Source organism: Juglans regia, chromosome 11 (genome assembly GCF_001411555.2).
Source record: "Juglans regia cultivar Chandler chromosome 11, Walnut 2.0, whole genome shotgun sequence".
In the NCBI taxonomy this organism is placed as follows: domain Eukaryota; kingdom Viridiplantae; phylum Streptophyta; class Magnoliopsida; order Fagales; family Juglandaceae; genus Juglans; species Juglans regia.
In genome coordinates this window covers 26,871,070-26,999,776 of record NC_049911.1, presented here as the reverse complement: position 1 = coordinate 26,999,776, position 128,707 = coordinate 26,871,070, and the positions used below count along the sequence as shown (strand labels likewise).

Sequence of the window (128,707 nt, the reverse complement as noted above, 5' to 3'; positions counted from 1 at the left end):
TCAGAAAGAATAATATTGATATATCCTCTCATAATTATGTTCTTTCATTTTAACTATTCATATATTTAATTTTTTTTTACTTACTTATTAAAAAAAGTAATCATTAGTATATTAATATATATATATATTTTAAAAATATTTAAAGATGTTCCCAACGGTCATTACTGGACGAGAGCCTAACAATATTACTCTTTCATAAATAAAAGACAAACTGGTGGTCCACTCTCAATTAATATTGGAGAAAATTAATTAATATATATAGACACCATTAATGCATGCATGCACCGAAGTCAAGGTTTTACTTTATATATAGCTTTAATGGCACTACTAATTATGGATTCTGAACATGTGATAAACAAAACGTAGGAATGTAACCCGAATCCATATCCCCAACGGAGTTTGTGATATTCGATGCAATTAAAGAAAAATATTGCATTTGTTTTTCTTCCTTTACGTAATTTGAACACTCATGCAGGATTCAATGATTCGTGATGAAAGATGCATGCATGCATGATCAGGATTATTTATATATGCATATATATATGGTGCAATTTAATTATATATATTCCTTTTTCTGATTTTCTTTATGTTGTGAGCTGTAGGACATTTTCATATGAAATTAAATATAATTTGGTGGGACGCGTTTTCTGAATTATTATTTTGACAAAGTGTCACCGATGGATGGATGCCCAATTAATTATAATAATTTTTTTTTTTTTTGTGTTTTCCAAGTGATTCCCATGCATTTTCAGTACTTTATATTCCTTGATTATAAATTTGACACCTTGCAAAAAGGAAACAGTACTACTACTGATCTGATTCCCTTGTAGTATGATCTTTAAGACATGCTAAAACTTTCCCAAACACTGTTTTATTTAGATCATCATCATATATCGCCATTATTAGTGATCTCTAGCAGCTTCTAATAATATATATATATATATATATATATATATGTTCTTTTAGCACAGTCCCCACGACTTTCGTGTTATCACTTCTCTTCTCCGAACCCTCCCTCGATCCCTCGATCCCTCCCTAGCCTCACCTTTTCCCCATTTTTCAAGATTCTTTCCCTACCCATATATATATATATATATATATATATATATATATATATATATAATATAGTTACGTGGTCGTTTTCAAGAACACTACTTTATTATATATTGTGATATGAGTACTACATTTTATTGGATGCATGTCACTAACCTGGAAGAATATAATTGCCAACTGAAGCTGTTTTTTTCCCTATTTTTCAAGATGACAATCCCAACATGCAGTACTAATCTACCAACAATCAGATAGGGATCGAAGGCCCAGCGCTCGCTCTGAATATCCTTAGTAGTGACAGAGGCTTAAAACTATATGAAAAGCATGATATTGATTCATTTAGACCTATTAATCTATATATATATATATATATTTTGGGTGCTGAAAGATGCAGATCGATGATGGGTAGTAAGAAATAAAATGAAATCCACATTATTATATATGTATGTAGTAATCAAGGTCGACCATGCATGCAGTACCGCGATGTTGTTATATAACAACATCTAGACCGAGAGGCTAGCTAGAAAATTGCACCACATCACTTTGAAAAGACCCAGAAAATGGAAAACCTTGCCTAATCTGATACCAAGATCAGTTCTCTCCTATATATCCCTACTTACCCGGATCATTGTTTCATCTGGGACCCAGCTAGCCAAGCCAAGATATATAATCTAGGCTCAATTCTCATCATGAGGTTGATGCCCTAGCTAGCTTATTCTGCAGACTCAAAGCCAGCCCATCATGAATGAATGCATTTCATGAGGTTCTAATTCTTAATTGCTGGCTAAAAAAATAGTATGATCTGTACGAGTTAGGATTCCTGCATGCACGTTAATAACTAAAATGCCCAAGCAACAGAACCAAATGGCCAACTTTCTGAATATATAATACGATCATTTTTACAAAACAAACACCCATGTGCACGCATGCAGTAAGAAGGTAAGCGGTCTTGTTTACTGACAAGACATGAGAAGACAAAGCCCAAAGACTCGGCCGACACAAACAATTATTGAAACAATATATAGGGACTTCCTTCCCAGCAATAGTTTCAATGCCACAACCGCAAGTCTCAAAAGACTCTCAATTACCAGTGCTGCAATCGTAACGGGCTAGTCCAAAGATCGCGTACCGGAATAACGGGATTTTCCTAATTATTTTTTGACTCTGGTATACAATATCACTCATTCTGTCGTTCATTTTTGTTCTTTTGAAAACAATAGGTTTTGGTAACAGCTAAAATTTTATCGAAAGGGACAGTGTATAGACTCAGAATTTGAGCTTAGGATCTTTACTCTCACACTATGTAAAATTATCATTTATACAAAACATTTAAGTCGATGGAAACATAAAAATTTTATTATTTGTATTGTGCATGTTTGAGATTATAGTGAGAAATATAACTTATAGTTTTATAGCGTATAATTTATAACTTAAGTAATAAGTTCTATAATTAAAAATTTATTTTTTTGTTTTGTAACCATGCATATTTTCAAACATAGTACATTTTTTTGGAAACAAATTAAAAAAACTGTTTTTTGAGATAGAAAGGAAGATCATTTGATTTTTTAAAAATTATGACTATATCTTGACAAGTTTGAAAGTTGTAATTATTTAAGTGCATGTTAGAGATTGCAGTGAGAAATATAACTTATATATAGATTTAGGGCTTATAGTTTAAGTAATAAGTTCTATTATTAAAAAACTATTTACTATTTGATAACTATGTATTTAAAGCACTTTCAAATATATTAGATGATTGTAAACAAATTAAAAAAAGAGTAGTGTTATATAACATCTATTGTAGTGGTGCACACAATGCACACACTACAATCCATTAATTTATTCTCTTTATATAGATGGTTAGGATGATGTCACATACGATGTGCAAAGTGACTGCTCCCAAACAGTGGCTTCTCCCAAGATAATTTCTTAAAAAAAGATTTTTTGATGTAAAAAAGACGATTATTTGATTTTTTTTAAAGATTATGACTATATTCTTGAAAATTTAAAAGTTGTAATTATCTTAAAGTTGTATGGATATTTTCGCCTATTAACAGCATTTTTAAAACTCGAATTACATTATGCATTATCTAGAAAAACATGTTTAAAGCTTAAACGTACTTTTTAACTTATTTGAAATTAAAAAGTACATTAATATATAACACCCAAACTACCTAATTTTTCCTTAAAGAACTTTTAAGACTATATAAGTATTTTTTAATACTCCTAACGCAACCCCAACATGCTCTCGAAGTTGTATGAGTATTTTTGTCAATTGTCAATCTTTTTAAAGTTGGAACTACAATATTCTGTATTATTTGAAAAAGTACGTTTGATGAAAAATATCAATTTGTTGCTTTACCTCCTCAAACGTACTATTTAACTTATTTGAGATTAAAAAATACGTACTTTACTATGTAACATCTAAACAACCTAATTTATTTTTATTATAGAGTTTTTAAAGTTATTTGAATATTTTTTAAGAATCTTAACCCAACTCCGAATAGCCCTATTACATTCTCAACATGTTGCTATTTTTGTACTCTTTTAAGCTAAACGAATTTATTTATTTTTTGGTCTCATTATCATCAAATAGATTAAAAAAACACAAATAAAAACAGAGAGATATATAGAATTGTGGTCCTCTATTTTGCATAAAATTATTAATAAAAAATAATCTCGAGAACAAAAATAAAGATGCCGGTTCCACCAATCGATCCTCTCGAGAGTTTAGAGTACTGCTGATAGCTGAATGTGGTCAGTTGATTTTTGTTTTATTTTTGTACTTAATATTAATAAATGATCACCGTATGTGCCACCTAATGATGATTTGCAGAATTCTTTTTTTTTATCGTTATGCTAAAAATTTTACTCATACGTATTGGACGATCATAGTTTGTCGTCTACATGCAGCATCATTTGAATTTTAAAAAGGACAGAAGTGTCGTTTAGGGAATAGATTCTTAACAGAACTTATTCATTGTTAATGAAAATATTTATTTTTAATGATTTTTTATATGAAGCTTTGCGGTACTGATGGTTGACTGTAAAATACCGATCCATGATTATTTTCTTTTCTGTTTTAGTTTAACGAACTTTGTTTATCATTCTGTGACAAGTGAAATGGAAACATGTATAGTACTTTTTCTTTACCTCAAGCATAAAAGCCAAATGTTGTTGTGGGTTTGTGTGTCTCTATATATACACACAAACATAGAGATTAGAGAGAGATTATATATATATATACATGTATATAAATATTTGTGGCTGTAGCCTGTAGGGTTAAGCTGGTAACGTCCTAAACTTAGAAGTGGATATATTATTAAGAGAAATACTATTTCAAATGATTAAGAGCTGCCAAGTCTAAAATTTGATTAAAAGTTGAGGTTGGCCAAAACCATTAGAGAGGTTAGTCAAAATCATTAGCAAATATATCCCATATATTAATTAATAATTTAATTTTCACTTAAAATTATTGTTTTCTAGCTATTTTTTTCCATAACCTAATTATCCAATAGTAACTATTGAGAATATTTTTAGAATAAAATATTATTTTATAGATAAATAGTGACTAATTAAATTTAGAGAAAGAGATGAATTTACTGGAGCTTAAAAGTAAAACTTTCTTTGAAGTTTTGACTATTCTAATTCAGATCACTTTTAAATTATTTAGTCAAAATTTAGTTAGGCATTAGCATTTGAATAGGCCAATACCTAGTGCTCTAAACCTCGTGCAAGTCTTTTATAAAAAAATAAATTCCACATCTATAGAAAAATATTGAAAATTCACTTTTTCGGATTCTCAATTTTACAAAATGTTTGTACATTTAAAATTTATAACTAGCATTACTCGGATTGCCGTAAATTTCGGTTGAGACAAATACCAAACTCACCGGCCCGGCCTGTGAAGAGGAGAGAGCAAAGAGCTATTGGAAAAACACGACACAAAAATGAAGCAGCAGTGGATCGAGATGAAGAATAGACAAATGTGTTTTCAATTTGAACTCAAAGCTTCTCTCGTGCTTTTAAAACTAATGAAATGGATCTCGATATCTCCCCTGCTGCTACAACAGGCCGACTAATTAAACTCGCATTTAACCAAATATATATATATATCTATTGCCAGATTTTCTTTGATGATATGTTCAACGTCGTTTTGCTTCGAAGAAAAGAGGCATAATGATCTAACACTTTCGCTAGCAATCGGGTTATGATTCTTCGCCATAATTCTTGGGGGCAGAACCAAAAAAAAAGTAATAAGTTAAAGAGTTCTAAGGCATATCCTTGCTTGCACACAGAACCAAATCCCCCGACTTTAGCGGCATATTATTATGAACTTTTGAGAGACATATGGGAGAGGAGATAATGCGAACATGCTATTAATGAACCACAATATTAATGATTACAGAACACATGGTTTTTTTCACTAATTAATTTTCCTTCTATATTCTCTCTTTGTATATTCACTATTATTTAATATTTTATTATTAATTTTTTACTACCATTTACAAAATATCTGAAAATAACTTACTACTAAAACGCAACCGCAATCTCACGTGTAAAAATGGACACTGCTATTGTTATTATATTTCCACGCCAAAAACTCATCTGATTGCCATTCTTCGAAGCCAATCCATTTTACGGCAACCGTATGTCATAAGTTTTCGAAGCCAATTCATTGGAAAATTTCCCATTCTGTTCCCTGAGGAAGTCTGAGGAAAGAGCCATGGGCATTGGGATCCGTTTTGTGGGGCCACTCGGCCAGGATCCTAGTGGTGGCTTAGTAATTAAGAGAAGATCGAAGCCGTTTTTAGTAAACCCATGAAGCTGGAAGGTAATGCCTGGTAACCCATGAAGCTGGAAGGTAATGCCTGGTAACCAAACAAGGTAAAAAAAAAACAAAACAGAGAAGCGAAGGTCCTTTTACGAGGAGAGACATGAGACAGCGGCTTCACTACATTACAGTGTGTTTGGATGGGTCTCTGACTCCCATTTGACCCCTTTTCCTTTTCTTGATAATCTCGGTCATCGAAATACTCACCCCTGACCGAATCCACCCTCCATCGAGGCCAGACACCGACACTATAGTTTTGCAGACGCACATAGCAGAGCAGAACCGCACCGCCAACACCAAATGAGGAAGGACGGCCCTCCGCCGACTGTCTCCAAAATGCTGAGCTGCTTCGAAACCAAGACAATGGTGGTCACATTCCTTGCTCTGGCACTCGTCATGCTCATGTGGAACCTCCCTCCTTACTACCAAAATCTCCTCTCCACCACTACCACCACCACCGACCGCTCCTCCTGCTCTGCAGCCGCTGCCACTCTTTCCATTGCCAATGCCAGTGCATCTTTGTCTAATTCTTCTGCTGGCCCACTTGCTGAACGGAAGTATTCGGCCCCCCAAAGCATTCCCAACTCTGACAAGCGAGTCTTCCAGCCCGTTGGCAACGCCGCCGCTCTCTTCGTCCTAATGGGAGCTTACCGCGGGGGTCCCCGGACCTTCGCCGTGGTGGGGCTGGCTTCCAAGCCCATTCACGTGTACGGTCGGCCCTGGTACAAATGCGAGTGGATCTCCAACAATGGATCCTCCATTAGAACCGTAGCCTATAAGATGCTCCCTGATTGGGGCTACGGCCGCGTCTACACTGTTGTCGTTGTCAATTGTACCTTCCCTGTGAATCCTAACCAGGACAACGCCGGTGGGAAGCTCACTGTCAACGCCTATTACGGCGAATCCCCAAAAAAGTACGAGAAATTCACGGCTTTGGAGGAAGCACCGGGATCCTACAACGAGTCCCAGTACCACCCGCCTTACGAGTACGAGTATCTGTACTGTGGGTCATCTTTATACGGGAACTTGAGTGCGGCTAGGATCAGGGAATGGATGGCGTACCACGCTTGGTTCTTCGGACCCCAGTCGCACTTCGTGTTTCATGACGCGGGTGGAGTGTCGCCCGAGGTGAGGGAGGCGCTGGAGCCGTGGGTACGAGCCGGGAGGGCCACTATTCAGGACATAAGGGGTCAGGCGGAGTTCGATGGGTATTACTATAACCAGTTCTTGGTGGTCAATGACTGTCTGCATCGCTACCGACACTCTGCCAATTGGACCTTTTACTTCGATGTGGATGAGTATATCTATCTGCCCAATGGAAACACGCTGGAATCAGTGCTCAATGAGTTCTCCAATTACACTCAGTTCACTATTGAGCAGAATACCATGTCCAGTATGCTCTGCTTGAACGATTCCACACAGGATTATCCAAGGTACGTACTTTCTTCGATTCTTCCTTCTCTTCCAAAGGAATTTCACAAAAGATAGGCTCTTTTTCTTTTGCTCTCTTTCCAAAAGAATGTTGGCATCCTAGATTCGTAATGCAGATGAAACGTCTAGTTATGAATGGAATTGTCATATCCATGAAATTGGTGTTGGGACATTTTTGCTTAGAATTCCATTAGTAAGTAGTAGTTCTGGGAATGGTGAGGAAATCTCGTAAAATTATTCTTTAGATCACTAGAAAGTCCAACCAGATTATGCATTCGAACTACTTGGAACAGTTACATTTGTTGGTACTTATATTCTGAGTCTACTCTTTAGATCTCCGTTTTTACTTTAATTCTATGGGGGTGACATGAAATTCAGGCAATGGGGATTCGAGAAGCTACTGTTCAGGGAGACACGAACCGGGATCTGGCGGGATCGGAAGTATGCTATTCAGGCCAAGAATGCCTATGCTACGGGGGTGCACATGTCGGAGAATGTTGTCGGGAAGACATTGCACAAGACGGAAACAAAGATCCGATATTATCACTACCACAACTCCATATCGGTACTAGGCGAACCGTGCCGGGAATTCCTCCCACTTTCGGCCAAGGCCAATAATGTTACGTGGTACAAGGAGCTCCCCTTTGTCTACGATGACAACATGAAACAGCTGGCCAACACCATCAAGGAATTCGAGCGCAAAACCATCGGGCATGTACAGCTCTAGCACCTACCCAATAAGCGCCTAGCTGTGCGCGGATGATTTTTCAGGCTGAAAGGGAAAAAAAAAAAAAAAAATTGTGACTACAGTTCCACTGAAATCAACATGTGGGAGAGCAAATGCTGCTGCAGGATGTGATAATGGCTTGCTCCTCACGCATGGCTTGCATTGTCATAATTCATCGATTGATTCTTGGCACAAATATTGAGTTGGGTTTGTTTGCTCCTGTTTCTTGGCCTGGGATCCATCTGACCCACCACCCATGGGAATGAGAGGCGAGAAACTTGTGCAAAAGAAAAGGGAGGGACCCAACATTGCTTTTATTTGTCTATATCGTTAAAAAAAGTGAGTTGGTTGAGTGTTTTTTCTTTGTTCCTTTTATCTCTTTTCTCTTCTTGTTTTTTAGGTAATAATTATTGGTAATCTATATTCTCTGTAAAATTTGTATTGAAAGATGTCGAGAGAAGCTCTTTTATTTTTTATTTTTTATTTTCCTCTCTACTTTTTGATGGGGTAATTTCTTTTTTCTTTTAAACAATAACTATGCCATGTGATTCGTGGACATTAATAACAGTAATTTTCTTAAGAGATGATGCTGTTGAAGGAAATGATTAAAGATACTCTTCTTTTATCTTTTGATGATTTATTCCCAAAGGGATTGAGGTACTGGTGGAGTGGTATACGTTGATGGCAGATGCGCAATGATTGAGAGATGGAAAGAAGACTGCAGAGAGATTAGCAAACTATACTAATTGCAGAAAGTGATCCAAAGGAAACAGTACTAGATTAATCCCTCTGCTCTGCATTTATGTCTCTTTTGGACCCCATGATTAAAGCTAGAGACAGGATCTGCGGCTGTTTAGAGCATCTGTACTCTCTTATGTATTTTTATATTCAAAAGATGATTTTACTTATGAAAAATAAATTTTTTTCATTAGATTATGTATCTTTAAATTAAATAATAATAAAATATTTATTATTTTAATAATATTTTTTTTCAGAACCCATCATCTCTCTGTGTACAAATCTACTCCTACGTTGTTCGACATACTTTCTGTGTTCTAAAATCTTCCGCAATCAAAGCAATACAATCAAAGTCTCCCTTCAAACCTTTCCTGAATTTCCCAAAATTCCATTTTGTCAAGCATAAGCGGAAGCGGCTCACTCTGCTCGACACGGATAGTATGTGAAATCTTGCAAAATTTGTTTTATTTATTCTTTAGTTTTTTGGGTTTGGATTTTTTGGAGTTCAGTATTTCTCGGATTTGTTTGGTTCTGGTGGCGAATTTCGCAGTTGCGAGGTACACGAGGTCGCAGGGTATGACCCCGGTCAGCTTCGGACCCAAGGATCTGGTTTGCTTTAGAACACTGCATGGTCATACAGGCAAGGTATTCTAGGTTTTCCAAGTGCTGTAGAACAATAGAGAGTTGTTTTGGTGCATTTGTAGTTAAAGAAAGATATGAGAACAATGGAGAGAATCGAGAGAGTTGTTCTGGTGCCTTCGTAGTTGAAGAAAGAGAGAGAGAGAGCAATGAGAGAAAAGTAATCGAGAGAGTTCCGTTGGGAAGAGTGAAAAAAAAAATAATAATGTTGGTAGAGTGAATAGTATTTTTTTAAATTTAAAAAAATATTATTTATAGTTATACAAAAATTTAAGGATGTATAATTTAATAAAGATGATTTTGAAGAGATGTTATGCAAATATAAAAATAAATATGAAGATGCATAAGCCACTCTCAATATTTTTAAAGGGTTTCAAATTTTTAGGTTTTATTTAATTTTATAATTTAGAAGAGATAAAATGAGATATTTTGTTAGAAGTTAAATAAAATATTTTTTTAATATAATTTTTATTTTAAAATTTGAAAAAATTGAATTATTTATTATATTTTTATGTGAGAATTTAAAAAAAAATTATATAATTATATAAAAAAATATGAAATGAGATAATTTAATTTTGTATAATCAAATCAGCCTGTTACTTAGAAAAGTCGATCTTAAACTATGACCTTTGTATCTGTTTATTGGTACATATTTTCGAGAAGTGAAATATTCTATAAAATGATAGGGATGCCAATATAAATCCAGTTGGTGATGAGAGCTCGTGGAAGTTGGTTTCTTCGAGAACCCTTCAATTATTTGGGAACCCAATGCAATTAATGGATGACACGCTGAAGAAGAAATTAAGGGATGGCATACAAAGGGTTTGGTAGAAAAAATTCCAAACAACCTACCAATAATTCAACTGAAAAAGACAACTAATAATTTTCTTGTCTCTATTATTTAGGATACTTGGTTCAACAACGGTAACAGTTTTGTTGGCTAAAGTGATAAGCGTTTTGATTTTGAGTAAGGTTTGAATAATTGGATACAAACTAAGAAGTTTGGAGTTTAACCGAATAAAAAACATGTTGCATTTGCACAGCTTGATCTTTTTGTTCCGAAACATGGTCGGATTAAGCATACGTGCAGCTTAATTACAGTTACAATATTCGTTATCAACTCCTAATTATTTTTGTAGCAAGCTCTAAGGTAAAAGTTTGGCATCTGTTTGTATTTCATTAATCACTAACGATAGAAAAAATGGCATCTGGTCCAAGAGTAGAATACAGAACATGTACATGAGGCCTGTTTGAATATAGATATGGTTTCATCTCATTTTATTATTATAATTTTTTTAAATTTTTACATAAAATATAATTAATAATTTAATTTTTCAAATCTCAAAACAATAATAATATTAAAAAGTAATATTCTAACAATATTTTATTCAATTTATTTAAAATCATCTCATCTCATTATTCAAACGAGCCTTAATAGATCCGTTTGGATAGTGAAAGTATTTCATTTCATTTCATCTCATTATTACAACTTTTCTAAATTCACACATAAAATATAATAAATAATTTAATTTTTTTAAATTTTAAAATAATAATAATATTAAAAAATAATTTTTAATATATTTTATTTAACTTTTATCTCAACTCATCTTATCTCACTATCCAAATGACGTCGGTGTGACACTTTGTCTTAGAATTGTTTATGTTGCGTTTGAATGAACAAACAAGTTTCATTTGCTGGCTCACAGATAGGACGAGCAAAACGCCCATACAAAAACATATTACACGGTTACACCCACCTCTGTCATTTACATCTTTTTTTTTTTTTTTAATTCTGAGAGGACAGACAATCATCTACAACTCAATTAAGAAAGACCAAACATTTCCAAAATCTCTTAGGAATCTAGTGGTTGTCCAATAATAGCTTTGAGACTCCTTCTGCACTTTTCTTTGCAAAGAAGTATCAGCAACTTGCTTGACCTCTCTATTATGCATTTGATAGACCTGAACTGAACGCACATAACTTCTACTTAATTAATTGCAACAATTTCACCCCTAAGCATCCAAGCAAACTTTATTGAACTTTGCCAACCTCTTTCAACCATGATACTCTTCATTTGTGAGCCTGACTCAATCTCATTAAACTGAAGGCTTAGTCCATTCAAGAACCAAGTTACTGAAGCTAAATAAGAGTTGTGCCTCTCCAAAGCTCCATCTTTGTAACCTGAGACAAAATTCTAGTTCATCTCTCATTATTTTATCATTGTTCATTGATTATACTATACACAAAAAGTTGTGTTTGACCCTCTCCTTTCTCTCTCTCATCTTTCAACAGCAAAGCCTATCGATACGTAACGCGAATTGATGTTGTCCGTTGTTTATATGTCTCGTACGAGTTGTCTCCCATTAGTTGAATTAACGCCCATACCCTTGACTATTCAAATACCGTTTGTCTTATACGTGAGAATTGATATTTTTTCTTCCAGTCTTTTTCAAATACCGTTTCATAATATTGGTGAGTCCCATTTTTTCTTCTTTATCAAATATTACAAAAAAAAGTCAATACATTTTCATCTTATCTCTATAACCAAACACACATTTTAACAAAATTATCTCATCTCAACTCACATATCTCAATATTATTCACACATTTAAAAAAATTTCATCTAATCTGCAAAAACAAATAAGGCATTAATCTTCAAGATTAATCCGTTTGATTCTCCAAACCCAGCCTCCATCTGGTGAAGCATCCCTTCTTCTTACCTTATGAAACCACAATTAAAGCGACTCTCTTAAGGCCAGGCCAATGCTGCCCCTCCTCACTGTCAATTCCCACTACTGCTGGGAAGTATTTCCAGAGTTCCTGAGCTCAATCACTCAAGCATTGCAGCAGGAATGACACAAAAGCACACTTTGAAACTAGGAGAATACTCAACTGCGTAATGTTAGCACTAAAAGGCAAGGAATTATGAAAATGTCTCACATGAAAACAGAGATCTTAGTAAGACTACAAGCAATGCCAAGCACATGTTGCCTCACAAGAGTCTTTCTGCCTCAATGGTACCTGAAGTTTGCAGGCAAGCAATTGCTTACTCATCCAAGTTAACAGTTTTTAGAAAGGTCACGTTCTTTCAATTTTTCTGCACACTTTGAAATCAAAGAAAAAGTAAAGAAACGAGAGATGAAATGGTAAACGTTGGCGTCTACATTCTCACAAAAAAGCACTCGGTGTTCATTGGTTAAGACCCATTATTTTGTAGGTGAGCATCCAGGCCCAGTAGTGGCTGAATCAGCTTGAGGTCTTGTTAATAAAGGGTTTGTCGGCCCAAGAAGTGGTAAAGTTGGAAGTGACATTCTCCATTGTTACAACCCAAATCATTTCACTTTTGGACTTGTTTGTCTTTACTCTTCGACAGGACTTCTGATCTCTTAAGAATCTGTTTAGTGGAGGACAGGATAGACATATCACATCGATCATATATATTATATGATTCGGCGATAAGGATTAATGATAGCTCTTGATATGTTTCATTAGAGGGAGGATTGGATAAACAACTAAGCATTAAAACTTCATTACGTACTTTTACAAAGTGCACAACACTATACAATGCACCGCCTTTAAAGACTTATTTTATTTAAAAATTAATATTCATATAAAAATTCTAATATAACGACATTTAGTGATAATATTCATTTTTTAATGCCAAAAATGATTTTTTTTTCTAAAATATAATTTGATAATTGCGAAAGAATATTACCCTTAAACTGATTTTTTTGAGATTTATAATTAATTGGATACATTAGATGTATCAAGTTCAAGTATCCAATTTGTAGAGGTATTCCCTGAAAAACGTTGAAGAATGTAACTGTAATATTGGTGCTTGGACCGACATTGCATGGTGTGGCAAAGGCGGTGGTTGTCAACTGTCAACTGTCAAGATAGATCCGCGAGACAATCTAAACGGAGATTAGGCTGTTGTTTACTTCACGCCTAGCCGCCTCCTAGATTTGGATCTCTTGCTACTTCTGTTTGATGCCCCCACGTGATAAGTGATCCTAGGTGGGTATGAAATCTTATATTATCTGAAAATATTATAATTATTTCACGTGACTTTGGCTTCTTATTAGAACGTTGTAAATAATATCAAAATCTAATCTAATTAAAAATGTGAGACTTAAACCGTACTATTTATGAAGATTTAATTTTTAATTTTTAGCATATGTTAATCAGATATTGTCATAATAACAACCGACCGATTTAATTGAAGGAAGTAATTTGTATAGTCTTGTTCTAGAATATGTAAGCTCGGCAATTCAAATAAAAAAATTAGACTTTTTATGTTAAGTCCCATTTTTTTAAAAAAAGTAGGCAAATAGCCTAGGACTATATCTAACTTTGATCTTTAACTATTGAAAACCTCTGTCTTAAAAAACGTTTTAATTTGCATTAATTGTTACTATAGCATTTGAATAGTATTATTTGAATTCCTTTGCACTACATATCTCATATATATATATATATATATATCACTTAATTTAATTTATAAAATTCAAATTTTAAAATTTATCTTTTAATCAAATGATGTTACATGAATAACGTGCGATATAAAAATTTTGAATAGAATTATTCATAACATACGGACAGGAATTTCAAGTGATAATGCTTTATGAAAATTATAGTTCACACCTCATTTGATAAATATTTTTTTATTTTTATTTTTGATAGGAACTCATTTGATAAATCTTTATTGCTACATATTTGATAAATCTTCTTGATCAAATAGAAAAAGGGTTTTTGAAAGGGTTTTAAAATACAAGAATAATTGGATGAGGTCAAATTTTTATTTATTTTTTAATTCCTTTAAAAAGTATATCTTCTAACAGGATCGATCCTACATAAATAAGTCTAAATTATAAAAATAGTATCAAGAGAACTTTCCGTCTCATCTCACTTTAAAGAGGAATGTTATGTATTATTTTTTATTCACTTTCACATCTCATATTTATAATTTTTTTTTTCTTTTCATAGGGTGTAAGGTGTGGGGAAGTGAATTGTAATTGATAAGAAAAAATTTTCCATTTTAAATATGTACTAATTTATGTTCTTTATTTATAAGAGACCTATTATGATAATATATATATTCGGATAAATTAATGAGTTAATGTCGAAATGTTTTCACTCTGTTATGGAATGGACGCTATATTCCAAGTTATAAATTAAAATCCTACCAATATTAGAAAATTAAACAAATTTTATAGATTAATTAAGAAGATTAAACCTAAGGAACAATTAAAAAAAAGAAAAAGAAAGATGGTTGCCAGGAGAATAATTTTACATATAATTATAAAGTATATAAATATTACGTAATTATTTAAAAAAGAATGAATCTATTTTTAAAAAATAATTATTTTTATGTAAATTTCATACTTTATTTATTTTAAAAATAATTATGCAGCAGATACACCGTTATAAGAATAAATATAGATAGAAGTTATTATTGGGAGTATCTATTTTGCACACATGATGTAGTATCATCTAGATCACATATCTCCCCAAGTGAATGTTGGAAACAATTAACTAAAAACAGTCACATAATAAATACAAAATATATACTGTTATAGTGATTTCTCTCTAGCATTACTTCAGTTATAAATATATTTTTTCTTTGTTAGGAAATACACACGTGGGGTTGAGGCGGCTTTTACTGTTTACATGGAGTCAGTGTTATTACTATGATTATTATATCATTGACGAAAGATAAAAAGGAGGACCCCACAAAAACTTTCATCGAACTTGAAAGACATTTTCCCATTCCCAATTCCCACTCAGACAACACGGTTGGGGCTTGGCCGCCGTAATAAATCCGACACCAAAAATAAAATAAATTATCAGGACAAAGGGTGTCCACACAGTGGGAAAATAGCACTGCCAGATTTCATCTGGACGGTAATAATAACATATATATATATATATATATATATATATATTTATATAAGGAATAATCACCTACGTCGTTGCTGTCTTCGTTCAAGCCCTTTGATGATTTCGGCTACCTTATTTATATGCTGGCACGTTTCCTTTATCTCTTTCTTTTATTTTATTTTATTTTTTTTAATTATTTGGATTTATATATATTTATTTTATTTTATGCAGATTGTATATATGGAGATGCTGTTTTTGGTGACCGCCTTATAATTTTAAAGGTATTTTTTTTTTTTTTTGCAGCACTGTTTCTTTCTTCCAGGTTCCCCTGCCTCCCTTCATAAACACACACATACTCTTCTTACCCTAAAAGCCTTTGGCGGCGTTTTCTTCTCAGTTTTCATCCTCAGAAGGTCTTGAGGTTGAGACTCAGCTGATGGTTTATATGTCTCTGATATTCGATTTTTTTGCTCCTTTGCAGTGGTGGATTCTCAGCTTTCTTTGTTTGTTTCTCTAATATTTGTTTTCTTGTTTTCCCAGATTTAATCTCGGAAGGCTTTCATTCGTTCTCGCGGAACTGGAAAGGCTAGCTGTTGATAATCAACAGAAGCTGCAGAATATTACTGGGTTTTTCGAGGCCAGTCATAAGAAAGTTATGGTATTTGCACCCCCGAAGGTTTGTTCGCACTGCACTCCTCTGCTTCATTGTTTTTCTGCTTCTTTTTCATTCAACTGTATTCCCTGATTACTGTCATGTTGGGTTATTAGATGAGTCCGCTAGGACGAATGGGAGACGATGAATTGGGTCCTCGATGGCTAATACCAATGCTGAGAGCAAGTTACTTCATTCCCTGCTCCATTCACGGTGATTCCAATAAAAGCGAATGCAATATGTTCTGCTTAGATTGCATGGGACGTGCTCTATGTTCTTACTGTTTGATCAATCACAAGGATCACCGCGTTGTTCAGGTTTTGACCCTTATATTCTTTTGTGGAAATCCTTACATAAATAGTCCGTTTTCCTTCTCCTGGAATCTGTTTGTGAAATTTTCTCTGTTTGGGTGGTTGAAGATAAGGCGGTCCTCGTACCACAACGTAGTAAGGGTTGTTGAGATTCAGAAGTACATCGACATATCGAGTGTTCAGACATATGTTATCAACAGTGCAAAGATTGTATTCCTGAATGAGCGGCCACAACCTAGGCCTGGAAAGGGGGTCACCAATACATGTGAGATTTGTTGCAGAAGCCTCCTTGATTCTTTCAGATTTTGCTCCTTGGGTTGCAAGGTGATTCTCCTTCTCAATGTCACTTTTTAATTTCATCCCTTCCTATATCCACAGAAGCCCTCCCCCATCTCAAGTCTCTGCCTTGTTGGACTTGGGCTCCTTGTTTTTCCAGCATTTGCAATTCATTAAAGTCTACGAATCTGAGGATTCACACCAGTGGTGTTCCTTATTGTGACCCGATTCTATCTATAGTCTAGGAAACACCGATTGATTTCCTGTCGACGTTTCTTTTCCTGCCCATTGGATAATATTTTGTTTGCTGAGCTTGTTTGATGCCCTGTTTTCTCTCACCTGCTCTGTTTCTTTCTCTGTCTTTTGTTTCATTTATCGTTGTTTGGGTTTGATTATCTTTTCTTTTAATTTTTTTTTATGAATGAAAAGTTGTCTCTAAAGTGTCCTTCCCATTTTTCATGGTGTTAGCTTGGGGCCATGAAGCGGGGCGACCCAGACCTCACGTTTACACTGAGAATGAAGCACAGCAGGGATGCATTCAATGGTGGATCAGAATCAGATGAGTCATCAACCCCAAAGAAGATTCGGAAAAGGCATAACTTCAACCGTATGATGATGGAAAGCCCTGCAATTTCATCCGATGGTCACAACAATTATGGAGGAAAGAGGTTTTGTTCTAGCTCAGGAGATGAGGCCACCACCAACATTTCTCCTGCAACTCCTCCCATTTTCAACCACCACAATGCCAGGAGACGAAAAGGCATACCCCACCGAGCACCATTTTGAGATCAGTCCAGCAATAACACGTGCTTTTGTGGAAAATGGCAATGAAATTCACTGAAGTTTTAAGGTATGTGGCAGAATTAATAAAAATGTGAAACAGTAGAGCAAAAAATAAGTGTTGGAAAGGAATGGGGCATATACTAAGACTTTTAGTTGTTGTAACTTGTAAATACTAGGAAAAAGGGTCCCTTAGTATACATATTTGGTAATTACTCGTGGGATTTGTCTCTAAATTAGAAATTCTAGGTTGTCTATATGTTAAATGCCCGTCCCTTGTACAGATAAGGACACGTATATATATCTAAGCTTTGGGTTGCTGGAAAATATATCATAATGTGGTGGCATCGTGACGATGCAACATGTAGCGAACATATTTTGTGCATATAGACATATATAGTCTGTTTTTATCATCAAAAGTTATATTCAGTTGTGCGAATGATTCGTAGTTTTATCCCATACATACAGAGACACACACACACATATATATATATATATTGTATATATGCTTATCATGATCCTTGTCCGTTTCGGAGAATTTGATCAACTAAACTCACACGGGAACCGGTTTTTGGAACTAATTTCTAAAGTACAATATTCATGAAGACTTTAAAGTGGCAATACTCTAGTGGGTTGTTGATATTTTCTTTAGCCTTTGAATGTGGAGTTTGGTTTCTAGCAAGACCAGTGGAAGTATGAGCTGGCCGTTGCAGATTGGAGGCATTTTGGTACGTCAAATTTGTGAACGGGCGCATACGAAAATTAAAGTATCTATATATCTATATAATTTATGCCCCATCTGGACCCAAAATAGTGATTCATATTCTTGGTCATTGAGTGGACGGCCACTGGCGTTAATCATGTTGGGAAATTTTATTCTGTGGCATGAAAAATTAAATTACGGCTAATTTTATTTTAAATGGGGGAAGGGCGGCCCCATGTTGGGTCTAATTCAAACCATGTGGGTAGTAGCAGCTATTCTAGAATAATTTAAAATGATTTTTTGTTGTAGATAAGAACGATAATTAGTACTGATTCTCAACTTTGGTTACCATATATGATGCCGTTTATTCTATTGCACTGAGAAATAAGAATCATCTAATTGCATGGGGGGTCAATTCAAGGTGCCAGCTTTACGTACCCACCATCCATCGGCGCCGGCCGGATCCCAAAATGGTGTTTGATAATTTGAAAGACAAACGATCGATGATCTTTTGGATGATCATCAACGTCGTTTGGTTGGTTCTAATTCATCCATACATTAATTCAATGAGAGATCGAATGTGGGTTTGCGGTCACGTAGAGGTCTGGTTTGATGTGAGACCAAATTATATATATATCTATATATATCTATTGGTTTCATTTAATTTAGACATTGCTTTTTATGAGAATGCTAGTTTGTGACGAAAAACAACAAGGTTCAAGTGATAAGTCTAAAGACTAGACGAGGGAGAGGTTAATGTCATGAAAAGCTTGAGAGACACGTAAACCCCACGACGGACAAGGACAGAGACAGACAAGTACTACTTGATCATCAGATGCTCCCTCACATCATCTCGCTTTCTCTCTACTGATTATATTATATGTATCTATCTTTGAATATATGTGTTATTTAATTATATATGTTATCAATAAATAAATAACCAAGTGGATTACGAGCTAGCTAGCTAGAGCCGTGAAGAATCCCAATGGCTTCGTGTACTATGCTCAATTATCCTCCATATTCCATTTTTTTAGCCCTCTCTTTCATATCTTTTTTATTTTTTATAATTATTATCTAATGAATGAATTATTGGGGGCTGAAACCAAAGACAGCCGATCGATAGAACCTCATCGTACGTACGTTAAACATCGAACGGGGTGACGTAAGTTTCTTCCGATGTTAAACTTTCACAAATTATTAATAAAATCATCATCTCTAACTCGTCTAAAAAGAATCTCTTTGCCACGCAGCATGATTCATCACTATTCTTAGCCGTACACGTTTCATACTTTCTAGATTTTGGAACTTGGGTCTATTCTTATGAAAGAGCCCGTGTAAAGCATCACCACACTGCTTATATTTAGAAAGAGGGAGATGAGATCGACGAGATAAGTTGGCATGTAGCAGTAGGGATACGGTGTGGGTGGGTGTCACTGTGGATAATGCATGCCATCTTAGATTCCTTCTTTCTTTTCTATTTTCTTTCGATTGTTCCACGTAAAAAGAATATACATATATTTATTTATTGTACGTAGGTAATGAGTCATCAAGATTAATTTAATGGCTATAGTTAATGGTGCGTGTGTCTTTATGGTTAAGACACAGAGTGTGGAAGATAAGGGTGCCTGCGGTCATGCTGGCCGGTTTGGCATCAGACATTTCGTCATTTCTCTTTTTGACCAATACTTTATTGAGTTGATGATGATCAGTTTGCTTGCATGAACAACCCACACATTTATTTTATCAAGAATTGTAGATCATTTTTCTTTTCCGACTTTCTTGCTAAACAAACAAACAAACAAACAGGCTATATAGAGTCGCTAGGCGGCTTCTTTTCCGAATACAGCTTGGAACCAACATACATGGAAGCGATGCTGCACGTGTACTGCAAACAGGTGGAACTCGTGTGTTTCTAGGCCAGACGTGTGTCGAGTCAAGACTAGTAGTCGGTTAACTTGCAGAACGAAATCAAGAGGTTGGTCAGATGGGAGTACTTTTTCTCACTGTCACGACACACTTGGCGAAAAGCAAGGCTGGATTTTCAAACCCGAGATCAGCCTCGTGCCATTCATGGGCACGCCACTTGACGGTTTTCTGCTTCGATCTCGATCCATCCCGTCCTTAACAGACAAAGGAGAAAGAAGGATAAAATTAACTTACGGCCTCCCACTCCTTATCTTTAATAGAGCTGGCCGTATTTTGTGGATCAAGATTTTTTCTTTCATCAACACGTTGAAATGAAAAGAAAAATTTGTACGTAATAGTAAAATAATTTGACTTTAGATATTTTGTTGAGTTTTAAAAAAAGAGAGAGAAAAAAATTAAATAGATATAATATAAAGTTAAAAAATATTATTAAAATATAATTTTATTTTAGAATCTGAAAAAATTGAAATATTTTGTATATTTTGTTTAAAAATATGAGAAAATTTTAATTATTAGATATGATTAAATAAAAATTAAAAAATATTTTATTCTTAAATTTTAAAAGAAAATGAAATGAAATAAAATAGATTGTGAGAGGTATTCAAACGAGGCTAGTCATTGAGTTATAAGTTTAAAAGTTTTCTGATCGAGTAGATGTACGATGATGTAGCATTGTGGGATTAAGGCCTACCTCATTTGGTTATATAGATTAGATAGTCAGATAAAAAAAATTATAAATAATAGGAAAATAATTTAAGTTAATTAAGATTTTTTTGAGATTTTAGAAAAAAAAAAAGAGAAAAAATTGAATAAAAAAATAATAAAATTAAAAGAAGGTTAGAGTATATTTTTCTAATATTATTTTTGTTTAGAGATTTAAAAATGTTGAATTTTTTTTATTAATTTTGTTTGGAAGTTTAGAAAAGTTGTAATGATTAGATGAAAAAGTTTAAACTTTGAAATTGAAAAATGTTTGTATTTAAATGGTATTTGAATGTTGAGATGTGATGAGACGGTTTTAAAAATTTGTGATGAAATGATATTTGAAATATTAGATGAAAAGTTGAATGTTGAGATGTGATGAAATGGTGTTTATTAAATATTTGTATTTAAAAACAAAAATGTCAGACCGAAAGACTCATCGATGGGGCTCCAACTAACACCACCTAAATCCTTCCCACCTACGAAAGAAAAATGACAAGAATAAGTAAGAGCTGACTAACGGTATCTTTAAATTAAAGTCGATCCCTACCAAAAATGGATCAAACAGCACACACATATGACTTTAAAAAGTCACTTTCAAGTTTGAAGACCACTTCCTCCAATATTATTATATATTATATACACATGATACATATCGTGTGTCACAAGAGGACTTGTGACTACAAAAATGGCAAAGATCGAGACATTTTTTTACTCAAGGAATTACAGTAACGACCAGTTATAGTTTGACAAACGAGCATTAAAGAAGGGTATCGGGCCTCTCTTCTTTCAAAACGAGGCCCATTTATATTTTCTTCACAGGCCTGACCACTGATCAGGACGGGCTCAATAGTTAGCACATTGGTTGGATAGGTTAAAGACTTAAAGTGGGTTATTGGGCGGAGGTTTGTATGCCTTAAGGCCCAATTCCTCTCTCTCTCTCGATTTATATATATATATAAAATTTGCTTTGGAGAAAATATTGCCGTAATAGATGCTGATTAATTTTTTTTTTTCGCAAGTTACTATAAATATATTAGAAACATAGTAATATAGTTCAGTACATCAAAGTTGGGATCACTAAGTTTGCAATTACAAAAGTGGATCATTGCCACTATGGAATTGTAATAAGGATGCTAGAATTTTAATCAGAGGGATGTTCTCAAAGGTTTGCGTTGACGCTGCCCAGTGCGTTAGGTTGTGCGCGCATCGATATTTGGATCGATGGATTTTTCTCACTGTCCATTCCTTGAATGAATTAAGATAATGTCTGATGTCATTTATGATGAGACTCAAAATTCATTCTTGGACATAAGAGGTGTTAGAAATGGCTTGAATTGTAACATCTGAGTCTCCTTCCACAACAATTTTTTCCAGCTTTAGTCTTTTAGCTTCTTTAATGGCCATAAGTGCTGCGCTAGCTTCGCCTAGGTTTGAGTTAACCTTATTGATTAGGTCTGTTATGGAAAATAGTACTTCACCATTATCTTTCCAGCAAATGGATGCTATTATGGAACCTTCCTTACGATTAGCAACATCACAAGTAAGAAGATGACTACCAACATGATGTCTTACCTCATTTATTCTAATGTGGATATTTTTTGTTGCCCAAGCTTTGGAATGCTGAGTATATGTTTTGGAAACTGAGATCACATAAATTTGAATAGAAGGTTCAGCTTGCTTGTGATCTACCTTGTTTCTATGGAGCCAAAGATTATCCATGACTATGATAGCAAAGTTTTGAAATTCCTGGATTTCTTCTTTAGGGATGTTGAGATTTTTCAAAGGGTTCAAAATAATATTAATCCAAACACCCATTGGTTGGGTAGCAAATGAGGATATATCAATAGGCCATCTTGATTGTCTCCATACCACTTTAGAAAAAATACAGTTGAAGAATAAATGATGGAGACTTTCTTGTTCAGTATTGCATAAGGGGCATTTAATAAAGTCTAGTTCCAGGTTGAGAACAGAGCTGATGAGGACTTTTGTTGAAAGGAGGTTGTGGCTAATCTTTCAAAGGAGCATTTTGAGTCTGTCCTGAACTTTCAACTTCCACAAGTTTTTCTAGTTAATGGCTTGATTTATGGAGACAATTTGGTCATTTTCATTGGCAAGGGCTGCATATGCCGACTTAACAGAGAAGGCTCCTAAAGAATGATGGATCCATTTGGCTTTATCAAGAATGGATTGGAAATTATGGTTTGCCAGAGGAATATTTTGAATTTTCTTTGAGGTATTTTTTGAGAAAAGAGTATTAAGAAATAAGATATTCCAACGTCTTGGCTCTTCACGGATCTGTTTAGAAATAAACAGAAACAAACATGGTATGATCAACAATTGACAAATTTGGATTAGGGGTGGGAATATGTGATGGTAGGGTTGGAATCCAATGATTAATCCAAACTCTAGTGGAAACCCCATTGTTTATTTGGAAACAGATATTTTGCCTAATAAAATCTCTTTGGTTTAAGAGAGTTTTCCAGAAAGGAGAATAGTTGGTTTTGGGTGTACATCTAAGGAAACAATTATTGTTAAGGTACCTCTTTGAGATAGCTTCTTTCCAAAGGCTATTGGGACCATTGAGGAAAAACCATGCAAGTTTGGAAACAAGTGCATTATTAAAAAGGTTAGTCTGTTTGAGACCAAGGCCTCCCATGGATTTTGGTAGACATATTGAATGCCATGATTAAAAAACATAAACATGTCGCGACATCATCAACCGGAGCCATATATATATATATATATATATATATATATATATATACACACACATACAAGTCTTATAAATTTATAAATGCTTTGAAAACTTCCAAACCAAACACCATATACATACATATATAAATATATATATATATATATATATATATTCTTCATGACTAGTTCTGTTTATTTTGGATACGTGGATTGCAAACACTTGAACCATTCCTTTTTTTTCCCTAATAAATAAATCCGTAAATAATAACAATGTCCAAAAAGAATGCGTGGGTCTCTTGTACACAACGACAACGAACAAACATGATCTCGACATGCAGGTTGTGATCTGTCCTATTTATGAGATGTTGATACAAATTAATCTGAAAATCCTTCCATATATCATTTTTTGACTTTTTCTTGATTACATATATGCATGCATGTCTGAATTCTTGACTTTTACCAAGCAGTTAATAAGTTATTGTTAGAGCATTCTCATTGGCTTGGTTAAATGAGAAAATTATCTAAAATTTAAATAACTTGTATAAAAAAACTCTACACTGGATTGGCCATCTTCAAAATAATTTACATTTTTGCTACAGTCATTGACCAAATATAGAGAACCATAATTGGTTCACAAATTAAATTAATTAGAATATAATTAACATTTAACATTTAGAATATAATTATTATTAACATTTGATAATACTTTTTTAATATTAATTTAATTAGAATATAATTATTATTAACATTTAATAATACTTTTTTGATATTAATTTAATTAAAATATAATTATTATTAAAATTTAATAATACTTTTTTTAATATTAATTTAACTAGAATATAATTATTATTAACATTTAATAATACTTTTTTTAATATTAATTTAACTAGAATATTATTATTATTAACATTTAATAAAACTTTTTTTAATATTAATTTAACTAGAATATATAGAATATAATTATTATTAACATTTAATAAAAAAATTTTAATATTAATTTAATTAGAATATAATTATTATTAACATTTAATAATACTTTTTTTTAATATTAATTTAACTAGAATATAATTATTATTAACATTTAATTGGTAGAACTATAAAATGTGATAAAACTAAATTTAATTAATTAATTATTAAAATAATAATATTTTAATATTATATAAAATGTGAATGGTTAATCTAATGTGAGAATTGAATTTAAATAGAATAGATAAATATATTTACTCAAGTCAATGTAAATGATCTTAGTGGCATGAGAGTTTTAGGTCAAGCATTACGTTGCGGAACAGTACTACACGTCAGATTGAGTTGCGAGTCTGCGACCATTTTCTGAGACCCAAAATAAGTCAACCAGTACACACAGTACCATATATGAATTCGGTCCTCCATTGTACGTACGATCTTACAAAATTCGCGTTTATACGGCTGAAGAGTGTTGCCTTGGGAAGGAAACGCGGTACAATTAGTTTGAGGACTTGTTATATATCATGCCACGCTTCGCTTCTTTTACTTTTGGAGGAGTTCCAAAGGAAACAAACACCGAGCCGCGTGCAACGTCATCGCTTGGACGTTGGAACGCACATTTACAACGTCTGGATGACGGCTTCCCTTTCGTCATCCTCTTCCCTGTTCCTTTCTAATCTTATATATTTGTGTCATGGAATTGGCCTCTCGGATACTTCGAGGTTCCTGTCTTCCGTTTTCATTCTCTGAACCTGTTCCCAGAAGAAACTTCTTTTCCTGGTACGTGTATTGACACGCCTCTTCCTGTGTTTCTCCCGCGCTATATGTGTTGTCTCTGGGGTTCTGTTTTTCTATCTTTCACACGCGCATAGATTAATGGGTGTTTGCTTCTCGTCCGTTTGGGGTAGAGAGTCTCGGCCTTCTCATCCCACTGCTAAGATCATCTCCGTCAATGGTGTCCTCCGCGAATATCCTGTCCCTGTTACTGTCTCCCAAGTCCTTGAGACCGAAAAGTCATCGTCCTCTTCTTCTTCTTCGTCGTCGTCGTGTTTCGTCTGCAATTCTGACCGTTTGTATTACGACGACTACATTCCGGCCTTGGATGGGGCGGAGGAGCTTCAGGCCAATCAGATCTACTTCGTGCTTCCCGCTTCTAAGCTTAAGCAGCCGTTGACCGCGTCGGATATGGCCGCCTTGGCCGTCAAAGCCAGCGTTGCTCTTCAGAATACCTCCAAAAACAACGGTCATCGCCGGAAGAAGGCCCGTATATCTCCGGTTATTATGGTTAAGCAATCGGTTTCTTTCGAAAGTACTAAGATTAATCTTGATTATGACGGCACTGAAGATCGATTTGGGTATGGATACGGACCCAGATCGCAAAAGAAGACCCCCGTTTCGGATGCCAAGCCGGGCGTCAGGGGATTATCTCGAGCCGGGTCTGTAAGAAGGTTGCAGAGATACACTTCTACAAGGGCGAAGATGGCGGTTCGTTCCTTTAGACTCAGGTTGAGCACCATTTACGAAGGGACTGTTCTCTAGATGAATTCCTTCTGCTCTCTGTGACTACATCAAAGAAAATTAATATTCCTTCTTTGTTCTTACGTTCAATCGTTTCTGTAACATACTTATCTCCATGTAAACAAAAACGGAGTTTGGGACTGAGTTTGTACTTTTTGCAGTTTTGATTAATGAATCATTGATCTTAAATTTTGGGTTTTCTTCTGCAACAAAATCGCTTGCTTTTCATCGATTCTTTAGCTCTTAAATTCTATGTATGTTTCTTAAATCGAGAACTGCTTTAGATAGTTTTATCTAATTCATCCTTTATCCTTGATCTACACTCAAGAGGAATATACTCTTGATCCATGCAAATTACTTGGCAGAGAAAGCAGGATCCTGGTTAAATCCGGATCACATGATAGGGATCTATCGAGAAAATGAATGGTGGCCGGCAAGCGAGTGAACCCAGACCAGCTTCCGGCATCTATCTGAGCTGCTAGTACTGCTACTCGGCCAAATGCCAATAATTCCACGCACATTTGGATTGGGAACTGCGCGCAATTCCAAACCCACGCGTGTTGAAAAAATGGAGCCGTCCATGGTTTTGCACTCATGATTGGGCCGTCCTCGTTAATTTTTTGGTGATATATTTGATGCTACGAAATTTAATTGCGGTAGCGTCGTTGACTCCCTCCCATCATTGTGGTATCGCCCACTTAATTCGTTGCCATAACGTGAACGGAGTCTATTATTATTAAATGCCATACATTTTTAAAAGATGACATGTATCTTTTTTGTGTCTTAAAATTAATAAGTAAGACACTCCTTAGAGAAAAATAAAATAATAAGAAAGGTTTTGTCTTCTTCTAGTCTTGTCTGAATAATTAGAGAGTACTGAGATGGGCCCTATAGTGTAGACTAAAGTAGACCCAAAAGTAGTGTGCTAGCTGTAGCCAGGCTTGATATGAGCGGAGCCCACCAAGTATTCTTATAGGAGGGGGATGTGAACAAGGGCCCCCAAATTCATTTCCACCAAATCTATCAAGGCCAGGAATTAGTTTTGCGAGGCCTGGACCAGTTTTCTGCTTAGAAGGCTTTTGGATACATGGGCATGGTCCGGAAAGGTTCCTCAAAGAAATGAACATGACGAATAGGCTGTGCTAGCTTAAATAGGCTCGGTGATATTTGCATTTAAAATGGCCTGTCATAAATATTCTGAGGTTTTTTTTTTTTTTTTCTTATATTTAAGTACCGCAAACGTACAAATGGGATATTTGCACAAAATTTCTTAGAAAAAGTGATTTTCCAGCTAGAAGTACCTACGTACCTTACCAACTTATAAAAGTTTTGGCGATTGTGTTAAAAGGTAATTAACAGAAAAGGTAATTAAGGTAAAAAAAAAAAAAAAAAGAGGGAGAGAGTTAACCGAGGTAAAGAAAAAGGTAATTAAGGATAAGGGAGGGAAAACGATGGAGAGTAGTAGTACTATCCCTTTAGGATCATGATCATGATAAACCGCAAATTAAGCTTCACTAGGATGAACTTAAAATCATAGCTTAAAACGGGCACTAAACTATATAGTCTTGTCGACTCAAGCTCATAACCTGATCGATTTCCATTATCGATCAGACCACGTACGTACGTGTAAGTAAGCCTCTTATCCCATGTGTAACATGATTAATATGCAGATATGTAAGCCTCTTATCCTATACGGCCTTCCAATTGGGTAACATGATTAATATGCATGTAGATTCAAGCTGCTAGCTAGCTAATTTATAGAAGTAATAGTGATAAAACGTAAAGTTTCAATCAATTATATAAGCTGCTTTCTAAAAATTGTTAACTTTCATCCAGATACACTGGATGCCCACAGTCCCCATGCCCCCACAGGTTTCCCACTTACTCCCTGCACAATACGTGATATGTTATTAAGCCTCCCACTTTCACAGCAGTAACTATTCCTGTCTCCTCAGTAATGGCTGCACCAAAAGTACGTCTGTCCCTCTCAAACATTATTATTATTATTATATCATGTACTACTACTCATCACCATCATCGATGATATATGATCATAACCCTAAATGTTCGTGTGCGTGTTTCAAACGTTGTCATTATACATTTGGTCGACATACATGAATAATATACCACGTACTAATATTATATATATCATTAATTTCCTATCGAAACGTACGTGCATGCGACGAGTACGGCGATTGTCACTTCATTTGTTTTGTGTATACTTAAATAAATCCTTCATCCACGACAAATACAAAACACCAGTCGTATGAATTAGTTAAGACTTTGTACGATGGACTACTTAATTACCAGCTTTATACTCCAAATTAAAGAGGAATCAATCAATGTGTAGATTGTCGTGATATCAAGCTCAAGCACGACTGGACTCAGAGCATGACACGATTGCGACCCATAATTAAAAAACCGAAGGAAAAGCTAGCATTGCTTTACATAAAGAAAAGAGGATGTGGGAGATCCTATTGTTTTGTTTTCTTCCTGAAATCAGTCGACAAAAAGTTTTTGATGGCTTTTCCAACAGAGAGCACATAGGTAGATCGGTCCAACTGGGCAATGATCATGCCTCCTGGAAATATATAATATATGTATATCATGTATATATGCATACAAAATAGAGACATATAAACGCAAACACACAATCCAGCTTTTGAAGAGCTGGTGAAATAGTGCTATGGTAGCAGGAATATCGAATCATGAGGTGGAAAAAAAAGCAGCCAAGCGTGCAAAAACCTAGTTCCCTTAGTCAGCAACGTGGGCTGTGGGCCAATTGCTTTTGATGTAGAATACATAACGAGTAACGCTAATATAATCATGTATGAATGGTATATTTTTTTCTAAAAAAAAGTTGAGTTTACCGTTAAGAAATTAATTTTTTTTAACTAAAAAGAGTGAAAGACGTTTGTACTTATCATTTTTAATAGAAAAAAGTGATGCTCTTTGATATTTTTTTCTTTTTATCGGGGATTATTTGAAGATAAGAGTGTTGGAGGATGAAGTTATAAATAGCCCTTTTCTCAGAGAAAAACTACGCGCGCCCCTTGTTGTATTATTTGATCTAGCTTTCCACAAGTTGCTGAGAAAAATTGGGTCATGTTATTCCTAACAATCGTACTATAACACTAATGATGTAGTAAATCTTGATCTTGATATGTCTGTCACATTAATCATAATTAATATTGGCTTAATTAATTGTCTGTTACGCCAACGTACGATATAATTACATGATTGTTTTAAAAAAGATATTCCTTAATTCCATCATGACGAGCTTTACTAGTGATTTGTTTTAACATATGATCTAAGAATATATATATATATATAATTGGCATTTTGAGTTCAATTAAACCATCAATGGCATTACTCCTTTGGTCATGACTAGCTCGCTTATCAAAATGATTGTACATTAAGTAAACATAAAGATATAATGATGGAAAACTAGGATAGTGGATACAAAGAATATTGTGCATAGAAAAAAACACAGGTAATGGTTACACAAAATGATCATCGAGTACTAGGCATTGTTACGCATCTTTTTCAGCAATGAAAAGGCTATACAAAGCAAAGGTAAGTAAAATCCTCCTACCCACTGATATCTCAACCAAATAACAATGAATGAAATGACATCTTCGATGTTTTATATTTGTTAGCTCATATATAGACACCATCTAATTACTACCTAGTCTAGTGTAGCAATATTTTAGCTTAGACACATGAGCTTGATCATGAAATAATCATTCAACTCCCCTCTCTCTCTCTCTCTCTCTCTCGATGAAGATTGGATATTTATGCTTCATTAATTACTCTTCTATTTCCCTATCATTAGTTGCTTAAGAAACACTGTTTTTTTCAGATTATAGGAGTGGTGTTTGACCAAAGTAAGTAAACTTGCAACAACTTTGCAGTGAAACCTCATAGAAAATTCGGGCCATATTAATAATTTACGCCATTGATAATAGATTGAGATGCTATTTATCATAGGATAAACATCTGAAATCAGTATCTTGGGGGGAGCAGGAAAGTAGGACAGACAGGACTGATGGGTCTAATCATTGCCTTGGGCGTGCTTCCTAGCTGCTCATACTCATGCATGCCATCCCATCCACTTTAATTGGACCTTTTTTTCTTTTCTGTTTCTAACTTTTGCTTTTCGCCTGGGAAAAGACTTAACTCAGGTAATTCCTTTACGATACTATTCTTATAATTACTAGCTAATTAGGTGATCTTCTTGTTCTGTTATCTCCTCCCCCTTTCTTTGCACGGATAATGGGTTAGTTTGCTGAGACATTTTTTATAAGGATGGAATGTCGGTAAAACCTATAAAAGCTAAAATCATGCTGTAAATAAATCTATATATATATATATATTTTTTTTGGGTCTAAGCCAAATAATGGTACTTACGTTTTTCTCTTTTTTCTCCCATTGTTTTTGCCTTCAGACCAGATGTTGGTAAATTTAAACAATGAATCCCGCACGTCCCATCAATTTCACGCAAGCTTTCAGCGTCAGGCACGCCACGCACCCGAGTAATTCCAAGTTTGGGACCCCGCAGGCCCTCGTGGGCAGAATTATTGCCCACGATCGATTCCTCGGCCCACTCTCTCTCTCTCTCTCTCTCCAAATGCCTTTCCGTCACTCTGCTCCCCTCTTTTGCTTATTTATTGGCTTTTAAGGTCACCCATCTCCTTACTCTCTATACCTAAACTTCTTCTTCGGCTACGAGTTATAGCTGCTTTGCTCCATCTTTCTCTCTATCTGGCATTAACTCCTACCTATTAGTTGAGAAGCAAATAAACTTCGAATATATACGCAAACATGAGGATGATAGACTTGGGAAGCCAAAGAGGTCCAGCCTTACATATTATGGACACTGCTACCTCTGTAGACTGTGGCAGAGAAGTGAGGTTCCGAAGATCCTTTCGATCCCTGGTCGAGTGCATGGTCCCATGCTGTGGCTTCCAACCTTCCGACTCTCTTTCCAGCGACACTGAGTCAACTCACAGCTTCTCCTCCAGCAGTACTGTCACCGGCACCTTCTTCGGTTACAGGAAAGGCCGAGTCAGCTTCTGCCTTCAAGATGACACCAGAAGCTCGCCTCTTCTGCTGCTGGAATTCGCCGTCCCCACCGCCTACCTTGCCCGAGAGATGCAGCATGGCGTGCTGAGAATCGCTCTCGAGTGTGGGAGACAAAAGGAGATGATGATCAGGTCCCGCTCCTCCTCCATGAGCGCCGCTGCCGTCTCCAGCTGCTCTCTCTTCAACGTGCCCGTTTGGTCCATGTACTGCAACGGCAGGAAGGTTGGGTTCGCAATAAGGCGTCAGATGACTGTGAGCGACGTGGCGGTGCTGAAGCAGATGCAGACGGTCTCCGTTGGAGCGGGTGTTCTGCCAGCAGTTGGGCCGAACAAGTCCGAGGTGGATGGGGATGGCGGCGGCGACCTCTTGTACCTAAGAGCCGGCTTTGAGCGAGTCGTTGGCTCGGTTGATTCCGAGTCCTTTCACATGATTAACCCAGTTGGGAGTTCCGGCCAGGAGCTCAGCATATTTCTGCTCAGATCATGATAACAGAGCTAGCAAACGCCGACCCATTGCGGAGGCCTCCACGAAATATTTGAATATATTGAAGAGATTAATTTGCTGGATCAGGAGATATGTCATATACTGATGTATATGATTATATATACGATGGAGGATCCCAATCACCTACTTTCATATCTTAGAACAATCAGTTCTTAGTAGTATTCGATCGAACGCATGCTTGTACTTATTGTGGCTTATAATTTTCAATTTGGATGTATCATTTGCTCAAGAACGAAAAGCTAAATTACAGCATATATATAATGAATCTAGTACTTTTTCCTAATTGCATATTTCGTTATCTATTTATGGCTAGTTTTATATGGCTCATTTCTGCTTCACACAACAAGTTTTGAAGAAAATATATTCATTTTCAACTAAAAGCTTAAAGGAGTACCCTCGTCTCATTGCATGATTTTTTTAACGGATATATATATATATATGTATGTATATATAAATGCAGTATACCCTTTTGCAATTGAACACAATTTCTAGAGATTTAAAGATCAATAGAAAATGATATAATGTATTTTGATTACCGGCCTCTTGCAACTAGCTAGTAAAATGCATGAGTTGGACACTTTTATGCTAAAAGGCATGGTATTCGTGCCCATTTATTCTTAGTACTTCTTTTTTTCTTTTTTCTTTTTTGTAATTATCGTTGCATGACCCTTAATTGGTTAAGTTGGGATCAAGTTATGGCTATCATTGATAGGGATGTTCAACCGGATCCGGATCCAGTTGAACACCCCTAAGCATTGATCACTTTCTCATACAATCCTGGTTAACAGGTTCATCATATAACACACCTGCAACCTGAAGGATCTCGCCGAACATGAGGCATCAATCGGTAGGGGTTCTTCGATGATATCATATTAATTAGCTTGAAAGTTTCAACCTCTAGTTTTACTAACTTTCCCTTTTCTATACCAAGGAAAAAAAAATATGGAATGTAGTAATAATAAATTATGAGTCATAAGAATTGGGCAACGCCGGTTGTATATATATGTTATTCTTTTTTATATGCCAAATATTTTGCAAATAACTTGATCTACTAAAAGATTAAGACAATATAAATGCTAAATTTATCGTTTAAAAATTAAAATGCTGATCTTCACATATAATTGAAGCTAGCTTTTGCATATAATTTATATATATATATATATGGAAAACTCTAAATGCAAGCGACTTCGCGCACCCTGTGTACCTGGCATTGGACCCACAAAATGAGTCGGAACATTTTGGGCCTCCGAAATGGGGCATTTTCAAACGTGTGGGAGATGGAAAATCGAAAATGAGATCAGAGAAATGTCAAGAAATTAAATGAAGCATTGTCTATAAATTTCAAGAAACTTGTCTCCTCCATGATCGCATTCTCTAGCTCTATTGAACAAGAAGGGATTTGGGGTTTATATTAGAGAGCTTGGCCCTAGTTGCATGAAGTTGGTCCCTAGTGTCAGGATTTCTTTCATGTGTTACGAAGCATGCAAGAGGATACAAATAGAGAATAATGAAAAAGTATGAAAGAGTTTTTTGAAAGTACCAAAAGATCTCATGAAATGTCAGGAATTAGTTTTTTATTTGCTGCAAAACTTTCAAAAGTATGCTAGTAGAGACTAAGGAGGAACCATAAATGAGTTTTTTGAAATCACCAAAATGCTGGGATATCTTCCATATGCTCTAGAGCATGCAAGGGGATATTGGTAGAGAGAATGAGGAAGCATAAGATTTTTTTGAAAGGACTAAAAGATCTCATAAAATGCCTCTCTCAGAGTAATGAGGGAAGAATTGGGGCACTTTTTTTTTTTCTCAAGTTTTATGGGTTAAGTTATTGTGTTCTTTTATCGTTTACTCACCTCTAGCTATTGTTATCATCGTTTTCATTTTTACATACAGGATGGTACCTCGATTGAGAGAAGGATTTGATGAAGATATTCTAGATTTTTAGGGTATTAATGATAAAATTTTGAGTTTTTTACACCTCCAATATTATTGTACGTTTTCATATTAAATTGTTGAAATTTAATCACATCATCACAGTCTCCGGCCACTTTAATCATAATTAATTAACTATATATTTGTTGCCAAAATTTTTTGGATCAATTGACAACACCTTGATTTCTCACTAAGATCAGAACCAAAGATCGAATCCAAAAAAAAATGAAGTATATATTTGTCGTCTGCTATTCCTTCATTTAAAAAGAAAAAGAAAAAGAGAAAATGTTAGGTATAAATGAAAACCTCATGAACTATTTAATTTGGGAAATTAACAAATTTGAGACGGAGAGACCTAGCTAATCCAACTATATGATAAGACATGAACAATTCTAGAAGATTTTGATCGATTTAATTTACAGGCCAATAGAATCGGCGAAGGCCGGGAGATGTTGTATGCACGTAAAATTGTTATCAGTTTGTTGGCCTCTTAATTCCTTGTAAAACGACGCATCACATGAGCCTTTCAGTTGACCGTTCTTTTGCATGTTCTGTAGTGCGAGAATGATATTGATCCCCAGATCATGATCAGGCTCAGCTAGCACCCCGACGTGGCCTGGGAAAATGGATCATCGGAAAAGATCAAATGAAAAAAAGAAAAAGATTATTGAAGAATTGACCGATGTTGCAGGCCCCGATCGAAGCCTTGTCTTGCATTATTTTTGTGGTTAATTATGATATCCAGAAACAACTTTATGATAATTTGGTGCCAGAGGAACCCCAATAAGTCGATCGATGGATCCGGGAGCTGTCCCGTCACACGTGACATACTATAGCCCGTTCTTGGCTTCTTCTTCTTCCCTATTGCCATGCACATCCATAAACTGAGGCATCGATCCGAGGCCATGCATGCATGTTTATCTGATTGACTGTTGACTACAGCACCCACCTTTAAATTATTGCTTCTTTTCTTTTCTTATTTTTTGAAGGCCCTGTTGATTTGTTGTTGTTACATGCAACATGTATATACATATACATATATATATATATATAACATAGTGACTTACAGCGCAGTGTGATTGATTTGTTTTGTGTCCCCCGTAAAAGAGTCTTCGAATATCTGTGTGTTTTAATTTGCTTGATTATCAGAATATTATAGTTCGCTTTGTGCATGTGAAGGAAAAAATAGGTGGATAAGATAGACAGATACGGACATGCACACGAGTAAATTGCCTATTGATCACCAAGACAAAAGGCTCCACCATGCTAATTTCCTACTTCCCTTCTGTAGATGCCTTTACTTTTAACCCTAGAAAGCTAGCTAGCTAACTAGCAAACCTGAATATATATCTGACCTAATATCTTCTAGCTAGTGCTGTTATCTCATCCGATCCATCGTACAATCGAGAGCTAGGGCGCCTCATATCTCTCTCTCTCTCTCTCTCTCTATATATATATATATATATATATATGTATAATGTGTATGTAGAACTCATATCTTTAGGAAAGGAAATAAAGTGGCTGATGAATTGGCTAAAGTTGAGATTTTGGGGGAGGAGTTACTCGTGTTAGAGGCAGTGGCTTTACCACGTGAGGTGCGAGATTTGTACAAGTTAGATTTAATGAGTACGGCTAATATTCGACCTTGATTTTAATTTTCGGTGTGTTTTTAAGTTGTAAGGTTTTGTTTGCCAATATTGGTAGTTGTTGAGTGGGTTGAATCCTTTTGTTAAGGTATTCCTTCATTATAAATGAAGATTTTTAATAAATATGAAGAGGGATCACTCGTAGACTTGTGGTCCTAACTCTTTAATTAATAAAAAAAAAAAGGTATACGTAGAACTCCGTGTTTGGTGGTTAATGCTGGGGGTTTTATTCCTTAGCCACATGGGAGGTCGCCTAGGGAACTCATGCGAGTTGTTTAGTGGGGAAGTGCTTTAAAATGGAGGACCACTGGATCACCTCCCTAGCTAGAGGCACACATCCTGACTTAATTTTTCTCTGCCTTTTCTCCCTCTGTCTCTCTTCACGCTTATCCTGCATGTCCTGCATGTCCCCCCATTAATGGTGCAAGCTTCTTTCGTTATTTCGTATTGTCCACGTACGTACGTACGTACTAGTTTTGGGGGTATGGATGTGTGTTGACGATATATTTACAAGATATTACCATTGTAAATCATTTGTCTTATTGAAATATTAGAGAGTCAACATATATATCAGAACAACTCTTTCCCCTAAATGATTAGATCGATTAAGATTAGTGATACTTTTCATCCTAAACTTTATTATCTTCGCTTATACATGTTAATGATGTACTATGTACATTTTAAATGATTTTATATATCTATTATTTATATGAATATTCATTTAAAATTAACAATAGGGTTGGAAATTATAAAATGGAGGATAAACAATAGCATTTTTCTTTAAATAATTATGCATTTTAAAAGAGCACCATTCAACTATGACTATTCATTTGGGGCCCCTTTTTGTTTTGGCCCGGTCCGGAACCCAAGAAACTGGATTCTAGTTCTAGGTTCCGGATTGGAACCCGGGTTGCGAACCCCCCCGGTCTGGGTACCAAATTTTAAACTCGGAACCCGAGTTTACAACCCAACACCCAATTTTTTTTTCTTCAATTTGAATGTTTAATTTAAGCATTCTTAATTTAATGGGACATGCCACGTAACTAGTTTGCCAGCTAGATTAATTAATGGGACAACGCTTGATAACATGGATCAAGGAAATCTTAACTTACACAAAGCTTGTCTAAAAGGAAGACAAAAGAAATATCTTTACTTAAAGCCTGGTATGTAGGGCTGCAAATGGTCCGGTCCGGCGATGGACCGAAAATTTTCGGTCCATTATTTTTTCGGACCGGACCGGACCGATATCGGTCCGGTCCGGTCCAGTCGGTCCGCCCTCTTTTTTTTTTAAATAATTAATAAAAAAATTTATTTAAAATACTAAATTAAATTAAGTGACTTATTAATGTGGATTATGTAACAAACTTAATAAAAAAATATTTTATATGGTCAATGATAATAAATTAGATGAAAATTATATTATTAATTTATATAATTACTATATAATTATCTAATCGATATTATATATTTATTAATTCATAGAATATTAACAAGTGTTAATAGTATATTTAAAATTTTATATTGTTAATAGTGATAGGTTAAATGAAGATATATATAAAATATTGTTAATTTATAGAATATTAACAAGTATTAATAATATATCTAAAAATTTATATTGTTAATTGTACAATTATTATATATAAAATATATATATATTTTTTTTTTAATTTTTCATTCGGTCCGATCCGGTCTGAAAAAACCGTGGACCGGACCGAATGATTTCGGTCCTCTAAAATATGGACCAGACCGGACCGGTCTAAGTCTCGGTCCGGTCCGGTCCGGACCGAAACGGTCGGTCCGGTCTGTCCGTTCGGTCCGACCGGACCGTTAATCACCCCTACTGGTATGCATGGAGCTAGTGATGAGGGATCATACGTACACTAGTTGTGCATATGATGCTTTTGATAGCTATATATACTTTCTAAAGATCTGTACACATGATAATATTGACGATGATCATGATGTCAATGATCAATTAAAGGAATCCAATCAAATTAAGAATGCTTAAATTAAGGACTGTCAAAAATATCAAAACACTAAAAAAAATAAAACTAGAATCTAGGTTTTAAAAAATCTGGATTTATTCAAGTTCCAGTCAGGGTCTCACCCGGACTAACTCAGTCTGAATTTCAACCTGGGTTTAAAACCCAATGTGGTTGGCTTGTGTTGTGATTGGTTTGCATCAAACATGGGCCCTTCGATGGGGGAGATTGAGAATGCCGTATTAATAAGGTGATGGGCTGGCCATACTTAATGGACATCCTAACCACTTGGACCACTGTGATTTCGTTGTAAGACCTGATGAAATATAAAAAACATATATATATATATATATTTATAGGTAAAAGATAAAATATAAAGTATAAAAAATATTATAAAAATCTAATTATCATAACACCAGTTCCTGTTCAACCCATCTGAAGATGAATTTCCGGATCGTCACTGTTAGCAATATGAATTTCTTAAACATTTTGGCAAAGATTCTATCTTAAGTTTATGTATTAATACTTATTAATAATATTCGAATAAATTATTCAAATAATTATAAATATTATTAAATTATTTTAGAGTAACAAAATTTGGACACTAAGTTGACAAGAAGTTGATCCGACGTTGGTTGGTGAGCTGGAGGAGAGTACTTAAATGCTTATACGACTGCATGAAAGCTTCTGGCTGATTGATCTTCCTCTTCCCCTTCCTCGCATTGGGTTTCCTCTTGACGACGGAAACTTGTTCCGTCCTACATTTTCCTCTTGATGGGGGCAGGGCCCATGGCCCCAGATAACTTCATGACACCATTTTCAAAGATTAATTATATGGTTATGAGCATTTTCGTTAGTACCATCTATAAAGTCAGCAGCAGTCTGAGGAGAATTCAAATCATGAAACTCGGAATAGAGACGGGCTTTCTAGGTAATTCAATCTGATCGTATTTAACGAACATGGACCCGTCTATGTATTGCAGAAACAGCTGTAGTGTGGATGTGGGCTGCACTATTATTTATTATCTTTGTTGATTATTTTTTTTTATTAATACCGGATGTCTGGGAACAGGGTCTCAATTAATTTCGGGATACACAGATATTCGGCAAGGAGTTTTCAGTGAGTGCATTTCGGATAATTTAAAGAAAAAATTTTCCAGTCCGATAGCCCTAAAAAATTATTTCCACCAAAGAGGATGATCTAAGGGATCATACCCCAAGCCCAAAACCATTTATCACTTGAGCTAACCCTTGGGGTTATCTTTGTTGATTATTTCTTCCTTCAAACTTTGGGCATGAAATTGTTTTGATTCAAATATATTTGGAAGTGCTTCATTTGTTGGTATGTTGTTCATACCAACTGCTTTTCAGAATAATTTAATGAGAGAATTGCATTACTAGTCTGGGAATCAATATAAGCATTAATTTTTGGTGGATGCATGCAGAGAATTATTGTATTAATCGTTTCTGCACAATGCAGAGGAAGGCTTGCTTTATTTGCAGTATGTATGTTTACTTACGCCATGTAGATGTAGTGGGCTGCAATTGCATGCGGGGGATTTAATTAAAGCAGTGTGGATGGGGTGGACAGTACCAAAACGCCTGTGCTCCCTTCTTGCTATTTGTAATCATAACTGCTTACTTTCTCCCACCTAATCTAATGATTCTTCTGGTTTTTCATTTCATCCTTAATTATAATTTTCTGAGTCAATGGCAGTCGTTCTCCCTCAATGACTCATAATCGTTTGTTTTTAATACCCAACTCAACCCATCTTGGTGGGTCTTCCCCACTCTCAGAGATATTGGTGGATTGAAAGCCTCATGTTTCACGCTTTTACTTAATTAATTGATTTTTTTTTTTCCAGTTTTTCCTCAAAGGCTAATCAATAGTTTTTGGTTTTGTTGTTTGAAAATCATTTGCTAGGGACTTGTCTAATTGTTTTTGTGGGTACCAGTGTCTTGCCTTGCTGTAACTGGCAATGTCAGCCACTTTGACTGCTCCTTCATTTCTTCTCTGGCTATCAGGCATTAATTGATGATATATGCATGAGTTTAACTGTTGAAGGATTCTCTCTAAGAATACAAATAGTTGCCTTCTAAGTTATGAAGGGAGTTGTAGGAGCATTTGATACTCCCAGCTTTGGACTAGGTAACTCCATTTCCCTTTTATCCTTCAAACTCGACATCTTCATCTGATGCTTATGTTCCTCTTATCTCCATCTTTATCTTGCAAATGTTTTGCATTTTTTAATGCTAGCCGCTGATATTGATCTATCAGAGGTTTCTGTAGAAGAGAGGATGCCGAGTGTGAATTGCCGTTCTTCCTCCTCTTCTTGCCGCTCTCCTTCTCTCCCAGGTTTCGCAAAGTAAGCTTGCCATAATTGAACATTTTTCCTAGTGCAGTTGGTCCCATGCCACTGCTTCAACTTTTTTTTTTTTGAATAAAGCCTGATCTCATTGATAGTCAAACTTATAACATCTCACTGCTTCAACTTATGGATCTTATTCTCTACTGCTATGATTTCGGTTTATTTGCAGTATTCGTGAGAATGGACTGCCTGGAAGCATGCTAAATATGTCACCCGGAATGTCATCCTATTTTTGTCCTGTAAGTAATCTCACATTTTGCCTGCTTGCTCATCAAGTGGTCGTAAGATATTCTTCGCAACTGATGCTCGAGATTCATTTGCTTAATAATGTTTGACAATTTTTCAAATGAAGATGTTGATGGGTTCAATAATTTCCTCACCTTCAGCTTAGGCTCTGTTTGTGGGAATATCTAAGATTCAGGAATTTTAGACCAGGGTTCTGAAAAACTTTGATTTCGGCTACTCCAGAGCCAACTCTTGGATGTATTTCTTTCTGCAATTATCCTTATCCCATTGATAAATGAATGGGACCAAGTAATTCCAACCGGGGTAGTTTATTGACTGAATCCATGATTGCACCAAATCAGGATTCAGCCTTGCACAAAATCAGCCAACCATCATGCTCCTGATTTTTAGGAATTAGTCATTAAATTGTAAATATTTCTTATTTCCGTATTTCCATTTGTTTCCATACTTAGATAAGCTACATGTACCTATATATACAGCATACTCTTCATTGTAAAAGTGTGTGAGACATAATAGAAAAGTCTTGTTTTTCATCTTCTTAACATGTGTAAAAGTCTTGTTTTTCATCTTCTTAACATAGTTGGTGAGCCATACCTCGCAATGCTTTGTATTGGCACCTGGGCGGACAAACACAAAGAAATTGACCAGCTAAGATGTTCAATGTCCCTGCTGAGATATTATGAGATGCTAAAAGGATCAAAACCTTCCACATCCATGCTGGACTGACATTGTAACCTCCAGTTAGTCAGTCCATGAGGAATAGACACCCTTATTCGAAGAGGACCATACAACCCCATTAAATGAAATACGCCAAACCCAAAACATGCCCCTTTTTGCTTGTTTCACCGAAGTATAGAGTAGAGATGAAAGCTTCCTTATTATGAGGCTTGTGGAATTGATATCAAACAAAGGAAACCTGCTTTTTTTATTTGACACGTATATATGCATAATCATAACTTGCATCAACACCCTGTATCTTTTGACACAGCTTGTGCAGTCAGAGCGATCATTACCTGACCAGGCTTCTTCCCTGTGTTGGGATTACAACGAGGCAGTGGGTCGTTCAAACTCTATTCCCTTTGACGGCACTCCAACTCCAAAGGTTCGTGTATTACTACACGTCTCCATAGACAACTATAAGAGACTGATGATAGTAACCAATGAATTGCCCAGAACTTCCTATGCATTTATGGGGCTCTGGGCTGCAATTTCTGATATTTTTTCAAGTAACCTATTCTCAGAATCTACGCCACTGCTCAAACTACTGACAATTTGTTACCATCTTCAATAATCTCGTTCGAACAACAGATGAAGCTATTATCTATCATTCTAGTGTGTGTTGTATGTATTCTAATATTTGACTTTGACCTTTGGACTTTGAAAATGCAGTCTTCTTCAGAATTGAGGGAGGAGATTGCTACACTCGAAGTTGATATTATGCATTTGGAGCGTCATATTCTTTCACTCTATCGGACAGCTTTTGAAGGGCATCAATCCTCAGATACGCCTGAACCCCATTTACAATACAAGATAGGATCATCACCCAAAATTTTATCAAATCAATCACATCAAAATATGGAGCCAACTGTGTCCAAAGATGGTTTAGTCCATCATGAGAAAATGTCCCCTGCACATGGTTGGGTCAGTTCAGATAATCAGAGTTGTGCTGCAAGTCTAAATTCAAAATCTCGAAGGGTAAAAATACCTCCATTCTCTAACCTAGATTTGGTTGACAGAACCAATTATTCATATATGCTTACAATTATTTATAAAATTCTGTGTGCCCCTGTACTACTATATATGTAGATTGTGAGATGCATATCGTTTATACAAGTTTCTAGTGACAAATTTGTGTTTGGTGATAACCTGCAGGGCTGGAAAAAAGCTGATTCTGGTCATCGCTGCCTAGCATATCACCTTGCTGCTTCTTGCCTTGATAACAGCTTTAACTCTCCGGATAGACTTTCTGAAGATATTGTGAGATGCATATCTTCTATATACTGCAAACTTGCGAACCGCCCTCCTAACCATTTAGGCTTGCCGGCTTCTCCAATTTCATCCTTGTCCTCCTCGACTATGTGTTCCTCTAAGAACCCCTGTGATAGTTGGAGTCCACATGGTAATGAGGATAAAGAAGATGTTGGACCATATGCTGCAATGGTAGAAGTGCTGAACATATGTTTGGATGATGATAGTTACAATTTTACTGTTAAAATGCTACAAAATTTCAGGTGGTGCACATATACTTCACCAGAGTCAACTAGCATGATTGGACATATATATTAGAAAAATATGGTAGTCCGGATCTGGTGTCTGTTTTAGTTGCTTTATTCTATAATCCAGAAGAAAAGGAGGAAAATTAGAACTGATAAACTGTTTGTTAGAGAGAAGTAGTGGTATTCCTTCAAAGTTGTTCTCATGTCTTTTATTGCTGTGTAGGTCATTGGTTCGATGTCTTGAGATGACTGACCCGAGAAGGATGAAACGTGAGGAGAAGCTTGCTTTCTGGATCAATATTCATAATGCCTTAGTGATGCATGTATGGCTCTCAAGTTGAACTTCACTTTAGCTTAGAATAAAAATTGGTGCTATGAAATGGAAATATTTTACAAACAGAATAGTCTGTCATGAAGTGGAGATGCTAGTAACAAGTTGACAATAAATCCTGCAAATGTCATGCATCAATATCTACCTTCTCTTACCTTTTCACAGCAGATGGTTGCAGTCATCTATTATTTTAAGTAGCCATAGCAAACGTCTCAGTTGAACGTGTAAATTAAACCCCCTGCATAGGTGCTACAATGCTACATGATCAGCCCTCTAGCAATGCCCCATACTGATTCACCATAGTGCTAATAGTGGAGTGAGATATAAACATTTCATTTTTTCTGAGATTAGTAAACTCTTTTTCTCAATTAATCTAACTTCTTGTTTTTCTGTCATAAGCCCATGTGCTATTGGCTACATTAGTAAAGACATATCTGGTGAGGCTTATGAGGTTTCTATTGCAGGCATATTTGGCGTATGGGATTGGCAATCGTGTAAAATGTACCTCCATTTTGAAGGTAGAAAATTACAATAAATCTATTATTAATTTGTTCATCATATACTATCAGTTAAGGTACTTCTGTAATTCAAAACTCGTTAATCTTCAGGCTGCATACAATGTGGGTGGGCATTGCATTAATGCCCATGACATACAAAGCTCCATTTTAAGAATTCGATCACACCACTCAGCCTCGGTATGCCTTTTACATCAAAATTCTACAAATATCATGCATACACACATAACATGTATGGATTGTTTTTATTATATTCACCATGTATTGCACGAAAGCATATATGACCTCCATCCCAACCGGCAAACGTTTCCTTGTTCTGTTTCTTTCCTTGTGTCTCTCAGTGCTTGAGGGTTTGTACAAGTTGGTAACATCACCTAAAAATAGAATGATGGTTGGGGTGCTTCAGCCTTATTGGACAAATAAGGCATCTAGAGACTGAGTGGGGAGGTTAATAGTATTCTATGACTCGGTGTAGGAAGCCGCGAGTGCCAAGAAGTTAAAACCCCCTCCCTTTTAAATTGTTTGGAGTAGCGGGTTCCGTTAGAGTGGATTGGTGAGCGTTTTATTGTAAAGGTTCTTGACTGTTGCTCTTCACCTAAATAGGCCTTCTGCATTTGGATTAATGCTTCTATTGCAGTACGCTTGAGGATTAGTCTCCCAAGGTACTCCATAACTCCAAGTGGTGTGGCCGTTCATCCTTACCATGGGGTGCTCCTGTGTCTAATGGGTGAATATTCTTTGGTCCTCCTTTTCTGAAAGGTGCCCTTGTGTTATTATTTTGTTGAAGAGCTGCATATCAACTCTGGTGCAATGAAGAGCATTCAGTCTTCTGCAGTGAGTTGCCTTAATATCTGATGGGGTTGAGGAAATTCGAGTCATATTACGTTGAGTTAACATAACTTCAAGCTAAGTGGACGTCCGTTCTGCTAATGCAACGCACGTGGTTATTTGAAGCACCAGGGAAAAAAAAAAAAGGCACAGTTCATACGTGTAATGTTTTCTTTTAAATGGCATGAATGCAGTGGCTGCAATCGCTGTTTTATCCAGGAAGAAAACTCAAGACTGGAAGCATGAGACATGTATATTCCTTGGAATATCCTGAGCCGCTCGTTCATTTTGCGCTATGTTCAGGGACATACTCTGACCCAGCGGTATGAATGTTTCTTCTTCAAATTTGAGAATGCTAACATTTTCTAATTTCATAATCAGTGATTGAAACTATATGTATTGAAACTTTTGAAGGCTTGTGCAGTTGTTATAGTCTGATGTAGTGACATTTCTTCTTGGACGTAGGTTCGAGCCTACACAGCAAAGAATATATTTCAGGATCTCAGACTTGCTAAAGAAAATTACATTCAAGCAAGTGTTCGTATCCACAAGCAAACCAAGATATTCCTGCCAAAAATCCTTCACTACTTTGCGAAAGATATGTCACTAAGCATAAATGTCCTCTTAGAGACAGTAAGTGAGAATCTGTCAGAAGTTCAACAGAAGGCTATCAAAAAATGCATGGAGGGAGGAAGGCTTGATAAATGCATCCATTGGCTACCACAGAGTTCAACATTTCGGTACGTGATCCATGGAGAATTAGCCAAAGCAACAACAACATCCTGATCGGTCCTTACCCCGTATGTACGTTAAATTAAAAAACATTCTAATAAATTTGATGTACCGTCCTCTTTCGTAAAAAAAAAAATCAGATAAGGATTTGTTTTTCTTTTGAACAAGCAAGCGTAAGATGTTAAGCTGTACAGAAGAAATTAGAATGAGAAAACTACAGAACTCTCGCCTTCAACTTCTTTATACATAAAATATATGTCCATTATTCTTGGTTGAGCACGTGTTTATTAGTTGAACCTTTCCAATTTTCCTTTTACAGTAATTTGTTATGAACGATTGTATGGCCTGAAACGTTAAAAATAGAGCAATGGGATATTATCAGTCTTATTTTGATCAGCAATTATAGGGATAAATATCACTTGATTGTGTTGGCGGTAAATAAACAAGAAAAATTATTCTCATCAGCTACTATTTATTAGTCTAACAATTGTTTGGAATCGGCTTGATTAAACTTATGTTCAACTCAATTCGATTCGTTCGTGATTTATGATTGATTATCAAACGAGACAACCCGTAAAAAGTTTAGCTCAACTCATACGGGTTGATTGCATAAGATTTGGGCCAACAATAAATAATTATGTCTATATAATCAGAGTTGTGCATGGAACTACATAACAAGTAATTCCTACGTACCATGAAAGTTATAAAAATTATATATGTACAAGAATGGATGATAGGTACCAGTTTATGACAGATTGGGTAGTGGGTCATAATTTGAAGAAGATGTCTGTCCAAAATTCTATTCATGTATGTCCATAGCAATATGTAAGATTCGAAAAGAAAATCCTCTGAATAAATTTAAGACCTTTATTTGAGTTGATTATGCTCCGATACAAAAAATGTTGGTCACACTCGTGGCTCCCATGTCAACACCCACGAATACCGGCCGTCTGTTGGATGTAGTGGTGACTCTCCGAATTATGCTGGGCCTGCCCTTGAGGGGAATAAGAATGGGTGTGAAAGGGAATATGAGACTATCCCCAGACAGCTGGTTCGCGTCCAGTATGCTCTGCTGCTCCACGCCGAATAGTTGGGTAATAGCATGAATGCTATCACCCTGAGTGACCATATAAGTGATCAAGTAATTGACCCCAGCCGCCGTCTGGTTGGAAGTCGGGCAGGCACACCTAAGCGGAACGTTCAGATTTATCCCCGTCGGGAGCTCGAACTCGCCGTATGGGTTTTGGGCCATCATGGCTTGGCAGGTGGTCAGGCCCTGGTAGGTGTTGTTGGACACGGTGAAGTAGGTCTCGGAACTGCTCAACTTGTAGGAGGTGTTGTACTGGTAGTAATGTCCCGAACAAGAGCAATTGACCGGTATAAGAATCTGGGTGTCGGTGGAAATGGTAGCGAAGTTGGATATGTTGTTGGCCTCAGCGATGAGGGAGGGTTCGGAGCCCAAGAGCAAGCCGATGGCGGCAGGAGAATTGTAAGGGGGAATGGATCGAAAGGTGAGATAGGCTTGGCAAGAGGATTTAACGTCGTTGCACGTATAGCCATACGTGTAGCTGACTTTGTTTTTGCAATCGAGCTGTTTGTTGGCCACGTATGTTTGATTGGGCGACTGGGGAGGTGATAATAAGGGCGGAGAGGATGCTCTCTGAATTCTACTGGGCTTGCTGTTAAAGGGAACAAGAATGGGTGTGAAAGGGAATATAGTGCTATTCAAGAACAGCTCGTTCGCGAGCAGGATGCTTTGTTGCTCCACACCGAATAGTTGGGCAATAGAAGATAAGGAATCATCTGAGGTGACCATATAAGTGAGCAGATACTTGACCCCAGCCACCGACTGGTTGGAAGTCGGGCAAGCACACCTAAGCGGCACCTCCAGATTCTGGCCCACCGTGAGATTGCTGTCGACGTAAGGTTTCTGGGCCATCAAGGCATGACAAGTAGTCAGCCCCTGGTAGGTGTTGTTGGCCACGGTGAAGTAGGTCTCTGACCGACTGCTCGACCTGTAGGAGGTTTTGTGCTGGTAGTAAGGTCTGGAACATGAGCAATTGACCGGAATAAGGATCTGGGTGTCGGTGGAAATGATCTCAAAGTTAGATATGTTGTTGGCCTCGGCAATAAGGGTGGGCTCGGAGCCCAAGAGCAAGCCTATATCAGCCGGAGAATTGAAAGGAGTATTGGATCGGAAGGTGAGATAGGCTTGGCACGAGGATTCAACGCCGTTGCACGTATAGCCATCCGTGTAGTTGAGGTCGTTGTCGCAATTGAGCTGCTTGTTTTCCTTGTATGTTTGTTGGGCTTCTACGGAGGAGAGATGGGGTGTCCACCGCAGTAATGCAACCAGAAAAAGGGACCAAATGGATATTAGTTTAGACGTCTCCATTCTGGTAACTCCAATCATGGGGATTACGATCCCATTCGATGGCTTGACTAGAGATAAACATAACAGAAAGAGAGAGGGAGCGCTAACGAGGGCAGTGCATGGTGAACGAATGAGCGGATGGGTGGGAGAGGGGATCCCCAATTCGGGTTAGGGGAGGCTGCGAATTGGACTTTTCGGCATTGGACGGTACAGTATCTGTGTTTGTGAGGCCTAATTCTTCGATTGCATTTGACTTTTCGATTGCGTTTGAGTTTTTCAATTCGGGTTAGGGGAGGCTGCGAATTGGACTTTTCGGCATTGGAGGGTACAGTATCTGTGTTTGTGAGGCCTAATTCTTCGATTGCATTTGACTTTTCGATTGCGTTTGAGTTTTCGATTGCGCTTCCGTTCAATGAATGGTTAATTCGTTTGAATGACTCTCAATTGTGATTTCAACGCGCACGTCACTGGGATTTACTCCCTACAGTATGAGTAAAGCAATTGCCCCTTGACTGCTACTGTTCAAATTGCATCTACGAAGGCACTTGGAGGTAGTTTTTTTAGTCACTCTGGTTTACATAAACTAGCCCACACAGTCATCACGAACGAAGCCAAGAGTCAAGACTGACTATAGAGTATCATGGGAGGCCGTCCATCTAGCAAGGTTGTGTACAAAATAATTAGTACTTCCGAGTTTTCTATCTGAAAGAACGACGCACAATGAGACAAGACGCCATCTCCGATTCTCCTTGCGCTCGAACATCCACTTCCAGGTCGTATCACTTGCAATCTGCCCATGTCAATGTTTGCACCAGGTCGAGAAAAAGTGACAAACTAGCAACAGCACTTAGTGTTGGCGTGAGTTGTCATTAAGATTAATTGGAGAGATTATAGGATGAGCCTTGAATGTAATCCCATGATTCAAGGATTAATCTTGATTCTACCCATAAAAAAAATTGGTTTTTATTGCTTATCTGAGCATACAAGCAATAAAAAAAAAATTATAATAGGGGAGCATAGGATCTCGTGTTAAAAAATGAAAACAATTTGATTTTTTTACAAGTTTAGAATTAAATAATTTTAATAGTTCTCGAATAATTTTGAATGAAACAAACTTTTTTTTTTCTAATTCTTATTATAATTTTGAATAGATTTAATTAAATAAGTCTCGGAGTGTCGAAAAAATGCTAAAGAATGTATCTGCATATTTTAAAAAAAAATATAGTCAAAAATTGATTTTTAGCTTAATTTCGATTTAAATAAAATGTTTTTAAAAAAATTGTGCAAAATTATTTTTAAAAGATGTTGGCACTAATTTCTCATAATAATTCTATTTATTTAAACAATATATAAATAAAATCATCATTTTACCATCATTATTAATAAATTCTATTATTGATGGGACATACACCTTTTTCATATTTATATTCAAAAGTCAAAAACTCATCGTCATACTTCCAAACAATTCAAAACACTTTCAATGGGACTCACAAACTCACTTCAATCTCTATTTATTATTATTCACAACACTTCTCAAAGCATTCTCATTGGATTCCCCATAAAATTTCTTATAATTTATATAAAAAGTACATTATCTAAAAAAAATTTCTAAATTTTATTCTTCTTTAAAAAACCTTCTATATCTCATTCCCTATTCTATTAAAATAATATTTCTCTATTCTTTTTTTATTACTTTTTTCTCACTTCCATGTACAAATTTAACTACTCAATATTTTTTCTTATGTTTTAAACTATTACTCTAGTGAATATTTTAAATAAAGATTTAAATTATTTTTTTTTTATTTTCATAGTTATTTAAATTATTTTTAAAACTATTATTTAAAACTATAACAAATATTAATATGAGAAAAAGTGTAGATGATTGGAAGAAAAATTAATTTAATTGAAATAAATAAAATATTGATAAAAGTGATTTAAGGGATGAATAGTAGTTCATATTCATTCCCTAAATCTTTTCCCTAAAATAGAGATCGGATTGAGGGAGATTTTGAGAGCATTCTCTAAATTTTTGCTCAAATTATAAGGAAAAAGAGATTATGGGGAACCCAATAGGAATTATCTAAGGTATTCTCACTATCAAAACGTACTATTTGTTTTCACAACTTTTCTCATCCCATTCCATCAAATCAAATCAAATCAAATCATTATAATTTTTTAAAATTTTTATACAAAATAAAATAAACAATTCAATTTTTTTAAATCTTAAAATAAAATTAATATTAAAAGAATATATTCTAATAATATTTTATTTTATTTTTAATTTTAATCTTAATTCATCTCATCTCATCTCATCTCAACTGAGAAAATAAGACAGACTGCTGGGCTAACAAAATCAAAGCTTATTGTTACGTGTCTTAGCAATTAAACACGCAACAGGTGCCATAATATGGTATACCGTAATAGCAAAATGGTAATAATAACTATTCATGATTTTATTGAAATAGATGCTAGATTTGAATGGGATAGAGACTCTCCCACACCGAATTGGACTCAAAAGACACCAACACCTGAATGAAGTTTAACTCCAAATAACCATCAAACTACTGCATCTAAAGACACTGACTATATCTATACATGCTCATGCAATACCGTGACTCATCTCCAAACATAACCCTTATACTCTTAATTGGCAACAAAAGATGGCATCAATCCTACTATTTAATTTAATAAAAACCTTTGAACTTCTATTGATTGAAAACAGACAATGCTCTCAGACCAACCTTGGTGACCAACAAATTTAACTAAAAGGGGGAAGTGGTAAGAACAAGTTTGATGCATATGATTCACAATGCTTGAGAGAGAGGGATTAGGGCCAAAGTTTCCTTTCACTTCAGCATTCTACGTAATGAATACATATGCTTTGTGTTTTTATAGTGATGAGACCTCGCGTGCATTTGCTTGCAAGACAATCGAAATCTGTGTCCAACTCTTCATCCAACGTTGAGTCCTGTCAGAGTACTGAGAGATGGGTTCTTCGGCAATCCATACAATCCCTTCTTCTATCAGACGTTGGAAGGCTTTGCAGAAGCTTATAACATGATTTGGAAATGGTAGGGTACTAACTTACCCAATTCACCCTCTGATTGAAACTCTCTTGATTGGCAATCTTTGTATGCAACAGAGGGTGGTCAGAGCATTGGCATTGAACTTCACAATCTTCACAATTTGATGAATTTATGTTTAAAATCACTACATTGAATTCACCAAACATTAAAATCTGATATTCCGTAGATTATGTAATCATACTGTAAATAATTGTTATATATTTTATTTTAGAATTCTATTACATGCAATCACTTTTGCGTAAGAACTAATGTGAGAAACTCAACATTTATTTTATATTAAAAAAAATGACGCAACCAATCACATTAACAGAATGTACAAAAAAGTATGCAAAACTGACCGCACATAAAATTTTTATTTTTATTTTTTATGTTAAAATCTACTTTGCTACCGTTTTATTATCTGAATTTTTTTCCTGGCCATGCTTATCATAATAATAAAAAAATTATTACTCGGTTCTTGAAATTCCTATACAAACGTGATTCCGGCCTGTTTATCAAGCAGCAAAACCTTATTTATTTGAAAGTTTTTACTTACGTATGAAAATAATCTAAGGCAGTACCATAGATTTTCAAAACTCAAAAATCTGAATGGAGAAGATGCAAATTGATGCCCTATTGTTCCGTGAATGCGAGGCACTGTGTAAATGGCTGGAGCATAAGCATGCATCAAAAACGGAAAAAAAAAAAATCAAATAAAATTGTCTCTGCATGATACAATTGTCTACCCAGTTGCATCTCACTGAACTATTGGGAAGGACAAGGAGGGACATGAGATATAAAATACAATAATCTGATTAAAACTTTTTTGAAGCATTAAGAACATGATATTCATATTCATATTCTTGAGTAGAACCGCATCCTAAGCTGGAAACCAGGGAGAGAGAACAAATACTACGTTCCATTATTATGTATGCATCATGATCAGTAAATTAATTATGGGATTACCCAACAGGATTACAGCAGGGCTTTATGCATCTCAATCTGGAGCGCAAGAGCAGATGCCATGCCAAATTGCCAATTGCCATCTATCTGACATGAATTTGACCAATTGAGGTGGAACGTTCGAGCTCGTCAGATGGATCCCAGTCCAATGACGACGACAGAATCTTGGACAGAGTCGTGTAAACTTCTGACATGGCCGGGCGAGAATTGAGGTCATGCGCAACACAGTTTTTAGCAAGCTGGGCTATGGAGAAGGCTAAATCCAGAGGGTACTCATGCCCAAGAGAAGGATCAACAAATTCTCGCAGTTTATCTCTGACATTGTCTCCTTCAAGAACCAGTCTTATGGATGCAAATAGTAATTCCTCACGATCTCCTCCATCCTTGTCGGCAGCAGTGGCTTCTCTTCCGGATAAGAGCTCCAATACCACAACCCCAAACGCGAACACATCTAGCTTAGGAGTAATCACTCCATTCTCGATGTACTCCGGCGCCATGTAACCCTGAGTACCGACCACATGTCTGGTCAGTTGGAGTCCTCCGTCGTCTTGATTCTCCATTGTTCTTGCCAGTCCAAAATTGGAAACTTTGGCTCTGAAATTGGAAACCAAAAGAATGTTACTGGTCTTCAAGTTCTTGTGGATGTAGGGAGGGTTGGCATAGTTATGGAGGTAGTTGAGAGCATCGGCCACATCATAGGCAACCTGAACCCTCTGCTTCCATGTTAAAGGGGAATGATTTTGAAGCTTGTTTGATTGAAGCCAATCGCTGAGAGACCCATTTTCTGCATGCTCGTAAACAAGGTAAGTGTTCCCTCCGTGTACGCAGAAACCAGATAGCCTGATGATGTTACTGTGGTTGATGCCCGTCAACAAGTTGATCTCGCTCGAAACGTCGCCATTCATGACCTTAACAGCAGCATCATCACCCTTAAAGGATCCCCGGTAAACAGAGCCCTTGATTCTGTTAGCTTCCCCGAAGAACCCAGTGGCCTTTTCTAATTCATCAAACTTGTATACGGTCAAGGATTCGATAGCATAACGAACACCTTCTGTAGAAATAAACCAAGAATTTTCATAGGAAGACTGTGGGGGCTTCTTTATAGGTGGTGCCAAAGTTGGGAGTGGCTGGGGTGCCTTCTTGTGAGACTGACCGCCACAGAAGAACCAAAGCAGAAAAGCGGAGAGGACAAGCAAAGCAGCAGCTCCAATGCCAACACCCACGAATACCCACCGTTTGTTGGATTTCCCAGAACCAGGGGCGGCAGGGGTGGGCGACGGGGGGGGCGGTGAAGGGGGCGGAGGGGCTGTTCTCTGAATTCTACTGGGCTTGCTCTTAAGAGGAATAAGAAGGGGTGTGAAGTAAAATATAATGCTCTCCTCAGAAAGGTCGTTCGCGTGCAGTACGCTCTGCAGATCCACACCGAAAAGTTCAGCAATAGCAGAAACGCTATCGCCCTCGGCGATCATATAAGTGAGCAAGTACTCGATCCCAGCCACCGTCTGGTTGGAAGTAGGGCAAGCACACCTAAGCGGCACCTCTAGAGTCAAGCCCACCGTGAGATTGCGGGAATCGTATGAGTTCTGGGCCATCATGGCCTGGCAGGTAGTCAGCCCCTGGTAGGTGTTGTTGGCGACAGTGAAGTAGGTCTCGTCCCGTCTGCTCAACTTATAAGAGGTGTTGTACTGGTAGTAAGGACCCGAACAAGAGCAATTGACCGGGATAAGGATCTGGGTGTCGGTGGAAATGGTGTCGAAGTTGGAGATGTTGTTGGCCTCGGCGATGAGGGAGGGTTCGGAGCCCAAGAGCAAGCCGATGTCGGCCGGCGAATTGTAAGGAGGATTGGATCGGAAGGTGAGGTAGCCTTGGCAGGAGGATTGGACGCCGTTGCAGGAGTAGCCATCCGTGTAATTTACGTCGTTGTAGCAATCGAGCTGCTTGTTGTCCAGATACGTTTGTTGGGCTTCCACGGAGATACGGGATGTCCGGAGAAACACAACCACGAAAAGGGAACAAATTAAGTACAGTAATTTAGAGGTCTCCATTCAGATAACTCCGGAAAGGATTACGATCCTGTTCTGGTTGCTTGATGAGGAATGAACGTAACAGAGTCAGAGTCAGAGAGAGAGAGAGAGAGAGAGAGGGCAGTGCCGGACTGGGGAGGAAGGCAGCGAAGTTAGACTTTTGGGCTCTCGGACCGTGTCTCTATATTAGACTAGTCAGTCCTATCTTTATTCTTTTCAGATGCGTTTGCATCTGTCAATACGTTTTTATAAAAAATCATGTTTAAAAAGAAGACCAAGAGATATTCAACGCGTGATTAGTTGGATTGACGAGTTCTGTCCAAGTTCCAGTCCTGCCGCTCTCAATCAGGGTTATGTAAGCCTCAAAACGATTTTAAATTATAGGTGAGTAAAATATTTTTAAAATATTATTTTTTAATATTATTATTATTTTATAATTAAAAAAATTAAATTATTTATTATATTTTATATAAAAATTAAAAAAATTATAATAATAAAATGTGATAAAATTCTATATCCGAATAAGTAAAAGAAAGAATAAAAATACGTAGACGCTAGAGGCACGTTACTTTTACGTATGATTTGGGGTAGGGTAGCTGTCACTTCCCATCTTAACTACGTGTAGTCTTCGCAGCCCGTCAAAGTTTGGGTAAAGAAAAAAGCTACTTGCATCCGCGTTTAGGAACCTGGCATACATGGCCATCTATGTGTACAAAATAAAATAGGGCGTTTCGTTTATGAGAAGTGCTGCGAGACGGTCGGGCTGTTATAGATAGAAAATCAGCCCTCCATTGAAATAGTGACACGTATAAAAAAATACGATAGACTAAATACACCCCACCACACGCAAAAGCGGCCGAAATTGTTGTTTGGGCAGCGCCTTCTTCATTTCATCTTCGTCTCCAAGCTCGCGTTTGGGTCTCTTTGGACAGCCGCCCAAGCCGAAGCTCATTTCCACCACCACCATCTGAAGTTCGACGCCAACCAACTCAGAATCATCAACTTCCTCCCTTTCTTCCCAAGCAAGTCTCCCTCTGTTCCTTCTGAGTCCGTGTGTGGAAGACCCATAACAATACCCAAAACCAAAAATACACATGCATAACCACTCTGATCCCCACGATTAATGATCGTTTTTCAAGGCTTTTCTCGGCCAAGAAATACATGGAGTTGTGACGGCACAAGAAGTCCACATGGGTACATCACGTTGATATTATTTCGGCACTTGCTATATCCAGGGACGGTTCTATTTTCTACTCAACTTCGTGGGATAGGATGTTCAAGATTTGGCGAACCTTAGACTTTAAGTGCTTGCAGTCTCTGAGGAATGTGCATCACAATGCAATTAATGCTTTAGTATTTTCCGAAGATGGGTTTGTTTACACTGGTTCGACAGATATGAAAATCACGGTATGGAAGAAGCAAACGTGCGAGAGATAAAAAGCATTCACCAGTGGCTACATTAGAGAAGCATAAGTCAGCCATTAATGCCTTGGCTCTACGCAGTGATGGGTCTGTGCTCTGTTTCGGCGCATGCGATCTGTCAAGTGCCGTCGGGGATGACTGTGGGGTGGGATTTTGTTTGGGTTGGGATGGTTATTGCCTACTGGTATGGAAGACAAAGGAATGAGGGAGGGGTTGTTTGGGTCTGGGCTATATGGGTCTTGATCACGTATATGCAAGTGTAAATTAACTATTATAAATTACTTACATGGCGCACAATCACTGGAGGGCTGTTTAACGAGGGGGAGCAGCCGGACCGCTCCCCAGGTTTTCTCTTCGTTTATATCCAAAATTACTGCAACTTGATTCAAACATGAAGACAAAACAAAGGACTGAAGGAACACAGCTTTCAAAGCAAGCTTTCCGTTCCCACAGAGAATACGAAGATCAGGTTCTTCGTGCAGACCCATTTTTTTCATCTCACTTCTTCTTTGCATCTACTGCGCATCTTCTTCTCATCTTCATCTTCTCACTTTTTTCCCAGCATTTCCATTTGATTTGCAGCATAAATTATAGAAGAACAGATTCAATACCTTTGATCATCTTCTTCTTCTTGTCTTCTCCTTTGCATCTTCTTCGCATTTTCTTCCCATCTTCTTCTCATCTGAAATGCAACATTCCCTTTCGTATACCCAAAGAACAGGATTCTGCTTTGTGAGCAAGTTTCTCCACGGATGTGGGGCTTTCGTCGCCTGGGTAAACTCTTCAGACTTTTCCATGGCTTTCTGTGGTTTCAAATACTAGGCCATAGAAGATAATTAAAAAAAAAATGAAAAGGCAACCACTTTGCAGAATTGTGGGTTGGAGGATTTGTTTCTGAGATTTTATCCAAATAATACGACCTGAGATGAAGGATTGGCGCTAGCTGGGATAGTGTATTTCCTTGCTTATAAAATTGTTTTTTTTTTTTTTTACGTGAAAAAGAATAAAGAACCCGCAGGAAAAATGGTTTCTGGGTTTCGGAACAAACCATAGATGGAGAACGACGAACTCGCAGGAAAAATGATTTCTGGGTTTCGGAACAAACGATAGATGGAGAACGACGAATCCGCAGGAATTTCTGGGTTTCTGTTTATTTTTATTCTTCTGTCTTTTTTTTTTTTTAATATAATATAAAGCTGATGTCAGTGGATTCCGCAACGGGTACCCGTCGCAGAATTGTTGGGTAAAACTCATGATTTCAAACCCGCACATTGCAGAGTAGTTATTATTATTATTTTGAGATTTAAAATAATTAAATTATTTATTATATTTTATATAAAAATTTAAAAAATTTATAATAATTAGATAAGATGCATATAAACTTAGCCTAAGATGAAAATGAATTGATGCCAGAATTTTGCACATTTACAGGCACTGCTGCTGTACAAATCGCGTCTACCTGAAAACCCTTTTTACAGTGGTTTGGTTTCCATAAACCAGCCCAGAGAATAATTCAATCCAATAAAACACAAGTTTATAAATCTAGCAGAAAAGCCTTCAAAGAAACCTTTCAGTAAGGAAACTTGTTTCTGGGGAGCGAAAATATGTGAACTTAGAACTAAACAAATACCCTGACAGACAGACATACAGTCAATCAAACTTGCATTTGCCGAGACATCGCCTGCTGATCAATACAGCTGCATATGTGAATCCTATCAAAGCTAGAAGCAAGACTGCAACAAAAATCAAAAACCTAAAAACATCAGTATGAGAATCATAAGATGTAATTGAATGTTATGAACTGAATTCCATGCCACCTCAGAGATAAACCTAGTGAACACTTGCCAGGAACAGTAAACATTAATTTCTTCATTGTATAATGTCCTTACGAGGGAATATAGATCCTCCAGACACCTGCTTAAATCCAAACTTTTTATTTTCAAGTTATAAAAGTTCAGATTTTGTCACTTTCACTTTTATTATAAAATTTAGGTATATGAATTTAGGAAAATTTATATATTCGAACAGATTGAATCAATTGAGCAAGTAACAAAATCATTTTAAAAGTTACGTGTCTCACAGAGTCACAAGTGATAAATGCCAAGTTCACAAAACTTGAGAGCCATTTACGTTGAAAACAATGCTTAGGATTTGAGGGGCATGTAGAATTTCCCTAAAAAATACTTTACAAGCTCTTGTTCCACCAGGAGGTCTTTCCTAACCTACAATTCTCTATAACTTCTTTAACTGAGTTGGTCATTTTACGGATATATCAAAGAGTGGCAGATGTACATGATTTGATTAAAATGAACTAAATTGTGCACTACTGGATGGTGCCTATAACTTGGTGCTTTCATACATAATTAGCTCTTTTGTATATCTCGTGTACCATGGTCCTTCATTTCCTTTCTTAATGAAAATATTTATTCTACACATCATCTTTAACTACTGTAAAGAGACTTTGCAAGCATCCCATGTAATAAGCATTAAAAGGGCCTTCATGCAGCAATGAGATGGTGTTGGTAAGCATTTTCCATGAAGTGGGCATTAAAAAAGATGATGAAATTAACAGAAGTGACGTACAAGCAACAGCACAGTAGAACAGAATAGCCAGGCGATATCTGACAAGCCACGGTAGAGTAACTTCAGGGGAACAATGCCTCCAATATTCCCCTGTTTTCATGGTGGCAATGTTGTTTATACTTCCAGCTTGCAGCTCCAATAATGACATCTTGACACCAGTCACGGTTAACCCATTGATATCCTTAACTTCAATTTTCAAGGTCACTGGAGTTGCATCCCAGTCTATCTCAATTGCTCCAAAATTTGGTTGACCTAAAAATAATCCACAGTTTAAAGTTTAAACTTTCAAAGAGCTAATCATATTTCCTCAACAGAAAATCCATATTTATATTTAATATATATGATTCGCATTGTAGTTGCATACCATATGTGCATGAACTAAATCTGCAATTCTGATTCATGACTCTCATTGTAGTGGGTGTCAAGCTTGCCACAAACCTCACTATGAAATGAAATGGTGGTGGGACTGCCTCCTCTATTGATTTTGTGAGCCCACTTGATGTAATGTCATATAGGGGATATCCAGTAGCACAGTCATACCGTGCAATTTCTCCAAAATGAACATCGCCGCTAATGAAGAAGACTCGATCTCTCTACAGAAGAAGAGGGGTTTGTGAGATGGAAGGTTATTGTGCAGTTAAGCATCCTCCATTATCATACCAGTAGGAAGAGATAAAACACAAGGCAAGTAAAAATTTAGAGCAACAAAGAAGATAGAATGAGAAAACCTTGTCAAACACATCGGCTGATATTGCCGAGTAACATAAAAACACAACTACATGTAGTTCAGTTCAGATTGACAAGCATGGATTAAAGATTATCACCTTACTGTCTGCTATCAATTTGAAAAGGCGATCTCTCTCCTTTGGGAAACGTCCCCAAGACTCGGAAGAAATCAACGGACCAGTGGTTGCTGAAAGATTTGATATAACCTGAATTGTATGGAAAAGATGATGCCAGGTCTAACAAAGTAAATGCCTTGCTGACAGAAATGTAGTTGACAGATCCAAAAAGTAGAATGACTTATCCAAGAAGAGATCTTTTGTGTAAATGGCATTGCCAGGCACAAATTATTTAGTGCCAAACAAATCAGCAATGCAAAAAAAAATTATAAAATAACATACAGAGGATAGCTTATAAAATATCAGACTCAAACTATCACCATGTCATGTACAAAAATTTATATTCATTATATCTGAAAAAACTTCCCCTTGACTGAGAACTTATTGCACTACTGAATAAGGTTTTGCTCAAATCACTACTGTAAATTGAAATTATAGTTCAAGAAGCCAAAAGACTGCCGGACCAAGACAATCTGAACTTATAGTCTTCTAAATTGGCAATATGGTATCAATTCTACTATTTAAGAACAATTTTTTAGCTTCAATTTATTAAGAACAGAAAACCCCTTCACACTACACACACACACACACAAACATGCATACACACACAGAGGAGAAGGATTAAGGCCAAAGTTTCCTTTGACTTCTGCATTCTATAGAATGGGCACGAGAATATTTGAGCATTACAAGAATACATTGTAAAGTGACCTTAATAATTTCTTAATCAATCCAAACATTGAAAATGAGAAAACACAAGTCGTATGACTTGATGACCAACAGCACCACTCAAAAAAATAAACAGTTGACATGTAACCACTCATACATAAAACCTCATAATATGTAGGGAATCAAATTCAGATATACCTGAATAGAAGATCCAATTATAGTAATGGCTGATGCTGGACCATTCAGCTCTTTTTCTAGCCATGTCCACTGCAAATTCCCCAAAATGGTACCATCACTTGACAGAGGATCTCTGTGGTATCTAGTATCTAAGAGGATAACCTGACATGTTCTCACAAGAGAATCAGAACAAGATTACTGAAAGAATTCGGTTACATTATAAAATTGAGAAAATTAACAAATCTGATCCAGCAGACCATTCAAATTATATGTAAAAGAAAGTATTATAGAAGTAATTGAAAGCATTCACTTGGGTACCTTTATTTGTCTACCCAAAGGGCCAAATGTATATGATGCATACACACCAGCCTGCTTGCGCCTGTAACATTGAAGCCATGGTGAGTTTTCCTAATAGCACCAACCCTCCAACTAATGGACTTAAATTGTCCATTTGAATCAACATTAAAACTGCTGCTTAGACTGAGTTCAAGTTAATCTAATTTTGATAAAATTTCATTAAGGAGAGAACCAAAATCTTAACCGGTACATTGAGGAGAAAAGCTATTGTTGTCTTCCTTTTTTCTTTTTTGCATTGACAAAGTATAATAATATACATAGCCAAAGATGATCAAACAAAGAGAAATATCCTCACCGTGGACTATCCTGAGGTTCTTCTAAAAAATCAAGGAGAAGTTCTTGGTTAGATATTTTCGCAGAAAACTCTTTTCCTGCATCATTTAATCCATAATCATGGTCATCCCATGTGCCGATTATCTACAATATGAAAATATTACCACTTAGGCAGAATAATATGAAAGAATAGAATTATTAATAGAGCACAAGTTCTGCAACGTTCATGCAGAAACTTGTCAAGGATATGATTATTCTTAATGACCAAGCTCATGATACAATATTATGAGAATGGGTTGACTGAGACACCTTAGTTTTCTCTCGAAGACGAGAATAGCCAGGATTAGTCTTAGCTTTCTTGAATCTCAACTCCATTTCCTGCCTGGAGTTAGGAACAAACCTTGGAGCATTCTTCCAGGGTCCGATTGTTCTTTCCTTTCCAAACAGTTTAAAAGGGCGCTTATTGTCTCCATAAATGTTATCGCCAAGCCAAATAAAGACTTGGGGATCATATTTGATTATTGCATCCCAGATAGGCTGCATTCAAAAACACAAGACTCGAGTTGTCACAGTTGAAAATCCAATTGCAAAATAGTCGCTGTTTCAGACACCTAGCGTGGACAAATCGTTTCCGTGGTTAAATTGTCTAATCTGTGCCAACAACTCTATCTTTAATCCAAGAAGCACAACCTAAAGGATGAAACATTTAATTACAATGGCGCCTCAATACAAGCAACAGTAAGCAGCAATGTCACTTATTCTGACAAACAGTTCCGAGGGACGCATAGGCCTTATCTACAGACCAATAACTTTCCTAATTTGTTTTTAATTCATCTCTTCTCATCATTATAATTTTCTCAAATTCTTATATAAAATAACATAAATAATTCAAATTTTTCAAATTTTAAAACAAAAATAATATTAAAAAAATATATTCTAATAATATTTTTTTTAATTTTTAATTTTAATTCATCTCAAAAACAAACAGAGTTACCAAATAATGCAAAAAAAAGGGCACAGGTATATCATTAGCAGACAGTAGACAATTACTGTACGACTGTTTTTTCAGCCTTGTTGGGGACCCTATTTGTCCACCTTGCGTTTGGTGAAGTATACTTTTTGCAGGCATGGCGCACGGAATAGAACCAGGCTGAGAAAACGATTGGCAATCAAACAAACATGTTCACGACGGGAAACAAAACACACTATACTGGTAAATAAAAAGGCTTGATTACGCAAGGAAAGTAGAAAGAGATGAAAACCTGAGGATCGCTTTGGTCGGAGCATGACCCGAAGGCAATACGAGAAACCAGAAGGTCTTCTTTCCTTTGCGAACCGCTGCTCGCTACCGCCACCACCGCTCCTATGATCATCAAACCCCACCACCGCCACCACCCTCCATTGCCCATCGATGCCTTTCAAATTAAGAATATTCTCACAAAAGTCAAAAGAACCACAGCTCTGGGAAAGGACTGTAGAGTTCTGAAGCCTCCTTGCCACACGCTTCCCTTTCAAATTTCACTTACGCTTTCCCTATCGCCATGCCTACGAGGATGACCTCTAATAATTTCAATGTCCGAGATGAAATTCTTCTCTAGAAGCAAGAGTGGCTGCTCGGATCACTTTCCAGTGCCATTAATTTCCTGCTTTGTACGTGAGATGTACGCCAACTACCTTCATTTTTCATTACCATCCATTTATATTATATTATTGCTTAATTACACTTTATCCGATCTCTCTGCCTCTGATTTGTCACTCAATAGTTATTATATCGTATTCTTTATATATTTTTTCAAAATTTAGATATTTTACATTATGATTAAAAAAAGCTTAAAATCATAATATTATTATAGTAATTATGATTATTTAATTTTAAATTAGAGACTAGCAGATTAAATTCGATTTGAAGCATATAGCTCATCTTTGTACACTTGAGAAACTTAAAACTTAAAAGGTTGTCCCTTTCACACCGACAAAAAAGTGAGATTTTGTTTTTGTTTTTATTTTTATTTTGTCCTTGTATTGTATGAGAACTAAAATTAGCTCCAACTCTCTCGAAAAAAAGTCAAAAATATTTATCAAAGGACTCAACTCGATCCATAAAATGTCTGCAGTAATTAGTTTTTCATTCGGTAACGCCAAACGGCTGATTACGTATGATTCGGTTTTCTATATAATAAATAAAAATAAAAATCAATTTTGTGTAAAAAAATTTTTAAAAGTACAGTACATGATATCGGAATTTATTCTATAAGAATGAATCGGCCTCGTCTTGAAAAGGCTCTCCGACATCAAAACAAATATAGCCATCAAGAGTATAAAAGGCAGCCAATTTAAAGTCTCATTTAGTTATATAGATAAGATAAAGATGAGATAAAATTTAAAATTTGAGTAAAATATTATTATTAATATTATTTTTATTTTAAAATTTAAAAAATTTAAATTATTTATTATATTTTATATAAAAATTTAAAATAATTATAATAATTATATAAGATAAGATGAAGATCTCCCACACCAAACAAGGGCTAAAAGTAAAAACCGTTTAGAAATTAACTGATAAAACTAAAACTAAAGAGAAAAAGATTCTAATGTAAAGCAACGCACAAACGGTACTGATAAAATCAAAAAGTTATTATTAATACTATTAATTAAAAAGTACCAATAATAAACTTCATTTAGTTACTCAGATAATATGAGATTAGATTAAATTATAAATATGTTAATAATAATAAGATGGTTTATAAATAATAATGAAATAATTTAATTTAAAATATTTTATGAGCTTTTAAAAAATGTGAGAGAAAAAATTGAATAAAATTATTATAAAATTATAATATTGTTATAATATTATTTTTATTTAGAAATTTGAAAATTTTAGATTATTTTTTTTTGTTTTGTTTAGAAGTTTAGAAAAGTTGTAATAATTAGATAATAATTAGATGAAAAAATTAAAAACTTTGAAACTTTGAAATTAAAAATTATTTATGTTTTAATGGTGTTTGGATGTTAAGATGAGATGAGATAGATTTAGGCCATCTGTGAAACCAAACGAGACTTTAATTTTGCATTTTGCTAAGAAAAAAAATAAAAACTTTACATTTTGGTAACTGTGTGTAAAGTGGCTATTTTTTGCAAACAAAGATTGGGTATGTAGAGGGAAAAAATGCCCAATGCCCATAGCTCATGAATTAGGCTCAATCTATCAAAATATAATTAGAGATAAAAGGAGAGACAAGAGAGATATGAGAGCTATAAAATATCAGAAGATCAGGGGAAGAAAGTAAAGAGTTCACGTAAGGAAGATCTGTCAACTCATGGCAGGTTGTTATGTACAATAAAGAGTCAGGCAAATATATAAAAAGGGATGCCCAGACAACATCAAAAAAGAAGGACGAGAAATAGACATATCAAAAAAGAAATCGATGGAGACAACATAAAAAGGGTCAGCGACCTCTCGAGAAAGATAACGTCTCCAATAGGAAGAGCTCTAACCTTCTCTATACACTGAGATATGAGGATCTATAAATGACTGTAAACAGATATATTATAGCGAAGACTTCCCTCCCCAAACCTTCATAGACGTAGGCATGTTACTGAATCACGTAAATCTTAGTGTTCATCTCTTTTTACTTTTCCTGCACTTATTTTCTATTTACCGTCATGGACATACGAACCACCACTGTACAACCACACCAGAACACTGTCGGAGTCTCCAAATAATTCACATCGTGGCACGGTCTGCGTAGAGTTACCCAGGCCCCGAAACACGACATCAACATAGTATTTTGTTTATTTTAACAAGATCAAAATAAGTTCCTAAGTTATTCTTTTATGCCAAACAATTATATTAAATGCAATGAGGAGTTAATCACAAGTATTTTGAATAAAGCTTTTTCTCAAACACTTACTTTGAGCAACGTTATTAAGAAACAAATTAAGGTTTCTTATGTTATTTAAGCTATAAATATTTTATAGTGTAATTTATAACTTGCATATGATGCATGATGGGATCAATTTATATAATCCGCGTAAAGGTCCATTCATTAAGTTCTTAATCAAATTATTTTTTAACTAGTTTTTAATCAAACTTTAAGGTCTAGAGATAGACATATAAAGTGGATCTACTGATGACAATATTAATATTGTCCAATCAATTCACTCAAACAACTATAAATATCATGGAATTCATTTCATGTGTTTATTCATTTTTCAATCCATATAATCATATCCCCATCTCTCTATTCTAAAAGAAATTATATTTGTAGTCTTAGATTGTACAACCTTGCACACTTCATTTAAAAAAAAGTGAATAAATTTAAAATTCACATGAAAAAAAATATTTTTTAATAATAGACTCATTTCTTTTAAAAAAAAAGTGTGTATAATTTGCAAAATTGTATCTAGCATTACTAGTATTCTAAATTCTCCACCAAACAAAAACTACTATCTTTTCTCTTCTCTCTCTAAATCCAAAACATCAACTCCCATTTTTTTGTCAACTTACCCTTTTAGGGCTTAACACGATTTTTATAATGTTTTCTTTCGTGTTTTCTATTGCAGTGGAGAATGATAGATGTCTTACATTTTGAACATCTTCTGGCAGCACACGGACAGGTTGTATCACTAAATTCACAGGCTCCCAAGCTGCTGAAATATGCATATTACATTTATATATCTCTAAATTCTAATAAGTATTTATATCATAAAATCATAAAAAATCTGAATCCCCTAAAAAAAATGCAAGGTTGGAATGCCAGCAAGAAGTAAACCACACAACAAAAGCAAATAGTAGGAGGCGTGGAATGTCTTTTGCCCCTTGTAATCCTGATCCGCACCCCACGCCTGGAACATTCTTGGGCTTGGTTGGAGTTGGGTGGGCTTGCAACCATGCAAACATCCTCCATGTTCTCGCCTGCGAAGCCTACCTTTGCTCCACTTCGCGTGAGGTCTTTGTACACACGTCCGACACCGAGCACTGCAAACGATCCCAGTTTGATGGCGGAGGCGGCGGCGGCGGCTGGGGCTGCTCCTAAGTGGGCTCAGAAGACCATAACCCTACCTCCTCAGAAGAGGGGCTGTCATCTTATCACTCCTAAGGTACCATAATCATTTCACCATCCAGATTCGTCCCCCAAATTTATCTTAGCAATTTTGTATATGTAGCAGTGAATAATCTTTGATACTCCGCCGGTTCTTTTTGTCGTTTTTGAGAAGGGTCTGTCTGTGTTTCGGTATATGGAAGCAAGCATTAAACACCCAATAAGCATAACCACATTGCATCCAATTTCTGTTTATGAATTTCATTTCTTCTGCTGCTAGGGTCTGAATTTCGGCATTAGTCGAACGTATTGGAGTTTAGTATCGCTGAATTTGTTACCTTGACCTGGAAACCTTAAGATAATCGAACAGCCTATCATCACTTGATGTGAAATTTATCCGAGACACAGATTTTCAAAAATCAAATATTTTTTTTGAATTCTACAACCATCAAACACTCTTGCCACAGTTTCTAGTTCAAATTGAAAGCAGCCCTCCAGAGGGAAAATCATAAAACATCACCCCCATCATCCTACTCATACTGGATGATTTAATGATTTATCTTTTATATTACTTCCAATACCGGTGACGATTTTTCTTGAAATATCAGATAAAGAAGGAAATTGCTCAAGATCTGTCAGAATTTAAGTGTGGCCTTGCTCATCTCTTCTGTAAGTAGTACGAGAACCATCTCATAATTGTCCCTTCTTGTTCAGTGTGGATTTGTTTATTGGAATTATCTTTTATTTTAAAATTTTCAGTACAGCATACAAGCGCTTCTCTTACCATCAATGAGAATTACGACTCTGATGTTCGAGATGATACTGAGACATTTCTCAACAGGATAGTCCCGGAGGTCTGTTTGTGTGGTTTAGTATTTCATGCAAGCATCCTACTTCATCTATAAGACCTTATGTGGTTTTGGGTATCTTTTTTTAGGGAAGGTCTGCACCTTGGAGGCATACCATTGAAGGTTAGTAGGCTTTCATTCTTGTTATTTTGGTTTCGATTTCTAATTCCATGAATACTGTCTTTATTTTTTTCACTTCTCCCTGTTGATTTTGAGTTGTGTAACTTCTGCAGGCCCGGACGACATGCCGGCACATATCAAATCGTCAATGTTTGGCTGCACCCTGACGTGCGATGATTTTAGATTTGTAGTTAGAACTTAGAACTGTTCATTTACTCTGAAGTTTTATAGTCTGCTTTCTAATCAATCTGTCTTAATTCTTATGCAGGGTTCCAATCACAAATGGACAGCTTAACATGGGAACCTGGCAGGTATATGACAGTAGTCACTAAAATTTTTTTTTTTTTTTATAAGTTAGTCACTAAAATTTCTTTGGAAGTTATAAATGATCAGGAGAATTTTCACATGGATGCTTTTGATGATTTGAATCTAACAGTATGTTTCTGGAAAATTAGTTGCTCTAGGACACACGAGTTTGATTTTTATTAGATAAAGCCAATGGAAAGAAGAAAAAGTGAATTGAAAATATTAAAGAGACATGATTGGGGAATCAGTTCCAATCCTCTCATGCATGCTTGGCTAATGATAAAGAAGGTTTGCACAAGCCGTAGTCTTTTAAACTCAGTTAAAATCTTATTGCTCTTGGTAAATTTCTATAAGGATAACACAGTCTGAGATATAGATGAAAAAACTGATTTTTTTTTTTTTTTTTTTTAAACTGAAAATATTTCCTCAAATACGCACAGAAGGTAAATGGCTCTGATGGTGTAACGTTAGAGTTGGCCTTTTTCTGGACCTAGTTTTGTAGGGCTTTTGTTTTCCAAATAAGTGAAGTTTTGTAGGGCTTAACTTTATCAAAGTGTAAAGATGCGACTTGTTTTTCAGTCTATTGGAAAAATCTATATTAGAAAGATCATAAAAATGTGGGCAGGGATAAAACATCACCAAAATACTGCAGGTCATGCCAATAGTCTTCGACTCCTTGGACTATCTGGCACCACCACCCACTCCCCCAAGTAACCAAGAGGTGTAGAGTGAGCTTATGTTTCAATCCCGCATATCCTCACATAAATCATGTAGCGCGTGCATAAGTACTTTAGATCTTATCTAAAACATCTATTATTAGCTCTATAAGCCATTCGATTTTTTCCTGCAATATTATATATAACTATATCAGAGTATGTTATAGTTCCTTCTGCTATTATGCTTCAGGGGATATGGCTATGTGAGCACCGCGACAACGCTACTCCACGCAAGGTTGTGGTTACCCTCAACGGGATATAAGCCTCTAAACTTGAGAGATTCCTGTTTCTTTACTTTTCCTCGTGTGCATGTAAACATGTCCGTCTGACATGTTGGTAATAGGATCTTAGCGATGTGCCTACCCTGTTACTTGGTTTTAAAGTGATAAAGCTCATTGAATATGACATCTGAGTAATGCTAGTGATTCAGACTATTATGGAATATAAAGGCTCCAAACTTCAGAGATTTCTGTTTCTTTATATCCAACTATATTTTAATTTTCCTTTTTAGCGGACGTTAAGTATGAAGATATATATACTTGGGGACCCAAGGCTAGATATATAGACGGTAAGGTTTATATAAATGAGTGAGAAATATATATACTTCTCAGCCTTCATGGTTGAAAAGTTTTGTTCAATATTTTTGAAGATCAGAGGAAAAAGAGAGATTATATATAAAGAAGCAGTGATGATCACACGTTCCATTAACGAATTCAAATTAACCAACGTGAGCAGATTATTTTACAAGCCCGAGGAAGTCCGGCGGCATCGACAAATGTGTGCAAAAGAATGAATGAAATGAAAACAGTCACAGGAAAAATAAAATATTCTTGCTGATCAAGATCGACGGGGTTGGATTTAGCGCATCATAATTCTGAACTCTTCAAAGTTGAGAACGCCGTCGCCATTGAGATCAAACGTTCGGATCATGGTTTTGCAATCGTCAACGGACTTGGAGTCACCAAGTCGGCTTAGCATCCTCTTCAAGCTCGTGGGAGTGATGCACCCGGACCCTTCCATCTCATACATGGCGAAAGCCCCTTTAAGCGCGTCGTTCTTCTCCTCTTCTCCGCTTGCCTCCAATAGCTTCTGGAATTCCTCGAAGTCCAGCTGCCCATCCCCGTTCAAATCAGACGAAGTTACTACTACTTCTGCCTCATCCATGGACATATTCCCCCCCACGGTGCTCACGCAGGTTTGCAATTCGGCAGGAGATATTTTACCATCCCCATCCTCGTCAAAGTACTCGAACACCCTTTGAAGCTCGCTGCAGTATTTGCTCGTCTCGGAATCAGTTGATGAAATAGAACGTTTATCCGTCTTTCTTGAAGATAGTTTGCGACGTAATCTTCCCAAAACTGATTTCGAAGACTTCTCATCCATCGAAGGAGAAGGAGAAGGAGAAGCTGCATCGTGTTTAGTTTCCATGATGAACCTTCAAATGCTGTTGCTAGAACAAACTAGATAACTCTCGACTTTCTGTACTTCGTACGTGCACCTGAACTTGTGAAAATTTAGTTGAATGAATGGAAGTTGGCCTTGCTATATATAGAGAGATAATGGGAAGTTGGGACAAAACGAAAACAGGGAAAGTCCAAGGAACAATTGAATAACAAAGAAGAGAGCATGCAAAGATGTCATGTGTAACGTACGTGGATGTCTTAACGAGTTATGGGATGGATATGTTTGTCAGCGACTCATGAGGACGCGGTTTTAATTAGCTCGACTCGCCGCCCTATGTCGTGATTTTCGGCCGACTTGCCAATTATTTTTTAATATCCAGCGGTGACGGGAGCGCGTGAGGGAAGCTTCGGCCTGCTCACGGAGGAAAAGAAATACGTTTTTAATTTCCCTCTGGGCGGGCACTTCAGGAGTTTCCTCTCCCAATCCTTTCTTTTGACTTGTTAGGGGACGACTTTATCATAATTGTAGACGTGGCGACAGAACAGCCGTTGCATTGTTGGGGATTATCTTTGGGGAAAAAAAAAGGTCAGTGATTTGTGTATTTTAGTATAATATAGTATTGGAAAATAATTCAAGGTAGCGGAGGGAATGGGATCTTTTCTACGTCAATGTTGCCACTTCGCTACACGTGGCATCTTTGCTGAAAAACCATCAGAAACGACAGGGTCGGTTCCGTACGTGCGTAAGAGTGAGATATGACATGATTCTGGTGAGACGGAGATATTAGAGTGGCCTTGGAAAAAAGAATGGGGGAATAAATTATAATCACAAGTCACAACACGTAAAAAAGTACAAGGAACATGACTCCTCGGTGGGGTCTGACTCTATAAGCAAAGAGACTTCTTGGAACGAAAGGATGGCTTTCCGTACGTTTGTTTTTGGACAGTTGCAATTGTATTTATAATGTGAAATAATTTTTACAAAGAGATGACCAGGACTCTATACTCCATAACTAGTCCTGGTCCTAAATTTCAGATATAATTTCATTTTCTTGATCACTTTCAACTTTATTCTTATACTAGCAGTGGGTAACGTCCAAGTGACGTTTGCCCAAATTTTTTTTTTTTTTTTTACCTAGTGATTAAAGAAGTATTTTTTAATGATGTTGTAAATTTTTTATTTTTTTAAAAATTGTTTATGATGATTAAAAATATATATGAAAAAAAAAGAAAAATAAAAAAAGTGAAATATACATTCAGGACATATTTTCGGATTATAAACTAAATTTGATAGTTTATGTATCATATGCTATTTAATATCTGAAAAATATTTAATAATGACTTAAAATATTTATCTAAGGACTTAAAAGGAGGGGTTGAGATTAATTTCTTAAAAATATTTAATAAAATTTGATTATTTATTTAATGATGAAATATTAGTATTTTATAAATTAAATTTGATAGTTTATATATGATTTGTTATTTATATTTTAATTATTTTAATTTTAAATTAGTTTAAATCAGTGTTTTAATAAGAAAAATTATTTATATATAAATTTTAACAAGAGAGATTATTTATTATAGTAATAAATATTACAATTTTATAATTATATCTCTAAATTTTAATAGAAATTATTTATATAATTTTAAAGTGTATAAAATCTGCACAATTTAAACAAATTTTAGATCCCAAACGTTGTATTTTACGGTAAAACCCCTGTATTTTACGATAAAACCTCTGCCCCTCTCTCTTCCTCCCTCACTTTTCTCCCCCCCGATCTCTCTCTCTGTCCTCCCTCTCCTTCAGCGTACGCCGTAAGCTCTCCCCATGCCCAATTCCTCCACTGCCCAGCCCGGAGCCGCCGTGCACCGGTGAGTCTCACCGCCCCTTCCACCGGCACCACCTCACTCCGGCGAGTCCCTCCACATCGGTCTCCCTCTCTCACGCTCTCTCTTCCTCTCTCTCGGTAGTGCACAACCCGAATGGGCTTAATGTTGCTGCGCCGCCGTGTGCCGTCCTCCGATGCCACCACCTCCACGGTAGCCTCCCCTGCCATCGGCCATCCTCCTCCAGCGAGCTCGGCCTCCGTCTCCCTGCCGTTTGCCCCCAGGAAGTCCACCTCTCTCTTACACGGGTTCTCCACACCCACGGCGGAGCTCCACCTCTTCTGGCTACCGCACCACTACCGGGACCTCCTTTGGCCACCGACCACCTCTCGTAGCCATCCCCACGTCCAGCCGAGCCACCATGCATCCTCACCTCTCTCACACTCTCTCCCTCTCACACACGGCCAGTTTCCCCTCCACCACCGTGATTTGTCTAGTGATTTTTTTATTTTGTGGTAATTTTGTGGTGAATTTGCTGTATTTTGTGGTATTTTTGTGATGAATTTGCTGTGATTTTGTGGGGATTTTGCCGTGGTTTTGCTTTGAGGATGCAGAGAGAGGGACGCGGTCTTGCCTTATTTTGCCGTGGTTTTGGTTTTGCCGTGGTTTTGTGATCACTTTGTGGTATTTTTGTGATGAATTTGCTGTGATTTTGTGGGGATGTGGGGATTTTGCCGTGGTTTTGCTTTGCTATGATTTTGTTGGACGGCACTATTCACTACTGTTCATCTTATACACGCTTTTAAGTATTAGGAAGATAAATTTGCTGTGAAGATATTCTTCTCATCTGTAGCTCTACATTGAGTATTATTATTCTTATCTTATAATCTATCTTCAATTGTCTGATCAATAGGTCCCCCGCAATCTCAACGGTAGTTTTACAGACATTGAGATTGTCACGAAGAGAAGTAACCAGCAGATAGTTGCTTTGCGAAATGAACTTCACATTCAATGCACGAGAAGCAACTTAGATCACAAACTACCGTATGGAAAAATGGAGTTTGCGGTAAGGTACGTATACGTAGTTCCTATTAAAGGGCCACTATTTTAATAGACCTAGTCTATTAAAAGGTCACTATTATGTGATAACGAGGGAATACAATAAAAAATAAATGTCCGATGAGAAGAGAAAGATGAGCAAAAAGAGAGATAAATGACAGATACGCATAGGAGATAAGACAATATCAGAAGAAGTCAGGTGTCAAGAAAAAAGTGATAAAGATGATAAATGAAGAGAAAAACAAGTCAGACATGCAAGAGAAAACGTAAAAGGTATTTCATCACCATTCCAAAGGGCTGGAATAAAAGGGATATAAGAGATGAGACTGGGTGGATTTCACGAGAATATGGAGTACTATATTCAACTTCAGAATGAGAACTCTAGGAGATAATCTTCTCCGAAAGAGAACTAGTTTTCAACCTCCATTGTAAAGAGAGATCGTGAATGGCTGTAAATATCCATATCATAGTAAATTTGTCTTCCAAACGACCCGTAGACGTAGGTCATGTGCTAAACTATGTAAATTTATGTATTTTCATCTTTATTTATATTTTTTGTATTTATTTTTCATTTATTACTACGGATGTATGTATGAGCATAGTATTACCATTCTAGGTTGATCTCAAACCACCTCATCTAATTTTGGACTATCTTAGTATGCCGAAATTACTCTTTACCCCGTTTTGACTTGTGCAATTTTTAGTCATTAACACCTATGTTACGGAGAGTGTTGGAGCCGAAGATGTCAAGGCCAATTTCATGAAGAAGTGAGGTTATCCACTGAATTTCAATTGCTGAATGGGCAATCGCTCTGTATTCAGATTCCTTATTGGATCTGAAGTATTGTATATGTTTTAAAAACTCTTACATTATTTTAAAAGATTGAATTGTAATGCATACGTTTTAGTTTTTTTTTTTTTTTTTTTGTCCTATTGATATTGGAAGATTCATTTCCAAATTAACAATATCATAGATAGCCAGATTCAACGAATTGATTTTTGCAAAATTTCCATTATATTGCTAATTTTCTTAATCATGCAAATTGAGAAATGCTAGATTTACAAATAAATATTACAAAAAGACGATATATTAAATCTTTTTTATATAAAAAAATATATAATATGAGGTACCACAACTATTTATTTATAAATTTTGCGAGATAGTATTTTCAATAAAAATTTCTGGTGCATATTACTCTATTGAGTAATAATAAAACTACAATTATTTTATAATTATTGTATTCTTCAATTTAAATCAATTAATCAATGTAATTGTGACATTTAAAAAAAAATCTTGCAATTTTACATAACTATGCTTTATTTTGAATAAAATTGTAGACTAATTACAAGCTTATTAATATTTTCTACTCTATCAAGACGGCTTTCCTTGCCCCAAGTACGCCCAAATCAACCAACCGCTCGTTTTTGTGCGCTACGGCTATATTTTCACGTAAAAAGCATATGGAAGCCGTATACCCAAAATCCCGAAAATAAAGTTTCAAAGCTTGCAGCCTCGTTCAGTCTGGCAGTGGCAGCGTTAAGCTTTGTGTTGGGAAGCAGCGTACCCCAAATACATCCGTGGTGGCCTTCAAAAGAGAGCAAAAGACGGGGTAATAATTCAGTCCTCTCTCTGCCTCGCCGTTCTTCTTCTTTTCCGGACTCCTCCAGAGCCCTCATCTTTCCGTATTTCCTCCCACCCGGACAAGGCAATATTATATTTTTTGTTCTTGAAATCCTTTTCCGGTTTGTCTAATTTGAATGCATCAGGGTTCATCTGCTTCACTCTCATGTTACTTTTCAACATTTTTAAATCCCCATTATACAAAATTTTGTAGCTAGCCATCATAGACGTATTTAATTGGCGATTATTGCTTCTGTTGTGCTTTCCACATATATTACTGCTTAAAATAATATTTCGTTTTCAATTGCTTTTTTCCTTTCTCTTCCGGACGAAAGGTTCCCCTATGAACTTGGTAATGGAAGATTTAGGTTTCACAGAAAGAAGCATAACACTTGGAAACATCATACTTCTATACTGTGAAAGAATATAGCCTCGTTTGGTTACGCAGTTCAGATGAGATAAGATGTTTTGTTGAAAGTTGAATAAAATATTATTATAATATAATTTTTTAATATAATTTTTATTTTGAGATTTGAAAAAGTTGAATTGTTTATTATATTTTGTGTCAGAGTTTAGGAAAGTTGTAATGATTATATGAGATGAGATGAAATAGTTTGGTTTTGTGTAACCAAACCAGCCTAAGTGAAAGTGACCTTTGACCCCGACCAGGATTGCACCAAGTTGCTTCGGTCATGAGTAATGCTATATATAGTCATGGAGTGTGCAAGCACCATGCAGTCTTTTTGAAAAATAGTGAGATCTACTATTAGAAAATTAATCTTTTTTCATGTGGTTCTCATATTTATTCACTTTTTTCAAAGTGATTGCACAGTATTTGCATACTCACGACTGTAACTATCATTTCTCAAATAATTACCATCTAAGTTTCTGGTTCGGCTCGTAAAATTGTAGTAGTCTCATTTTGTCGTCTGGAAAAAAAACTGTATAACCTGTAATCTGATGGTATGGCGTTCCTTTTGGTCAGTCTTGGGCCAGTTTCTTGTTCTTGTTGTCGTGATTAATCCCCCATCTTTACCATTAATTATGAGCAATCTGAAGCTTGAAGCATGTTTTTTTTTTTTTGCTGGGTTCTTTTCCGGTTCTGTTGAGATATTTGCATGAATTACAAGGATCATTCTTTTAGTTATCTTGCATTGGGGGTGGGGTGTGTCTGCATTTGAGTGCATAGTCTAGATTGTGAACAGGCTTCATGTAACGACCCAAGGAAAGGCCAAGTTATATCTACGCTTGTATTCCGAAAGGACCGATCAATGTTACAATTAGAACCCCTCGAAATCATTATAATTTACTTGAACTTTCTCGCCCGGCATATGTGGAATCTCATTCACCACCTTTTTGTTATTTAGCCAAGTTATTAAAATCTCTTCCCTTAGATCTATAACGTCCTCGTCAGGTCATTACTAAGGTGGACATGGCTCAAGCCTCATTCGGCACCCTTCTATACCTAGTCCAAGGTATTACATGTTATCTAGAGATCCACATTGCCTGGCAGAGAAAATATCTTGTGGTTTATAATAATTTCAAGGGGTTTCATGGGTCATTAAACTTCTTCCGAACAAAAGCTTTTTCATGTTTAATAATATATTGATTCTTTTATTTGTTGTTGTCTTAAAAGGCTTGTAAGAACAGAGCTTTGGATGAGGTTGTGTTTATAACTTATTGGGTTGCGTGTAACTTACTAGTAAACAAGAAAGGCTTGTATATAAGATGATTGACTAAGAAAATTCAATTTTCTTTCCTGATGCTCTCAAGACGTTTTTTTTTTTTTTTTCTCCTCATAAAAGGGCAGGAGGGGTTAACTAGAGGTGACTTCCTTACCTGGACGTAACTATAGTAGCACCCTACCTGCTGAGAACTGGATAGGAGGGGCCTAGAATGAGGGAAGCTGCAGTCGCTCCCTAAAGTTGGGATTGAGCCATAGCTTAGACCACAGCTCCACTAGAGAATTCAATAAATTGTTAGGCAGCTAATACTAATCATCTAAGGTGAGTCCATAGTTGGATTCGAACCCAAGACCTAGTACGTGCCAAACCACTTGGGAGTAACCCAAGGATCATTGAGCCACCACCCTTGGTGGTGGTGCTCTCTAGACTTTGTCTAACTTCTTTTACTCCTTTTATTTTTCGGTGAAGCACTGTCATTTTCCACAAGCAATTTTGGTTCAGATGAGCCACATGCAGCAAGTAAGGCCTGGCAAGATGTTCTTGAGAAACAAGATATAGATGTATCTTAAGTTCTGAACTTCTGCTTCACCCAAAGTTGTATCGACGAAAGCTGAAAAATGGATTGCATTATCCTATTTTACCAAATAATGTACCACAAAATAGGTATGGACTGTATGGTTTATCCAGACCTAAAAAGCTTACATGTAAAGATAGGGCAGGATAAGATAATACCTGATTTTGATGAGCATGAATTTGACATGGGGCTCACTTGATTTGGTCAAATAATGCTTTATTTAGTGGCACAATCAAAATTGGAAGAAATGCACATGGAGGAGAAGGATGTCCAGAACAATCTGCAAAGAAAACTTCGTGGTCAATTGCTTTTCTTTGGCATCACTATGGGGCTGCTGGCTGAGATCATCAATTCAAGGTAGTTCTTCCTGCAGAAGCATACAGTGCCATTAAAATTTCTGTCTATTTACCATAATAACATTCAATTTAGATTTCTGTGATGATTGAAGATATTTCAGCCCTTTACTGATTGTCAGGATTTTTCTAGTTATAATTACTGGAAGTTTGAAGCCATGTGCTTTATACAGGTTTTTTACAAATGTCTGGGATTCCTTTGGACTGACATATGATGTGTCATTTGAGTTGAATCTGTTTGATAGACTAAAATTGGGGTGGTATGTAATATCAGTAACATCAACTCCAGGCAAGGTGTGAGTTCAATTTCAATAGAGTTGCACAAAATGGTTTCTTGTCATTTCGGCCGATTTATTAGTTTGGCTGCACTAAATATCCATGTACATAAAGTTGTTGATGCATGCAAGTGTTCGCACAACAACAAGGTTACCCAAAGGAAGTTGGATAGGGTTAGTTGCTATTGGAAATCTTCATATTACTTAATTTGATTGCTTTATTTAGGTAACAAACTCCAATTGAAGAAACGTGATTATTTCCAGCTATAATGAACCTTTTCAAGTTTTAAAATATATTCCCCTTCCCAAGGTTGGCTTGGTGGTTCCTAACTTCCTACATTAGTCCAACCCCCCAAAACCCAAAACTGCTGTGATCATGTGTCGAACCCAAGGTTTCAAGCATCATATAACTCTATATTTATTTATGGATTTTGATGATAACAAAGGAATTCAAGTATAAAGGAGTTTCAAGTTGTTCACAAAATGGAGTCAAGGACATCAACAAATCAAGCATGAGCAAGCAAGGGAACAAGCTTACAAATGAAGCACTTAGAATATTTTTGTACATCTCTTTCAAAATTCGAAAAAGGTTTAAGGCTCCAAGAATCTTTTATCATGAAACATTAATTTTTATTTTTCACATGTGTATGATATGTTTAAAAGTTTGAAATTTGAAAATTTGAAAAATGATTGATTGTCATTTTTCACATGTGTATAATACGTTTGAGAGTTTGAAAAATGATTAATACTCTTTTTGACATATGCAAAAAGTAGAAGCTTTTGGTTTTGAAAATTTTGTAAAGTGATTTATGCTCTTTTTGACACATGCAAAAGGTAAAATTTTTGTTTGAAAATTTTGAAAAATGAATGATATTGTCTTTGATAATTACGAAAGAAGAAACTTATGTTTGAAATTTTTGAAAAATGAATGATTTTCCTTTTTGACATTTGAATCTTTTTAAATTTGAAAATGAAGACTCATATGCCTTAACACTTGTTCATTTTGAGAGAGATATAATTTTTGCTGTATTGCTTTCATTTCATTCAGTGAGGAGTGTACTCTAATAACCTATCCACTATCAGCTTTTGTATAAATAGTAAAAGGATGTGTGTAATCCTTGTGAGTGTAGTAGGAGTTCTATACAGAAAATAACTGAATCACCACTCATAAGGTGATTGTAAGTGTAGAAGGTGCTTTATATGAATTCTTTGAAGCAGTACTGTTCAAAGGTGTAATAGGTTGCTATCTCTACTTGAAGAAGGTTGAATAGTAAATTTGTGAATCCTCTATGGGTAGCTTAAGACGATGACGTAGGCAGTGAGACTGAGGGTACGTTTGGATCCCAAATACATCTCAACTCATCATTATAACTTTTTCAAATTCCAACACAAAATATAATAAATAATTCAACTTTTTCAAATCTCAAACTAATAATAATATTAAAAAATAATATTTTAACAATATTTTATTCAATTTTTAACTTTCATCTCAACTCAACTCAACTCAGTTCAACATTCAAGTGCAGTCTGAATCTCGTTAAAATATTGAGTTTACATTTCTCTCATCCTTGCTCTTTATATTTATTGTTGCTTGGTATTCTGTTGACATTTTATATTGTGTATTTGATTTATAATTGTTAATTTTTTAAAGCAAACCCAATTCACCATTCTCTTGTGTTAGTCTTCTGAGCAACATCATATGTCCTGGAGAATGTCCTGGGAATAGCAAAGTATACTATTTTTGCTTAAATTCCTTTTGTATCTACAGGCAAAACTGATCCTTCTAAGATATGAAGCTGAAATTAAGTCAAATGCCTATTGGCTTGGATTGTTGGGCCACTTGCAGGCGGCTTTTGTTCCAAGGAAGGTGAAGTGGAAATATTTGACATTCAATGACCTATCCTCGATCAAGAAATAAACTATAGATATTAAGTAGATACTTTGCCGTTGAAAGTAAAAAATAATTATTCTTTTTCGCAATGGAAATTAGAATTTGCCTTTTATGATGATGTTTGCTCAGGACATATCATGCATCAAAGATCTTATACCACAATATGAAGCTGCCAGCATCGAAGACCTTGCTTATGATCAGTTGAAAGTAGATGAGAATTCTTTATGTTCATGTGTTGGGATTCTTGGGGCTCAGGCTGGTAACGAAATTACCAGTGAGGATGAATCGCATGAAGGCTTTCCTGGAGTTATTCCCATGGGACGTGTTTTATCTACAATGTCCCGGCCAGCCTACAGCATGAGCTTCCTAGATCACACTTTCTTTCTGTCTTGCTGTCTTCTAGGGAATATATATTGAACATCGAAGGTATGACTTTTAGTTCTCTGTAAAATGCATTTCTATATCTCCAATAACTAGCTTTAAGCGCCCAAATCCTATAGTTCTCTTTATATCATAATCATAACCCCATGAAGCAGTATGCTTATGTTTACGAGGAAGTGCTTGCCCATTTTGTAGCCATCATCGATCAGGGTATCTTCTATTTATTCTGATCACCAAAACCTGACATCCCATGGTCTTCTTTCCTTAATGGCATCTTGTGACCTGAAGCAAAAGACAAGATGATGATTATGATGAGCACTAGAGATTCATTCCTTACAGAGTATGAGATGCTGTGAATAAGGTCTCAGTAACAAAATAATGTAATCATAGACAGCTGTGCTTGATCTTTTTGCAGCATCTTGACGTGATGAAGGAACAGACAAACCTTTGCCAGCTCAAATTACAACAGACAACCCCGAGTGCTGCAGTCGAGTCCAATTTTTTTGTTAGTGCAGTCATTTTTGGTCTAGACTCTAGAATATGTCACATAATCAAAGCTTTACCAAATTTTCGATATATAGTTAGCTTTAGATACTATAATGATGAGATTATTGTGTGAAACTGCCCCCTTTTGAGCTGGGTAATAGGAGGCAAACACATTTTTGGCATTTGTCAGATTTACTTCCCAGAAAAAAAAAAAAAAAAAAAAAAACATTCAGATTGGCATGGAGGGAACCTATGATAACCTAATTCATTGCCTTTGGACTTCTGGCATTCAAACAGTCCAAAGTGATAACCTAATTCATCAAGTTCTATTATACTATTTATTATTATCAGTTCAGAGCTATTTGATTTTTTTTTTTATACAAAGGGATGGAGGGTTTGAAGGGTTTCAAACCCAGATTTTTCATTTTGAGAACTGGGTGATATGCCAATCAGACTCTTGGCTAGAGCTATTTGATGTTGATCCAATATTAGTGATATTATGTAATTATCAGAAAAGGAATCAGTGTGGCTTTTTTTGTTATTGTAATTGGTCTTCTCAATTTTTTGGCTAGATCAACGGCGGAGAAGACTTGAGAGTCGAGACATCTCTCTCTCTCTCTCTAAATTTTTGTTTGACACTTTCAGGTCCAATAATGTTTTTCCATAAAGCTTTGATTTGTAAAACTTTTTGGTTTTTTTCTTGGATATTTATTTTTAGTAATGTTAGACATAAGTTTTAAGTAGATAAGTTTATAAAAAAAGTGGGTCTAACTAGAAAATGTAGTGCATTTTTTATGGTGGAGTTTATTTTTTATAAAATAACTGCGCGAGACTTGTGTAAATTATTACTTTTTTTTTTTTTTTTCACTTTGCTTCTGTATTCACACTTCGCATAAAAAGATTCTCTCAATTTTACATTATATGAATAATGCAAAATATGAAATATTTTAATTATTTCGTTTTTTAAGACATATTTGAATAACAAACAAAATGAGCAAAGCCAGAGTTTAGACATTTCAACTGCTTGAACTATTAGTGACAAAACAAATTGGGGTTTCAAAATTTGGTAAAATATAAGACCTCGTTTGGTTACATAATTTAGATGAGATGAAATGAGATGTTTTGTTAAAAGTTAAATAAAATATTATTATAATATTTTTTTTTAATATTATTTAGTTTTGAAATTTAAAAAAATTAAATTATTTATTATAATTTTTATAAAAATTTAAAAAAATTATAATAATCAAATAAGATAATTTGATTTTGTAAAACCAAATTAACCCCAAGTATATTTCTGAAAAAAGCTTTAGGGAAGGGTAAAGGCGATGTGATAAAATCATAATGATTTAACTTAAAAATAATAATTGATATTTTATTTATTATATAGGATATAATTAAAAAAGAACAGAGAAATCAGAAAAGAGTCCAAATAATATAAAGTCTTGTTAAAAAAGTATTCTTATTAAACAAGTACTTCCGGTGTCTCGCACCGTTCTGTCTGAGCAGCAATAGAAAAGTAGTGAGGAGGAGAGGCTCGGCGGTCGAAGTCGAACGCATCTCTCGAGTCTTCGCTTTCCTTGTCGGCAGCGCAAAGGGTCTCTCTCTGCGTGCGCTCGTATGTATACGAGTTTTATTCTCCACTACATTTAAGCTGTTTTTGTTTTTGAATCTCTAATGTTCTTGATTTTATTTTTTTGCACGTCTTCTCGAGAATTGCTTTTTCGTTCAAGCGTTCGATAAACACTTCCGCCTTTTATTTAATTTATCGCACTTTGGGTTTTTTTTCGTTTTTATTTCCTCTTTAGATTATAGATTATTGTGCTACTTTCCTTCTCTGTGTGAATTAGTCTTACACTGAGCATACAACTTCTCATGTTTTCTGCTTTATTTGTGCCTTGAGACCGACTTGTGTTCTTCTTCGTCTTCTATCCGAGTGATTAGGTTGTAGGGCTCAGTCTTAATTAGGTGATGAATCATGAATGCGCTTTCACGGAGTAATTGCCAACCTTTATATCATATGAGGATTTATTGTAGACCTTTGTTCTGTTTCTCATAATCAGGCGAGTCGGGGAATATGTACCCTAGGTCTTGGCTTCGTACCTTCAATGCCTGACCTACTCGTTACTTTTAAAATCTGTTTAATTTATCTATTTTCTGTCATCTATTCATCTCAATTCCAAAAGAAGGGTTCTGAGTGGAACCGATTGCGGCTAGTTTTCTTAAGTGGAGAGTTGGAATCCGTGTTTTTTTCTGGTTTATTTCTTTGGACTCTCTCTATTATATACACATCGTTTGATTAGACTTCATCTCTCACCTCTTCTCAGATCATGGAAAGCGGAGGCAATTCCCTTCCTTCTGGGCGAGACGGGGTGAAGAGAAAAGTTTCATATTTTTATGATCCAGAAGTTGGAAATTATTACTATGGACAAGGTCACCCAATGAAGCCGCATAGGATTCGAATGACACATGCTCTCTTAGCCCACTACGGTTTGCTTCAGCATATGCAGGTCCTGAAACCCACTCCTGCCAAAGATAGGGATCTTTGCAAGTTCCATGCTGATGATTATGTTAGCTTTCTTAGGGCTATCACCCCAGAAACTCAGCAAGATCAACTGAGGCAGCTGAAGAGGTTTAATGTTGGTGAAGACTGTCCTGTCTTTGATGGTCTTTACTCGTTCTGTCAAACTTATGCTGGGGGTTCAGTTGCTGGTGCTGTCAAACTGAACCAAGGAGGTTCTGATATTGCCATAAACTGGTCTGGTGGGCTGCATCATGCCAAGAAGTGCGAGGCTTCTGGATTTTGTTATGTGAACGATATCGTCTTGGCAATTCTGGAGCTTCTCAAAGTACATGAGGTTGGTCTACTTTCCTATTTAACGGAGTATTGTTTATTTTGGTGCATGCGAATGGGACCTAGTCTTTATTTTTTTCACTGTTGAGTTACTTTGGCACCTTGTGGGGGCTTGAATTCACAAACTTGATAAATTTCGTCTGAGCTGCTACTCATTGGCATTAATTGTCGAATGTCTGGATGTGAAATCATAAATAATCGGGGCAAAAACTCATGTTACTATTATCATTGTTTCTGTTTCTATCTACAGAACTGGAAGAAGGTTGCTTTCTATGTTATGTTTTGAGATGTGTAGCTTTTCTGTAGCACGTATAAAAATGTTTTTATCTAAGTTTTGTTTGTTGTTGATCCATGTCATTGTTGTTATTGCACAATTGTTATTATAACTTTAGAAGAGTTGCAGAGCTCTTTTCCCGTTGGAGCTTTCCTGTTGTACTTTCTATTCCTTTTGTTTTTCTATTTTGAGATGAGTGAGCAACTTTTTTTTCCCGGGGTTGAATGTTATAACCTAGTCATCAAGCCTGAGTAAATTGATATAATATTGTGTGCTACACACACTTAATATGCAACTAATGATGGTACAGTGTTTTTCCATTGCTTTGCAAGAATTTTAAATTGCTCTCCATCTACTTTGGCCTTCAGTACCACTTTTGGAAAAGAAAAAAATCAACAAATCATGAGCCTTTTCTGGGAATTTATCATCAATGTTGCATTTGATTAACTATGATTCATTAACAAAAATGATAGCATTGCTAGTATCATCATTATCACTGTAATAATACTAATGACAATAGCGATAGTAATAATAATGATAATAATAATTAGGAGACTGAATGCTTGAGGTACCGTCCACTAGTGTGTTTACATGGTGTGGAGCGATCAGTTTTTTTTAGCAAGTTAATCAATTCCCTAGGATGCCTTCACAATGATATTTGAGTAGTTGTACCGCAATATTTTTCTTTCTTTCTTTCTTCTCTCTTCCAGGATGTCTTCCAAATGTTTAAAAAAAACCAAAATTCTTAATTCTTATAGTTGCTTTTGGATATGGAGTCGTAGTGTGAAATCAGATCTAGGACCTAATCAATCGTGAGGTTTCTTTTGCATAATCAGTCATTTCAGTTACAAAATTTCTGTTTCAGCTATGTTTGAGATGAAGTGGTTCTTGAATTAATTGATTACTGACAAGTGGTTTCATTGAACAAGGTATAAAATGCTGCTTATATGTAAGCTTGTGTGACTTCCATTGGCTGCTGAAACCAATCATTTTAATTTCACGATCACCATTAGTTTTGCTGTCTTTAGTTGGCAGCTTGGATTCTAAGGTTTTAGCTAGTTGAAAAGGACTTTGCGTATTTGTAATGCAAACAATGATTTATTTTTCTACTAGCATGCAAAATATTATTTACTGATTTCTGCCAAGTAGTCTGGAATATAATTCTACATTCTCATATCAATGCAGCGTGTTTTATATGTGGACATTGATATCCACCATGGCGACGGTGTGGAGGAGGCTTTTTACACAACTGATAGGGTCATGACGGTTTCATTTCACAAATTTGGAGACTATTTCCCTGGTACGGGTGACATTCGTGATATTGGATATGGCAAAGGGAAATATTATTCTCTCAATGTACCCCTTGACGATGGCATTGATGATGAGAGCTACCAGTCCTTGTTTAGGCCAATAATAGGGAAAGTGATGGAAGTTTTTCGGCCTGGTGCTGTGGTTCTACAATGTGGTGCTGACTCTCTATCTGGTGACAGATTAGGGTGTTTCAATCTATCAATTAAGGGCCATGCGGACTGTGTCAGATTTATGAGATCTTTCAATGTTCCGCTCCTATTGCTGGGTGGAGGTGGGTATACAATACGAAATGTTGCTCGTTGCTGGTGTTATGAGGTAATCTATGTTTTGATGCAATTATTAAATGTCCTTTAGATGAACCTTTATACCTGATTGATAGAAGAGAGCTTAATTTTGGATGTCTAGTTTTGGTTGCTGCATGATAAACACATTTAACTGATACTTCGTAAAATGCTGCAGGATGGCATATAATTTTGGAAACACTAGTCTAATTCTAATGTTACGAAATACGTGCAGTATGATTTACAAGTATCCTAACACTGAGGAGCGTATTGGAAAATATAATGGAAATTTGAATTTGTACAAATTTTTTATTTTCTGAGTGTTGCATTAATCATGCTTTTGGGGTTTGATTGTCCTTAAGCTGCATTCTTGAATAGGCAGTTCTGTTCCGTAAGTTGGTCTTGCTGCTGTTGCATTCCAGGTCTCTTTGGGTGGAAGTTCAATATGTAGATTCTTGACATTTGAATGAATGAGAGGCAGAAATTTTATATTGATGTCTCCAACCACATTAATAAGTCATATGCTTGCTGTATAAGACTATTTGCTTGTATTTTGTTAACCTCCTCTCCACTTATATATATATATATATATATATATATATATATATATATCATATTATCTGTTGAGCAGACAGGTGTTGCACTTGGGATGGAACTTGATGATAAGATGCCGCAGCATGAATATTATGAGTACTTTGGCCCAGAATATAATCTTCATGTAGCTCCAAGTAACATGGAAAACAAAAACTCTCGTCACTTACTGGAAGAGATTAGGGCAAAACTTCTTGATTATCTATCAACGTTGCAACATGCCCCAAGTGTCCAGTTTCAAGAGCGACCACCTGATACAGAGCTTCCAGATGTTTGTCTTTGCATCTCCTATTATCATTACATTGCTATGAAGTCTTTCTTATTTTTTTTCTTTTCCTTCATTGTACTGGGTTTTTATTTTGTTAACTGTTGTGCCCTTGTTTTGTTATTATTATTATTTTTCGTTGGGAGGTGGATGGGGGAAGTAATTGGGCTGTTTGTACCCTAACAAGAATATGACGTGTAGTTGAAATTTTTCAAATTTTGAGTTCATGACCACCCTGGTGTACGGTGGCATCGCTGCTGCATATGTAGAGTTTGCATGTAAGTTAATGGCTGGAAGTGTTTTGTATTCAGGTGGATGAAGATCAAGATGACGGAGATAAAAGATGGGATCCTGATTCTGACATGGAGTCTGATGACGACTGGTATTCAGTTTCTTGTTGTTCATCATCATCTCCTCCTCCTCCTCCTCCTCCTCTGTCTCGAGGCTGCTAACAACTGTCTTTCTCTGTCATACAGTAAGCCGTTGCCAAGTCAAGTGAAGAGAGAACACATCGAACCTGGACGCACAGACTCGGTATGTCCAGCTCTATCATCTTTTTGCGCTGTAATTACCAAATTTTTTCTCACAATTCATTGTTACGTTGCATGCATGCTTCAGTGTAATGTCTTTAATTTGGAAGAGTCCTTTGAGTCAACACCCTCCTTATGGCAATAATTAACTACTTTTCATTTTCAGGCAACTAATATGATGGCAATAGATGAGCCACGCATCAAAGTGGAGCAGAATAACTCAAACAAACCATCCGATCAACACGCTGAGACGAACTCATGACCAAGGATGTCCAGCATTCCTCTCTGACGTGCAATATATGTTCACTTGTAGTTATAGTGGATTTACTCAAGGCATTGATACACTGCTTCTATGATGTGGGTGTTTGAAAACTTCTTTATGAATGAGCGTGAAATGGTCCATTGGAAGCACGAGCTATTAGTTCTTGCCATCTTTGTGCATATTTCAACGATTGTAAAGTTTGAGTAGCAGCAGTACATTATAGCAGTTTTGGGTAGTATTTAATGGATCGACCATGATATTGTTGATGATAGGTCTATATGATGATGATGGTGGTGATGATACCGACATTTTCTCCTCTTTGATCAATTATTCTTGTGTTTATCGTCTTCAATAGGATCGTGTAATATGCTTTTGTGGTCTATTATCACCACTTTTGTCGTGTGCACACTGACTAAACTTGCATTGCACAACATTATGGCAGTTAGAAGTAGTTGGCTCTTTCTGGCCAGGTGGTGTCCAGTAGCTGTGATGAGAGAGAGAGAGAGAGAGAGGTGGCTCAGTTATTTCTTGTTTTTTTTTTTTCGGGGTTGTGTGGATGGTCAAGACGACATCGTTTATCACTTGTCCTCCAAAATAAACAGAGATTTGGCACCAAAAAGGCACCGTTCTTACATCTTAACAGCAGCCCCCCACCGACCACTGCATGTAAATGGCAAAAGTTAGGGATCAGATAACAAAATGGCGACAAATTGATAGCTCACGTGAATTTAGGTGGAGCAATTGAATCCAAACATTGCATCATGATGATGACATGACCATGATAATAAAGACACTCAAGGTTAAGCAACCACCAGATATACACGTTCAAGCTTCCCATCTCCATTTGAATAAAAACAGACCCAGACCCAGACCGAGACCGAGACCGAGGTAACATCCCCAGTAGATGGAACAGAAAATGCTTCAGAAAACATCAAAACCGATGTTGCAATAGTTGTTCCATAGTATAAAGCAGAAGCATTCGCCCAATACATATAATTAGATGCATCACCTATGTACCTTAGCAGGAAATAGGAACGTAGATATACATTCATCAACCAGAAAAAGATAATCACCTGGGAAGCAACTGACAAATCTAATTCACATGGGAAACAATAGTGTTTGACGAAAGAAACCTGCAAACTAATTCACATGGGAAATCAACTGACAATCTACTTTTGCACTAATTCTTAGTCACGCCATGCAAAATCTCCTCTGCCTTCTCTTAAGCTTCTTCCTCTCCTATAGTCAACTTCTGCATCAGAGCAAGACAAACCCAGATGGTACTTCCTATTGCTTTTGGATAACTCCATCTTTGAAAAAATGTCCTCTTCATCAGTCAGAGTATCATTACCAGGCGTGCTGGATCCAGAGACATTCCCAGATTTTCTCCACGATATGTTATCTGTCATATATGAAAGTAACATTATTGCCAGTATGACAGGGAGACAGAGGAAGAGATCTTACAATAAGATAGGGCTCAGATGCATCCTAATGAGCCAAAGACACCTAATGAGAAAAATGATCTACATGCACAGATACAATCGAACACTTACAGAACATAGATACTCGAGTTTCTACGCAAGGTATTGTTAAGATATAATATAAATAATAAAATCTACCTCTTCCCATAAACTTAACCTTTTGGGATAAGTGGTCATTTTAATCACCACTTGTCCCAAAAGTTAAGCTCATGGAATGAGGTAATAGGTATAAGCTCCCAGCATGACAAAGACTGTGGGTTTGATGAAGTATTAAAAAGTTTGTATCATTTGCAGAGAAGGTACCAAAAAAAATGCTTAAAGATCTTGCATGGAGCCTAACGCATGATAAATGTTTTGTTTTTTTGGGAGTAGGGGGGGAGGGGGGGATTCAGGCATGAGAAATAAATTCAGGTAAACATAATAACAGCATAAAACAGGTGCTTGACATTTTAAAACAGGCATGTTCTACTTGACTGCTAAGAAATCATAGGAGTGAAAGCTTAGGACAGATTATTATTATTATTATTTCTGATTAAAGTTGGTTGTTCTATAAGAATTTTTTTTCCTTCCCATGATCTCTTGACAACCACCGGAGCAATAGTGTAAGTTTGAATTAAGCACAGAAACTTCACCTCCATGACCATTGCAGTAAGCGGGCACATCACGGCATCCACCCTCATTAACAGTATTTGATCCTGACTTAAGGCCTTTTGGACTCAGCAAGTTTGTCTTCGTTTTCTGAGCTTTCAGTCCTTCAATTACTGATGCAGGTTCTATATCTTCTTCCATGGGTGGATTATTAGAGGTAAAAGGAGTCATGGTAAATGAGTCCTCCATCACGTCAGAAATCTCCACATACTGAGGGGTAGTGATAATTTCATCTGCACTGAACCCAAAGGATGCTCTGTACGCTTCTAATTCTTCCACATCTTGCTTGGGACTTTTATTGTGCCGGTTCTGATGTCCATTTCCACTAGAGGAGTAAACATCCGACTCCTTGGACACACTTAATCTCCCACCAGTATGAGGAAACGGTGGATTATGATCCAGATAGAATTGGGCAAAAGTAGCAGGACAGAAGAAATTAGAATCTTGAGATGCCATGGAGACACCATTTGTTTCATGCCCAAATTGCCTGTTGGAACCATTCCTTGAATATTTTCCATTTTGGGGAGAAATTGAAGGATCCCATTGTGAGGCAAAGTCCCGCTCAGGAAAAGAAGATGATAAACAGTCACCTGAGGTCCTTGAAATTGGTGATCTGAGACTACTAGCTGGACTTCCTGGATAGAGCGAATATGTTGCTTGAAGATCATTTGCAGCGATGTATTTAGTTTTTTCAGTGCTTTTCAGATCCATGTGGATCTGAGCATAAGGCACATCTGGGGATGAGGGAGTAGTAAGGTGAGCCTCTGGGGGAGGAGTGAGGGGAGCAGTAGATGGCTCAGTTGTAAAAGTTGAAAAAACAGGAGGAGAAACAAGCTGAGTTTCATGAGCATATGGCCCAGTGGCAAACATTGTGGATGAAGGACCTCCAGGTGAGTTGGCAGATAATGACAAGAAACAGCTTGGCGATTGAGCCGTTGAAGGGAGTGCGGAATTTGTAAAGGATGCTGGTGATGAAGGCGGAGCAAGAAGAGATGGAGCTAGTGCAGTTGCTTGATTGGTCAACCCAACTACTTGAGGGCCATTTGTCTGGGTAGCTGCTGCATTCCCCTCAGGAATCCGAGATGCAGGTACAATCCGCTTTCCACCTTTCTGTGTGCCAAAACAAGATAATGCACCCAAACATCCTCCCCATCTCTTTCGCTGTCAACAGACAGAAGCATCATGTCAAAATCACGTTAACATTTGTATTGGAAATGCGTTTCGTCTTGATGTGAGTTTCTGGCTGATTTTTTTTTTGACAAGATATTAATACTTTTTTCCATCTAAATAAATGGTTCCCATTTGGCTAAAAAATCAGCCAGCATAACTGTATGCATTCGTTTTGTTCATCAGGCCATCCTCACAGAAAAAGCTTGGCTTCAATCAATCATGTGTTTGTGTTGCATGCGTGAGTGTGTATTAACCTATGTAAGGAATATTTCGAAAACCATTGATTTGAAATGGAGGAATAATTTTCACTAACTTCATCCCAGTCATCAAGCCGAAATGGAAACTGATGCCACAATCAGCAGTTTAAAAAACAAACCCAATCAAACGAAGAAGAAAGAACTTGTAAAACGATATCATAGCTATCGATGGGCAATATTTTAATGCTAAAATTGTAATGGAAAAAAGAGTAAATACGCTTTGTAATAGTTAATAATAACTTAAAATATGCTCGCACTGAAGAGCTGGGATCATGGTTTTTCACAATTCAGCCAGCTGTATTCATCCTTTCGAAGATGAAACGTTCTGAGTATAATTTGGAGATCGAACTGAGAGAAAGAAACTAATTAAATTTTGTAAAAATACAAAAACGAAATCAAAGTTACCCAGGATGACCTGATCTTGACTCTTTAAGAGTACAACCGTGGGTAAAAACCAAGAAGAGTTTTCGTCAGATCTGACAGCCAGTCTGAGAAACCTATGCATTCATTCGTATGATAAACTAAAATGAGCAAAGGTAAAGCCTTTCAGAACGTAATCCAGGTCCTGAAAGTCTTTGGGTAACTGGTACATTTGGTATTTAGCTAATACTAGCAAATTGAAGTATTACATAAGCAATTAGTGGAGTTAGAGTTTTTTTCCTTTCTAATTACTCAAATGGCTACCACCCCAGATCTGAGCAAGAACTTGCGGATGCATAAACGAAATCGAAAATGTGTGGAATTGTGCTCAGAACGACCCAGATCTGACACCAAATCAAACTCCCGGAGGGTCCAATACTAACAAAAATAAAAGAACGAACAAAAACCCAAGACCAAAAAGAAATCGAGAGAGAGACATTACCCGTTCCTGCTGAGGGAATCTATTCTGCTCCGAACCCATATATTATATATAGAGAGAGCGCAGTGAGAAAGTTATCTTCTTCTTCCTTTTCTTCTTCTTCTTCTTCGCTTAACAGTTAATAATGGGTCTCATATGCTACTGTTGTCAGTTAGGGTCCAGCAACTAACGCCTAGAAACCATCCTCACATTCCTTAAGCAGAAGCTGACACCATTTTAGATTTTGCTCGATCGAGAGAGAGAGAGAGAGAGAGAGAGAGAGAGAGAAGAAACGAAAAGAAAAGAGGGAGAGAAAGATGGATCAAAATATATATTTATATAAGTGATATGATAGTACTAGTAATAAAAAAAGGAAAACGATGTTAAGTAAATTACTTAATTACTCCCAAGTAGTCCTAATTACAGGACAAGGAAAGACAAAAGCGAAAAGGATTCAAGTGATGGAGATGGGAGAGATAAGAAAAGAAAGTGACCCCAGCGTGTTAGGGGTTACTGTTAGGAGAGACAGAGAGACAACCCCATATGTCACACACACAATACAAGCTGAAATCTCAATGCTCTCTACAAGCAGTTCTTCCTATTTTTCCCCTTCAAAATCGTGAGATTTATTCATCTGAAATAATGCAGAAACATGGCGATATTCATTTAAGGGGTTGGGAAAAACTGGAAATGGAGACATTTGATTACTTTATTTATAAGCAAGAAAGGGAGAGAGGGGGTTAGAGAAAATGGGAAAAGAAACTCCATTGCATTGCAATTACATTAAAGTTAGAGCTTTTAGGGAGGTGGTGGTGGAGGTGGTGGCCTGCTCGTGGGACCGGCTGGATAGCTGAAAGATGAAACATGAAAGATGATGATATGCTCCTTTATTATATGTTCTTCCTGCTGCTGTTCACTCATACGTACTGATAAAAAAAAAAACAAAGGATTACCTTGCCCAACTCAAGACCCCATCCTCCTAAATCCAAATCTCCAAACTGTTTGTACTTTTTAGGGCATCACATCTAATATTTTTGGATCAGCATATTATCTTTAGATTTGACATTTTTAACTCTTTAATACATTATAGATGACAACATTCTTTGGATGATACAAATAAGTTGAATCTACATAAACATCCTCAAAATATGAAATTACAAGCTATAAATACATAATATAATCCAATCAGTTTTAGATTGAGAATTATTTGATATTAATTGGTTTACTATGCATCTGTCATTATTCACTCTCACATCCCACATTTATAATTTTTTCATATGGTGTGTAGGTATTTTTTATAGAGTATGGAGTGATGAATAGTGACCGATAAAAAGATTTTTGCATTATAATTTTGACAAATAATTAGACATGTTACGTTATCATTCTTCCTATATTCATATTAACAAATTATTCTCAGTTTAAACAGCTTGTATTTGTTTTTATCAGGCTGTTGCATGGTGGAAATAAGTATTTCTTCTTTCCTTTTTTTTTTTTTTTTTTTTTACCCTTTTCTTTATCTTCCCCCGTTTTATTTCGGTCAGACCTCGTGCATGAAGATTGGGCTGCTTTTGATCATACAAATAAAGACATGTCCGGAAAGAAGAAAAGAATAACAATGTTTACACTTGGATCCCTCATCTTTCCTCTTAATTTCATCTAGCCCTGGAATTCCTTTCTTTGGGTGACTATGTCCATCCAACCTTTTATCAATTAATTTCATCAAGTTCGAAATAAAATGAAATGTTACATAAAGAGACTTGGGTATTTTGAGTTTGCAAAATGCCTAAAGATTCAAACACAGAGTATGTATATATATATATATTGTTTTGAAACATAATTTCATGATACAAATGATCGATTCATTTGCAAAAATTGGTGTACAAGAAGTGCAAAATACCTTGATAACACAACATTAATCCATGTTTAGTCGAATGATGTCTCTTTGCTCTAACCATGCCTCTTTTATCATATCTTGGAATTAGTTGCAAGACAACACAAGTCGAGCACTACAACCTTAAGCCGTGAACTCTCTCTCTCTCTCTCTCTCTCTCGTGATATTACACCCACATAAAGACAGCATGCAAGACGAGATAATTCACTGCCTTTGCCACATGAAAGAGATAATTCGCTCTTCACACGAAGCTTCAAAGCCTCGGTCTCCCCCCCCCCCCCGGGGGTTGCTACGTGTTTAATACACGAGCACTTCCATCTCTAACCAAAAATAGGGGTGTTTTTAGAGCCAGCCTGCAGAAGCTGGATACATCTATTGGATTTAAACCCAAAATAATTTTATATAAGAAACTTTAAAATAAAGCTCGCCACTAGATATTGCTCAAGATGACAGCCATTTAGATTATAGCTTTTCCTCTAGCAACCCACGTGTGTGTGTACGTGTATGTCTGAGAAAGAGAGAGAGAGAGAGAGGGTCAGCATCGTTTCGTCACCAAGGATAGGAACAGGGACGAGATAGCAATGTGTGCATTTTTATTATTGCCTGAAATAATCATTACTTGTCTGGTATTATCTTAAGGTTCACGACATTAGCCAGTCCCTATTCAAGGAATTTTAGTTCAACCATGGAATTAACTACTTCGAATGTACATCTTCTTGGGATATTTTGTTTGTCTTTCCGCCCACTTACATTGACTCCACACACAAATCAAAACCCTTCCTTTCATTGGAAGTACACACAAATCAAAATTATTAAATAGTTCAACATGTATTATGAAATCTATTTTATGTATCTATCTAACCGGGAACTCTAAAAGCCTTGTTGATCCTTTGAACAGAATTTTCTTATGGATCGCCACCTATCACAATTCACAACCCTCCTCCTTTATCCGGGCTTGGGACCGGCTGTGTGATTGCAACAGGTTGAAGAGAACACAGGCGGAGTTACTAATAATAAGCCAAAGAAAAATTGAGGAACATCACATCTACATGCTCACTTTGAACAAAGAAATTTAAGGATTGAACGGTACAAGGATTAAAAACCTGCATAGTGCAGCCATTTCACCCAATCAACTTTAGCCAGAGACAATTACGAGTGAAGTAATTAGCACGACCAACATGCAGCATGCTGTTAAAAAGTAACATATGTACGTGGAAAATAGCCTGAAAATCTAATCCTTTATAGGCCGAAACATGATCGTATTTTTTGGGCTTGTCGAATTATTTGCTTTTTGACTCAAACTCACCTTTAAGCTCAGTCAATGTGAGAAAAGTCACGCCTAATGTGATACATAAAGGAAGGTGTAAGACAATGGTGTGCAGTACTAAGAACCGAAAAAAGGGCATAAAACAGCCATCTTGTGCATGCTGTGGAGCCAGTCCAACCAATTGAAACGGGAAAAAATATAGCTTCGTTTTTTCTTTTATTGTTGAAGAGAGGGCTATCTTGTCCAACAGCCCTCGGTCAGCCCCCTATATAGATGGCTCCTTCCTGTCATGCTCCTCCTATCCCACCAACCCTCAACCTGCAAACCGGCCCGTGAACCACACGTGCCGTCTCAGGCACACGTGGATCTCACATGCCATCACCAAATGCATTATTATTGCACTGCAAGAGCTTCATGCTTCACCAACAAAGATGAGAGCTCATCAACGAATGCTTCCCTTCAATCTTCTAAAGTGGGCATATCTCCTTATTGCAGCCTCCTAGTTTTCTAATGGTTGTGGCGGGCAACTCACAACAGTCCAATTACAGGATAGTTCCAAAAACAACCTTAAAGAGTGGTCCAAAGATAAGAACGGAACCAATTTGACACCATTTCCGACTTTGTTTTCATTTACTTACATAGCTATGTCTTGGAATGTTTGTAAAGGTCCATGTAGTTTGAATCTTAATTAGTATTTTAATAAAAATTAGAAAATATTACAAATATGTTTTGTATATTTAAAAGCATGACTAACAAATTAAAAATTAGAAAATACATTAGGGATTTTCACCAAGTCCCCATAAAAAAATCATCAGTGCCCCCAAGAATGACTTATATAATTTGGATCACATCAAAGGGGGCTGTAGTTTCAATTTCAAAGCTAGTTCTTTTTTTATTTTATCTTTTTACAAAAATCATGTTTTTCAGTTAATCAGACTGGAAAATGAGCTGGTCTGAGATAGCCACGTCGGACCAGTATTTCAAAGGCATAATAAATACTGTTCAATGTATATCCTTTTATGTCTCTGCAACATGGCCAATCTTTTTTGTTTGAGACTTGAGTAGTGCTACTATGTCTCCTGAATTTGCCCACTTGGTGTGCCCCAAAGTGCAAATTACACTTTTTTTTTTTTTTTTTGCTTTTTATTTCAAACATTTTTAAACATGTTTAAACATTTTAAAAAAATTATCAATACACTAATAATCACTTTCTTAACCATTAAGGAAAAAAATAAATAAATTTAAATGCATGAGCGGTCAAAATGAGGGGCAAGTTGAAGAGGCCTAGTAGTATTATTCTTTTTTGTTTTGATCGTCACTTGGTTTGAACTCATCAAACGTGGTATCTTGCTTGACAATTGCCCAGTTGGGAAATACCCATTACGGACCCCACCTTCACTGTTTATGCGAGTCAAGAAAATTGGGTGTTGCAAGAAATATATATAGCACCAGTGATGAAAAAGGGGGGGGGGAGGAAACATACCAGAGGACATAAATAGACCTCCGACCAGCAGCTAAGTGGCGTTCCTAGTTGATCTACTCCTGCAACCATAAGAATTAATGAAAAGAGAACCCAACTAGGACAAAAAAAAAAAAAAGGGCAAGTCTGGGAACTCGCATGGATCTATAGAATTGGCATGGAAAAAAGAGCACATGACAATATATTTTCCCAAGTAGCTTCTCTAGACTAACCCTACATCCCCAGTAAGGGTTTACAGTTGCATGACCAATTGACCACTTCAACACCACTGGCGATTCGGAGTTTTACATGATTTTGTCAACAACAATCAAAGATTATCGAGTTTTTTTGCAAAATATAACTAAACTATCTCTTTCCACTTATAAAAAAAAAAAAAAAAACTATATCTGTCCAATTGAATTCAGCCACCCACTCTTTCAAATAACAAAAATGACCTGGCATATCTAGTACGAGTATAGCCCATGAAACTAGCAGCAACAAGTTCAACGAGTTTCTCTCGTTTTCATTTTTTATTTTTCACTTATAAACATGCTTCATAAATGGGAATTTATTGAAGGGCATTAATAGGAAATCATCTCAACAAAAGCTAGACTTGAATCGGGTCCCACCATACAGATTACGACTAATTCCAGCAATCAATTAGCTGCTCAAAATGCAAGCCGTCTGATAAATTAAATAATTGGTGGCTCGCCTGAGAGCCCTTCCAGTACTTAACACTAGCTATTGGACAGAGGAAACGAATTCCAGTTTACTTAAATTTTTCTTTTTTCGGTTTATTCGTCATACAACACAAGGAAGAAATTCTGAAACAGGGTTTTAAGTTGCTGGGAACAGATTCTTACAACTATAAATCACCAACAGAGACGTTGGTATCATTTCCAATATTTGCCACATAAATCTATTTTCGTTATATTGGAAAACAAAGAATAATGCATGTTTGTACAAAAAATCCATATTCCAAAATGTCATGTGGTAAAGAAACAAAAGACTGATTTACAGTTTCTAAGGGAAGAAACTCATCTGCAACAGAGAGATATCTACAAGAATGCACATTGAGTCAGTAATTCATCTTCGCAAGTAGGCAGAAGTCTAAACCATAGTGATCACCATATTCGCATTATCCAGCTTTTGTTGACACCTATAAGCTTTTTAGCCTGAAAAAACATAACCTTTGCATCAATGCCAACTCATGCAGTTGATATTTTTAAACGCACAAAAGGTAAGTACAATCCATGGAGGAGAAAATGTTGGAAATCAAAGCCAATTATTGAATTGACACCCAATCGGGGGGGATTGGTATTGTTTTCAATAGACAACAGAAGTTGTGTGGTCATCTTAAATAATGTCTCAATGGCAAGCCAAATAAGAAATAACCATAGAGATTATTGCAAAATGCCACTAGAAGATACTAAAAACCACTCATTGGCTTCTGGTGCTATTGTTTGGTAGAGTTGGCAAGTAAGCTGTTAAAGGTGTCAAAAACTAGGTTTACGAGGTGGGCAGATTAAACAGTGTCAGCCTTCCAGTCTTGTTGCAAAATTGGTGCAGCGCTCTCACACCTATAGCACACTAGTAGCAATGGACTTGCTGTCGCAGACAAAGCGACAAAGCATATGACACAATGCACTGAAATATTGGGCTTGTGATACCACATATGATAAGAGGATAAGGTAGGTGGTTTATAGAATTCCACATTGCTTGGGAATAAGAAGTTCTCGCTCTTTATAATATTCTAATGGGGTTTCAATTGTCATTGACTAGCCCTTTTAGAGTATAGACCATGTGGTTTTGACCTTCCATTGGAGCATTACAAATGGTATCAGAGTCTATCTTAACCAGAAATGTGAGACTTAAACTGTGCCACCTACGATGGACGCGCCCAACGAGGACGTTGGGAATTTAATGGGGGAGATTGTGATACCCCATATGATAAGAGAATAAGGTATGTGTATGGGATCCCACATTGCTTGGGAATGAGAAGTTCTCGCTTTTTATAATGTTCCAATGGGGTTTCAATTGTATCATTGACTAGTCCTTTTAGAGTATAGGCCATGTGGTCTGGAACTTAGCAGAAGAGACAATATTGTGCCCAAATTGCTCAATGTATGAAATCGATAAATTAATTGGGATAAACAAAAAGAGTACAAAAACAGGGGAAGGCCTGCTACTAGGAGTAAACATATGGACAGGGGAAGCACTTATTTATGTGGACAAACAAGATTATATGAACACTACAACCCCATTGTAAAATAGGAAACAAAATGTACACTAATTATAACCCCATATTGTAAAAGATTGTACATCTTATAAAAACAAGCAATTTGAAAAAAAATATAATATTCACCTTCAGTTAAACAGCGTGGTGATTGGAAACATACAACCAATGATAAACCCTACCAAAGGACCCCGCTCCAACTCACCATCTTGTTATTTTGAAACCACCAACGATAGGCTAATATCGAAACACCTCCAAGAGTGCCAAGCGACAAAATTGTATGCCCATTGAATCCACGTTCCCTCATCCAACTAAACATAAAGTAAAGATAAACAAAGAAGATTAAACACAAGAATATGTCTTGGACATAAACACAACGAAAAACAATAACAGTCAACACAATCTCTTCTGCAACCACAACATTTTTCAGGCCTATATGGAAGGGAGATTAGCTGGTTTTCCCCTATAGATCCCTATATTTCATGTAAAAAACTAAAAGAAATTTCTAGACATGCACCGACAAAATTGCATCCCAAAGGATCGAGAAAATGCAACTGCCTGTACAAAAATGACTAAAGAATTTCAACCATTGCAATCATCACTCATTTCAATACCATCAAAAAACACAAGAAATATATTACAATTTCAAATGGGTAGCACACTGTTCATCCAAGGCCCAAAGTGGCACATTCTATTTTAATCATCGTGAATGAGTAGTTTTCTTATCTTTTATTTGAGTTCACTTTTCAATGCTAATTTCACTTTGAAATTTCATTAAGAACTATTTTATCTGAAAATGGACTTGAGAGATGGTCAGCTCAATCAAAATTAGCAGCCAAAGCAACTTGTCAACATCACAAGAAACACCTTCTAGGCCTCTATAGCAATAAAATTCCGACAGACCCTCCACAGAGTATATTGCATGATGCCTACATGGCCATGGATACTTTCTGCCCATTATAGCAGATAATATTCCAGCCAGTTCCATCAAGTGTATGTCATAATACTTGAAATGAGACCAACAGTACAACTCTGCCTTGGGATATGCCCTCAATTGAGCATTCAGCTACCAATCAGCACATTGAGGCCCACCACCAAGCCGGGGAATTGGCCGAAAGATTTATGGGATAAGTGTAATATTTTTCAATATGATTAATAAACTAGGAGAAATTAGGTTTTTGAAGATGGAAAATAATTTAGATTTTTGATGTATTAGTCGGAGATATTTAGTAATGTTGATTTATTTGAGGGTTACAAGAATTTTAGAATTTTAGGAAAAAATGTTATTTTAGTATTTCAGGCTTAAATATCAAAGTATGAGTTTAATTAGAGATTTAAGTAAATTGCGTGTCTATTTTATAGGTGACGATTGATTTCGTTCGGCACTGTTGTGGCAAAAAAAAGAATTGAAGATCCAAGTAAGCGGGATTCCTACGCTAGACTTTGCATGAAAAATATTTGGACTGAGGTTGATTTATGAAAAATATGCATGTTATGTTTTGTAAAGAAAATTTAAAAACAATCTCAGTTATGTATTCTGCATTACTCATGAAATCTATATAAAAGAGAGTATTTATATCATGACTGATGTATACATGAATAATATTTTGGCATTCTGTTTCTGAACTGTGCAAAAAGAGCGAATATGAAATCTGAAATTTGTGCATGTGATGTGAAGATGTTTTGAATCTATTTTTGAATATGTGATGATCTGAATCTGTTCAGTACTTTGTTTTGATATGACGTGGCATCTGAAAAACCTTTGGCATGACTTTCTAATTCTGTTTGTGTTCTATTAAGGCATTGCCTTGGGTATAATAGTGGTATACGACCATGCCACAAGTTATATTAGTGGCCTCTGTTTGAGTGCACACCATTTGGTGATAGTGATTTATGTTCGGCTTGGCTATCTGCAGATGCACAACCCTATCATGAGGGTTAAACATGGTCTTTATTCTGATATGATGCTCTGATATGATGATGTTGAAGCTCAATTATGTTATCCCAAAAGATATTTTTGAATATGACTATTTCGAACTTTCGCTCATATTTTTGATAACATGTTTTGATTTCTGCATTCTAAAAGCAAAAATGTTTTGTTTTGCATTTTGAACTCTGTAAATGTTCATGTTTACATACTAGTATATGTTCTCTGATTACTGAGTTGTTGATAACTCACATCTTATCTCTACTATTTTTCAAATGATTTAAATGTTTCAGTTGAAGATCAAGATTAGGAAGCATGGGCGAGATTATTTAAGTATAGAGGATTAAGCACAAAAAGATGTCATAGTTATTGAAGAATGTTATTCGATAAATTTGTCATGTTCTGATGACGTGGTATGTGAGAGGATGACATTTATATTAGGTTTGGATAGTGAGATGAGAATTTTTGGTTTTAGATGAAAGTTTAAAATATTATTTTTAATATTATTATTGTTTTGGGATTTGAAAAAGTCGAATTGGAATTTGAAAAAATTGATTTGTTTATTATATTTTATATGAGAATTTAAAAAAGTTATAATGATGAGATGAGATAAGATGAAAATTTTGTGTCTCACCCCACTTAGGGGTGATAAACGGACTGAACGGACAGACCGTTTCGGTCCGGACTGGACCGAGACTTAGACCGGTCCGGTCTGGTCCACATTTTAGAGGATCGAAACTTTTTCGTCCGGTCCACGGTCCAGGATATTTCCAGACCGGACCAGACCGAATGAAAAAAAAATTTATATATATTATATATAATAATTATACAATTAACAATATAAATTTTTAAATATATTATTAATACTTGTTAATATTCTATAAATTAATAATATTTTTTATATATCTTCATCTAACCTATCACTATTAACAATATAAAATTTTAAATATGTTATTAACACTTGTTAATATTCTATGAATTAACTAATATATAATATCAATTAATTAATTATATAATCATTATATAAATTAATAATATAATTTTCATCTAATTTATTATCATTGACCATATAAAATATTTTTTTATTGAGTTTGTTACATAGTCCACATTAATAAGTCACTTAATTTAATTTAATATTTTAAATAAATTTTTTTTATTAATTATTTTAAAAAATAAAAACAAATTAGGCCGGACCGACTGGACCGGTCCGGAGCTATCGGTCCAGTCTGGTCCCTTTGGGTGTTCGGTCCGGTCCAGTCCAAAAAAATGATGGACCAAAAATATTCGGTCCATCGCCAGACCGGACCATTTGCAACCCTAATCCCACTTGCCAAACCTATTAGACTTTGTGGTGTTTTTAGATTAATTATATTGTAGTAGTTGGTTTGAAACAATAGTTGTATGTGTAATTAAGAAATTTGAGTTTATATATGTACTGTGCAATATAATTTTAGGTGACAGTTAGTAACTCTCCGACTCATCCGGTACCAGGGCATTACAAAATGGTCCGATTATTATAAGTTTCAAGAGCTCTCCAGAGGCCTAAATACATCCACATCAAAAGTGCTTAACATTGGAATAAAAGTTGTATCTTCAGTGCTAAACACTTTCTCAACTAAAGATTGCCCGATCATTAGAATGGCAAGCAGCAGCAGCACAGAATAAAGTAAGATGCAATTCAAAAGATTATGAATTGAAGACTACAATAGCATACCCATGGCAAGATCATGGCCAACTCAACAATATGAGAAGCAAAACTCGAGAATGGCCTACAAAAGCATTCAAAAATGGATGTGTTATAAAGTGATTTTAGCACAAAACTCAGTTGAAACTACTATCCACAGAACATACCAGGATTGGCGACTCAAACAACTTAATTCAATGATCCACGACACCTGTACAAAGAGAATATTTTTAACGCAGCATAGCAAAAATGATAAAACTTTGAATTGTAAGCTGAAGTAATTTCAACTTATAGATTCTCTCAAGTCTCGCTAGAATCAGCAACTATAGCTTGCAAGATCTATTTTGCAAAAAATAAACAGTTATGGTAACTCTTTTTTTATCAGTAAAACAAGGATTTTATTGAGTTATAGTAACTCTTGCTCAGTAGCAGCCAAGACCTTCAAGAATTAGGCAAAGTAATGAACACAAGTGAAACATTAATCATACTTCCTAGAACCGCAGTGGCAGGGGATCTTTTTCTCCTCCAAAGGAAACTTGTAATTGTAAGTAATTTCTTCACCAGCAGCTATATGCCGTTTTGCATAAATGAAGATCTTTTTTTGTCCTTCAACAGTTATAACCTTGGTGTAGCAGTTAGGCTGAAAAGTACATATAACTTAAAATAAGAGGGCAAAGAAATCACATATTATATTTTTCTGTAAGGAATCACATAATATCTGATAAAACTAACTCGCATATATTTTATATAGCTACCTCACACGAATGGTTTATAAATCGAGCAATTCCGCCACGCTTTGTAGCATCGACCTACACAGATTTCAAAGAAAAGGTATTAGAAAAAGGCGCCTTTATCAATGAACCAGCCTATTAAAACATACCAACAGAACATGATGTGCCCCAGCCATTGAGGAGTGTATTTCTTGAAGCTTTTGAAGAGAAGAAAAGAAAAGGGTAGTGTGTGCCGTTTTTTGTCTTTAAATTTTTATCTGTATATCTTTGCATCTTTTCTAGAGGGAGTTCGCCTTTTTTTTTCCCTTTTTTTTTTTTGGGAGGGGGTTTGTTAGGGGAGGAATTAAAAGCTTAATAGTTTCAGAAACATGCAGAGGAATTCCATTTACCACAATCTATATATATTTACCCTAAACAAGGCCATGAAGCAACAAATTTGCAAGATCTACAGAGACTAAATGTTGCTCTACTAACCACATAACCATCGTCAAGTCTAAAAAGATAACTGCTGCCAATTCCCATCTTCTCGTAATGGCGTTCCCGTATATCAGATATCTGCAAAACCAAGAAACTAGGTTTAACAACTAAATAATCTAAGAATTGCACAAGACATGCCATAGAGAAAAGACAAAATGACAATTGGTAGAAAACATAAAGTCAAATTTACCCTGGGACGAATTAGCTCTCCAACATATTCAATGACAAAGTCATCTGCCTCAATTGGCTCTAGAGCAACAAGGCCCCAATCATGTATATTGCTCCGTTGGAAACGTAGGCGCTTCTTCCTTGCCTGCAAAGTAACAATGGATACTTTATATTGCTCAAAGAAAGCAAAAGAATAAATTCCAAGACAATTAAGTCTCCAATCACCTTTAATTGAGTAGCTTTCAAAAGGTCAGCACCCTCCACAGCAGCAATAAGATTGCGAACCTTCACCCTGTTTGTTCTTGCCGAAAGACCCTTGACATTTGACCACTGAGAAGCATTTATCTCAGAACCAAAATACTTGGAATGAATAAACTGAACACCTCTCACACGAGCTCTTTCAGCAGGGCTTGCACTCAGGGACCATCTATGCCATTCCCAGCCATTGATTGATGACCGAGCACAACCATCAGATCTAGGGTAGGTCTTTAATGCCCTTGATTTAGTGGACTTCGTCTTTTTCACAGCAAACTTTCCACATGCTGCTTGTTTAGAAGAACCATCAGCTACTTTTGAAACCTTAGTCGAACGTGACGATGGCGCATTGTCCGTTATATGCTTTCTTTTTATACTTAACACTTTAGTTGCTGCACGCATGAACAGGAATCCATATATGATCAAGTATTATGCATGCGCTTCTAACAATATTATTAAAATGAAAAATGCTTGTGTTAAATAAAACTGAATAGGAATAATTGAAAAAAAAAAAAAAAAACTCTTAAACGCTTCAGCCTTTTTTAGCAATTACCATTACATTCTTTTCGAATTGCAACATCATGGATATTGCTCTCAACGACCTTCTCAATATCATTATGATTCTTAGATAAGCACGAAGCTCTATCCCTGCTAGGTTTAACAGCAGCATCTCTCAAGACCTTGTTATCTGACAAAACGGTTAACAGTGCAGATATCAGCTATATTCATAACAGTCAGAAAATTGAGACTACCAAATAACTAGTAAATAGAGTGACATACTCTGAATTGTATGAGCAACCTTCAGTCCTTTCTGGCTACTTGCATTCTTGGTCGATGACCGATCACCGGGTAAACTACTATTAACAAGGACCGACTTAGTCCGTCTTTTATTTGGTACCAGTCTTTTAGTACTAATGGCCGCAGTTTGAACTTCCTCAGCCTTAGATACATCACCAGCAGCATGTTTCCTAGACTTTTCCACAGATTGATTACTTGTTCCAACATTAGTTGGAGTCAGACAGAAAGAAGCAGATCCCAATTTTTTCTTCAACAACTTTTTCTTGCGGTAATATGTATAGTTACCAATCGCCTGGGATACATTCAGAGTGCCTGCATCATGAATGTGCTTGCCAACTAAAGTAGAAGGATTTCCAGAACGTTCTCTACTTGCATTAAATTCTCTTTCCTGAAACAAAATATAAGCATTAGTTTGGAAAAAATGGATCTTCCAGCACACAGACACACATATTAGATCAACATTTGTGTACCTCATTAGCATCAGGTTCATAGGGTTTCTTTGAAGCACGCCACGATGTAATAAACTGATGAAGACAAACATCAAGGAACAAGGATTTCCATTCTCTAAGAACGTCACCATGCAACTTCTGCCGGCACATTGCCATTGCAACATAATCTCCAATCATAGGGGTAAACTCATCTGACCTTGAAGGTCGAAACTTATGAATAGTCAATGGAGCAGGAATCTTTGGATTATCTTCAAATCCGGGGGTTGGTGGCTCGTTCATTTCTTCATAATCAACTATATTGTCAACATCCGTGCACAAATCTTTAAACACACTAGCCAACAAATTAGACATACAACTTTCAGACAAACACTGATTCATGGGTTTAGCTGCCTGTGATGGATCATTGCCAGATGTTTCATTTGCACTAGTTCTTAGTTCATCACCCATGTGTGAAGAATCATACTCACTTGGACGAGGGCACTGAATAGGAGAAGCAACATCATTCTGCAGCAACAGCATGTTTGTTCCACGTAAGGAAAAATGACCAGACTCTCAACTCTCATGACCAAAATAAACTGAAATAATTTTAATAGCATTGTTTTTTGTTCTTAGGATTTTTTTTTTGGGGTGTATTGTTCCAAATAATATAAGGAAAAATAAATAAATTCCGAGTTACCTCATTCAGATTGTCATTCTCAACAGGGTTGAAGTATTTCCTCAATTCCTCCTCAACAAGACTTTCAAGATACTCCTCCAAAGATTCCTTCGCAGAAAAATGAAGCTCACGTTCTACACATTCTAAAACTGATGCCATGTTTGCATTCATATGGTCAGTGTATAGCAGGTTATTCTCTGCCAATGAATTTCCCCCCACATGAGCCAATGAAGACATGATAGATGATGACTGGGCATGATCATCATTAACCATTGCCACCACTTCAAAACCAGGAGGGCAATCAACATCAGAAGCAGATTCTTTCCAGGGCAGCAACTGTAAAACCATTTTAAATTTTAATATATACAACAAAAACAGTGCAAGGAAAATAAGAAAAGGAACCTCAAGTATGCTAATAACTTACCATTTCATCAGGTAGTCTTTCGGGCTTCTCTCCACAATCCCTAAGTTCACCACCAGGTATCTTAAATTTCGGATAGCCTGACCAAAGTTTTCTCTTTCTCCAGGCAGAGGAGTGTTCTGCTACAGTATCATAAAACACAGCATTCCACATGACTTCAATGCAATAATCAAAGAGCATTCCACAAACAACTGCGTAAGAACCCCAAAAATTTTCAACGCTCCCAACAGATCTAGTTTTTGCGAGAGGTTGTGCTGAAATTTTACTAATACATGTCTGGTCAGCAATAGTAGTGGAGGCCGCAGCCTCACATGCAAAGGCAGCACAATCCTTCCTTTCCCCAGAAATTTCAGACTGTCCAAGCAGAACATAATAAATTATCAAGCAAGAAAAAAAATGCAGCATCAGTATCTTGTTCAGCAATTGAATAAATTACCGTTGTGCCTTTCAAAGGGAAACTTTGGGCAGCATGATTAACTGATTCATGCTTCAGTCTTCTTTCAGCTTTCCTTGTAGTAACAAACTCTCCAATAATATTGCTGATGATTTCGTCTAACACAACTCTACGAGCTGCTTTCATAATGCTTGAGTGCAGTTGGGAAGATACTCCTTCAGAAATTTCAGAAATGAAGCATTGCAATGAGCCAGTCTCGTTGCTTTCGGAAACAGATGTGGAGCCAATATCATAGCCACCAGTATTACATGCGTTCATAATAGATAGCAACCTTAAGGGTTTAAACTTATTTTCAATATGATAAATCTGCAAAATGAAATTGACCAAAGTACCATAGTGAGAAGCAGCAAAGATTACAGGTAGTGGGAAATAGATCCAAGCAACAAAAAGATTTTCCCAATGGGCAATAACTGACAACAAAATAGAAATCATCGACAAAATGAGTAATGTGTCCAATTTTTTTCCCAATCAGTGAATTTTCAGAGTAATGTGTCCAAACGTATTTTCTGACCCAAACCCCCCCCTAAGCTGAGCAAGAAGTTTCTTTAGTGAAAATTCCCCTTTGCACCTCAAACCACCACTGATTCTATATGACCATGAAACTAACAAAGTTTTCATTTTAACACCCCTGCCCCAAAAAAAACTATTGCTCCGTTTGCAATTTGCCTCCTTTAAGATCCAATGTTTAGATCATGCCATGTCACCCATTTTTCATCATCTTAACAGTTATAGTAGAGGATAATTGCAACTTATGTAGTTTGGGGGGAAGGGGTAAAGTGTGATTTCCTTTACTGAAATAGGAGGGGTTGATGCATATTTGTTCCCATATTGGGAGAGCGCTCTAGCACGTTTATCTTTGTCCCAATAGTCAAGGCAATCAGGTGACAATATTCAATGAAAATTTCTGTAGCCCAAATTGGGCAGAGAGGTCCAGCATGCTTCTCTTTATCTTAATAAGCTTCTTTTATTCCAAATAAAATACAAATATAATAGTGAGAGATTCTAATTCACTTTATAGGTATTAGTATCATGCACGCAAACAAGTTAGTTAATAAATTTAACCATTCAAATAGAGAGAACACCACATATTGTAAAAACGGCCTCTAAACTGAATACATTCCCCCATTCTCATAACAAATAATTATTTTATCAAAATAATCAAAATAATGAAACAAATTCATTCTACCATTAATGAGTCTGGGAGATATCCATAGCGATGCCAAGAATGTAGTTCTAAAAGAGAATGTGGTCCATGTTTCCTCCCCTCATCGTCCGCATACAACCAACAAGATTCATCTCCTGACTGGAATAGAAAATTTCAATTAAAAAACAAAACAAAAACAAAAGTTAAACTATGTAGGCAACTTTCCGAAAGGTGCTTCATAAAGTAGAACCCAACTCAAATGCCTTATAAGAAAAAACAACACAAATGGCTGAAAAGAAAACGGGGAGGATTACCGGTAGCTGATATGTAGAATTAACTGCATCAAGGTTTAACGTCAGCTGATTTGACTGATTTGAGTTATAACTGCTGTTGGCAGGTAATTGGAAAACTGACTGCAACTCCGAATAAACAGTAGGGCCAGAGGTAATACAAATCATTGGAGTGGTTGTGCTTGGGATGCCCAAGCTCAGATACGCAAAACCAGTGGCGATATGGTCAGGAAACTGCTTGAAATACTTCAACGGTACAGGGTTTATCAATGCCCCATTTACCACAGGATACACATGAAGCTCATCAGGCAAGAAACCAGTAGATAAACCCTCATATAACTGTTCCTTAATATAAGGACCACACATTTGCCCTTGTTCATTAACATACATCCAACCACTCACAAAAGCAGGTGTACCATACGCAGAGTAACTCTTCTCCTGGTATGAAGTACCCCCACTATTACATGGCTGCGGAATCTCGCCACCATTGCCATTAGATTGGCAGCTCATCTCCGTTGTAGAACATGAAGTACATTTTTCATCGAAATTGCAGCAAGATGAAGAAACGTGGTTGGGGTCCACACACCTGAAGAAGCTTCGTTAATATGATAACAACAATTGAATCGAATACAAAAGAAGCGTGACAAGTAGGAGTACGAAGGCATCATGTAATTCATATAATACCCATGAGAAGAGCATCCTTCGGCAGGATGCTGCATGGACGAGGCAGTATCAACAAGATTTCCTAGACATATATGTGCATCTTGATCTTGGTATTTGAAATCCGAAACCTTCAGCCGTTTTCTACAGAGAAAATTAGGGTCGAGTTCATGACGAAGGGCTGTTGAGGAAACCATGTTCTCGGGAAATAACCTGCACCGAGAGGAAGTGAGGACAGGAGACACTAAACAAGGCAATCCCGATTCTAATCTACTACGAAACCCTATTTACCGGCTTTAAATTTAAGAAATTTGAGAGAGATTAAAGAGTTTACCCGATCTCTTAGATCTACTAATCTTCAGAGGAAAACGAGAACGAGGACTAGGGTTATAAGAATAGTTATTACTGATCAGGAAGCGAAGACAGAGGTTTGCTTCTTCTCTATCGCTTGAGCTTGGGGAGAGAACGAACGTTCACCCTCAGATATTTTACCGGCTGCTACATTCCTTCTCCAAATAGTATTACGATTCTAGTTAAAACGATTTCTCCATTCGGGTTTGGGCCTAACGTCCTACTTAATTTATACGGGCCTTGGAAACATTAGGCCCAGAAAATAGAATATAAAAGATCGTAAATTCGTGCCCAATCCATCTTTATCTAAAATGCTATCGAGTTTTTTTTTTTTTTAAGCTAAAAAGCTATTGAGTTAAGTCGACGAACTCAAATAGTATTGAGATTTTAAAACAAACAAAAAAATACTATTGAGATTCCAGTTAAAGGGTTTCTTTATGTTTGGCCCAATATTCTACTTAGGTTCGTACGGATCTTGGAAACATTAAGCCCAAAAAGAAATAGATAATAAAAAGATCGGAGAACTATGCCTAATCGTCTCACAGGAGGATGATGATTCCACCGCACAAAGAGCACTTCGCTGCTTGAAGAACTCCATGGTTTCTGGGGAGATCTTGGGCATACAATCTGCCCCAAAATGACACATTTGTTTAAAAAAATTTATGGGCCTAATTTATCTCATAAAATTAGAAGATTGTTCATTTTTTATAAATATATCCAAAATCTTATCTACAGATAATATGAGACTATTTCTCAACATTACTTATAATGGTACGGAGAGGTCAAATAATCAGGTCAGGTTGGTAAAATAAACTTGTGTCTGGTTATTATTTCTTCATCCTGACAAAGAGGGAAGAAAAAACTACCAGCATTCGACGTTCTTCTTAGTATCGAATTGTTACGCATTCTGCTACAAGAGTCAAGAAAAAAGGTATGCGATCACTATCTCTCCATTGTTTTATTCCCATTTTTAACATTTTTTTTTAGTAATATGGTAGGTTTGGGGGGTGAGATGAGAATTTTATATTTTGTTTTACAGTTTAAAATATTAAGTTTTAATATTATTATTGTTTTGGGATTTGAAAAAAGTGTATTGAGATTTTAAAAAATTGAATTGTTTATTATATTTTGTATGGAAATTTGAAAAATGTGTAATGATGAGATGAGATGAGATGAGAAGAGAATTTTGTATTTTGTTTGTTGTCCCAAACCTGCCTTAAAACTATCCGTTACGTATCTTCGTCCCTCCCCAGTCCCCACTTTGGAAAAGTGACAAATTTCATGTGCCACATTGCTTGCTTGGAGCCAGCTGTGATTTGAGGTATGAGAAGAGGCTTGGTTTGGAGTCTGGACCACTTTTATAGGTTCATAATTCCTTTGGAATCATTTGGGTTTTATGTTGTGACACAATAAACTAAGCTTAGACCAACCCAACTAACTAAAATGAAATGTGTTGGTTGGATTTGAGTCATTAATCGTGATTAGATCATTGAGATTTGTATTGGGTCAACCGTTTTTTTTTTTCACCCTCCATAAATTTACTTTAATCACATTATTATCATCTGCTTATTTACCAAACATGTACTTAGTTGAGTATTTATAGGAATAAAAAAATTTCTCATCAGCATCTATTTATCACCTCGCATTCTATACCTCACGTCCTATAAAAAATAACCTCACATCATATAAAAAAAAAATCACATAAAAGCGTATGATGTGAACCGTTACAGATTTATTGCAAAACGGAAGATAAGTTTTCGATCATCAGCCTCAGGAAGGTCATCTGGAGTACGGAATATATATATATGTATATCAAAGAAAATGAAATATTGGGAATCGGTGACCTGAAGATAACGAGTGGAGAGACGACCGTTGGAGCTGCATGATCAATGACAACAATGGAATTATATGGCCTTTTCGCGAACAGTTAGTTACCTTTCTGTATTATGTAAGGCCTCGTACTTTCCAATTTCTTCTCTTTCTAAAAGACTGAAACGAGTTAATAACTAATACAAACCTACTGGAAAACAGCAATACCCTGTCTTAGCACACGTCTCGTAGAGTATATAGTTGCCAGGACCATCAGCAATTGAAGATCTACCCCATACAATTATTCCATCAAAGATCAAGTTAGCATCAAGGGCCCCAACTGGCAACAGCCCAAATCAAAAGAAAAAAAAAAAATCCGAACTTTGATGCTAAAGTGATACACATATTTGGGTGTCAACTCATCCTTGAAAATAGGTTTACAAAGGGAAGATGTCCAGGAATTTACACACACGATTAAACTTACACAAAACTCATCCTCGAATCTTCAGTCTTTTAAACAATGACTTTTGTAAAATTTGAAGAAAGTTGCTAAAAAATCCATTCTAATGGATTTTGTATTTCATATTTTGCTACAGTAATCTCATTAGACGTAAAAAATACTGTTTATAATTCTAAAATATTTTAAATTAATTTATATATCTTCTAAGTTTCTTTTCTTACTGTTGGAAAGTTATTATATTTTCATTTCAACCATTCCCTCTCATTTCATGGCATCACTATAAATAAAATAAAATCTTGAGTGTAACTATATTCAATGGTTAGTTTTTTTTTTTATTCGGATGAGAAGATGGATATACAGTAGAAGGGTTATTTTGTATATTTTCTTTCTTATTTACGTAATATGGAGAGATATTGTATATAAAAAGATATTGTAAATATCAAAAGATACATAATACATATATTTGAAATGAATTAAAAATATTAACAAGTATAATATTTAAATTATATAATAAATAAATAAATAGATATATATTATATTATAAAAATCAGTATACAAAATAAAAAATAAATTTTGATAATATATTTTAAAGGATAATACGAAAAGTCATTGAGAATGTTCTAGATGGGAAATTGGAGTTTCTTCGGAAAAGAATTTAGGTTGCGTTTGAGATATTTTTAAAATAATAATAAAAAAATAATAAAAATGTAATAATAATATAATAATAATAAAAAAGTAAGTAAAATAATAAAAAAAATTATTCTTATCTAAGTATCCAAATTAGGCATTAAAGTCCTGGGTTGTTAAAAGCATTGGGAATTTGACTCTTCCTCTTTGCCGCAACTGTCGGTGATACGTACGTACGTTGTATCAAAATCCTAGATGCCAATGTGCCAACTTTTCGTGTTGCCATTGGCAGAATCCTAAGCTTCTCTGATCAACATATCTAATCAAACCTATAATATATAATATATATATATATATATATATGCCGTACAGGGGGAGCCAAATTGACTAAACTAACCCAACCGACACAAATCGTTGTTAATCACGCTGGTTTTATTTTCTTTTTATTTTTATTTTTCCATTATGTATACATGCAAGAAAACTGTTAAAACGAGCCAACGGGGTGGTAAGAAATAATCTATAAGGGGATAAAGAACATAAGGGCCTACACTCCCAGACATGCCAACAACCCATGGTTTTGTCCTCTTCCTTACCGACTGCTCTGGACAAGCTGGAATGCAAACGATACAGATCTCTTTCATCAAAGGCATCGACTGCATCTCACACCCAGGCTGACTGGGGTATGATTATTTGACAGATTGTATGGTCCAACTCCAATCGCCCACCCCAAGAAAAAAGAATATAAAGATCAGAAAAGAAAACAATGCAAGGTCCAATTTATATAAAAGCAGAGGTTGTGCAGATGAATTTAAACTGGTGATCACCTTTTTCTTCTTTCTTTTACTTGGGCACTGGTCAATCATCAGGACTAGCTTCCACAATTTTCTGTTTTTTACTTCTGAAAACATAAAGTATTAAAGATGTTCTCTCCTGTTTCAACTTTAGGAAAACAAACAATTGAAATGTGTTATGAGTTTTACACGTTTTAATTCATTAGAAATCCATGAATTAATCTCATGGGCTGCGTGATTAGAGATACCCATTTGGCCATTTTCCCTACCGTTAAAGATCATTTTTTACCCCTCACTGTTGTAAGATGCAGTAAATAAAAAGTCAATAAAAACAGGTAGAAAATAAAACAGTTTTTGTAAGCTAATCACGACTCTGGAGTCGTTCAAGTACTTCTGTTTCTCTGTTTATTATGGATTGCATGTTCGGGGAGAGGGATGATTTGAGGGAGAAGCAGGAATTCTTTTTTAATATTTTCAAAAACATCTAACTTCTTTCATTAATAATCTGGGGAAGTTAAGATGGAAAGCAATGAAGGATCGACTCAAAGCTGAAGTGAGTTTTATTAGTAAAGCAAGCTTGATCAGAGATCAAAGTTCTTTGGATTGGGAATTAGGAAGCAAAACTCCAAGTCATAAGAGTCTTCAAAGCCTACAGTAGAGAACAAAAGAAGAGCGCGAGAGAGAGAGGGGGGGGGGGTTACACAAATGGTATATATATTCCCAAACATTCACTTTCTTGATCGTTAATAACTTAAAAAAAAAAAAACATAATCCATCAAACCATCGATTCATTTAACATTTCTTTTTATTTATTATTATATATATTTTTTAATTTTACGGTTATTTTATGACTAATTAATATATAATATAATTAGTTCATCTTATCTTATTTTATATAATTATTATAATTTTTTTAAATTTTTATATAAAATATAATAAATAATTTAATTTTTTTAAAATTTTAAAATAAAAATAATATTTTAATAATATTTTATTTAATATTCAATAAAAAACTTTAAACGATAACTTTACTATTTATTTCTTCCTCTTAAATAAATCAATTCACATATTTATTATTGAGAAATCCGGGGACTTTATCATTCTCGTTTACTCATATTTTTTTCCTACGAGACACTCTGTTTATTCAAATCATATTCACCTATTCTCCCTCTCAAAGAGAATAAAAAATTAGACGCAGAATTTAATATTTTTCTAAAATAATAAAAAGAAATTGATTTTTAGTTTTGATGATTATATATAAGTATAATTGCACTTTTTTTGAAGCAAATTTTACGTAGTCCTAAAGCATTTAAATCGGAAGAAATTGATTCAATTGACCAAGGAGATATCTTTCGAAGACTGTACAGGACCAGCCTGTGACGATGCTATGTTTGTACTTTTTAAACCCTTTTAGTAAATATTCATATCACCGACACTCTCTTTTTTGAGAGTTAGGTGTTACTGTTGAATGTAATGTCTTCGTAAAAGTTAATTGGCGTATTAGCTGTGTCGGCGGAGGTGTTGTCGGTTTGGATAAAAGAAAAACAGAGAGAGAAAAAGATGCTTAAACAGAAACGAGTGGCAAAAAGAAAGTTGCTGACGCTGGAGAGAGCGAGATAGGAAAGCGGTTGGGTAATAATTAATGAGCCGCCGGGACTCGGGAGTGTTTATTTATTGATTAGTTTTCCTTTTTTTTAGTAACTGTAATTTTGCTGATGTGATAATAATTGGAGTCGATTGGTTTCAGGCAAGAGAACCCGAGCAAAATCGAGTCAATAAAATAAGGAACTAAGGAAGAATGAATTATTGGAGTTGGAGAAGAAGATCCTGTTTGATGATATTTTAGCTGATGTGATTTTTTTGTTTTGTTTTTTTTTTTTTGGGGAAAGAAAGGGAGGAACTGTTGATATTGCGATGGGAGGCGTGGAATGATAAGAGAGAGAGAGAAAAAGAAAAGGGCAGGGCCTCAAGTACTGGTAGGAAAAGGAAAAGAAGCTGTGGCTCTTTTTGTATTGAGTAAATCAGAGAGAGAAAGCAAAAGAAAGCTTCTAGTTTAGCATCAATGGGGAGGGATAGAGATTAGAGAGTAGCTTCGCTGATACTGGGTCTGCCTTTTTTCACCTTTCTGTTTTGGCGGTCGCTGGGAAAATGCCAGTTGTTGCTCCCTCTCTGATGGGTATGTTACCTCCCAAGTTTCAAGTCTAGAGTCCAGAGAAATAAATCTTCGAGTGGACAGATCTGGGTGTCGGGAAATAAATAAGCTAGCTCGAGATTTGTGAAAGCTAAGAAATGGAAGCGAGTGCTGGGTTAGTGGCGGGCTCTCACAATCGGAATGAACTCGTTGTAATCCGCCGTGACGGTGAATCTGGCGTAAGCTCCTCTTTCTTTGTAACTAAACTTTCGTTTTCGTCGACTTCTTGTTTTGGGCGTAAGCAAAACACGTTGCCGACACTTTTGCAAGGGAAAGCAAGATGATGGAGACTTGAGATGGAAATATATATTTATAATTCTCTCTTTTTGTGGTGGTGCAGCCGAGGCCATTGCAGCAATTGAGTGGACAAATATGCCAGATATGCGGAGACGACGTAGGCCTGACTGTGGACGGAGAGCTGTTCGTGGCCTGCAACGAGTGTGCCTTTCCCATCTGCAGAACTTGCTACGAGTATGAGCGCAGAGAAGGAAACCAAGTCTGCCCTCAGTGCAAAACCAGATTCAAGCGTCTCAAGGGTTCTTCTCTCTCTCTCTCTCTCGAAAATTCTTACTTTTTGTTTTTAAGTAATCGTATAAAATAAAAAAAGTTTTGATGGGAAGAAATTCATTACAGGGTGTGCTAGAGTCGAGGGCGACGAAGAGGAAGATGATATCGATGACTTGGAGAATGAATTCAATTTTGATGCGAGGAATAAACAGGACATGCACCGTGCTCTTTTCTCCGATGCAATGCTTCACTATGGCCGTGCCTCCGATTCCGATCTCCCGCATGATCTTCATTCTACACCCCAAGTTCCTCTCCTCACTAACGGTCAAATGGTACCCCCATTACTATTCCGACATCTCTTCACGGCCCTCTTCGTTTATCGCTCTAATGCTCATAGAGTTGTCGGTGCAGGTTGATGATATTCCTCCTGAACAACATGCTTTGGTCCCTTCATTCCCGGGGGGTGCTGGTGGAGGCAAACGGATTCATCCTCTTCCTTTCTCAGATCCTGCTCTTCCTGGTAATTCCCAATTAGCTTTACTGTCACATACCCCTTTCACCTTTATTCTAATGCTCCCGTCACTGCCAATTCCACTCACATGTATCCCCTCTCAGATTGTTTTTGTTTCCATTAATGCGAAATTTGGAAGATTCACCATAAATTCTCTTCCCAATTGGCAGTGCAACCCAGGTCCATGGATCCTTCCAAAGACTTGGCTGCTTATGGCTATGGCAGTGTTGCTTGGAAGGAAAGGATGGAGAGCTGGAAGCAAAAACAAGACAAGCTGCAGATGATGAGGAATGAAAATTCCGGAAAAGGTTGGGACCCTGACGGGGATGGCCCAGATCTACCACTGTACGTGCCCCTTGAAACTTTGCTTCTTTCTGATCCAATTGAGTGAAATTTGCTTCTCACATTTTCTGATATAATCAATTGGGATACAAGTTCTGTAAAGCTCTAAGCGGCTAAGCCTTGAGCTAAAATTCTTTTTTCTTTGATAAGTAAGCCTTGAGCTAAAATTCTGATGCTTTCAAAATTGAATTCTGATGGTTAAAGTGACTGCATTACTGTTAGTCCGCTCGAACTTGCACTACCCTTTGAGTAATTAAAAATTTCAAATTGCAAACACCCCAGTCATTGCTAATCGTGGGAAGTTAATGATTTTTTGCGCATGGATCAGCATGGACGAGGCAAGACAACCGTTGTCTAGAAAGTTGCCTATTCCATCAAGTCAAATCAACCCTTACCGGATGATCATCATAATCCGACTTGTGGTTCTTGGATTCTTCTTCCATTATCGAGTCATGCATCCTGTTAATGATGCATATCCGTTGTGGCTTGTGTCTGTAATTTGTGAGATCTGGTTTGCGCTGTCATGGATTCTTGATCAATTCCCCAAGTGGCTCCCTATTGACAGGGAAACTTATCTCGACAGGTTGTCCCTTAGGTAAGAAAACTGACCACTTTCAACTCGATTATTGTCAAAGTTTGGCACTATTTACATCCCCTATGTCTCTCCCTGTTTGTCAGGTATGAGAAGGAAGGCCAACCTTCTCAACTTTGTCCAGTTGACATATTTGTGAGTACTGTTGATCCATTAAAAGAGCCTCCTCTGGTGACAGCAAACACGGTTCTTTCCATCCTTGCAGTGGATTACCCTATTGACAAGATCTCGTGTTATGTTTCTGATGATGGTGCTGCTATGCTGACATTTGAGGCACTTTCAGAAACATCTGAGTTTGCAAAGAAGTGGGTCCCTTTCTGTAAGAAGTTCAGCATTGAGCCCCGGGCCCCTGAATTTTATTTTGCTCAAAAGATGGATTACCTTAAAGATAAAGTGCTCCCATCATTTGTAAAGGATCGGAGAGCAATGAAGGTAATAGCTGTGACGTGTTTAGTGATAAATGGTACTCCTTGCCAAGCATATGCTTAATCTTTTACTCATTCACATTGCAGAGAGAGTATGAAGAGTTTAAAGTTCGAATCAATGCTTTGGTAGCCAAGGCCCAAAAGGTCCCAGAAGAAGGGTGGACAATGCAAGATGGGACTCTGTGGCCTGGAAATAATGTCCGAGATCATCCAGGGATGATTCAGGTACATGAACTTTACTTTTCTTTTTGTAGAATTCTCGTTATGAGCAATTCTGGCATAAAAACATGTTTTGCAATCCTTTATAGGTTTTTCTTGGTCAAAGTGGAGGGCATGACACAGACGGAAATGAATTGCCACGCCTGGTGTATGTCTCTAGGGAAAAAAGACCTGGGTTTAATCACCACAAAAAGGCCGGAGCAATGAATGCTTTGGTATGTAATCTGAAAGAAGCCTTTTCTCAACTTCATGCACCTTCTGGTCCATACCTTATGTGTTCACAAACTGATCTAGATGTTTGTCAAACAGGTCAGAGTCTCTGCTGTGCTAACAAATGCTCCTTATCTGTTGAACTTGGATTGTGATCACTACATCAATAATAGCAAGGCTCTTAGAGAGGCAATGTGTTTCATGATGGATCCCTTGCTTGGAAAGAGGGTGTGCTATGTGCAGTTCCCACAGAGGTTTGATGGTATTGACAGGCATGATCGATATGCTAATCGGAACACTGTATTCTTTGATGTAAGCATGCACTTCTGTACGCATTCATACTGATTCTATTTCTTCTGCAGTCTAACATGTAAGCATGCACTGCATTCTTGTTCATCTTCTTGTGCAAAATCTAATACACAACTCTTCAATTCCAGATTAACATGAAAGGTTTGGATGGCATCCAAGGACCTATATATGTTGGGACTGGATGTGTCTTCAGAAGGCAGGCGTTCTATGGTTTTGATGCTCCTAAAGCAAAGAAACCACCAACAAGGACTTGCAACTGTTTGCCAAAGTGGTGCTGTTGTGGCTGCTTTTGTTCTGGGACAAGGAAGAAGAAAAAGACTAACAAACCTAAATCTGAGATGAAGAAGAAAAACTCTAGCATGGGAGCACCTGTGCGTGCTTTGGAGGGTATTGAAGAGGGGATTGAAGGTAACTTAGCTTTTTAAAACGAGTTCTCCTTTTTGTCACCCAGTGCCTACTACATAGTATAGTTTTAGCCCTGGTACAGAACATTACCAGTTGGTGTAGCTTAAGCTCTAGCAAAATGCTTCACCTGATTCTAACATGCAAAGTAAAGGACAATCCTTTGTCTTTTCCATACGTGGACTTTCAGAAAATTAAGGTCTTTGGATGGTTGTAAGGGAGAAGTTAAATGTACGAGGGCGTGTTTCTTTTAGTGCTGGGGTCAGATTGAGAAGGTTTACTGAAACTTTCTGTATCATTTACCCAAGTAGTGGGTTTTGCTGGCCATGTTAACTGCTCCTATCAAAAAAGGTTCTCCAGAGATTTATTACCGTGTTATTGTCCCATAGGCTCAATTGTCTTGTCATTTAACTTGGAAGAACTACTTATAAAAATAAAAATTAAAATTAACTTGGAAGAACTTGTATGCAGGAGTTGAAGGTGAAAATTTCACTCTGATATCTGGGCAGAAGTTGGAAAAGAAGTTTGGACAATCTTCTGTGTTTGTTGCATCTACTCTGCTAGAGGACGGCGGGACACTGAAAAGTGCTAGCCCAGCATCTCTGCTTAAAGAAGCCATCCATGTCATTAGCTGTGGCTATGAAGATAAAACCGAATGGGGAAAAGAGGTAACAGCAAAGTTTGGACTCGTGCTCACATCTTCACTTGACATTATCCTTTTGGTCTTTGAATTTGTCTCATCCGAGATTTTCTTGCAACCCAGGTTGGCTGGATCTACGGTTCAGTTACAGAAGATATATTGACAGGTTTTAAAATGCATTGCCATGGATGGAGATCAATTTATTGCATCCCTGACAGGCCTGCATTTAAAGGATCAGCTCCCATTAATCTCTCTGATCGTCTGCATCAAGTCCTTCGATGGGCCCTTGGTTCGGTTGAAATATTTTTGAGCCAGCACTGTCCTCTCTGGTATGGATATGGAGGAGGTCTGAAGTGGTTAGAGCGCTTGTCTTATATAAATGCTACTGTATATCCATGGACTTCGATTCCCCTTCTTGCATATTGTACGCTACCTGCTGTGTGCTTGCTCACAGGAAAATTCATCACTCCTGAGGTATGAATTAAATATGCTTGGTTGTTGAGACGAAGGATTGCTTTGATTGTGATGTTACAAAACCTAACTTAAGAAATATATGCAATAAATTGATTAGTTTTGTGTTCATATTGCAGCTCAGCAACGTTGCTAGCTTGTGGTTTCTGTCTCTTTTCATTTGCATCTTTGCGACGGGTATACTGGAAATGAGATGGAGTGGAGTTGGCATTGATGAGTGGTGGAGAAACGAGCAGTTTTGGGTGATTGGAGGAGTTTCATCACATTTATTTGCAGTGTTCCAGGGGCTTTTAAAGGTTTTAGCTGGTGTGGATACAAACTTCACCGTGACATCAAAAGCAGGGGACGATGAAGCGTTCTCAGAGCTGTACGCATTTAAGTGGACCACTTTGCTGATACCACCAACAACATTGCTAATAATAAACATCATCGGTGTGGTTGCAGGAGTCTCCAATGCAATAAATAATGGGTATGAGTCTTGGGGGCCTCTGTTTGGTAAGCTATTCTTTGCCTTCTGGGTGATTGTTCACCTCTATCCTTTCCTCAAGGGTCTGCTGGGTAGACAGAACAGGACTCCCACGATTATTATTGTCTGGTCAATTTTGCTTGCTTCCATCTTCTCCCTCTTGTGGGTTCGTATCGATCCTTTCTTGGCCAAGTCGAATGGTCCTCTTCTAGAGGAATGTGGATTGGACTGTAACTAGCAGCAGCGTCGGCGATAGCTTGCTAGATAATTTATGGCTGGATTGATGATAAAACCGAGAGATGTGTTTGGTGTGATGGAGTCTGCGAGCTGTAGATGAATTGGGTGTATGGGCGTGGATACCTCGTTTCAACTCCTCCCTTTTCTCTTTGGTAGGATGGAAATTCCGACAGGATCAAAGATGAGGCTTGGTGCTGTTTGTAAGCTTTGTGGGTTGTGGTTGACTGTTGGGAACAGCTACTACAGTGCTCCTTTCATTCTTTATTGTTGGTTTGATTTATACGGGAAGAGGAGGAGGAGGTGCGGTAATTCACACTACCTCTGCTGTATATTATTTATTTATTGTCTCGGGTCTCTCTCTCTCTCTCTCTCTCACTGATTCGCAATAAGAGTGGCCGTGTCCTGCTGCATGTAAGTTGTAACTACTGAGGCAGACAAACTTATGGGACAGAACTAAATGGTGAGGCTTTAATTTGCTCTTTTATGTTACCGTTGCCACTAAATGTAGCTATTTTATGGCCCGAACAGTGTATAAAAAAGACCCAAAAAGTTCCATTTGTGTCCAATTGAAATCTCATATGATCATCTTCTTTGAATATAATTCGCCACATGTTGCCAGACTCTTTTCTTCCATGCAGACCTGATCGCGAGCCTCGAAATCCACCCCCCACCAAAACAAGGAAGAAGGAAAGATCATGTGTCGGGACCTAGGGTGGCGTCACATAACTTTCAGTGGTCAGGCTTTTGGACCACCTATATTTCAAACACCATAAAAGCTAGGATTCGGTGCAGATAAGGTAGAATTCGAGTAGAAATCCAGCTATGTATTTTGTTGAGGAGGAGGGTTTGCATTCAAATCCAGATTCTAAACCTGAGAAGTTTTTTCACCCCACTTTTTAAGCTACAACGAACAAATACCAGTGAATAGGAAACAAACAACTAGAGGGTTATGCAAGATTGAGACCGAACAGGTTGAATACTGACCAAAAGGCGGGATGGAATTGGCAAGAGTTGCCCTCTTCTTTTTCTTTCCTTTCCTTTTTCTTTGAAGAGAGGGAAGAGTTGCCCTCAAGAGTCAGTCTTACACTATCTCACCTCCAAAAGAAACGAAGAGAGAGAGAGAGAAAAAAAGACTTCATAAAATTAACGTCTAAGGAAAAAAACATATAATGATCAATCAAAGATCACCATTCCCCACGATATCAGAGTCCATATTTTAAGATAAGTGTGACATTTTGGATTGCAGGTTGGAGAATTTTGTGTAGACTGGCGGTTTGACGTGTATTATCAGTGCAAATCTGTGACAGTGGCTGGTGGGTGACAGAATGGGGATTTTGTCCCCACCAATCAACCTAATAATATTCGACCAAATCTTCTTGTTGGTTCTGCTCGGTTTGGCTTATTAAGGGGCGACTGATAACCGTCTGGATTCCATCTACTAATCCCGTCAGCTTGAAAGAATTTTAAAGGGATTGCTAAGGTTGTGTTCTAAAGAATGCAAATCATTGGGATCAAAAGGACAATCAATTGCAAGACGATAAGTTCTGGTTTTAATCTCAAAAAAAGAAGTAGGTTCTGATACTGATGAATTTGAAAACAACATATGCAAGCACCTTGAAGTTCAGCCGCGTATTAAGGTGAGATGTAGCCGGAGACGTGAAAGCACTTTGCCAAAACTGATAAAAGAAAAGTAGTGCAAGTTGACAGTAATGAAATAAGAGATAGACTTGTCTAATTACCCAATCTCATTCACCAAATAAACAAATTAAATTTTTCATATTGCAAAACTTTGTTATGAAATTACACAATAAATTGCAGAAAGTACTCGAACATAAATAAAGATAGCAGAGAAAATCATTTCAAAAATAAAGATGACAATAGATAGAGGATCTAGATCCCAAACCTGTAGTCATCAAAATTGTATCAATCCACAATATGTCAAGTCTCAAGGGCATCCAAGGAATATTGGACATATCGCCTGCAACACAAAGGAGACAACCATCCACAGCTGCGCTTGTAGTTTCAGCTTCTCGTAATTTCCAAAATTTGGATTATCTTTATAAATCAATAACTCTTTCCATTGACTATCACCAAGACATCTAACTATTTCCTCACAAATCGTCATTGTACCGAAGGAGAAACAGCAGCTGCCAGTTCTGCTAGCTGCTTTCTCCCAAGTTTAGATACAAGTTCCATGGATATGAAATGGCTTGGTAAATTTTCAAACTCTTCCACCTTGAAATTGTAGATTGGTTGAAGCTTTTTAGCTTCAGAGTCTGCTGTTTCAGCCTCAGCAAGTAGAAGGTTAGCTTCTTCAAGGTCGCCCAACTCTAGAGCAGCGGCTCTTTCAGCTGTTGCAGCACCAGCTATTAAAAGCAATCTATGGAATCTAGCCATTGCTACCTCTTTTTCCTTGGATAAGATCAGGCTCTCTGTCGCCTGCAACCTGTTAACAGTGTCTGTAATCTCTTCCTCCAGCTTCTTAAGCCCCAAGACAGCACTTTCCATGTCAATCTGTAAGCCTTCCTTTTCAACACTAGATGACTTTGCCTCGGCAGCTATTCTTGCAGCTTCCTTAAAATTTCTCGCAGCAGCAGCAACTTTCTTTTCTGCTTCCAGCTCTGGGACTCTTTTTTCTATAAATAGAATTCGCTGCTTGAAGGACTCTATATCTTGCTGGATGTTTGACTTTCTAGAAGATAGTTCCTAAACACATAGCAAAAGATCCATTCAACAAATGATGTCCTAAAAGGATGAAAAAGGGGGGGGTGGGGGCGGGGGTTGAGAGAAACAGTGAGGATTAAGTGGATTGGCACATGTTCATATACCACAAAGCTGATAATTGAGTATGAACATTGATACTTATGCCTTCTGATGAATGCACATGCACAACACCATCTCCAGCCAAACGAAACCAAGATGACAAAATAAAAAAAGAAAGAAAGCATGTATATAAAGGAAAACAAACACTAATGAAACAAAATGCAATAATTATCTGGGCCAAGTTTTTTTATCATGACTTAAATTATCAATTTATCACAACGTTGAAGAGATGAAACAATGCTTCTTCACCAAAAGAGCAACACCATGGTGGACATTAGACAGTCTACTCTTCTTACAGCATAGGAATTGCCATGTGAAGGCGGTGAATGTTGTCTATAGCTTTAATGATGACATAGAGAAACGGTTTATCCCCTCGATGATTTCCTTGCTTAACATTCTCAGTTTCTACAAATACCGGGAAAGTCCTTGAGAAAAGACAGAACAATGATTGTTAGGGATCTGATCTCCTACAAAGGACCATTTGCTGGTGTGTCTCAATACTCTAGCAAAAGCCATTTTCCAAACTAATAGTTATTAGCTTCTGGCGTTTCACACGTTAGTTATCTAAGTTCTCAAAATACTTCAGATCTATAAAGACTCATTAACTCTAGGTTTCTTAAGGTGCGAAGTATGGCTGCAGATATTATAATGGGAAACCACATCTTCTTAGGGTACTGATAGCCAGAATAAAATAAATTAAGAGATCTAATATTAGAAAGTTGGCCAGAAAAATTTACCTGCAGGGAAGCTCTTGCATCAGAAATGTCCTTTTGGAGCACTTGGACATTCTCAGAAAGCTTCTCCTCAGTCTTTACAAGCCTCAGTTTATCTTCCTGGGCCTTCAAAATGGACTCCATCAGAATTTTTCTCAGCCCAACAACTTCCCGGTACGCATTTGCTTCCTCTGTGGAAACCCTTACAAATTCCCTCAGCTTTGCACTCTTTTCCTCTTCCTGAGTAAAGAACTCATCAATTTCCTTCTTTTTCACTGATAGAGCTTCAATTTCCAAGATCATCTGAGAAAGACTAGACCGCAACTTATCATACTTTGTATCAACGTTTGATTGCATCTCCTGAAAACCAGAGAACACGTCAGCAATCTTTTTCTCAACTGCTTGGATGCTAGAATCATTTTCTGCAATCTCCTTTTCCTTTTGTTTCACCAATTCAAGTAGTTTTTCCAGTTCGTCTGTGAGGATGTCCTTTTTTCTAAAAAGAAGTTCTTTCTCCCTCTTGTCATCTTCAATTGAATGCTCAATGGAATTAGTCAATACTTGTCGAGCTTCATCTATTAAATGTGATTCAATTTCTAACTCCATCTTCTTAACTTCCAAGGCTTCAGTTGATGAAAACCATTTGTCCGTTTCTTCTGAAGATGATGAATGTGCTGTCTGCAAGACTAAATCTGCATTATTTGCAGCATCCTGCGAGGAAGAGCCTATTACCGTCAGGAAAATTATATTCTGACACAAATAAGGTTTTGAAGAATAAGGATTTGGTACTTTATTAAGCTACCTCGTAAAAATAATGGCCAGATGTTACAAATGGATATTGGGACACTGGTGAAAACTGATACTAAGTTAAACTAAAATCGTTTGTGATGTAAATAGATTGTTTGCTCAGTAATTTTAATTGCTATGGGGACTCATATTCTGCGCAAGAGTAGTAGAATTCTATAAAACCGTAATCTTATATTCTTAAAAGACGGAGAAGCAATGGGGACCGACCTTTGCGAAACGGTCGAGAAGCGAGATGCCTTGTTCCTCAGCAGCGATCTGGGCTTCGAGAGCCGCGTGCATCTCGGAATCAATAGCATCGGCCTCGGCTTCTGCATCTCTCAAGGCAATAAGAAAAGCCTGCTTCTCCTTCTCAGCAGAGGCAAGGCTCTCGCTAACTCGCTCTGCCTTCTCAAAGTCTTCGGCCTCACAGGCTTCTTCCAAGTCCTTCTCCAGGTCCCTGTGCTTGATAGATGCTAGATTTACATCCTCAGCAGCTTTTCTTCTCCTCCTAATGGAGTCCTTTCTAGCAGCGGATATAGAAGCCACCAATTCTCGAGCACGGTTTAGCTTCTCCGAGATTTGGGCATTAATATGCTCGAAATCTAACTCCGGGGAAGGACTCTCCTTTTCCTTGTCAACAACAACGGCTTCTTCTTCTTCTTGTTGCTCTTCTTGCTCTTGTTGTCCTTGCAGAATTTGATCATCATGTTCTATTGTTTTTTCATCCTCAGAGACCAGAGCATTGGCATCGGATCTATTAGGAGTATGAATTTGATCACTAACAGCATCGGGAATTGAAGAAAAAGTGGCATCTCTACCGTATCCGATTCTCAAACTAGCTCGCTTTTTCTTTCTGGAAATCTGCCGGGAGATGGTAGGGGTTACCGGTGTCGTGGACGTCTCCATCGAAATTGGAGTAGGATCGGTATCGTTAGCAGAGGAAGGGGGCTGAGATTGAGATTGGGTCTCTGGCGGAGTGACGATGGTGAGGTCAGAGAAGAGGTTTTCGTCGAGGGGTTGAGATGACGAATATGAATATGTATGTGATGAAGATGAGGTCGATGCTGTACTTTGAGCATCAAGCGGAACCGGAGGACCGTGATCGTCATGGTCTTCTTCTTCTTCATCATCCTTTTCTTCCTCTTCTCGTTGGTCTGCAGCCAATTGGGAAGGGTTAAAGAGGACCATTCCCTCGAACAGCGAATCCATTTCTTCATCTCCCCCCTTTTGCTCCATTTTCTCCTGGAAGTTCGAATTAAAGACCGCCTCCCCACACCAACTGCTTGTTTCTTTGCCCAACTCTAAGCATGCCAGTACTCCAACTCCAACTCCAACTGCTACTGTATTCCTCGCGCCTCTTCTTCTACCGATTACGGGAGTAATTTCACACGAAAAGACGAAAGGAAACTGTGATGAACAATTGGGGCCGGATTGTACTAGGCTGTTTCATCGGGCTTGAGAGTTGAGACCACCTTTGAATAGCGACAAAACCCCAACGCCCTCAGTTCTCTACCTTTCGCGGCCTCAAACGAAATCAAGCCTTGTTATTGAAATGGGCTTCGGACCTTGTTTCTAACCCAGACAAGATCCAAAGCAACCAATGAAAATAAAGAGAGAAAAAAAAACTTAAATAACAACAGCAGTCTTTTTGTTAAATCAATTTTCTTTTTTTAAAAAAATAACTTTTTTTCTAAATATAATTATTTGGCTCGAAATATGGATATTTATTTCAAAATTTAAACATTGATTGGTGTGACACATTTAAATAAAAGATCATTTAAAATATACAATTGTCAATAGGTGCAATTGATGTCACACATTGCAAGGTCCAGCATTGCACGAGCAAATGCTAACTTCCTCATTTACATTTGTTGTCAGTTATCATTCCTTCTTGGTTTCAAACATAGGCCATCAATCTATAAATCATGGTGAGTAGTGTAAAAAAAGGATAGGAGTGCACGTTTTACACATATTGTCTAGGTAGCACCTGAATCACACACGCTGTTATGTCTCTGCACCCATAACATCGACATACATTGCATCTTTTGATTCTCCAATCTCAATTTATCCAAATTGAGCCGCGATCATTCCTCTCCCGTTAAGATCATGCATGTCACACGCATTACACATGTTGATACAAAAAGCTGCGAGCTCGAGGTCATGTTGTCTAATGTCTAACTGCTGAAATCAGTGCTCCTTTTGTATTATATGTTTTCATTACAATGCAATGAGACAGAGCCTCTCAATATATATACACAGAATAAAAGAATATTCTCTAATGTCAGGACAATTTTACAACTAGCAAATATGCATTTGTTACAACGGATGGTTTGTTGAGAGTATTCTGGAAGGCTCTTGGTGCTATTGCGTACGTTGCATGGAATCTGCATGAGCTGTCGTTGGATGTTGTTGTGTGTGTTGCTTGGAATCGTTTGCATTAGCTACAAGCTGTGCACCGTGGTTTGCATGGATTGCATGGGATGCATGCATTGCTTGAACATGCCCCTTCAAGTCAAACGGCAGTGAATGTAAGCAAAGACTGGAGCAGAGTAACTGGAACCTTGCAACAGACAACAGTTTGGTTAGAATATCCGCAAGCTGTTCTTTTCTTGAAATAAAAGCCATAGACAGTGACTTGTTGAGAACCTTGTCTCACACAAAGTGGAAATCTATTTCCACATGCTTTGTTCGTGCATGGAAAACAGGGTTAGAAGACAAATACGTTACTCCCAAATTGTCACAAAATAGAGTTGGAGCATAGTAAGATTAATTCCAAGGTCCTGACACAGATGTTGAACCCGTATGATTTATGCAGTGGCAAAGTTGAGAGGTATGCTCTAGATATATGAGGATCCTTTTTACTGCCTGCTAGTGTGAAACTCTAGGAGCATGCGTGTACTAGCAGACCTTACTCACAGCAAAGGCCAAATCAGGTCTTGTGAATGCTATGTATTGGAGGGAGCCGACAGTACAATGAGGGATCTTCAAACAGATTTCCAATGTGGAGACTTAGCTTCTCTAATGTTGCCATTAGTGTCTTGATAGGCTTAGCTAAAGCCATGTTGGTTCAATTAAGTAAATCAGCAATGTACTTTCTTTGCGTGAGAAGGAGTCCATCACTTGTGTAGTTTGCTTCAATACCTAAGAAAAAGTGTAGCTTGCCGAGGTTTGTAATAGGAAATTCTAGACGTAAAGCTTGAAGAAGATTACTGATAATGGCCACGTTGAACCCGTGACAAGCAAATCATTTACATAGACTAATATATAAATGGCATCATCATAATCAATGTAGACAAACAGAGAGGAATCATCAAAGGAAATGTTAAAACCGAAATCAATGAGCTTCTTACTCAAGTGAGAATACCAAGCCCTTGGAGATTGCTTAAGGCCGTAAATGGCCTTGCGAAGCTTTCACAGGTGCGTGGAGTACTGAGGATGAGCAAAGCCCAATGGTTGTGTCATGAAAACTATCTTAGACAAAGGACCATGGAGAAAAGCATTTTGCACGTCATATTGTTGAATGGGCCAACCTTTGGTCACAACAAAAAGAAGTCGAATTGTTGTTCCTTTTACAACGGAACTAATGGTCTGATCATAGTCAAGACCAGACTGTTGAAGAAATCCCTTGGCCACCAAAATGGCTTTCTGTCGTTCAATGGTGTCGTCGGCAATATGCTTTGTTCGAAAGACCCATTTACATGACACAACATTAGGAGCTTCAAAGGTAAGCACAAGGGTCCACACATCATTGGCTAAGAGTGCATTGAACTCTTTAGATATGGCTTCTCTCCACTCTGGATATTTCTGGGCAATAGAGAAACAAGAGGGTGTTTCGAAAATTTTGGAAGCAAGGGATAAATGAGCACATGGAGGTGCCACTGAATGGTGTCGTTAGTAAACTAACGAGGGCGAGTGGAAGCACCATGCGAGCGTGTAGCCATTGAACATGGTTGTTGTAGAATACCAGGTTGCATGGACTGAGATGAAGGAAGGTTTGGTGAAGAAGATGAAGTGGGGATTGGGCCTAGAATGGACTGGGCTTGTTAAGCTCGGCTTGGAGCAGAGTTAAAAAGTGGGAGAGAAAAAAACTTGGGCTTGGAGATGTTTGCAAAAGGAAAATGGGCTTCATCATATTTAATGTCTTTTGATATATAGAAACGTTTTGATAGAACGTGGTAACACATGGATCTGCGATGGGCTGGGCTTAAACCAAAATAAACACACTGAAGGGCCCTATAATCGAATTTATGATGATTGAATGGATGCGCTAGAGACCAACAAGCTGATCCAAACATGCGTAAAGAGTTAAAATCAGGATCAGTTTTATGAAGAAGAAGAAATAGAGATGAGTTATTAAGAGAAGAAGATGGAAGCATGTTTATTAAACGTATGACATGTTGAAAAGCATGGGGCCAAAAAGTTAATAGAACAGAAGCATGTGCAAGTAAGGCCAAATCTGAGTCTACAATATGCCTATGCTTACGTTCCACTATGCCATTTTAGGTGAATAATGCCAGAGGTAGAAAGGATTTCAGAGAAAGATTTGAATTCCCCTCCCCAGTCGGTTTGAAGTTGCTTAATTTTGGTGTTAAACTGCAATTCAACGTTGATAAGCCTTAAATTTAATAAAGATAGATAATGCTTGAGACTTGTGTTGCATGGGAAACAACCATGTATGTCTAGAGTAATCATCTACAAATGATATATAAAACCGAAAACCCTCAACTGAAATATGAGGTGAATGACCCTATAAATCACTAAAAACACAATTAAAAGGTGCAATAGACTTAATGGTTCTAGCATAAGCTGGTATGCGATGATGCTTTGCCATAGCACAGGCCTTACAAAAATTCATAGATGACATTTCATCAAAAGGAAGACCATGCTTAACAAGGACAAAACGAACAATCTTGAGGGAAGGGTGGCCAAGGCATGAGTGCCATAGTGGGACATAAGAAAGTGAGTTGGAATGAGCCTGAGAGGACTGTGGTGAGAAGGCATAAAGTCCATTAGCTATTGTTGTCCGTTGGTGCAGTAGATTCCCCGTGGTGCAGTCCTTTACACAGAAACGATCAGAGAAAAGAAATTGAGATGAAAAAGAAGGGAAGAGAGCTGAACCAAAGTGTGAGATTGGGATAGAGGAGCCATCGCCAACACGAAGGTGATCATGACCATGGTATTTTGCAGACTGGAGGTTCAGATTGGCAAGCTCACTCGTAACGTGATTCGTCGCTGATGAGTCAGGATTTGATGTATAGTTGGAGGCACTGTAATGGGCTGAGGCAGGAGCTATAGATGTATAGGCTTGGTTGAAACGGTAGATACAAGTAAGGGCCGTATGGCCAACCCTGTTACAAACTTGGCAAACTGGTCTAGAGTTAGGTAAGGAAGAAGATGAACTAGTAGAAGATGTACCTGTAAAACCAGAAGAGCCACAGCCACGGGTGCTGGAACGAGCTCCTCAATTTCGGCCATAGTTTTGACGACCATGTACTGCACGACCACGACTGACCACTAGTAAAAGAAAGAGAGCAAGTGGAAAAATTGGCTGAGATTTTAGGTGAAGAGAAAACAGAGGCAGTAGCAACGTGATGTTGTAGTTGAGCTTTATGAGCAAGAAGATGACCCAGAAGTGTCTCAGTAGAGATGGCATCGAGTCGTGTGGTTACATATGACACCAAGGCTAGCCAAAAGATAAGGCACAAACTCAGTGGAGGGCAGATGATGTCCAACGGTGGCCATGGTGTCGACGAGAGTTTTGGCTTTTTTAAAGTAGATGGATATGGAATCGGAACCTTTCTTAAGTAAGGCAAGCTGAAGTTGGGTTTGAATTAGACGGGCTTGAGAGGAATAGACATAAGTAGATTCTAATAATAGCCAAACATCACAAGCAGAAGCACAACCCACTACCTAAGTTATGATGGATTTGGAACGAGAGGATACCAACGCCGACATGACCAACTGGTCTAAACTGGTCTTGCTAGACCCAGATTTCGTATTTTGGATTGGGTGAGGTATCAGGTAGTTAGTCAGGTGGAGTTGGGCAAGAACCATCAACATATTTGAAGAGACGTTGGCCTCGCAGGTAGGGTACAAGTTGGACTTTCCACAGTAGATAGTTTTCGGGAGTAAGTTTCACTGAGAGAATATGAGAAAGTTAGGTAAGGGTAGAGAAGGAATGGAGGAGGGGGAAGACAAGAGAGGGTGGCGGAGGAATCAGACATGGTGTCGTATGGCAGGGGAAAAAGATGGACGATGAGTCATAGGTATGCTCTGATACTATGTCGAAATCAATGCTTATTTTGTATTATATGTTTCCATTACAATGCAATGAGGCAGAGCCTCTCAATTTATATACATAGAATAAAAGAATATTCTCTAATGTCAGGACAATTTTACAGCTAGCAAATATACGTTTGTTACAACGAATGGTTTGTTGAGAGTATTCTGGAAGGCTCTTGATGTTGTTGCGTACGTTGCATGAAATTTGCATGAGCTGCCGTTAGATGCTATTGTGTGTGTTGCTTGGAATCGTTTGCATTAGCTACAAGCTGTGCACCGTGGTTTGAATGGATTGTGTATGGATCAAATCAGCAGCCTATAATTTAGTCTCGAGATAAAGCCAAAAATCAAGTTAAGAGATAAAGCCATGAAATGATAGGTTAAGCTGACTCAGACTCCTAAGAGAAAAGACACACAAACTCTTAAAAGGAAAGAGATTCAGACTTTTTACAGAGAAATGACTCAGACAACTAAAAGGAAGAGGACTCAGACTTCTAACAGAAAAAGACTTCACAAAGCAAGTTTGACCTCTATATATATGAGGGGATCTCCCACAAAAAGAATGAACTCTCAACAAGCTCTCTACACAGAAACTCCATACACCCAAACTCCATCACACAGCGACTCCAAAATATCTTCCCCAAATTACTCTATTGTATTGTGAGATGTGTGAGGCCATGAGAGATTATAAAATCATCCATTATAATGGATTTTACCCCCAAACAACTCGTGGACATAGGCATTATGTCGAACCACGTAAATCTATGTGTCTCTCTTTATTTATTTTTATTCGCTTATTTATTATTTATGTTATAAATGCAAAGACGCGATAAGTACCATATCGAAGCCCGAATCATCTCGTGGATCGGGAATGATTCTTTACTCATTTTCGATCTGTTGTGCAAATTAAGGCATTAACAGATTGCATGGGATGCATGCATAGCTTGAACACTACTAACAAGTCTAATTCTACCCATCTCTTGAGAACTAAAAAATGAACTCGTCTCATAATATCACAAAACTACATGATCAACCACTGAAACGCAACATACTCTAGTTGTTGTTTGCCATGTTCTCAATTGACACAACATTAGCCGTTGCTCAATTAATCAACCCGCTTCTAAGACAACTATTGCAACCGCTAACCCACGATGGCCTTTCAATTCTCTAAGATTTTGGATCCATTGGACACAAGATCACTAGACTGTAATTAGACTCCAAGGACTTATTTCCATAATTATTATTTTCTTAAAAAAAAAAAAAGTGGGAAT

General features: G+C 36.8%; 15 protein-coding genes and 1 long non-coding RNA gene across 27 annotated transcripts; 9 read left to right on the top strand and 7 right to left on the bottom strand.

The window, feature by feature from the left end:
- Positions 1 to 5,924: 5,924 nt before the first annotated feature.
- Positions 5,925 to 8,514, top strand: LOC109007732 (galactan beta-1,4-galactosyltransferase GALS1). Its single transcript, XM_018987536.2, has 2 exons — positions 5,925 to 7,317; positions 7,694 to 8,514. The coding sequence occupies exons 1-2, from the start codon at positions 6,185 to 6,187 to the stop codon at positions 8,040 to 8,042; spliced, it is 1,482 nt and encodes a 493-aa protein (XP_018843081.1). The 5' UTR covers positions 5,925 to 6,184; the 3' UTR covers positions 8,043 to 8,514.
- Positions 8,515 to 15,536: 7,022 nt separating this feature from the next.
- LOC109007734 lies at positions 15,537 to 17,732 on the top strand. Of its 3 annotated transcripts, none has more exons than XM_018987540.2 (5): positions 15,537 to 15,581; positions 15,841 to 15,976; positions 16,069 to 16,269; positions 16,372 to 16,587; positions 17,008 to 17,732. In XM_018987540.2, exons 2-5 carry the CDS (start codon positions 15,956 to 15,958, stop codon positions 17,323 to 17,325), a joined length of 756 nt encoding a protein of 251 aa, XP_018843085.1. In that variant the 5' UTR covers positions 15,537 to 15,581; positions 15,841 to 15,955; the 3' UTR covers positions 17,326 to 17,732. The 3 variants fall into 3 exon arrangements, with proteins under 3 accessions (XP_018843085.1, XP_018843084.1, XP_018843083.1); XM_018987539.2 differs by lacking the exon at positions 15,537 to 15,581 and adding an exon at positions 15,591 to 15,721; XM_018987538.2 differs by lacking the exon at positions 15,537 to 15,581 and adding an exon at positions 15,591 to 15,747.
- Positions 17,733 to 24,899: 7,167 nt separating this feature from the next.
- LOC109007735 lies at positions 24,900 to 26,027 on the top strand. The gene has a single exon (XM_018987541.2). It carries the CDS (start codon positions 25,187 to 25,189, stop codon positions 25,847 to 25,849), a length of 663 nt encoding a protein of 220 aa, XP_018843086.1. The 5' UTR covers positions 24,900 to 25,186; the 3' UTR covers positions 25,850 to 26,027.
- Positions 26,028 to 30,498: 4,471 nt separating this feature from the next.
- On the top strand, positions 30,499 to 31,700 carry LOC109007736 (protein MIZU-KUSSEI 1). Its single transcript, XM_018987543.2, has one exon. The coding sequence runs from the start codon at positions 30,653 to 30,655 to the stop codon at positions 31,397 to 31,399; it is 747 nt and encodes a 248-aa protein (XP_018843088.1). The 5' UTR covers positions 30,499 to 30,652; the 3' UTR covers positions 31,400 to 31,700.
- A 5,984-nt stretch (positions 31,701 to 37,684) lies between these two features.
- On the top strand, positions 37,685 to 44,466 carry LOC109007737. Of its 5 annotated transcripts, none has more exons than XM_018987544.2 (12): positions 37,685 to 37,908; positions 39,003 to 39,126; positions 39,256 to 39,343; positions 39,516 to 39,585; positions 40,581 to 40,694; positions 40,982 to 41,287; positions 41,465 to 41,823; positions 42,032 to 42,131; positions 42,604 to 42,657; positions 42,748 to 42,834; positions 43,677 to 43,805; positions 43,948 to 44,466. In XM_018987544.2, the coding sequence occupies exons 2-12, from the start codon at positions 39,081 to 39,083 to the stop codon at positions 44,266 to 44,268; spliced, it is 1,674 nt and encodes a 557-aa protein (XP_018843089.1). In that variant the 5' UTR covers positions 37,685 to 37,908; positions 39,003 to 39,080; the 3' UTR covers positions 44,269 to 44,466. The 5 variants fall into 5 exon arrangements, 4 of the variants coding, with proteins under 4 accessions (XP_018843089.1, XP_035538983.1, XP_018843090.1 ...); XM_035683090.1 differs by lacking the exon at positions 37,685 to 37,908 and adding an exon at positions 38,080 to 38,097 and having other exon boundaries at positions 43,948 to 44,444; XR_001998854.2 differs by lacking the exon at positions 37,685 to 37,908 and having other exon boundaries at positions 38,940 to 39,126; positions 43,702 to 43,805; positions 43,948 to 44,027.
- On the bottom strand, positions 43,888 to 47,513 carry LOC109007738. The gene is made up of 2 exons (XM_018987546.2): positions 45,080 to 47,513; positions 43,888 to 43,955 (listed from the first exon to the last, which is right to left on the bottom strand). Exon 1 carries the CDS (start codon positions 46,625 to 46,627, stop codon positions 45,095 to 45,097), a length of 1,533 nt encoding a protein of 510 aa, XP_018843091.1. The 5' UTR covers positions 46,628 to 47,513; the 3' UTR covers positions 43,888 to 43,955; positions 45,080 to 45,094.
- Positions 47,514 to 50,336: 2,823 nt separating this feature from the next.
- On the bottom strand, positions 50,337 to 52,857 carry LOC109007739 (protein LYK5-like). Its single transcript, XM_018987547.2, has one exon. It carries the CDS (start codon positions 52,659 to 52,661, stop codon positions 50,700 to 50,702), a length of 1,962 nt encoding a protein of 653 aa, XP_018843092.1. The 5' UTR covers positions 52,662 to 52,857; the 3' UTR covers positions 50,337 to 50,699.
- Positions 52,858 to 55,477: 2,620 nt separating this feature from the next.
- Positions 55,478 to 60,632, bottom strand: LOC109007740 (alkaline phosphatase D). The gene is made up of 9 exons (XM_018987548.2): positions 60,223 to 60,632; positions 59,270 to 59,497; positions 58,983 to 59,104; positions 58,649 to 58,709; positions 58,352 to 58,492; positions 57,470 to 57,577; positions 57,010 to 57,238; positions 56,646 to 56,897; positions 55,478 to 55,795 (listed from the first exon to the last, which is right to left on the bottom strand). Exons 1-9 carry the CDS (start codon positions 60,367 to 60,369, stop codon positions 55,713 to 55,715), a joined length of 1,371 nt encoding a protein of 456 aa, XP_018843093.1. The 5' UTR covers positions 60,370 to 60,632; the 3' UTR covers positions 55,478 to 55,712.
- Positions 60,633 to 63,688: 3,056 nt separating this feature from the next.
- LOC109007741 (UPF0047 protein YjbQ-like) lies at positions 63,689 to 66,467 on the top strand. The gene is made up of 7 exons (XM_018987551.2): positions 63,689 to 64,060; positions 64,611 to 64,671; positions 64,762 to 64,856; positions 64,940 to 64,973; positions 65,084 to 65,138; positions 65,239 to 65,281; positions 66,183 to 66,467. The coding sequence occupies exons 1-7, from the start codon at positions 63,851 to 63,853 to the stop codon at positions 66,252 to 66,254; spliced, it is 570 nt and encodes a 189-aa protein (XP_018843096.1). The 5' UTR covers positions 63,689 to 63,850; the 3' UTR covers positions 66,255 to 66,467.
- A 193-nt stretch (positions 66,468 to 66,660) lies between these two features.
- LOC109007742 (putative calcium-binding protein CML19) lies at positions 66,661 to 67,678 on the bottom strand. The gene has a single exon (XM_018987552.2). The coding sequence runs from the start codon at positions 67,418 to 67,420 to the stop codon at positions 66,851 to 66,853; it is 570 nt and encodes a 189-aa protein (XP_018843097.1). The 5' UTR covers positions 67,421 to 67,678; the 3' UTR covers positions 66,661 to 66,850.
- A 4,094-nt stretch (positions 67,679 to 71,772) lies between these two features.
- On the top strand, positions 71,773 to 77,744 carry LOC109007702. 3 transcript variants are annotated; one of them, XR_004802794.1, is made up of 4 exons: positions 71,773 to 71,891; positions 74,386 to 74,518; positions 76,558 to 76,656; positions 76,810 to 77,744. It is a non-coding gene; the product is annotated as an uncharacterized LOC109007702 (long non-coding RNA). The 3 variants fall into 3 exon arrangements; XR_004802793.1 differs by lacking the exon at positions 71,773 to 71,891 and having other exon boundaries at positions 72,991 to 74,518; positions 76,810 to 77,106; positions 77,257 to 77,744; XR_004802792.1 differs by lacking the exon at positions 71,773 to 71,891 and having other exon boundaries at positions 72,991 to 74,518.
- A 1,264-nt stretch (positions 77,745 to 79,008) lies between these two features.
- LOC109007743 (histone deacetylase 19-like) lies at positions 79,009 to 84,264 on the top strand. 2 transcript variants are annotated; one of them, XM_018987553.2, is made up of 7 exons: positions 79,009 to 79,162; positions 79,872 to 80,402; positions 81,858 to 82,298; positions 82,896 to 83,126; positions 83,432 to 83,502; positions 83,597 to 83,654; positions 83,817 to 84,264. In XM_018987553.2, the coding sequence occupies exons 2-7, from the start codon at positions 79,875 to 79,877 to the stop codon at positions 83,910 to 83,912; spliced, it is 1,425 nt and encodes a 474-aa protein (XP_018843098.1). In that variant the 5' UTR covers positions 79,009 to 79,162; positions 79,872 to 79,874; the 3' UTR covers positions 83,913 to 84,264. The 2 variants fall into 2 exon arrangements, with proteins under 2 accessions (XP_018843098.1, XP_018843100.1); XM_018987555.2 differs by lacking the exon at positions 82,896 to 83,126 and having other exon boundaries at positions 79,018 to 79,162.
- A 565-nt stretch (positions 84,265 to 84,829) lies between these two features.
- Positions 84,830 to 88,610, bottom strand: LOC109007744 (uncharacterized protein At1g76660). The gene is made up of 3 exons (XM_018987556.2): positions 88,331 to 88,610; positions 86,026 to 87,202; positions 84,830 to 85,314 (listed from the first exon to the last, which is right to left on the bottom strand). The coding sequence occupies exons 1-3, from the start codon at positions 88,367 to 88,369 to the stop codon at positions 85,100 to 85,102; spliced, it is 1,431 nt and encodes a 476-aa protein (XP_018843101.1). The 5' UTR covers positions 88,370 to 88,610; the 3' UTR covers positions 84,830 to 85,099.
- A 2,160-nt stretch (positions 88,611 to 90,770) lies between these two features.
- LOC109007745 (histone-lysine N-methyltransferase ATXR7) lies at positions 90,771 to 105,759 on the bottom strand. Of its 3 annotated transcripts, XM_018987557.2 has the most exons (20): positions 105,607 to 105,759; positions 105,297 to 105,485; positions 104,637 to 105,198; positions 104,365 to 104,481; positions 103,161 to 103,484; positions 102,728 to 103,078; positions 102,325 to 102,639; positions 101,670 to 102,152; positions 101,182 to 101,587; positions 100,955 to 101,089; positions 100,372 to 100,793; positions 100,169 to 100,291; positions 99,976 to 100,056; positions 99,526 to 99,579; positions 99,259 to 99,410; positions 98,938 to 98,981; positions 98,801 to 98,855; positions 95,289 to 95,470; positions 92,948 to 94,098; positions 90,771 to 91,300 (listed from the first exon to the last, which is right to left on the bottom strand). In XM_018987557.2, exons 2-16 carry the CDS (start codon positions 105,467 to 105,469, stop codon positions 98,960 to 98,962), a joined length of 3,720 nt encoding a protein of 1,239 aa, XP_018843102.1. In that variant the 5' UTR covers positions 105,470 to 105,485; positions 105,607 to 105,759; the 3' UTR covers positions 90,771 to 91,300; positions 92,948 to 94,098; positions 95,289 to 95,470; positions 98,801 to 98,855; positions 98,938 to 98,959. The 3 variants fall into 3 exon arrangements, with proteins under 3 accessions (XP_018843102.1, XP_018843105.1, XP_018843106.1); XM_018987560.2 differs by lacking the exon at positions 90,771 to 91,300 and having other exon boundaries at positions 92,697 to 94,098; positions 95,365 to 95,470; XM_018987561.2 differs by lacking the exon at positions 90,771 to 91,300 and having other exon boundaries at positions 92,697 to 94,098; positions 100,961 to 101,089.
- A 5,207-nt stretch (positions 105,760 to 110,966) lies between these two features.
- LOC109007746 (probable cellulose synthase A catalytic subunit 5 [UDP-forming]) lies at positions 110,967 to 117,428 on the top strand. Its single transcript, XM_018987562.2, has 14 exons — positions 110,967 to 111,680; positions 111,842 to 112,037; positions 112,135 to 112,340; positions 112,420 to 112,528; positions 112,690 to 112,864; positions 113,190 to 113,456; positions 113,540 to 113,885; positions 113,966 to 114,103; positions 114,187 to 114,312; positions 114,407 to 114,619; positions 114,745 to 115,024; positions 115,490 to 115,686; positions 115,782 to 116,132; positions 116,249 to 117,428. The coding sequence occupies exons 1-14, from the start codon at positions 111,600 to 111,602 to the stop codon at positions 116,831 to 116,833; spliced, it is 3,270 nt and encodes a 1,089-aa protein (XP_018843107.1). The 5' UTR covers positions 110,967 to 111,599; the 3' UTR covers positions 116,834 to 117,428.
- Positions 117,429 to 118,580: 1,152 nt separating this feature from the next.
- Positions 118,581 to 122,560, bottom strand: LOC109007747 (protein lsd90). The gene is made up of 3 exons (XM_018987563.2): positions 121,383 to 122,560; positions 120,393 to 121,079; positions 118,581 to 119,538 (listed from the first exon to the last, which is right to left on the bottom strand). The coding sequence occupies exons 1-3, from the start codon at positions 122,388 to 122,390 to the stop codon at positions 118,954 to 118,956; spliced, it is 2,280 nt and encodes a 759-aa protein (XP_018843108.1). The 5' UTR covers positions 122,391 to 122,560; the 3' UTR covers positions 118,581 to 118,953.
- Positions 122,561 to 128,707: the final 6,147 nt, after the last annotated feature.

Bases quoted from the DNA above. Each gene is read 5' to 3' on its own strand.
- LOC109007743 (XM_018987553.2), top strand. From the start codon at position 79,875: ATGGAAAGCGGAGGCAATTCCCTTCCTTCTGGGCGAGACGGGGTGAAG. The intron at 80,403-81,857 runs GTTGGTCTACTT...ATATCAATGCAG, and splicing joins AGCTTCTCAAAGTACATGAG to CGTGTTTTATATGTGGACAT. The intron at 82,299-82,895 runs GTAATCTATGTT...TCTGTTGAGCAG, and splicing joins CTCGTTGCTGGTGTTATGAG to ACAGGTGTTGCACTTGGGAT.
- LOC109007744 (XM_018987556.2), bottom strand. From the start codon at position 88,369: ATGGGTTCGGAGCAGAATAGATTCCCTCAGCAGGAACGG. The intron at 87,203-88,330 runs GTAATGTCTCTC...GTCTGTTGACAG, and splicing joins GATTCCCTCAGCAGGAACGG to CGAAAGAGATGGGGAGGATG. The intron at 85,315-86,025 runs GTGAAGTTTCTG...CATATATGACAG, and splicing joins TTACTGCAATGGTCATGGAG to ATAACATATCGTGGAGAAAA.
- LOC109007735 (XM_018987541.2), top strand. From the start codon at position 25,187: ATGGGTGTTTGCTTCTCGTCCGTTTGGGGTAGAGAGTCTCGGCCTTCT.
- LOC109007740 (XM_018987548.2), bottom strand. From the start codon at position 60,369: ATGGGCAATGGAGGGTGGTGGCGGTGGTGGGGTTTGATGATCATAGGA. The intron at 59,498-60,222 runs GTTTTCATCTCT...TTTTGAATGCAG, and splicing joins CCGACCAAAGCGATCCTCAG to CCTATCTGGGATGCAATAAT. The intron at 57,578-58,351 runs GTATATCTGAAT...CATACAATTCAG, and splicing joins TAATTGGATCTTCTATTCAG to GTTATATCAAATCTTTCAGC.
- LOC109007738 (XM_018987546.2), bottom strand. From the start codon at position 46,627: ATGATTGGAGTTACCAGAATGGAGACGTCTAAACTAATATCCATTTGG.
- LOC109007739 (XM_018987547.2), bottom strand. From the start codon at position 52,661: ATGGAGACCTCTAAATTACTGTACTTAATTTGTTCCCTTTTCGTGGTT.
- LOC109007736 (XM_018987543.2), top strand. From the start codon at position 30,653: ATGAGGATGATAGACTTGGGAAGCCAAAGAGGTCCAGCCTTACATATT.
- LOC109007741 (XM_018987551.2), top strand. From the start codon at position 63,851: ATGCAAACATCCTCCATGTTCTCGCCTGCGAAGCCTACCTTTGCTCCA. The intron at 64,974-65,083 runs GTTAGTAGGCTT...TAACTTCTGCAG, and splicing joins TTGGAGGCATACCATTGAAG to GCCCGGACGACATGCCGGCA. The intron at 65,139-65,238 runs GTGCGATGATTT...ATTCTTATGCAG, and splicing joins ATGTTTGGCTGCACCCTGAC to GGTTCCAATCACAAATGGAC.
- LOC109007746 (XM_018987562.2), top strand. From the start codon at position 111,600: ATGGAAGCGAGTGCTGGGTTAGTGGCGGGCTCTCACAATCGGAATGAA. The intron at 111,681-111,841 runs GTAAGCTCCTCT...GTGGTGGTGCAG, and splicing joins GCCGTGACGGTGAATCTGGC to CCGAGGCCATTGCAGCAATT. The intron at 115,687-115,781 runs GTAACAGCAAAG...CTTGCAACCCAG, and splicing joins AAACCGAATGGGGAAAAGAG to GTTGGCTGGATCTACGGTTC.
- LOC109007742 (XM_018987552.2), bottom strand. From the start codon at position 67,420: ATGGAAACTAAACACGATGCAGCTTCTCCTTCTCCTTCTCCTTCGATG.
- LOC109007745 (XM_018987557.2), bottom strand. From the start codon at position 105,469: ATGGTTTCCTCAACAGCCCTTCGTCATGAACTCGACCCTAATTTTCTC. The intron at 101,090-101,181 runs GTATGTCACTCT...CCGTTTTGTCAG, and splicing joins GGTTGCTCATACAATTCAGA to ATAACAAGGTCTTGAGAGAT. The intron at 98,982-99,258 runs GTATGATTAATG...CTCTTTGTACAG, and splicing joins TGCCACTGCGGTTCTAGGAA to GTGTCGTGGATCATTGAATT.
- LOC109007737 (XM_018987544.2), top strand. From the start codon at position 39,081: ATGAAGGGAGTTGTAGGAGCATTTGATACTCCCAGCTTTGGACTAG. The intron at 40,695-40,981 runs GTTCGTGTATTA...TTGAAAATGCAG, and splicing joins ACGGCACTCCAACTCCAAAG to TCTTCTTCAGAATTGAGGGA. The intron at 43,806-43,947 runs GTATGAATGTTT...TCTTGGACGTAG, and splicing joins GGACATACTCTGACCCAGCG to GTTCGAGCCTACACAGCAAA.
- LOC109007732 (XM_018987536.2), top strand. From the start codon at position 6,185: ATGAGGAAGGACGGCCCTCCGCCGACTGTCTCCAAAATGCTGAGCTGC. The intron at 7,318-7,693 runs GTACGTACTTTC...CATGAAATTCAG, and splicing joins TCCACACAGGATTATCCAAG to GCAATGGGGATTCGAGAAGC.
- LOC109007734 (XM_018987538.2), top strand. The intron at 15,977-16,068 runs GTTTGTTCGCAC...TTGGGTTATTAG, and splicing joins TGGTATTTGCACCCCCGAAG to ATGAGTCCGCTAGGACGAAT. The intron at 16,588-17,007 runs GTGATTCTCCTT...TCATGGTGTTAG, and splicing joins TTTGCTCCTTGGGTTGCAAG to CTTGGGGCCATGAAGCGGGG.
- LOC109007747 (XM_018987563.2), bottom strand. From the start codon at position 122,390: ATGGAGCAAAAGGGGGGAGATGAAGAAATGGATTCGCTGTTCGAGGGA. The intron at 121,080-121,382 runs GTCGGTCCCCAT...TCTTCCTCGCAG, and splicing joins TTCTCGACCGTTTCGCAAAG to GATGCTGCAAATAATGCAGA. The intron at 119,539-120,392 runs GTAAATTTTTCT...CTATGTGTTTAG, and splicing joins ATGCAAGAGCTTCCCTGCAG to GAACTATCTTCTAGAAAGTC.